This window comes from Myotis daubentonii, chromosome 6, assembly GCF_963259705.1.
Source record: "Myotis daubentonii chromosome 6, mMyoDau2.1, whole genome shotgun sequence".
Taxonomy (NCBI): Eukaryota; Metazoa; Chordata; class Mammalia; order Chiroptera; family Vespertilionidae; genus Myotis; species Myotis daubentonii.
Window position 1 is genome coordinate 96,817,694 of NC_081845.1, and position 114,878 is coordinate 96,932,571.

Consider the following 114,878-nt stretch of genomic DNA (forward strand, 5'->3'; position numbering starts at 1 on the left):
CATTTATCATGTTAATTGTTCCTGCACCCACCTAAGTATGTGTCCATCATTTTACGTTTTATCCAATCCCAGGGGTTTCCCTGCTTTGTTTATTCCTCCTCCTTAATCTATCACCAATGAATTTCATGTAACCCACCTATGTTCCTCCTTTGATTGCAATGTATAAATATGGATGTAACCCTGCCATTCTGTGGAGCATTATCTCACTTCGTTGAGGTTCTGCTTCCTGGCATATGTCGACAGTTTGGTTCAAATAAACTCACAAAAATTCTTTACAGGTTTCAATGTTTTTTTTTTACATTAACAATTGCTTAATCGAATCTGAATTCACTCACCTCTGGAGTCCTGATTCCTGATTTATCTGAAAAAGTCCTATTGAAGTATGGTAGCAACCATCTCAGGTAGAAACTATAGTTTAACTTTAACCCTGCTGTTTGGCTTCTGTACTTATTTTTTGTTGTTGTTTAACAATAGAAAAGTTATTTTGATTTTCTGAATTATATAAATCATCCCATTCAATTAAATACCCTATTGATTGTAATGTGAAATCCCATTGGTTGTGGTCATACTGGTCTTAGAAAGCACATTTTCCTTTACCTGGGAAGGACAGCACAGTTATTCCAAGGTCAGAGGGCTCCAATTAACATGTGCCTGTTGACTCAGGAGACCCAAAAACTGTAATTGAGATAACATGCTTAAGTCTGACCAGGTTCCTCATTCCAGACCTGAGGGCTCTAGATAATGTGTTTCTGTCAATTCAGTGATCTGAAGACCCAAAACTATAATTTAAAGAACATGCTGCTTCTGCTTCTGTAAACTGCTTTTTTGCGAACCAGGTTCCTCATTCCAAACCCTGGGATGTAATCAATACCTTTGTGATCTTTGCCTATATAAGTCTGGTTTGGCGGCCATCTTATCACTATGAGATTTGGGAGAGCAAGATGCCCCCTCGTAGTCCCGGATTGCAATAAATGTGGCTCTTTAATTCGACTTCTTGAGGCGTCCTTCTGTGATCCACGGGGTACCTTACTACATTATGATTTCTGGGGAGGTGATCAAGCTGCCCCTTCCACTCACTTGGAGCGGGCTGTGCTAGGGTGAGGAACTGTGGCATGGAAGGGTTACAGAATGTTACAGAATGTGCTGGGAGGGGGGACTGACGTATGGAGGATTGTGTCAGGGTTAGGAACCATGGAAGAAAAATTGCTAAATTGTCTTAGAAAAACAATGTGTTATGATATGCTCCAGCCAGGTGTGACTCTGTTTACCCCCCCTTTGTGCTTATGAACTTTCCATGAACTTCTAAGGTAACACTGTTGTGCTATAAAGGATCATGCTGCACCCTTAATCTCTGCCACATGCTCCGAATCTCTCAGAAGGGGAGATAGGCGCTGTGGTCAGCTGGCCAGCTTAATAAAAGGCTCTTAAATTTAAATTCTGAGTCAGTGGTCTATCTCGTTGAGCCAACCCATAACAGGGCCTGACTGACTGGGCCCCTACCTTACAGATTCTGTCCACAGGTCCAGAGGTGTCCGTCCACTTTCTCCAGATGCCGGCCGGGTCCTGGGCTGAGGTCTGGGAGCGCCTGGAGTTCCCCCCAGTTCAATTCTGCTAAAATCAGCAGAGCGCACCTTCCGGAGGCCTGTCCCACACCCCCGGGCCCCAAACCCCGTCCACTACCGGAGGCAAGAGCCAAATGCGGTTAGCTTCCCAGTTCAGGGAACCCTATGTTACAGAAGAGCAAAGAAATATCAAGCTCGCTTCCTAGAGAAAGGGAGGGACATAGATTATTAACACTAGTGGACTCCGGGAGTAATTTCCAAATCAGATTGAAGTAACACACAGAGGCTTCACTTTTTATAAAGGCGTTCATAGAGACTTCTGGGGTCTTTGTCTTGCAGATGTGGTTCCGCCCCTTTCCTGGGCTACAGGAAGGCCCCAGGTGCCAATGACCTGTCCTGGGGCCAGCGATAACGACCTCCCCCCCGCCCAGGGCAGTGCATTGTTCACAGTTTTATGGCCTGACACACCTTTCAAGACCAGTTTCCTCCACAATCTGACTTCTTTCTTCCACTTCCCCTTCGGCTCTTCCACCCTCGGTGAGAACCATAGCAAGTCAGAGTTCTCCTCTGGTAGAGAACTGCGTTCCTGCGGGTCTGAGTCCTCCAGGGCCCGGCTTCCTTTTCTTTGCTGTGGTTTTCCAGTAACCTTGCCATTGGACTTGGAAGCACCGACGCGACCCACTGATGACTGGGTCCCATGCCCAGCCAAAGCTTTCTGCTGCTCGCCCGGCATCTGAAGTCTGCTCTGTGCACACGGTAGCCCGGGGAGAGCGCTCTGCTTTCCCTGCGGTTGGAGCCTGAAGAGGGGCCCGGTGCTTCCCTGATTCCTTAAGTTGACACCCCAGGTCTTGCCCAGGGAACAGAAACTGGCCGCGGTTTGGGAAACAACTGCTCCAGCCATCCCGGAGCAGGGACCACAGAGTGGACTATCAGACCTCTCTCCCCTTACCAGTCCATCTGCCATCGTTTCCCTGGAGATTTTTGGGGCCAACTTTTCTGGTCAGATAGTGAAGACCCACAAAACAGATCTGGGACCACCCTCAGCCCCTGGTTCTTCGGCACAAACTCAAGTTGGATAAAAGAAACTCCCCTTAATGCTGCAGAGCAGTTCAGCCCCGCCCCCTGGCATATTCAAGCAGAACAAAGAGCCCATGGAATATTTTTCATTACCAAAGAAAAACAACTTCCCATATCAAAATAGCCTGTCCCAGCCCAGCCCAGTCAACTTTAACCTGCTGCCTGAGCTGGGCAGGAACTGACTGTGCACAGCCTCACACCTGGGAGCCTGCACGCAGGGGGTGGGCTCTGCTCACAGGGGGTGGGGCTCTGCACACAGGGGGTGGGGCTCTGCTCACAGGGGGTGGGGCTCTGCACACAGGGGGTGGGGCTCTGCTCACAGGGGGTGAGCTCTGCTCAAGGGGGTGGGGCTCTGCTCACAGGGGGTGGGCTCTGCTCACAGGGGGTGGAGCTCTGCTCACAGGGGGTGGGGCTCTGCTCACAGGGGGTGAGCTCTGCTCACAGGGGGTGATCTCTGCTCACAGGGGGTGGGCCCTGCTCACAGGGGGTGGGCCCTGCTCACAGGGGGTGGGGCTCTGCTCACAGGGGGTGGGCTCTGCTCACAGGGGGTGGGCTCTGCTCACAGGGGGTGGGGCTCTGCTCACAGGGGGTGAGCTCTGCACACAGGGGGTGGGGCTCTGCTCACAGGGGGTGAGCTCTGCTCAAGGGGGTGGGGCTCTGCTCACAGGGGGTGGGCTCTGCTCACAGGGGGTGGAGCTCTGCTCACAGGGGGTGGGGCTCTGCTCACAGGGGGTGGGCTCTGCTCGCAGGGGGTGGGCTCTGCTCACAGGGGGTGGGGCTCTGCTCACAGGGGGTGAGCTCTGCTCACAGGGGTGGGGCTCTGCTCACAGGGGGTGGGCTCTGCTCACAGGGGGTGGGGCTCTGCTCACAGGGGGTGGGGCTCTGCTCACAGGGGGTGAGCTCTGCTCAAGGGGGTGGGGCTCTGCTCACAGGGGGTGGGCTCTGCTCACAGGGGGTGGGGCTCTGCTCACAGGGGGTGAGCTCTGCTCAAGGGGGTGGGGCTCTGCTCACAGGGGGTGGGCCCTGCTCACAGGGGGTGGGCTCTGCTCACAGGGGGTGGGGCTCTGCTCACAGGGGGTGATCTCTGCTCACAGGGGGTGGGGCTCTGCTCACAGGGGGTGGGGCTCTGCTCACAGGGGGTGGGGCTCTGCTCACAGGGGGTGAGCTCTGCTCACAGGGGGTGGGGCTCTGCTCACAGGGGGTGATCTCTGCTCACAGGGGGTGGGGCTCTGCTCACAGGGGGTGGGGCTCTGCTCACAGGGGGTGAGCTCTGCTCACAGGGGGTGGGGCTCTGCTCACAGGGGGTGGGGCTCTGCTCACAGGGGGTGAGCTCTGCTCGCAGGGGTGGGGCTCTGCTCACAGGGGGTGAGCTCTGCTCGAAGGGGTGGGGCTCTGCACTCAGGTCTCCCTGGGAGGCTTTGCCAGGGGAGGCTGCTGTTGTGCCCAGATTTCAAAGTTCCCAAGACCTCCAGGGAGCCAGTCAGTCCGATGCAAAAGCAAAGAGTCATTTATTTTCAAACCTAGGTTTGGCTCCCCTGCCACACTCACGGATGCATCGGTAAGCTCCAGTGGCTGAGAGAGAGAGGCCTGATGGGACAGGGGGGTTTAATAGGGGGGTGGAGTGAGGGCAGGAGAGGGGACTGTGGGCCCCGCCGATTGGCCAGGCGCGAGTCGGGTCATCTCTATGGCGCGCACGTCCCTTGATTGTCATTGGTTAGTTTAAAGAAATCCTGGGCGTGGCCAGCAGGGGCCTGGGCTTCCGGGAAGAAGGCACTCTCCTGAGCACATGGCGGCCGCCCCAAAAATGGAGGACCCAGGGCAAGATGGAGGGCGCAGTCCTAGCGCCCCCCCCCCCCGGGGCGAGCTGAGCCTGGGCTGCAGGGGCCAGTCCGGTTGCTGGGGGTCCAGTAGATCGACCAGTTCCAGCCCAGGCAGGAAGTCCACGTCCTGCGTCTCGTTCCCGGGGGCGTCGTCGATCGCCTCCTCCTCCATCTCCTCGGGCGAGGGCACGCGCCCCGCCCCGCCGCCGCTGCTGCCGCGTGGGTCCGGTCCGGGGGCGGCAGGCGGGTGGCAGCCTGCGCCAGGCTCCCGCCGTGGGCTGGGGAGTCGGTGCCCGAGGCCGCCAGCAGCGTGGTCAGGCCCCAAGACGACTCGCCCTTTCAGCTGCAGCTCCAGGAAACGTCTTAGTGAGGTCAGGGACAGTGGCGGGGCGCGGCCTCCGCATTGCAGGGGAGTAATGGAGATTCAGCCCCATCAGCACTAGAGCCTGAGGGGCTCAGAGGCTCCTCCCAAGAAGAAGAATTGTTAAGGGGCACAGGGAGCCCCTCGGACACACCCGCCATGGGGCAGATGGTCAAGGACCCAACTCCTGACTCCAACCTGAAGTATGGAAAGAGGGTCCCGGAGAAGGAAGCCCGAGGGAAGGAGAAAATGTGGGAGCCTTCCGTCATGTCGTAGAAAGAAACGTCCCCTTCGCTGTAGTCCAGGAACACCCCCACCCTGCGCGGAAGCTGCCTCAGGGGTAAAGGAGTGGGATACTTAGTGCAGGGACAAAATCCAGCTTCACACTGCCCCACAACCCAGAACCCCTTTTCTGGGGACTCTGTGTACCAGCCGGTCCTTTTCACATCTTCCCGGCAGACCCCCAGAACCCACTCGCTTCTGTCCCCATCCAGGACCTCCACCTCCCAGTGACAGCGCCCTGCTGTGATGCCCTCCAGGCCCAACACGCTGCCGCTGCCTCCAGAATCCTCACAGGTCTTCTTCAAGGTCACTCTCCTCCTCTCATGAGAGACAACAAGGCTGGAATCCGCAGAGCCTGGGTCCAGAGTGACAGGCCCTGCAGAGAGAGGCGCCACTCATGCAAGGCCTCCCCACCCCAACAAGGGCACACCTCCCCCACCCCCACACTGAGCTGCAAGGGGAGGCAGCCTCCTGAGCCGAGCGCCTTATGACGCAAGCCCATGGCCCTCCAAGCAGGAGAAGGAATCACAGGACCTATTCGGGGTTAGTTATGTCTCAGGGCCCTTGAGGCCCAGCCTGGACTCCACGGGAGAGGGATATCTATTCAGCACCCAGTACCAGCCACGCCCCAGCCCCAGCTCTGTGCTATCACCTTCGCCACCCAGCCCGCCTCCGCTGCCGGGGCCACTATCTGCCCACCAGAGAACTGAAGGAGAGGCCAGAAGTCGTGGGGCAGCAGGAGGCGCACCCAGAAAAAACACACTCACTCACAGGCCGGGAACTTCTCCTGCCGCCAATCTGCAAGAGAGCACGGCACATGTCAGGGACCGCAGAGACAGGAAGCATACTGAGGCAGGCATACGGGGGAAATTGTTTCTGGAAACATTCAGCTGATGCATTCATTTCCTCTTATACATGCAAATACACACATACACACACACATACACAGATGCACACATACACACGCGCACACATAAATGCATGCACACACATGCACATGGAGCCACCATGCTACCACCTTCCCATGAAAGCTTAACGCTCAGGACTCTGAGTCTGGAGACTGACCTGTGCAGAAAGGCCCACACTCAGTATCTAAGTTGCTTTCTCAAGTCCCAAGCCACACAGCCATCCTGAAAGCTAGGTTTTCCTCTAAAGAACTGGGAGATCAAAATGTCCATTTACAAGTGAAAAACGGATTGAGCTGAACTCAGGGTGCCCCTCAGCCGCAAGAACAGTGAATACCACTGGCTGGGCTGGACTCGGAGGATGACTCCAGCCCTGAGTGAAGAGAACTGGGGCTACAGATCAGAGAAATCTTGCCCAGTCCGAGGCAATGGAGGGGGTTCTAAGGAAGGGAGAGGGGTTCAAAGCAGGAAAGACATGCATTCAGTAAGAGGACAGACACTAACAAATCTTCTTCCCCTTCTCATGGGTAGTGAAAGCAAAACTGTACCAGAAACCTGCAGGGTCTGGACCGCAGACTGAGAACACCTGCTTTAAAGCAACCACCTCCTCACAGCCAAGGAGGCTGAGCGGGAGGAGCCAGCACAGATGGAGCTCAGAGCATCCGGAAGCCGACACCAATCTCCCAGAGGACCAGGAAGAAACAGAAAACAAAGCTAGATCCAAAAAGGGGAGGGATCTCAGGGCAAGAAGGATCCAAAACCAAGGACCCCTTAGGAAGACCTGAGTCCTACCCAGGCAAGCAGGGTTTCTGAAACCTAGAGAGAGACGGCGAATGGGCACCATGTTCCCGGCCTGCGATCTCTCCTCACCACCCCTCCGCCCTCAGGACAACAAGGTGAGCTCAGCAGTGCCGCTAGCCCTGGGGGGACCTGCGGTGGAGGGGGGCCAGACAGAGGCAGGTGTGTGTTCCCAGGGAGGAGTCCTGGCGCCCTTCAGATGGCGGCCACAAAAGTGACAGGAGAGCAGGAGCGCCCACCCACCCTGGGGTGCGGTCCACTGACAGAGAAGGGGGCAGGGTCGAGGCTGGGGAGGTGAAGCCACAGGAAACTGAGTCACTTACCTGCATACAGCTGGGCCTTCCTCCAGGCTGAAAGGGAACACACCTGGTGAGACCTCGGCCACAACACCCTGCACAGCGGGAACCTCTGGCTGCCCGGCTCCCCAGGGGAGACGGCCTACAGGGGAGTGCCCGGCAGGGGTTGAGGGAAACCCCGTGGCAGGTGGGCTGCGGCTGTGCGGCCTCTGGCCAGTCACCTAGCTGCTCTGAGCCAAAACAACCTCAGAAACTCCCGTTTCACTTACAACTACTCGCCGTTGCTATTCAGGATGAAAAGGTACACTATGTGTGGAAACATTTTAGGAAATAAAATATAAATTATTCTGTAATTGTAAGAAAGCACTTTCATGTCCAACCTTTTTCTGACAAAGGTATATTGGAAAATAACTCAAAATGGGAATTAACTTAAGGACGGGGATGTGAGGTGAGATCTGGGCTAACGTGGCCAACCTTCCTCACAGAGATAGTCTCTACAGGTAACCAGCACGGCCCCTTTCCGGGCGCCGACACCCATCTGGCACCATCCCCTGAGTGGTCAGTGACTTTTTCTGTTAATCCTCACTGTAGGACATTTTTTCCCATTGACTTTTAGAGAAAGTGGGAAGGAGGGAGGGAGGGAAGAAGGGGGGAAGGGAGGAAAGCGGGGAGAGGAAGAGAGGTGGGGGGAGAAGGAGAGACATTGGTTGCCTCCAGATGCGCCCAAATCGGGCCAGGGATCAACCCGACAACCCAGGTAGGCACCCTTGATCGGGAATTGAACCTGCGATCCTTTGGTGGGAGAGCCAATGTTCTAACCACCGAACCCACCGGCCAGGGCTCCCCCAATCGCCTTTGATCAGCACCCGCAGGAAGTGGATAAACAGACTCTCTGGGTGGTGTTTCGGGGGAAGGCAGGAGCTCACAACCCTACCTCAATGGCCCCACTTATTCACATGGCCCTTTCCAGGTGCTGACCGAGCTCAGCATTGAAGGCTGTACAGGGTGGTCAGGGCTGGAATGAGGCCAGGTGCCTGGCAGACCCCAGCCGCCATCACGCCCGGTTCCCCAGCACTGGGTGGAGAACAGCAGCAGCCAATTCTGTCAGGGGAGCCCAGGGAGCAGGGGGCTGCCTCCCACCAGCTCCCACTTCTGCCCCACGGAAGGGGTCCCACGTGTGTGCCCAGACAGAAGCGGGGAGAGGGACACTGGGGCAGCGGAGGTCGGTGGAGTCACTCACCAGCCAGGTACACGCTCCTCCTCCATTCTGAGAGAAAACACAGGACAGGTGAGCCAGCCCGAGTGTCTCCCACGAGGCAGGGAGGTGGGGCGGGGGGAGGTGGGGGTCAGGGGGGGCAGAACCTACCGAGCTGGGCCTGCAGTTCCCCTGAAACAGAGTGAGAACCAGCATGAGCTGCCATCCCTGAGAGGAGGGACAGGGGGCGGGAGAGCCCCTCTAGCCTGAGGTCCCACTGCAGACCCCGAGCCTGCAGAGCCCTCTCTGGGTCTCCGCGGAGGTCGCCCGGAGGGCTGGCGCCGCCCTGGGCCTGCCCCTCTCAGCGCGGCTGCCACACCCACCGCCTGGGCCTGTCCTGCCTCACCTGTGGCCCTCAGCGCCGCCTCCTTTGCCCGCCTGTCTTCCTCCTTAGCCCGGAGCAGGGTCTCCCGGTCCCTGAGCGCCCGCAGTCTCGTGGAATGTTCTCTGTGGGCGCAGTAGCCAGCCCCCAGGAGCAGGAGCCCCAGCGCGGCCAGGCTCACGCAGAAAGCCAGCTTCCAGAGAGGGGCCTGGGGGAAGAAGGGCTCTGCACCCGGCAGGCGCCCCATCAGGGCCCAGCCCAGGTCAGCCCAAGACATCCCCCCAGCGCGCCCCGGACAGCCCCCCAGCGCACCCTGGACAGCCGAGGACAGCCCTCAGCGCGCCCGGGACAGCCCCCCAGAGCGCCCGGGACAGCCCCCCAGCGCGCCCGGGACAGCCCCCCAGAGCGCACAGGCCCCCCCCTCCCTCCAGCCGGGGAGTGGGAGCTGCTCTGACCTGGGATGAAAATGGCCACAGCCTTCTCCTGGCCCAGGATGGGGTTGTGCAAGGAGCAGGTCACGTTGCCCACAGAGCGGTCTCTCACCACCAGCGCGGCCTCCACGCTGAACAGCCCGCGGGCGTCCTGGACGTGGGCCTCGGAGAACGCCAGGAACTGCGCTCCGCCGCCGCCTCGCCAGTGCACCTGGGGCTTCGGGAACCACCCCGAGGCCGCGCACTCCACGCGGACTCCGTCCTCCTCCGGCCCCGTGATGCGCACTCGGGGGGCAGAGCCCACACCTGCGCAGGGAGGAGATGGAGGCCCCTCTGACATGTTCACCACTGGTCTTCCCTCCCCCAGGCCTTCCCCCCACCCGCGGCAGCAGGCGGCTGCAGTGGGCCCGCTCTGAGCTGTAAACCACCTCCCTTCACAAAGGCTGAGCTTTTCCTCCCATGAGCTCATAGATGGCCACCCAGTTAGCAGGTGAGTTTAGGTAAACTCTCTGCGACTCCTGCCCTTCCGTTCTCCTTCCAGAGGCTTAGTGGCCTCTGCACGAAGGGCGCTGCAGGTGTTTGGCTGGTGGCAGGCTGGGTGCCCTGAGTGGGTCACACTGGCTGGTGGCAGGCTGGGGCCCTGAGTGGGTCATGCTGGCTGGTGGCAGGCTGGGTGCCCTGAGTGGGTCGCACTGGCTGGTGGCAGGCTGGGGCCCTGAGTGGGTCATGCTGGCTGGTGGCAGGCTGGGTGCCCTGAGTGGGTCGCACTGGCTGGTGGCAGGCTGGGGCCCTGAGTGGGTCATGCTGGCTGGGATGCTTATTCAGTCAGAAAAGGCTTTTCTTTCTCACCAGCCACAGCGCCGCAGTCCCCTCTCCCTGCAAACTGTCTGTGTCCCCAAACCTACTCACCCAGTGGGTCTACTCTGGAAGCCTCACGATGTGTGATCCCTTCTGCCCGCCCAGTGCCACTCGAGTCGCCCCCCCCCCCCATAACCGGGTCCGTCTGAGCCCCAGCCATGCTCCCTCCATCCGTCCTCTCAGCTGCCAGAGGGACCGTCCCGCACTGCCTTCTGCTCTTTCCTCAGCAGGGCGTCCAGCTCCCCCAGCACAGCCTCCCTCCCCCCACCTGCCTCCTCCACCTGCCTCCCCACTGACCGCCTCCCCCCACCTGCCTCCCCACTGACCGCCTCCCCCCACTGTCTCCTCCACCTGCCTCCCCACTGACCGCCTCCCCCCACCTGCCTCCCCACTGACCGCCTCCCCCCACTGTCTCCTCCACCTGCCTCCCCACTGACCGCCTCCCCCCACCTGCCTCCTCCACCTGCTCTCCCCACTGACCGCCTCCCCCCACCTGCCTCCTCCACCTGCTCTCCCCACTGACCACCTCCCCCCACCTGGGCCCCGAGGGGCCACAACTCGGGTCACAGGACTGTTTGGAAGCTGCTCAAAACACAATCACCCGCCTCATCCGATCCCAGGCCGTCAGAGTCAAGTGCTCAGCGGAACTGTGACCTGGGCTGGTGACCTCAGGCACCTGCTGGGCGCACACTCCCTGTGAATGTTCTGGCTTGTCCATCGGCCCACCCTGCACCAGGAGCATCCTTTTCCAGGACCGTCAGCTCTTACCGCCCGCCCCTTCACTCCTCTCATGGACAAGCCACGGTGGTCTCCTCAGGTGCCGGGAGCGCCAGCCACACCCCAGCTCTGGCCTCACGGGGCTCCCTCTGCTGGGCACCCTCCTGGCCCCCTAGCCACTCGCTACACCCCTCCCTCCTCGGAACTTGTGCTCAGAGTGTCAGGAAGAGCCCAGGTGAGCCCTGTGTGACCATGAAGCCGGCCCCCCCGCAGCCTGGCCTGCTTTCCTGTCTACTCGGCCTTGTATCCTCAGCACTCCCCACCGCCTGCCTGCGTAACCCACGCACCGTGTGTCTCCCTAGCTACTGTCTAGAAGGTAACTGCACAGGCAGGGCTCTGTGCTTCACGGGTGTATCCCAGGCACCCAGAACAGGCCTGGCGCAGAGTGGGGGTTCTCTATCTTCAGTGAATAAATGAAGGAGTGAATGAGCCGCCCTTTCCTCTCCATAAATCCAGGGGCTGGACTGCGAGGCCCTGGAGGCCCCTCCCCACCCCAGCGCCCTGGGAGAGTGCAGAGCAAGTCGCCCACCTGCCACCTTCAGCTCCAAGCTGGCCTCTTCATAGAGTTCTCCCTCCCTGAAGGAGCAGGAGTACGGCCCGTCGTCGGAGGCCTGGACGTCGCGGATGAGCACGGCAGCCTGCCCCTGGCCCAGGAGCTCCGTCACCAGCGAGGTCCGCCCTGCGTACTGGGCCATCAGCTCCTCGGGCTGCTCCCCGCCGTCCTCATAGACGAGCACGGCCTCAGAGAACTTGGAGCGGAACCAGCGCAGCTGCATGTTCTCTGCGCTCCTGGCGGGGGTGGTGCGGCAGGGCAGCACCACTTTCCTACCCAGCACGGCCACCAGGGGCTCCGTGGGGCCCAGGACCTTGAACTCCTCTGTGGACACAGGAAGAGGGAGGAAGATGGAGATGCACACACCCTCAGGCGGGAAGGCCTGTATGTAGAGCTCGGGAAGTATGTCTCAGCGCTGCGGCTGATGCAATGGTGAGCACGCTCCACCATGACATGCTTCCTCGGCACACCAGGAAGTAGCAATGCCCGCCTGAACGAACTCCTAGAGCCACGTGCACAGTACCCCAGCCTTTCAGCCATTGGTTGCCTGTAGCAACGTGTCTCCCTCTGATTGGTCCCCTCATCCTATATATACCCCTGTAGATCCACAATAAAACAGATCTGCGTCATTGAACCTGGTCTCCCGAGTCGTGCATGCAGACGCCCTAGCGTGTTGGGGCTCCGTCGTCCTCACCCCCAAGTGACCCCCTGCTTCAAAGGCCCAGGCAGGGGCGCGGGTGTAGCCACTCGAATCCATGCACCATCTTCTGGTCACAAAGTTGTGGGCGGAATGTCCAAACGACCCCCTTCTCCTCCTGGGCTCCTGTCCTCCACCTTCCGTCACTCGGGTGGAGTCACCAGCAGGGCTTGTAAACACAGCTCTGACTCGGTGGGTGGCCCGAGAACGGGCATGGCTGGTGAGTCCCTGCAGCTGACACTGAGGCTCGGGACCCCCCAGAACACAGCGCCCACCTGGCCCCTCCAAGGACAGAACTGGAAACTGACCAGGTCCCAACTCTTGATCGCTCAGCCTCGCCCAGGGACCCCCTCCCACCGCACCCCAGGTGGCCCCCCTTTCTCCTCTGGCGGCTTCTGTGGGGACTCAGCCCCGATCACGGGCCGAGCACTGCCTGGAGGAGAGGAAGGGGCCGCCCCCAGAGCCGCCCCAGCCTGTGGACAGGCATGACGGGCCCGGCGGCAGCACCGCCCGCGGCATGTCCGAGGGGCCTCCTCACCTGGGCTGCGTGGCCTCAGCCGAGGCTCATCTGTCCTCTCCCCACCCTCCCGCCCGTGACCCTGTCACCTGCCGTGTCCCTGCTCCGCTCGGAGCCCTGCGACCCTCCCACTTTCCCCAGTGGCCGCAGCTCCACAGGTACGACCGCCAGCACCGCTCTGAGCCCAACGCCCTCCCCCTCCCCCCGTGTGCAGGGCCACTGGCAAGCACATCGGGCATTCTTTTTATTTATTTATTTATTTTTAAATATATTTTATTGATTTTTACAGAGAAGAAAGGAGAGAGACAGAGAGTTAGAAACATCGATGAGAGAGAAACATCGATCAGCTGCCTCCTGCACATCTCCCACTGGGGAAGTGCCCACAACCCAGGTACATGCCCCTGACCGGAATCAAACCCGGGACCCTTCAGTCCCACATCGGGCATTCTTTAAAATATTGTCAACTGAACCCCGGATGCAGGCAGAGCCATGCCCTGAGGGCGGTCCTAGCCAAGAGGCGAGGAACCACTCAGCCTGACCTTTCCAGCCCAGGTGCTAGGGGGTGCATCCCATGGTGTCGCCAGGAACTCAAGGCCCACCCAGATGTGATGTAACTTCCTGGTATTTGGGTATAAATTAAACACATGGTTCCAGTGCTGGCCGCCCTGTCTGTCCCTCCATCAGAGGGCAGAAGCCCACCGGGTCCCAGCTTCTCTTTCTATTTCTGTGTCTTGTCTCTTTATTTCATTTCTCAATCCCAAGCGCCTCTACTCAAAGAAATGGTTCATTTTTCTTTCCGTGCTGGACGCGGAAAAGAGAGACTCCCGGCCATACCCCTGCTCCCAGCCCTCAAGCCCACTCCACTCCAGCCACACTGTGTCCTCTGTTCCTTGAGCCCCCGCATGTGCCAGCTCCGCACCAGCTGGTCCTGTCTGTAGGGTCCCTCAGGGGCTCCCAGCCCTCCTCCTCCCAGCCCGGGCCACCTCCCGGCCCACACTGCCCACCTCCCCGCAGCCACTCCCGCCTGCTCCACCGCACCCCACCTCTCTCTGCCTCCGCTGGGACTGGGCAGGTGCATGGCACATTCGCTGCCTCCAGCGGGAATGCCGCTCTGTGAAGACAGCCCCTCTGTGCTGCTCACAGAACAGCTGACGCACGGCGGCACCTTGTAGCTACTCATGGAATGAAATGGTCCCCGAGGAGAGGTGCTTAGGGTCCCAGTACAGCCGGCAGCGCGGCAGAGAGGACAGGCACCCACACTCTGAAGCTGACTTTAAACCTCGCACGCTCCTCAGTGGCCCATCGTCCAGGCCGCATCCTAATTTCCTGGTTCGGGGACTGTTCTTGAACATTAACTACAACGATTGCCTCTTAGAGAAGGGCCTCCCCAACCGCCCCCATTCCTGATGGAGGCGCCCACAGGGGACCTGGGCCCCACCCGCCCGGGGTCCCGCCCTCCTGGGAGAGACAGAGGAAGAGGGTCAGGCCACACTCACCTGCAGACCCCGCAAGGAGCAGCAGCGGCATGAGGAGGAGCAGGGCAGTGAGATGGTGGAGCTCAGAGCTGCTGGGGCGACCCTCCATTCCTCTGTGCGGGGGAGAGGCGGGCGGAGGCGGGTGAGGGCCCACAGAGGGAGCTGGGCCTCAGGGGGGACAGCAGGCTGGTGGCGCGCCAGCCCCAGCCCAGCCCAGCCCTCCCTGGACTCCTCATGCTCATGGGCTGTGGGCCCACCCAGCAGATGCAGAGAGGACTGCGCCTGGGCCCGGCTGCCTTTGGAAACCTGTGCAGCTAGAGGACCTTTAGGGTCGCTGGGGGGAAGCCACTCCTGCCCTTCCCACCCCGGCACCCAGGGCACAGGCAGCCTGTCCAGAGAGCAGCCTTCCTCCCTCAGCACCTGCCCCAGGGCGACCATCCCCCTCCCTCTCCCTTGTTCGCCCACCACACTGACCCTGGGACAGAGGCCAGCCCCACCCCTTGCCAGGAAGGACCTGAGCAGGGACCCCTCCCCAGGAGACTGGCTCCCTCACAGCCACCCCCCTGCTCAGACTGCTCGCTGACTCACCTTCACTCCCACCCACCGCCCCTTCCTGCAGGGGCCATCGGGGCCCAGCCACCCACTGACAGGGGACTCTTCCCCCCTCTCTCCATGAAGAGCTCTGCCTCCAGGTCAAGGATCCCCCTCCCGGAGCCACCGCCCCTCCCTCCGCACCTGCTCTCCGCCGCCTCCTCCCCGCACTGCTCCCTGCTTCCTCCTCTTGGCCACGGTGTCCCCCAAACCAGTGTGCCTGCGGGGAAGGCCGGCTTCTGGAGCCAGCGTCTCAGCACCGAGCTGGAGAAGGTCCAGGGGCCCCAGAGCCCCGATCTGCGCCCTGCGTCTGCCCCTGCGCTCAGCTGCTCAGAGCCCAGCCCTGCTGTGCGCCCAGGCTGGGTGCCGGGGCTCCCTTGGGGCAGAGGAGCTGGTTCCCAGGAAGCGGAGAGGCAGAGCTGGGGGCTGCAGGGGCGTCTGCAGAGGCCGGGCCCTTCCCCAGCTCCTTCCACCTTAGAAAGACAGAGCTCGCCTGGCGCAGCTGCGACTCTGCCCCGCCCTCTGGACATGCACCCAGGTACAGGAAGCTGCACGATGGGAGATTAGAGCAGCCCACGGAGCCCGTGGCCACTGACGAGACGGCCAGGGGGCTGGGTTCTGGGTGCCGATCCTCATCCTCATCCTCATCCTCAGAGAGGAAGCCAAGCCTCTGAGGGTGACAGCCACACGGGTCCCTCTCCGCAGCTCTGAATGGCCCGGCAGCCAGGGCTCCCTGACCCGGGTGCACCGGCCCTTGCTTTCTGCCCGGAGCCTCTGAGACATTAAACTCGAGGCCCCGGACTCCAGGCCACCCCTAAGCACACCACGCTGCCTTTCCCAAAGCTCAGTTTCTCCCAGGCCCCTCACATTCGCAATACTTGTAACATCCACGTGGAGCCAAAAAGAACTAATGACAAGAACCAATGTTGCTTAGGGTTCACCCCCACCCCAACCCCCACAGCCACCACCCATCCCTGCCCAACAGAGAGACTTTTCCAGGCCTGAGAGGCAGCAGGGAAATTCTATGAAAAGACAGAGGAAAAAGTGTTTTATTGAACACCTACTAACTGCCGGGGACTGGGACACAAAAATTCTATCTGCCTCTTGGTTTTCACACGTGCCAACAGAGATCAGGTAACCAGGAACCAGGAACCTTAAAGAGGGGGGCCCAGAGCTGCAAGGAGACCCCTCCTCACCCCACCCCAGCCCTTAAGCCAGCCCGCAGCTGCACGAAGACAGGTGAGGAGGGGCAGAAAGGGACCTTGGACTCAGAATTGCCCCATGGCAGGCCTGGAAGCTTATCTCTCCCTGAATCCTGGCCCTTTGACTCGGGGGAGAAGGGGCAGACATCCCAGGAGAGCCTGGAAGGACAGAGCAGCGGCTGCACCGCCCCTCCCAGCTGCTCAGGGGCAGGGTCCAGCTGCCTCCACAGCGGAGGAGGAGGACGCTATTCACTAGCCAGGAAGGACTTTTCTGGCTCAAGTATAAATTGCCCTAAGGCTGCTGAGGTCAGCATTTGACTTGCTCCCTAACAGCCCCATATTACCTCTTATCTCCTAGTTGCTTCGGTACTTTCACAACCGTTCGGATAAATACCTAAGCCTTTAAAGGGGAACCCCAACCGAATTGTGATTTTTAAAATGTGACAGTGAGTGGGACGATTAAACCCCTTTTTAAAAACGTGCCATCGGTAGGGCTTCATTTATCCGGACACTGTTAGGAGGGAGGGTTCACCGGATTAGCTTCTGCAGGAAAAACTTCAAAATTGACTGCTGACTCTTTGGAAAAATTAAAAACAAAAAGAATCGCAAACACACACACATGCACACAAGAAGGTGGTGGCTCCTGTTTCAGCTTTAAAAGCTTGTCCTTCGTGGTGCCGACGCACTCGGGGTGCGAAGGGACGCGGGCTCCCGAGGCGCTGGCCTGGCGCCAGGTTCCTGACCGAGGTCCTGCGCCGCCGCGATCGCACCTCTGGCGGCCCCGGGTCGGAAAGCGGGGCGGCCGCGCTCCCCGCTCCCACCTCCCGCTCCCTGTCCTTCCCGGGGAAGCAGAACGGGGTCCGCCGCCTGGAGGCGGGGGCGGGAACCACCGCAGGCTGAGCTCTCCCTTCCCAGCGCCGCGCGAGCTCGGGCCCCGCCATCCAGGCGGCCCGGAGGCCAAGTGCCCGCAGCACCGGCGGCTGGTCGACCCGCTCCGCCACCGCAATGGCACCAAGACGTGGTCCCAGCGGCCGCCGCCCTGGACCCGGAACCGTTAGAGACTGTGCCGGCCAGGACACCGGGCTCGGCGCGGTAAACACAGTGCGGTGCGCAGGGGATACATCGCAGTGTGGTACACCTGCAACCTGTATAATTTTATCACCAATGTCACCCAATAAGTTCAATGTTAAAAAGTGACCTTTGGACCAGAGTCGTGAGCAGAGCGTTCAGAACCTCAGGTCTTCCAGCTCCAGCTCCTCCCTTGTGTCCTGTTTCTGTTCCTTCCCCGGGATATCGAGATGTAAGATGCATTTTGGGTGAACCTGCGATGAAACTGCAAACCAATGGTTTGAAGTCTGTATATGTGACATCCAATGGGTTGCCTAAACGTAAATGGAAACAAGCTTTGTCAGTCAAATATATTCCTAAAAATGTCTTTTTTCCTTCTTCTACCGACAGTGGACGTTAAAATGAAGTAAAACGGTGTTTATCAGAACTGTTGCATGAAGGTGTGTTTTAAAAAACTTTATCGGAAAAAATAAATATTATCGGGATAAAATTAACATATTATACAGTTTTAAAAAAACATAAACGGTTGTCCTTCCGTCCTCTAACCAGCGGGACCCTGGCTGGTGGCTGCCTGCTCCCCTGGCAGCCCGCAGAGCCGAGCCCCGGGGGCACGGGTGGGCACTCACCTTCCCTGAGCCGCCCCCCATCAGGCGGCTGCCCCAGAGCCGGCCTGTCCAGCCACAGTGCCTCCGGGAATCCCAGGAGCCTCACGGGACCCCAGGATCGGGCCTGCCCAGGTCCACCCAGGGGTCCGCTGCAGAGCCCCCCTGGCCGGATACCACCCCACACCCGCTGGGTGGGCCGTCCCCTCTGCCTCCAAAGTCTGAGCCACAGGGCAGGAGAGGAGGCAGAGTGAGGCCAGGGGGAAAGAAGTTTTTACAGAAAATATAATACATTTTATTACACAGATAAACACTAGTAAGAAAGTAAAAGGAAAGGAAGCAGACAGAGAAGGTGACCTGAGAAAGAGAAGGAAAGAAGGAAGAAAGGGAGAGGGAGGGAAGGAGGGAGGGAGAGAGGGAGGGAGGGAGAGTCCTCCCAGCATTCAGCCCTGACATATCTGGGAATGGGTGCCCAGAATGGCCAAGTGTCTGTCAGTCACCGGGATGTTGGTGAATGATTTGCAGAGAGTGAGCATGTACTGCCCATGGGGTGGCCCAGTCAGTGACCTGGGAAGGATTTTCTCACCCTCGATCCCAGGTAGGTGAGACACATCCATGGTCAAGGGTGAACAGGCAAACCCTGGAGGGCGGGGTTTGAGTTCCAAGTCATAGGAAAGGGCCTGGAGGCCTGGCACCTTGACCCCTGCACCTACAGGCTCAGGGGAGAGGGCCCCGGGGCACCAGAGGCCAGAGGCCAAGGCAAACCCTGAGAGGCTGATGCTCACGCCCCGATGCCGGCCCTCCGGGGTGAGCTGTGGCTGAAGCCCAGAGCCAGGCTGCCCTCATGGCGTCTCCCAGTCCTCAGGCCCGCCCTGCCCCAGTGCTGCTGTGCTCTGACCATTGCCATGAGTGGCTCACTAGATCCTCTGACGGGGTCTTGCTGTCCCCTTTCACAGCCGGAAGGCAGAGGCCGAACACCTTGAGGGACCTGCTGGAGGCACGTGGTTGTGTGGCCAAACTCTGACAGGAGCCAGGTCCCCCCAAAGCTCAGCAGAGCGCTCAGGGGGGGCCACCAGATTGGGGGCCCCAACCCCAGCAGTGCTCCCGGAGTCTAAGGGCAGGAGGGGAGGCAAAAAGAGAGTTAGGCCTGGTGGGGTGGCTCAGCGGTTGAACATCGACCTGAACCAGGAGGTCACAGTTTGATTCTGGTCAAAACAGGCTGGGTTGCAGGCTCCGTCATGGCATGGGGGCGAGGAGGAGGGGGGCACGTGCAGGAGGCAGCCAATCACTGATTTTTCTATCTCCCTCTCCCTTCCTCCCTAAAACCATTAAAAATTTATTTTTTTAAAGTTAGAATTTACACTAATAAAAGAGAAACATGGTAATTGGCGTACGACCGCTACCCTTTTCATTGGCCAATCAGCAAGATATGCAAATTAACTGTCAGCCAAGATGGCGGCCGGCAGCCAGGCAGCTTGAAACTAACATGAGGCTTGGTTGCCTCAGTGACAGAGGAAACCAACTTTCCCCGCCTGCGGCTGTAGGCCTCTGAGCCTGCAGTTTCAAACATTGTAACAAATACCACCGGACTTCAGCCAGCAGGTGTTGGGGACCAGAGGACATGGCAAAGCCCTGGACTCTACCCTACGTCGATCCTGGAAGGTTTTAAGGTCAAAGCTCAGGAAAGGTTTAAGGCTTTATTAGAGTTTGCAGCAAAGTGGAACTAGACAAGGCTTGACCGAGGCATGACCTCTGTGGCTAAAAATGTAGTTAAGCTAGCATAACCTGATTGTCATAGTAACTGTAACCTGATTGCCATAGTAACTGTCAAGTATAGATGAATCTAGACAAAGCTTGCCCAGTCTTGCCCAGCCTGTAACAATCTGTTACTTCCCTATGAACAGGCCAGGCCCTAACAGTGATCTATGAAGCATGACCAGCCACAGCTTAGCTATAAAACAGTGTGTGTAAAAAATAAAGTTGCTGGTGCCTTGTGCCAGTCCTCCCAACCCCGTCTCATGGTCTCTTGTATTTCATCCCACGCCACCTCTACCCGTCGGACCCTCTCCAAGGTGCGGGTCACCGCAAGCAGGATTGCAACATTGTAAGCAAAGGCCAGAAACCTACTTTCAGCCTCGGAGGCCTAAGAGCTGGAGCCAAGCCTCAAAGCTAAAGCTGGCCCAGAATAAAAAAAAAAAAAAAAAAAAGAAAGAAAGGAGCAGTTGGGAGCCTCAGTCACCCCCAGCCTGAAAACAGCCATCATCCCCTAACCCAGGCTGGCCAGACTCCCCAGTGGGGACCCCCACCCTGATCCAGGACACCCTTCAGGCCAAACCAGCCAGCCCCACCCATGCACCAGGCCTCTACCCTATATAGTAAAAGGGTAATATGCCTCCCAGCACCGGGATCAGCGGAGCCATGAGGCCTCCCGGCACCGGGATCAGTGTGACAGGGGGCAGCGCCCAAACCCCCTGATCAGCCCTGCTCTGTGTCTGATAGGGGGAGCTCCCCAACCCCCCCCCCCACGGGCCCTGCTCTGTGTGTGATGGGGTAGAGCCATAACGTCCCCATCGGCCCTGCCCTGAGTGTGAGAGTGGCCGCGCCCCAACCCCCTGATTGGCCCTGCTCTGTGCGTGACAGGGTACAGAGCCCCAACCCCCCTGATGGGCCCTGCTCTGTGAGTGACAGGGGGCAGTGCCCCAACCCCCTGATTGGCCCTACTCTGTGCATGACAGGGGGTGGCGCCACAACCTCCCCATCGACCCTGCCTTGAGTGTGACAGGGGACGGTGCCCTAACCCCCCAATCGGCCCTACCCTGATCGTGACTGAGGGTGGCATCACAACCTCCCAATCTCCCTGCTCTGTGCATGACAGGGGGTGGCGCCCCAACTCCCCAATCGGCCCTGCTCTGAGCCCGACCAGGGGCTGCACCTAGGGATTCGGCCTGCCCTCTGCCACCCGGGAGCAGGCCTAAGCCAGCAGGTCGTTATTTCCCGAGGGGTCCCAGACTTCGAGAGGGCACAGGCCGGGCTGAGGGACCCCCCTTCCCTCCCCCCCCCGAGTGCACAAATTTTTGTGCACCGGGCCTCTAGTTTCTATTATAAAAGCTTGCTCTTGTCTCTTTTGATGTGTTATTGGTGTTTGTGTTTATAATCTGTGTAATGTTTGCACATAATTGTTAACTGATGTTCAAAGTGTCAGCGGTGCTGGGGGTCAGCAGGGTCACTTTCTGGCCACAGAGGAAGGAATTCCACCCTAGAGGGGAGACAGGGAATGGCAGCAAGAGGCAAAATTCACTTAAAAGCCAAAGTCAGAGGGGCAGCTTGAGCGAGGGCCCAGGGCCCCAGGGGGGTAGCCCCTGGCTTTTTATCTTATTCTTGCCCCTCCCTCGTTGGTCTTGGTCTTACTACACATGTGTTTCCTGGCTGATGGGCTTCTTGGGTTTTGTTTGCAGGTGTTCTGTAAGATTTAGACCGCTCACCCTCCTTCCTGCCTTTGTCGGACCTGGATCGCTCATCATCCCGCCCCGTTTCCCGGGTTGTTCCAGCCTGGTCTCTGGCCCTTCATTCTGCCCTTGATCCACCTAAATACCTCCTTCAACACCAGCGCCCCTGGAAGGAGAGTGAGATCACAAGAGTGTGGAGCCGGCTCGCTCTGAACCTCTGCTCCACAATCTTCTCCAAAGCAGCAGGGCTCCGAGGGGGGAGCAGGAACACCCTGCCTGGGAGGCGCCCATAAAAGGCTGCGGGGCGGGGGGGGGGGGGGGGGGTGAGGGGGGGGCGGTAGCCCCGGGAACAGTGGACCAGCACCTCCAGGTCGCACCAGGGTCCGTCAGGCTCTGCTGCCCCCTTGTGGCCAGCACGTGCGGACAGAAAGGGCTTTTCCCTGCAGGACCCGGAGGAGCGTGGGCGGTGCCTCCAAGGGATCTTAGAAGCTGCAGGGGAGCCAGGAAACCAGATGGACGGACGGACGGACGGACGGCCGCTCCCCGCAGGATTCCTGACGGATGGAGCCCACGGGCAAAGCAGGCTGAGCGGCAGGAGCCAGGCAATGATTACCCGGAAGGCTGAGGGCAGGCAGGACCGGGGAGGGCACCCGGGAGTGCTCTGGGGTGGGACGGTTCACCACGTACTCACTCACCGGCGCTTTACTGTTATTACTCCTATTAATTTTATATTTCTTTATTTTATTAAACTGTTATTCATTTTTTAACAAAACTGAGTTCTCACAGGGAACGCTGGGACAATGTCAGGGTCTCTGGGCAAGCATGTCCCCCCGCATTGGTCGGCCCCACCTTGCTCCCCAGTCTCACTGCTGCCCCAGGCCTGACAGGGCAGGGGTCTCTCCTGTCATGGACCGCACACACGCACACACACGCACACACATGCACACGCACACACATTCTCGTGCACACACACACACACACGCACACACACATTCTCGTGCACATGGGTGCACACAGGCACCCTCTCTTTGAAAAGGGACCACACCAGACCTTGTCCCTGCCATTCCCCCAAACCCAAAGCTTCTCTCCTCACCTGCCCCTCTGCTTCTGAAAGGCCAGAGGACACACTCCCTGCACACCTGTCCATGGGCCGCATGCACCTGGGGAATGCTACAGGATTCCAGGGCAGGAGGATAGGGAAACTGAGACAGGAAAGTTAAAACAAGGCCCAACTGTGTGGGCAATTTGCAGCCAGCTGGTAACTAACAAGCCATCATCTTCCCCAGCCAAGGGCCCTGGAGGGCAAATGGTTAAAAACCTCCCTGATGATGAGAGAATGGGGAAAGGGAGGGGGAAGGGGAAAGGGAAAAAAGAGTATTTTTACTCCCTGAGCAGAGAAGCCAGCAGCCTCAGGTTTCTCAGGATAAAGTTGCCAGGTGACTCTCAAGAACTCAGGGAAACACAACAAAGTCACTCGGGACCTTGAGAATTACTCTGCACCAGTATAGTCCACAGGGGAATTGTGAGACCTGTAGACAGGAGGGTGTGTAACGCCCCGGACCCCACCCAACTCGCCTTTCAGATCAGCTGAGCCAGATGCATAAGTTGCTGGCTTTGCTTTTTCAATCATGGTGCATGCTTTCATTGCTTGAATGAATTGAAGTATGGTAGCAACCATCTCAGGTGGAAACTGTAGTTTAACTCTAGCCCTGCTGTTTGGCTTAACAATAGAGAAGTTATTTTGATTTTCTGAATTGTATACATCATCCCATTCGATTGAATGACTATCCCATTGATTGTTGTCTTACTGGTTATCGAAGCACATTCTTCTGTACCTGGGAAACAGGACAGCGCAATTATCCTAAATTGTTTTAGTGGCCACAGATAATGCGTTCCAGTTGACTCAGTGGTCCCAAGACCAGGACAGTGCAATTACTCTAAATTTAATGACTTCCTGGCAACTCAGTGGTCTCAAGACCCGAGGGCTCTAGATAAGGTGTTTCTGTCAATTCAGTGACCCCCGAGACCCAAAACTATAATTAACATGCTTAATTCTGCTTCCGTAAACTGCTTTTTTGCGAACCAGGTTCCTCATTCCAAACCCTAGGATGTAATCAATACCTTTGTGAACTTAGCCTATATAAGTCTGGTGTTACGGCCATCTTATCACTATGAGATTTGGGGAACGGCCCCTCATAGTCCCAGATTGCAATAAATGTGACTCTTTAATTCGACTTCTTGAGGCGTCCTTCTGTGATTCGCGGGGTACATTACAACAGAATTGGCTTGTCACAGTGAGTCAAGGTCTCTCCCAACACCTCTCTGGTCCCGCTGAGAGGTGCCTCTAACCGGGAACACCAAGTCTCTCGCTCTGAGCCGCCTCACAAGGGGGCCCACTGACAGGGCAGGTGAAGAAGTGGAGAAATCACACAACGTGGACCGGAAGGCAGACCCCGGGTGCAGGGAGCCACCACGCCCCGGGGCGGGGGGGGGGGGGGGGGGCGGGTACGGAGAGAAGGGGGGAGGGGCTGCACCTGGGAGAGCTGCAGGAGCAGGGGCCTCCGTTTCCAGCTGGGGCTCCCTGGAGAGATTCCAAACCCGCTGGCAAGAAGCCCAGATGGGGGTGAGAGCCTGGCCTCTGCGAAAACCCCGGAACTGACAGAGCTGGGCCAGAGGCTCAAGACACAGGGAGGGTGAGAGGCTAAGCCCAGGAGGGGCGGGAAAGAGCGCCCAGACTCTGCCCCACAGATTCTGCCAACAGAGAAGAGTCCTGAGTGAGGAGAGCCCAGCCCCTGAAAATGAGGAGAGAGGACCAGGAGGGGAAGCTGCCAGCAGGAGGCAGGACTCACCAGGACAGCAGGGGCCTGAGATAGTAGGCGCCCCACAACCCCTTAGGGCCAAGAAGGGCCTAGAGGAGGAGGAGCAGCAGGGATCTGAGGCTGGGGACCCCCCCCCCCCCAGGCAGGAAGGGCCTAGAGGAGGAGGAGCAGCAGGGATCTGAGGCTGGGGACCCCCCCCCCAGGCAGGAAGGGCCTAGAGGAGGAGGAGCAGCAGGGATCTGAGGCTGGGGACCCCCCAGGCAGGAAGGGCCTAGAGGAGGAGGAGCAGCAGGGATCTGAGGCTGGGGGACCCCCCCCCCCCAGGCAGGAAGGGCCTAGAGGAGGAGGAGCAGCAGGGGTCTGAGGCTGGGGGACCCCCCAGGCAGGAAGGGCCTAGAGGAGGAGGAGCAGCAGGATGAGGCTTGTAGCTCCCTTGCCAGACACCAGCAGGGAGTGAGGCCGGCAGCGGAGGAGCTCCCCTTCCCTCTCCCACTGCAGAGGCCTCCGGGGGCCTTACCGCTGAGGAGCTGCCGTGGAGGGGAAGCCCATATTACTCCTCAGAGGTCTGTCTCCCAGGAGGACATTAGGGTGAAAAAAAGTAAGAAAGTTTGGGGTTGGAGGGACAACAGAGAATCACATCCAAGGAGAAATGGACCGGGGATATTTAAAATGAGAACTCCGCCCTAACCGGTTTGGCTCAGTGGATAGAGCGTTGGACTGCGGACTGAGGTGTCCCAGGTTCGAGTCCGGTCAAGGGCATGTGCTGTGATTGCGGGCACATCCCCAGTGGGGGGTGTGCAGGAGGCAGCTGATTGATGTTTCTCATTGATGTTTCTAACTCTCTGTCCCTCTCCCTTCCTCTCTGTAAAAATTCAATAAAATATATTTTTTTAAAAAACTAAAAATAAAATGAGAACTCCACCCCCACATCCGTCTCTACCGGGAGTACCTTCCCTGGTTACCCCGCTATTGCTTCTGCCAGACGACAGCCCTCCCTGCACGAAGATGTGGGCCCCAGGGACAGCCCAGGGACTGGGTGCACACGGGGTGTCAGAGGCCTCTGGGCCTCAGAGGCTCCGTGGGACAACCCCCAGCCCGTGGTGTCCCCAGGCCTGCAGTCCAGCCAAGATCTGTCCCAATGGAGTATCTTTTGTAATCGAGCCACCAGCACCCACCATTGAACAACTTAAGCAAGATTATAGGCAAAATTACACCAGGCAAAACCACCCTAACTATAATATTTACACGTGCGCACGGCACACAGACAACCATGTTTGGCTTACCCTACACAGCCTGACCTGACCCTGCACAGCCAGACCTGACCCTACACAGCCTGACCTGACCCTGCACAGTCAGACCTGACCCTGCACAGACTGACCTGACCCTGCACAGCCAGCCCTGACCCTGCACAGCCAGCCCTGACCCTGCACAGCCAGACCTGACCCTGCACAGCCAGCCCTGACCCTGCACAGCCTGACCTTACCCTGCACAGCCAGCCCTGACCCTGCACAGCTAGACCTGACCCTGAACAGCCAGACAGAATAACCAGGCAAGGACCTTGAGAGGCCACTTGCAACCAGGAGCTGGTCAGGCTCACCCCAGATGGGGGCACCAGACAACTGACTCCCTCGTTATAGACCCCAGAACGCTCAACTCAGCTTAGGTCTCAGGTGAGATGACGGGGATTGCTGAGGCTGCAGCTGGGACTCAAAACAGGAAAGTTCCTGGCAGCGCTGCGAATAAGAGTCCAGGCCTCAGCCTGGGAACCCCCAGCCCAGGCAGCAAGCGGGATCCCTGGTACTCACCCCGAGGAGTTCCCCACTTGTGGCCCATCTGGGTCACCAGAATATGTAACTGGGCAACCAAGGGTCCGGGCTGCCTGTCACTACCTGAGCCAATTCAGCAGAGACAGGTCGAATCATATGTGAGGGTTTATTCCAATCCTGCCGCAGCGTGGAGAGCAGCAGGTCAGCCACAGACATCTGCTCTGCCCACCATAAGCCACTGCTTTTACTGGGTAGAGGGACACAGAGCACGTGGGAAAGAGGAATTACAGATATGGGAAAGTGGGCACGGGATAATCATTACTGGTTACAATCATGTGGGCTGGGGGTGGGGGTCACAGAGGGCAGGCACCCCGGGCACCCCAGGACCAGATTACAGGTAATGGGGACTGGGGGTTGTAAAGGGCAGGTGCCTCTGGGACTAGACTGTCTCAGCCTCGAGGCTGTAAATCTTTCCATATGACAGGCAGTTCTCGGGACAGGAGGATGGACTGCCTTCCCATGTGAGCTCCCATGTCCCAGGGCGTGCAACTCCCAGCCGGGTGAGAATGTGCTTTCTAATCAGAACAGAGCCATTGTGGTTGACAGAGTATGATTAATATTTCTTACTAGAGGTCCTGTCCATGAAATCCGAGCAGGGGGGGTCCCCTTCAGCCCAGCCTGCACCCTCTCCAATCTGGGACCCCTCAAGGGATGTCTGACTGCCCATTTAGGCCCAATCCCACCGGGATCAGTCCTAATGGGCAGTCGGACACCCCCCTCACAATCCAGGACTGCTGGCTCCCAACCACTTGTCAGCCTGCCTGCCTGCCTGATTGCCCCTAACCTCTTCTGTCTGCCAGCCTGATCACCCCCTAACCACTCCTGGGCTAGCCTGATCGATGCCTAGGTGCTCCCCTGCCCTCCCCTGCTGGCCCGGTCACCCCTAACTTCCCTCCCTTGCCAGCCTAGTCTCCCCTAACTTCCCTCCCCTGCTGGCCCAATTGCCCCTAACTGCCTTCCCCTGCCAACCTGGTCACCCCTAACTGTCCTCCCCTGCAGGCCTTGTCCCCCCCAACTGCCTTCTCCTTCAGGCCTGGTTGCTCCCAACTGCCCTCTGCTGAAGGCCTGGTTGCCCTTAACTGCCCTCCCCTGCTGGCCTGGTCCCTCCCAACTGCCCTCCCCTGCCGGCCATCATGTGGTGGTCATCTTGTGTGTTGGAGTGATGGTCAATTTGCATATTACCTCTTTATTAGATAGGATAATTGTGGCTGGTCCCCAATATTCTATTTCTGCCCCCAACACAGGCACCATCAGACTCCAGGAGTCTGCTCTCATTCACACGTGTACCTCCCATCTGCTCCAAGCTCACCCACAGGAGAGGACGCCTCTCCCTTGCTGACTCTGCCTGACCCAGAGCTGCCTGCTTCACCTTCTCTGCCTCCTTTGTCTATAGCTAATGTAAATCCTTACAGAATGGCTTACCTCTCTCTTCCCCACCTGATGTACCAAAACATCCAAAACTCCGGGACTGCAGACATGTCGTCTTTCCCACCTCACCATGCTGCCGGGGTTTAGGCTCCAGGCCTTGCTGGTCTTTTGTTATCAATGCCCTAATAAACCCTTAAAAAATACATTGGTTTGGGGGAGGGAGGGAGAGAGAGAGAGAGAGAGAGAGAGAGAGAGAGAGAGAGAGAGAAACATCGATTATTGTTCCATTTATTTATGCATCATTGGTTGTTTCTTTTTTATTTTATTTTATTTTATTTTATTGCTTAAAGTATTACAAAGGGTATTACATATGTGTCCTTTCCTCCCCTCCCCCCCCCCCCGTCCTTGACAATCCCCTGGCCTCCCCTACCCACCATTGGTTGTTTCTTGTATGTGCCCTGATGGGAGATTGAACCCACAACCTTGGTGCATCAGGATGATGCTCTAACCAACTGAGCTACCAGGCCAGGGCTAAACCCTTTCTTTTAAAAAGACTTTTAGTCCTGGCTGGGTGACTCAGTTGGTTGGAGCATCATCCTGTACACCAAAAGGTTGTGGGTTTGATTCCAGGTCAGGGCACATACCTAGGTTGCTGGTATGGTCTTGGGGGCCATACAGGAGGCAGTAGATCTCTCACATCAATGTTCTCTCTCTCTCTCTCTCTCTCTCTCTCTCTCTCTCTCTCTCTCTCTCTCTCTCTTCCTTTCTCTCTTTAGAATCAATGAACATATCCTCAGGTGAGGATATATATAATAAAGAGCTAATATGCAAATGGCCATCACACCCTCACGCCCCTTTGCCCACGTGCTCTCGCACCCTCGTGCCAGAACTGCTCAGACACTCAACACTAGGGAGAGAGGAATGGGGACCAGCCAGGCACAAATGAGCTCGCAAGAGAGGAATGGGGACCAGCCAGGCTGTGACCTGGGAGAGGGACAAGCTGCCCGCCCCACGGTCCCGGGCACCTGCAGCTGTGGCCCAGGAGAGGGACAAGCCACCTGCCCTGCGGTCCCAGGCGCCTGTGGCTGCAGCCGGCCCGGGCAAAGCCAGCCCAGGTCCTGGGTGCTTTCAGCCAGCCAGAAGGAGGGAAGCCCGGGTCCCGGGTGCCTGCGACTGGCCAGAGGAGGGAATCCTGGGTCCCGGGTGGGGGGACAAGACAGAGACGGTTAAGGGTGATCAGGCCATCAGGGGAGCATTTAGGGGTGATCAGGCAAGCAGGCAGACATGGTTAGGGGCAATCAGGCAGGGAAGCAGGCGAGCGGTTAGGAGGCAGCAGTCCCAGATTGCAAGAGACAGTCGGACATCCCCCAAGGGGTCCCAGATTGGAGAGGGTGCAGGTTGGGCTGAGGGACCCCCACCCCCAATGCATGAATTTCATGCACCGGGCCATTTTTTGTTTAACAGTTTTGTTGATTTTGATAGTTGTACTGCGGTTATGTAAGAGTATTGAGCCCTAGCCGGTTTGGCTCAGTGGATGGAGCGTCAGCCTGCGGACTGAAGGGTCCCAGGTTCGATTCCGGTCAAGGGCATGTACCTTGGTTGCGAGCACATCCCCAGTGGGGGGTGTGCAGGAGGCAGCTGATCGATGTTTCTCTCTCATCGATGTTTCTAACTTTCTATCTCTCTCCCTTCCTCACTGTAAAAAATCAATAAAATATATTTTTTTTAAAAAAAGAAAGAAAAAGAAAAACATTAAAAAAAGAGTATCATTAAAAAATAAAACAAATTAAAAATTAAAAAAAAGAGTCACATTATTCTTTTTTTTTAAATATATTTTTACTGATTTCAGAAAGGAAGGGAGAGGGAGAGAGAGATAGAAACATCAGTGATGAGAGAGAATCATTGATTGGCTGCCTCCTGCATGTCCCCTACTGGGGATCAAGCCTGCAACCTAGGCATGTGTCCTTGACCGGAATTGAACCTGGAACCCTTCAATCCACAGGCCGGCACTCTATCCGCTGAGCCAAACTAGCTAGGGCTAATGTTATTCCTAAGAAGTTCACACCAATGTAGTTACCAGTAGAGAGATATTTTGTATGAACCTGACTCACAAATGATTCAGAAAAATATTCTAATATGTATTTAGAGAAATAATGATAAAGCAAACATGGTTAAATGATATCAACTGGTGAATCTGAGTGAAGAATATCCTGGAATTATTTTTAGTATCATTGCTCCTTCTCTGTGAGTTTTAAGTTATCTATATATATAAAAGTTTAAGTGACCAACCATCTGACTGCCCTACTGACTAGCCAGTATATATGACATGCACTGGCAATCCTATATAATAAAAGCCTTGGTGGCGTCACGCATGATGCCCTTGCACAATGTAGTCACAAGATGGCTGCCACAAGATGGCCAGCGAGGGAGGGCAGTTGTGGGCAATTAGGCCAGCAAAGGAGGGCAATTGGGGGTGACCAGGCCAGCAGGAGAAGGCAGTGGGGGGCGATCGGGCTGGCAGGGGAGCAGTTAGACGTCAATCAAGCCTGCAGGGGAGCAGTTAGGGGTGATTAGGCAGGCAGGCAGGTGAACGGTTAGGAGCCAGCAGTCCTGGATTGTGAGAGGGATATCCAACTGCTGGTTTAGGCCCAATCCTGCAGGGATCGGGCATTGGGCCTAAACCAGCAGTCAGACATCCCCCAAAGGGTCCCAGATTGGAGAGGGTGTAGGCCGGGCTGAGGGACAACCCCCCACCCCGTGCACAAATTTCATGCACCGGGCCTCTAGTCTATCCTATCTAATAATAGACAAACATGGTAATTAACCATACCTCCTCTACGCTTCCCATTGGCTAATTAGCATGATATGCAAATTAACTGCCAACAAAGATGGCGGCCAGCAGCCACGCAGCTGAAGCGAACATGATGCTTGCTTGCTCCAGTGATGGAGGAAGCCTAGGTTTCCCGCCTGCTGTGGCAAAGCTCTGAGCTCCGGATGCAACAATGTTGCAATTATAGAAGCTAAACAAACTCCAGATACCTGCTTTCAGCCAGCAGTGGGCTCAGAGCTGGAGCCGGCTCTCAGCTCCAGTGACAGCTATAGAAGGTAAATCAATCCCAGAATTAAAAAAAAAGAAAAAAAAAGAGGTTGGGAGCTTCAGTCACCCACCAGCCTGAAAATGGCCCTCAGCCCCTCATCCAGGCTGGCCAGGCACCCCAGTGGGGACCCCCACCCTGAAGAGGGTGTGACCAGCTGCAAACAGCCATCATCCCCTCATCCAGGCTGGCCAGGCACCCAAGCGAGACCCCCACCCTGATCCGGGACACCCTTCAGGGCAAACCAGCTGGCCCCCACCCATGCACCAGGCCTCTATCTTATATAGTAAAAGGGTAATATGCAAACTGACCCTAACAGCAGAAAGACTAGGAATGACTGGTCACTATGACACACACTGACCACCAGGGGGCAGATGCTCAATGCAGGAGCTGCCCTCTGGTGGTCAGTGCACTCCCACAGGGGGAGCTCTGCTCAGCCACAAGCCAGGCTGATGGCTGCCAGTACAGCGGTGGTAGTGGGAGCCTCTCCTGCCTCCTCAGCAGCGCTAAGGATGTCTGACTGCAGCTTAGGTCTGCTCCCCGCTGGCAAGTGGACATCCCCCGAGGGCTGCCGGGCTGCCAGAGGGATGTCTGATTGCCATCTTAGGCCCAATCCCCTGGCGAGCAGGCCTAAGCCAGCAGCTGGTCATCCCCCGAGGGGTTCCAGACTGAGAGAGGGCACAGGCTAGGCTGAGGGAACCCCTACCCCCGAGTGCACAAATTTTTGTGCACCGGGCCTCTAGTTCTATCTAATAAAAGAGAAACATGGTAATTAGCATACGACCGCTACCCTTCCCATTGGCTAATCAGGGCGATATGCAAATTAACTGCCAGCCAAGATGGCGGCCGGCAGCCAGGCAGCTGACGCAAATAGGGAGGCTTGCTTGCTTCAGTGACGGAGGAAGCCAAACTTCCCCGTCTGCCTTGCCGGCCTCTCAGCTGCACTCTAAGCAACATTGTAACAAATATAGAAGCTAAACAAAACCTCGGGCTTCAGCCAGCAGGACCACAACATTATTTCAAATACAGAAGGTAAACGAAGGCCAGAAACCTGCTTTCAGCAGCGGAGGTCTCATAGCTGGAGTGGAGCCTCAGAGCTAAAGCTGGCCCAGAATTTTAAAAATAGGAAAAAAGGACAGGTTGCAGCGCCCCAACCCCCTGATTGGCCCTGCTCTATGCGTGACAGGGGGTGGCGCCACAACCTCCCCATTGACCCTGCCTTGAGTGTAACAGGGGGTGGTTCCCCAACCCCCCAATCGGCCCTACCGTGTGACTGAGGGTGGCATCACAACCTCCCAATCGCCCTGCTCTGTGCATGACAGGGGGCGGCGCCCCAACTCCCGAATCGGCCCTGCTCTGAGCCCGACTAGGGGCTGCACCTAGGGATTGGGCCTGCCCTCTGCCACCCAGGAGCAGGCCTAAGCCAGCAGGGCGTTATCTCCCGAGGGGTCCCAGACTGCAAGAGGGCACAGGCCGGACTGAGGGACCCCTTTCCCCGCCCCGAGTGCACAAATTTTTGTGCACCGGGCCTCTAGTCTACACTAATAAAAGAGAAACATGGTAATTGGCATATGACCGCTACCCTTCCCATTGGCTAATCAGCGAGATATGCAAATTAACTGACAGCCAAGATGGCGGCCAGCAGCCAGGCAGCTTGAAACTAACATGAGGCTTGTTTGCTTCAGTGACGGAGGAAACCAACGTTCCCCGCGTGCGGCTGCAGGCCTCTGAGTGTGCAGTTTAAAAGCTATGTAACAAATACCGCCAGACTTCAGCCAGCAGAATCGCAACATTGTAAGCAAAGGCCAGAAACCTACTTTCAGCAGCGGAAGCCTAAGAGCTGGAGCCAAGCGTCAAGCTAAAGCGGGCCCAGAAAAAAAAAAAAGAAAGAAAGAAAGAAAAAAAGGAGCGGTTGGGAACTTCAGTCACCCCCAGCCTGAAAATAGCCCTCAGCCCCTCACCCAGACTGGCCAGGCACCCCAGTGGGGACCCCCACCCTGAAGGGTATGTGACCAGCTGCAAACAGCCCTGATCCCCTCACCCAGGGTGGCCAGGCACCCCAGTGGGGACCCCCACACTGAAGGGTGTGTGACCAGCTGCAAACAGCCATCATCCCCTCACCCAGGCTGGCCAGGCACCCCAGTGGGGACTCCCACCCTGATCCAGGACACCCTTCATGGCAAACCAGCTGGCACCCACCCATGCACCAGGCCTCTACCCTCTATAGTAAAAGGGTAATATGCCTCCCAGCACCGGGATCAGCGGAGCCACGAGGCCTCCCAGCACCGGGATCAGCGTGACAGGGGACAGTGCCCAAAACCCCTGATCTCCCTGTGGCTCTGTGTGTGACAAGGGGTGGGGCCACAACCTCCCTATCCACCCTGCTCTGTTTGTGACAGGGGAAGGCGCCCCAACCCCCTGATCGGCCCTGCTCTGTGTGTGACAGGATGTGGTGCCCCAACACACCCCCCCACAGGCCCTTCTCTGTGTGTGATGGGGTAGAGCCATAACCTCCCCATAGGCCCTGCCCTGAGTGTGAGAGTGGCGGCGCCCCAACCCCCTGATCGGCCCTGCTCTGTGGGTGATAGAGGGCGGCGCCCCAACCCCCCAGTGGGCCCTGCTCTGTGCATGACAGGGGGCAGCGCCCCAACCCCCTGATTGGCCCTGCTCTGTGCATGACAGGGGGCAGTGCCCCAACCCCCCTGATGGGCCCTGCTCTGTGAGTGACGGGGCAGTGCCCCAACCCCCCAATGGGCCCTGCTCTGTGCGTGACAGGGGGCAGTGCCCCAAACCCCCTGATGGGCCCTGCTCTGTGCGTGACAGGGGGCAGTGCCCCAACCCCCTGATTGGCCCTGCTCTGTGTGTGACATGGGGTGGCGCCACAACCTCCCCATCGACCCTGCCTTGAGTGTGACAGGGGGTGGTGCCCCAACCCCCCAATTGGCCCTACCGTGAGTGTGACATGGGGTGGCGCCCCAACCTCCCGATCGCCCTGCTCTGTGCATGACAGAGGGCGGCGCCCCAACTCCCGAATCGGTCCTGCTCTGAGCCCGACTAGGGGCTGCACCTAGGGATTGGGCCTGCCCTCTGCCACCCGGGAGCAGGCCTAAGCCAGCAGGTCGTTATCTCCCCAGGGGTCCCAGACTTCGAGAGGGCACAGGCCGGGGTGAGGGACCACCCTCTTCCCCCCGAGTGCACAAATTTTTGTGCACCGGGCCTCTAGTATATATATAAAAGGCTAAGTGACTGACTCTCTGACCATCCAACTGACCGGCCGGTACACATGACATGTACTGGCAATCCTATCTAATAAAAGAGAAACATGGTAATTAGCCTACGACCGCTACCCTTCCCATTGGCTAATCAGGGCAATATGCAAATTAACTGCCAGCCAAGATGGCGGCCGGCAGCCAGGCAGCTTAAACTGAACATGAGGCTTGCTTGCTTCAGTGATGGAGGACTGCAATGTTCCCCACCTGCCGCTGCCGGCCTCGGAGCTTGCAGTTTAAGAAACATTGTAACAAATATAGAAGCTAAACGAAACCCCAGAAACCAGCTTTCAGCCGGCCGGGATCTCAGAGCTGGAGTTGATACAGAGTTTCGATTATAGAACCTAAACAAACCAGATACCTGCTTTCAGCAGCTGAGGCCTCAGAGCTGGAGCCAGAGCTAAAGCTGGCCCAGAATAAAAAAAAAGAAAAAAAGAAAAAAAGGAGCGGTTGGGAGCTTCATTCAACCGCCAGCCTGAAAACAGCCCTCCGCCCCTCACCCAGACTGGCCAGGCACCCCAAGGGGGACCCCCACCCTTCAGGGTGTGTGACCAGCTGCAAACAGCCATCATCCCCTCACCCAGGCTGGCCAGGCACCCCAGTGGGGACCCCCACCCTGAAGGGGGTGTGACCAGCTGCAAACAGCCATCATCCCCTCACCCAGGCTGGCCAGGCACCCCAGTGGGGACCCCCACCCTGAAGGGGGTGTGACCAGCTGCAAACAGCCATCATCCCATCATCCAGGCTGGCCAGGCACCCCAGTGGGGACCCCCACCCTGATCCAGAACACCCTTCAGGGCAATCCAGCCAGCCCCGACCCGTGCACCAGGCCTCTATTCTATATAGTAAAAGGGTAATATGCCTCCCAGCACCGGGATCAGTGTGACAGGGGGCAGCGCCCAAACCCCCTGATCGTCCTGGGGCTCTGTGTGTGACAGGGGGCGGGGCCACAAACTCCCTATCAGCCCTGCTCTGTTCCTGACAGGGGAAGGCGCCCCAACCCCCTGATCGGCCCTGCTCTGTGTGTGACAGGGTGCGGCGCCCCAACTCCCCTATTGGCCCTACTCTGTGAGTGACAGGGGGGGAGCTCCCCAACCCCCTGATGGGCCCTGCTCTGTGCATGACAGGGGGTGGCACCGCAACATCCCCATCGGCCCTGTCCTGAGTGTGAGAGTGGCGGCGCCCCAACCCCCTGATCGGACCTGCTCTGTGGGTGATAGAGGGCGGTGCCCCAACCCCCTGATCCGCCCTGCTCTGTGTGTGACAGGGGGCGGTGCCCCAACTCCCCTATTGGCCCTACTCTGTGAGTGACAGGGGGGAGCTCCTCAACCCCCTGATGGGCCCTGCTCTGTGAGTGACAGGGGGCAGCGCCCCAACCCCCTGATTGGCCCTGCTCTGTGAGTGACAGGGGGCGGCGCCACAACCTCCCCATTGACCATGCCTTGAGTGTGACAGGGGGTGGTTCCCCAACCCCCCAATCGACCCTACCCTGAGTGTGACTGAGGGTGGCATCGCAACCTCCCAATCCGCCCTGCTCTGTGCATGACAGGGGGCGGCGCCTCAACACCCCAATCGGCCCTGCTGTGAGCCCGATCAGGGGCTGCACCTAGGGATTGGGCCTGCCCTCTGCCACCTGGGAGCAGGCCTAAGCCAGCAGGTCCTTATTTCCCGAGGGGTCCCAGACTGCGAGAGGGCACAGGCTGGGCTGAGGGACCCCCCGCCCAGTGCACAAATTTTTGTGCACCGGGCCTCTAGTCTATATATATAAAAGCCTAAACAACTGTCCAACCAGTGCTATGACACATAATGACCACCAGGGGGCAGATGCTTAACACAGGAGCTGCCAAGCAACAGCAACTTTGCAGAGTGCCCTCTCGCACTCGGGGACCGCTTGGGGGATGTGCCAGTCAGGGCGAGAGACCCCACCTGCCAGAGGGACCCCGCTCACTCCACAGACCTCCTTCGAGCCCTCCCCAGGTGTGGCCGGCTGGGGAGGGACTGTGGGAGGTTGGCTCCAGGGTGTGTCCGGCCCCTCTCACCCTGCCCCGCCCCATCAGCCACCTTCTAATTAATTGCCTTTCAATGTGCACAAATCCGTGCACCAGGCCACTAGTTTCAAAATAAAAAGCTGCCTAGCTGGTTTGGTTCAGTGGATACAGCATCGGCCTATGGCCCGAAGGGTCCCAGGTTTGATTCCAGTCAAGGGCACATGCCCAGGTTGTGGGCTGGATCCCTAGTGGGGGGCATGCAGGAGGCAGTCAGTCAATGATTCTCATCATTGATGTTTCTATCTCTCACTCTCTCTCCCTTCCTCTCTGAAATCAATAACAATATATTTAAAATAAAAAGCTTTTTTAAGTGGTGCATTCCTCGGCAGAGGAAATTGTTCAGGGTGCCCAGGCTGCAGAGGGTGCTTGCTGCCACACCTGTGCCAGTCACCTGACTCAGCCCTGTGCCAGCAGAGGAAGACCAGACATACTGAGTCCAACGGCCAGGGCTTACTCAAGAAGGTAAGGTGAGTCAGGGCAGCAAATTCTCTTTTGTGATGTTATTTTTTTTATAATTTTTAAAATATATTTTATTGATTTTTTACAGAGAGGAAGGGAGAGGGATAGAGAGTTAGAAACATTGATGAGAGAGAAACATCAATCAGCTGCCTCTTGCACACCCCCTACTGGGGATGTGCCCACAACCAAAGTACATGCCCTTGACCAGAATCGAACCTGGGACCCTTCAGTCCGCAGACGGACGTTCTATCCACTGAGCCAAACCAGCTAGGGCTCTTTTGTGATGTTATTTAGTCCGATTTTAAAGTCAATGACTGGTGCCTGGCTGCTGTGGCTCACTTGGTTGAGAGTTGTCCTATGCACCTAATAGGTCACTGTTTGAGTCCTCAGTTCCTGGTCAGGGCACATGCAGGATCCCTGGTAGGGGGAATGCAGAAGACAAGGAACAGATGTTCTCTCTCACATCATTGTTTCCCTCCCTCTCTCTCTCCCCCCGCCCCCATCTCCCTTCCTCTCTCTCTAAAAAAAATCAATACAACATATTTTAAAAATAAATAGTCAATGACTAGCCTTGCCTCCCAGGGACTCTGCAGTAGAGGAAGGGAGACATGGGGGAGGGGAAAGACCAAATGCAGTGTTTGCTATGAATAATCCAGACTGCAAAACTGATGGTGGTTTTGTACTTTTCCCAAAGCAGCCGACATCTCCCTCCTCCCCGCAAAGGGCAGAAGCCCTAGCAAGGGCCGGAGTGAGGCCCGGAAGCCCCCTGGGTCCTCTGCCCAGGGCGGTCGTTTCAAGCTATGCCAAGTTGCAGGTTCTCTGAGAAGCATCTGGAGTGACCCCCAGAAACAAGCACCTCCCCCGGGAGAGGAGCAGGAGATCCCCAACACACCCTGCCTCCGCCTGCCCTGCCGCAGGGCGCCACCTTGCAGTCCCCACCTCGGGAAAGCAGAGGCCACCTCAGCAGAAGGGCTAGGACTGTCCCCTGTTCTCCCCTCCCTCACCTGCCCTCCAGCCACTCGGTCCTGGGGGGGGCAAGGGTTGTCAGGGATGGAAGGCCCCTCCCTCATCCCCTCAATGTCCCTCCTCCCTCCCCCCATCACTTGGGTGTCCAGGACATTGTGCGACTCAGGAAGCAACTCAGCTGCGAGGCCTGCAGCGGCCAAGACGCGGAGGAAGGGGCTGTGGCGCAGGAGGTGGCTCCGGGCAGGGCGGGCTGAGGGCTGCCTGGGCTCTGGAATGCAGCCCCCTTCGCTGCTGCTGCTCTGGCTGCTGGGCTCCTGGGCTGTGAAGACCGGAGGTGAGGACCAGGGATGCGGTACCGGGTGGAAGAGGGGGGCCCACCGTCCCGAGGAGGCCTTTGGCGGGTTGGGGCGAAGGGCTGAGCCTCGAGCTTTGAGGCAACACTGGGTGGAGGGAGCGGCTCTGCTGCCGGATCTGCGCAGACCAAGGCCCTGGGCCTGGTGCCAGGGGGTCTGTTGGGTTGGGTGGCAGGGTGCCCACCCCCAGGGAGAGCCCAGTGAGCCCGGAGCTTGGGGACAGCGGGCTCATTTGGGGGCGGGGGGAGGGGAACAGACTGACCACCTTGTAGGGAAAGAGATGTGACCAAGATGGAGACATGGAAAGGTTGAGGGTCCACCAAGTCCCTTTACCAGTTCAGCCCCCCCCCCCACCCTTCCCAAACCCCTCCCTCCTTCCCCCCCCCCCCCCCCCCGCCTCCATGGCTCAATGCTGGGCCCTTCCGGGAGGAAATCCCTTTTCTGTCTCAGCCATTCACCTCCCAGGAGTCCCCTCAACCCCCCTCCTGATCCCTGTTGTCTTGCTTCCGAGGGACCAGGGACGGAGGCTGCACTTGGGAGGCCAGAGAAAAAACAGGAAGGGGGTGGGGATTAGTAAGTGAGAGGCCTGGGATCTGGGGGGTGGGGCGGGCACCACATGGGGACGAGGAACAGGGGTAGGAGGCTAACAGGTCCCCGGAGCTCCCCGCTCATCCTCATCTGCATCCCTAGGGCTGCCCTGCGGGAATCTCTCAGAACCCTGTGCCAACGGCGGCACCTGCCTGAGCCTGCCTCAGGGCCAAGGCACCTGTCGGTGAGGTGCCTGTGGGGGTGGGAGACTGGAAAGGGGGAGGGGGAGTAAGGAAGGAGGAGGGGGGACAGAAGGCCAACCTCAGCCAGTGATGTGAGTCCCCCCCCGCCCCCCCCTTCCCAGGTGTGCTCCTGGCTTCCTGGGTGAGACGTGCCAGTTTGCGGATCCCTGCCGGAACGCCCAGCTCTGCCAGAATGGGGGCAGCTGCCAAGCCCTGCTTCCTGTCGCCTCGTCCTTAACCCCCAGCTTCCTCTGCACCTGCCCCTCCGGCTTCACTGGCGAGAGGTGCCAGGCCCAGCTCCAGGACCCCTGCTCCTCCTTCTGTTCCAAGATGGGCCGCTGCCACATCCAGGCCTCGGGCCGCCCCCGGTGCGCCTGCTTGCCCGGGTGGACGGGTGAGCAGCGGTGGGAGCGGGCAGGCGAGCACGGGCTGGGCGGGGAGGAGACCGAGGCCATGAGAATCAACAAGCCGGTCCTTGGGGACACGTTCCCCCGCTTCTGGCACCCCCCACACAGCTGTGCTGACTGCCCCAATTTGACATATTTCCAAAGCAGTCGGCAGGCAGCTGCTGCCAGTCCCCGCCACGTACCAGCCGGGTCCTCTCGCAGCCCTGCACCCCTCCCATAGCCAGAGGGTCCGTGGGCCCAGCAGGGGGCTCTGTGTCTGAGCACCTGAGTGGCCTCTGCCCTGGGGATGCCAGGGAGTCACTAGGCAGACTCCAGTGGAGGGAGGTGTGCTGGGTGAGAAGGGGTGGAAAGGGTCTGGCCAGGGAGAGGAGTGGGTGTCCCGCCAGGAGGAGGGCGGCTCTGCCACTAAGACTGTGCCCGCGGCGGACGCTTGGCACGGAGAGGCCCGCGCTGCTCAGGAGACGCTCACTTAGCCCGCCCTGGCACGCAGCGCGCGGACACGAGTGGCTGCCACCACTGCCGCCTTTGCCAGCGTGTGGTGGCTGGAAGGGAGTCTCTTATCGCTGCAAAGATTACACCCACGCAAAGGCCAGGCAGCCGGGCGAGAGGGACCAGAGGCGCTAAGTCTCCTGGGGGCAGGCAGGGCCGCGTTCCCCCTCCCACCAGGTCACCCGAGGGGCTGTGTCCCCTCTCCCCAGGCAGGGCCCATCTGCAACACGCCACCAACAACCACGTGTCCTACTTTCAGCTGAGAAATATAGTCACTCCAGATGTAACCCCCCAAGAAACTGAGGCAGGGCGATGGGACAGGCAAACAGGGTGGGCGGGGTGAAGGGGGTAATGGGGAGATGAGAGGCGGGGCGCCGTTCCCAGGCCCTGGGAGCTGACGGCCTTGCCTTCTGCCCTTTGCCCTCTGCCCTCTGCCCTCGGCTGCAGGCGAGCAGTGCCAGCTTCGGGACTTCTGCTCAGCCAACCCCTGCATGAACGGCGGGGTGTGCCTGACCACCTACCCCCAGATCCAGTGCCGCTGCCCACCCGGCTTCGAGGGCCACGCCTGCGAGCGCGACGTCAACGAGTGTTTTGGAGACCCGGGACCCTGCCCCGAGGGCATCACCTGCCACAACACCCTGGGGTCCTTCCAGTGCATCTGCCCCGCTGGGCGGACAGGTCCACGCTGCACGCTCTGGGCAGGACCCTGCCCCCCAGCGGGCTGTCCCAACGGGGGCACCTGCCAGCTGGTTCCGGGGGAGGACTCCCCCTCCCACCTCTGCCTCTGCCCCCCAGGTGTGTGCTCACAGGGCTGGAGGTGCCCCCTGGGCAGGAGGTGGTCCCCCCTCAGCTGACCCAGGGCCCTGTCAGGTCTCACAGGCCCGCGCTGCGAGGTGAACCCCGACGACTGTGCCGGGCACCCGTGTCAGAATGGCGGCACCTGCCAGGATGGGCTGGGCACCTACACCTGCCTCTGCCCCGAGGCCTGGACAGGTGAGGTCCTGAAGCCAAGGTCACGGCGCCAACGGTGCAGATGGTCGGCCCCGCCTCCCCAGGCCCCGCCTCCCCAGGCCCCCCTCCAGCCTGGTCTCCCCCCTCCACAGGCCGGGATTGCTCTGAAGACGTGGATGAGTGTGCGGCCCAGCGCGCCCCTCGCTGCAGAAACGGCGGCACCTGCCGGAACGCGGCTGGCGGCTTCCACTGCGTGTGTGTCAGCGGCTGGGGCGGCACAAGCTGCGAGGAGAACCTGGACGACTGTGCCGCTGCCACCTGTGCCCCCGGAGCCACCTGCATCGACCGCGTGGGCGCTTTCTCCTGCCTCTGCCCCCCTGGCCGCACAGGTGCGGGGCGGAGGGGCCGGGGCTGGGGGAGGGGCCGCCAGAGAAGCCCCCAGGGGCCACTGAGAGCCTTCTCCCCCCCCCCCCCCGCCCCCCGCCCCGCAGGCCTCCTGTGTCACCTGGAGGACCGGTGCCTGAGCCAGCCGTGCCACGGGGAAGCCCAGTGCAGCACCAACCCCCTGACGGGCGCCACGCTCTGCCTGTGCCAGCCCGGCTACGCGGGCCCCACCTGCCACCAGGACCTGGACGAGTGCCAGCTGGGTGAGGCGCCCCCATCGGGTCCTCTCTGAGCCCCAGGGCAGCCGCTGCCCAGGAGACAGGCCAGTCGCTTTCCACACTAAAAGCATAAACAGCTCTTTTCCCTGAATCTGTCCAGGCGGGCACCTCTGCCCCGCGGGCCTTCTCCCCATGCCCGGCCTCCCGCCCCACTGCCCTTTCCTGACGTGGTCTCATCTGCCTCACTCGGCCCGGCCCCCAAGCGCTGGCTGCCCGGCCGTCCACCCTGGGCCCCTGTGGACCCCGCTCTTCCCTCCTCCCAGCCCAGCAAGGCCTGGGGCCCTGTGAACACGGCGGCTCCTGCCTCAACACCCCCGGCTCCTTCGACTGCCTCTGTCCGCCTGGCTACACCGGCTCCCGCTGCGAGGCCGACCACAATGAGTGCCTGTCCCAGCCCTGCCGCCCGGGCAGCACCTGCCTGGACCTGCTCGCCAGCTTCCACTGCCTCTGCCCCCCAGGTACCGGCGGGCGGGGCCTGGGGTAGAAGACAAGGCTGATCCCCACACAGGCCCTCTCGCCTCGAGAGCGAGGAGAGCCTGGGGCCAGCTGTCAGGCACCCGAGGACCTCCTCCTGCCCCCGCCCCACGAAAACCCCAGGACCCACGAAACCCCGGCCACAGACGGCAGAGGCTGTGCACTGCTCAGGTCAGTCCTCGCAGAGCACGCCGCCTGGCCCCGCACTCAGGCCCGTCACGGGGAGCAGAGCAGCAGTTCCTAAACATCACGCCAGCCCAGAATGCGCCTCCTGCCACAGAGACCTCCTCCGTAGAGCTCGACAGTAAAGCCCTCCGAGGGCTGTGGCCTGAATTTGGTGCAACCGGAAGGGGACGCTGCAAGGCGGCCCCAGCTCCGCTAGCCTCCCGGGAGCTCATGACCGGTGCCGGGAGTGGGCAGAAACGGAACGAGAATAGCTAACCCTGTGCCGGGTGCTGCCGAGCCCGTGGCGCGCACCATCTAAGTCTTACAATAACCCACGGGGTCAGCGCCGTTACCCTGCCTTGTACGTGGCAGAGCCCGGACGCAAGCCCAGGCTTCAGGCTGTCAGCCACTCCCTGCACCTCCGGCCCCCCTCCAGCTGGGCGGCTCCCGGGAACCTGCTGAGGAAACGTCCAGCATCCCAGGGACCAGGCTGGGGCATGAGGAGCTGCAGAAGCAGGCTCCAGGCAGGAGGGCAGGCAGCGGGTCCGAGGCCAGCCCCACCGTGGTGCAGGGCGAGACAGGGGAGGCTGGGGCTGCCCGAGGAACAGGACCCCTCTGGACGGAGGAGGGGGAAGGGCAGGTCCCTAGAGGCCCCATTGGGGACCCAGTCTCCCTGGCACAGAGCCTGCCGGGTAGAACAACGCGGAGCCCTCCCTGCAGATGCCCACTTGTCTCACTTGCCCTTCGGGGCCTCTAGGCTCATCAGCCCGCCCTCTGGGCACAGAGGAAAGGCGCCAAAAGGCACGTCCTCCCAGCCCTCCCGCAGCCCAGGCGCCTGCTCCTGGCTTCTCCCGAGTTCCTCCCTGCAGCCCGCAGGCACACGGCGGCCTGGGGCCGGGGGCTCTAGAACCCGGGCCTCCTGGGCAGCAGGCCTGGCTGCCCCGCAGCCCTCACCGCAGCTCCACGCCCTCAGGCTTCGAAGGGCAGCTCTGCGAGCTGGAGACAGACGAGTGTGCCTCTGCTCCCTGCCTGCACCAGGCTCACTGCCAGGACCAGCTCAGCGGCTACCTCTGCACCTGCCCGCCCGGTGAGTGCGCCTCACCCACCCTCCCCCCTGCACCTGCCTTTCCACCCCCCCTCCCCCCCTGCACCTGCCTTTCCACCCCCCTCCCCCCTGCACCTGCCCTTCTACCCACCCTCCCCCCTGCACCTGCCCTTCCACCCACCCTCCTCCCTGCACCTGCCCTTCCACCCACCCTCCTCCCTGCACCTGCCCTTCCACCCACCCTCCCCCCTGCACCTGCCCTTCTACCCACCCTCCCCCCTGCACCTGCCCTTCCACCCGCCCTCCTCTCTGCACCTGCCCTTCCACCCGCCCTCCCCCCTGCACCTGCCCTTCTACCCACCCTCCCCCCTGCACCTGCCCTTCCACCCGCCCTCCTCTCTGCACCTGCCCTTCCACCCGCCCTCCCCCTCCCCCCCTGCACCTGCCTTTCCACCCCCCCTCCCCCCCTGCACCTGCCTTTCCACCCCCCTCCCCCCTGCACCTGCCCTTCTACCCACCCTCCCCCCTGCACCTGCCCTTCCACCCACCCTCCTCCCTGCACCTGCCCTTCCACCCACCCTCCCCCCTGCACCTGCCCTTCTACCCACCCTCCCCCCCTGCACCTGCCCTTCCACCCACCCTCCCCCCTGCACCTGCCCTTCCACCCGCCCTTCCCCCCCATACCTGCCCTTCCACCCGCCCTCCCCCCCATACCTGCCCTTCCACCCGCCCTTCCCCCCCATACCTGCCCTTCCACCCGCCCTCCCCCCCTGGACCTGCCCTTCCACCACCCCCACCCCCCGCACCTGCCCTTCCACCCACCCTCCCCCCCTGGACCTGCCCTTCCACCACCACCACCACCCCCCCCCCCCCCCGCACCTGCCTGCCCACCCCGCCCTCGACCCCTGCACCTTCCCGGGTGAGTGCCGCTTCCACCCTGTTCTCGCCTCAGGCCTCTGAGCCTCCACAATTCAGGCTCCAGGCCTCTGCTTTGCTCCCCAAACTCTCTTCTGTTACATCCCCCAAATCTTCCTTCCCTTGCTTAGCGGCCCAGCCTCATCTCTGTCCTGCCACATCACCCCAAAGCCCGCCTTTCTGGACCCCCGAGTCCCCGATGCACCCAGCGCAGGGACAGCCGCCCAGGACTCCTCAGCGGCACAGGACCCTCCGTCCTCTGCTGTGACGGTAGCTGGCTCACTGAGCACACACTTCGCTCTAGTCCCAGGCATTCTCTAGTTCCTCCTTTCAGCGGCAGCCTGAGGTCGGTTCCATTATTAATCCTCAGCAGGGGAGCACCCTGCTTACCCCGCCAGCCGCACCTGCCCAGGTGTCTCCTCTGGGAAGCCCTCCAGGTTCACCCTCCCTGGCCAGGGGAAGGGCCAGGACTGGGACTTATGCTTTCGATAAAATATGTTTCCGGCATCAATACATATATCCAGTGACGCCTTATCTGTATGAAGAATAAAGTGACCATGTTATGCTGTCATGTCCTGAAGCTCAAATACTAAGAAGCCCTCAGTTGGAGCTTTCATTGCACAGCGAAGCGTTTAGCCCGCCCACCCCCGCCCTTCTCTGTGGGGCGTCATTCCTGTGCGTGCAGAGAGGCTGTCAGTGTAAACTCCATTTCTTCTTTGAACCCATGAAATCCTGCCTGCAAAGCTCAGCCCACACTGTAACTAACAAACTCCCTGGTGCATGTAAGGAACAGAGATGCCCTTCGCCATCCCCCCTGCCCCTCCCCCCCGCCCCTGCAGGGTTCGCAGGCTCCCGGTGCGAGGAGGACGTCAACGAGTGTGGCAGCTCTCCCTGTGCCAACGGCGGGCAGTGCCAGGACCAGGCTGGGTCCTTCCACTGTGAATGTCTCCCGGGTAAATGGGGCTCAGACGCCGAGGGAGAGCGGGGCGGGGGCAGACGCCCGCAGCCCCTGAGCATGCCCTGTCCCTGTGCCCTGTGCCCAGGCTTCGCAGGCCCGCGCTGCCAAGAGGAGGTGGACGAGTGTCTGAGCGGCCCGTGCCCCCCGGGCGCCAGCTGCCTTGACCGCCCAGGAGCCTACTTCTGCCTCTGCCCCTCCGGCTTCACAGGTCAGCAGGAGCCCCTGGCGAGGGCGGGTACCGGGTCCTTTCAGGGCGGGCAGAGGTCCTTAGTGACGGTGTGAGACGGAGAGGACAACGAGTGAGCCCTCATTCAGTGCCACGCCTGCAGCTGCACACGCACAGACAGTGCTGTTTACCGAGGCCTTGCGGTGAATGGCGCGATCGGGGTAGGAGCAGGGCCAGGGTTCAACAGGATGCCATTCGCTTGCCTTTTTTTTTTTTAAATATATTTTATTGATATTTTTACAGAGAGGAAAGGAGAGGAATAGAGAGTTAGAAACATCGATCAGCTGCCTCCTGCACACCCACTACTGGGGATGTGACCGGAATCGAACCTGGGACCCTTCAGTCCACAGGCCGATGCTCTATCCACTGAGCCAAACTGGTTAGGGCACATGTAGCAGGCACTTCAGTGCAGACGAGGACAGACATGCAGACATGGCTGGTAGGAGAGCTGCCTTCCCCGAGGGCCTTAGTCTAGGGCGGAAAGACCACAGCCTCTCTTTAACGCCCAAGAGGGGCTCTGAGAGCCATGTGCGCAGGACCCCAGACCGGGCCCTCCAGCTCAGAGCAGAGCTGAAGGCCTTACCGGCTGCAGGCGGCTGCGCCCCTAGGGGAAAAGACAGGAGGGGAGGGGAGGGGAGGGGAGGGGAGGGGAGGGGAGGGGAGGGGAGGGGGGAAAGAACGCCACCTCAGGAGCGCAGGGAACAGGGCGACTGGGAGAAGCGCCTGGCCCCCGGGCCCTGGCAACAGGGAGCCACGCAGGGCTCACGGGCAGTTAGCGTGTCATACGTAAGTGGCCTTTGGCCCCCATCGAGGACATGGAGGGACCCTGTCCTTCTGCCCATCTCCCCACCCCAGGTCATCTCTGTGACGTGCCCCTATGTGCCCCCAACCTGTGCCAGCCCGAGCAAAAGTGCCCGCGCCAGGAGGACGAGGCCCGCTGCCTCTGCCCAGATGGCAGCCCTGGCTGTGCCCCCGCGGAGAACTGCACCTGCCGGCACGGGCGCTGCCAGAGGTAATGCCCGCAGGCCCTCCACTCACTTCGCCCTCTAGGCCAGGAGACAGCGGCGGGTCTTGGGGAGGCCCTGGTGGCGGGTGGGGGGGGGGGGGCGGGGGCTAGCAAGGAGGTGGCGGAGCTCTGAGGTCCCAGCCACAGCAGGGCTGGCCTGTGAGAGTGGTCCAGGGAGGGAGATCACAAAGAACGGGGAACGAAGGCCGAGAGAAGAGCCCTGAATCCCAGGGCCGGCCCATCAGACAAGCTCACTGAGCATCTGCTCCGCGCGGACGCTGCTCCAGGGCGTGGGCTGGGGGGCAGAGGAGACCGTGAACTGGGGACGCTGCTGAGGGCAAAGACCCCGAGGAAAGGGCAGAGCCTCGGGCCAAACACAGAAGATCACAGGGGACTAACCCATGGGAGGGGAGGGGGGAAACCGCTCTCTCTCCATGGCCAGATCCTCGTGCGTGTGCGACGTGGGTTGGACAGGACCAGAGTGTGAGGCAGAGCTGGGGGGCTGCGTCTCCACGCCCTGTGCCCACGGGGGGACCTGCCACCCCCAGCCCTCTGGCTACAACTGCACGTGCCCCACAGGCTACACAGGTGAGACGCTCCCTAAACCGTGTACACCCTGGGCTGGCCCCCCTCTAACGAAGGGCAAGGCCAGTGGAGACGTGTGACAAAGGCCCTCAGTCCCTGTCCCCGTCCAGGACAGCGGCATGGGCTGCAGCGGCCAGGTGCTGGGAGGGAAGAGTGGGGGGAGGGCTGAGGGGGGGGGAGGAGGAGAGATGAGGGCTCCCTTCCTCAGGGCCCGCCTGCACTGAGGAGGTGACAGCATGTCACTCCGGACCCTGCCTCAATGGCGGCTCCTGCAGCCCCCGCCCCGGGGGCCATCTCTGCACCTGTCCTCCCAGCCACACCGGGCCCCGCTGCGAGACCAGCACCGACCTCTGTGCCTCCGGTGAGCGCCCACCGTCCCCCGGGCTGGCGCAGGCGGCGGTCAGGGGTGCTTGTGCCAAAGTCAAAACCTGGGCACAGTGAGCTGGTGCTCTGATGGGGGGCGGGGGGATGTCTGTGGTGTGACTGAGGTCATAGGCCAGGTTACAGGCAAGAAACCCGACCCTGGCTCACAGCCCCCTCTCTCCAGCCCCGTGCCTCAACGGGGGCACCTGTGTGAACAGGCCTGGCGCCCCCGCCTGCCTCTGTGCCACCGGCTTCCAGGGCCCACGCTGTGAGGGAAGGGTCCACCCCAGCTGCGCAGACAGGTGAGCAGGGGCAAGGCCCTTCTCCTCCACCTCCTCCGGGGCCCGGCTGCCTCTCATCCCGCATCCTTCTCGGAGGGAGGCCTTCCCTCGGTCCCACCTCCCCGGGACCGCCCTCCCCCTGTCCCGCACCTGCCTCCTCCCGTGCCCGTCTCTTGTCCAGCCCCTGCAGAAACAAGGCTACCTGCCAAGATGGGCCCCAGGGCGCCCGCTGCCTCTGCCCTGCTGGCTACACAGGAAGCAGCTGTCAGGTGAGGCTCTGAGCCAGGTGTGCTGAGGGGGCGGGGGGGCTGGGGAGCGCCAGTCAGAGGGTCTCAGGTACTGAAAGGTGGCAGCAGGGGCGTGTGGGCAAGGCACCCACATGCGGAGCTTTGGAAGTCCAGGCTCTGGGGTCTGCAGGCAAGAGGGGCTGCGGGGTGCCTGCCTCGGGGACTCCCCGGGATGGAGGCAGCAGGGAGGCCAGGGGCGGCCTGAGGGGATGTTGAGGAGCTGCAGCCGGCAGAGCACCACCTCCGGGCTGGGGACCTGGTGCTCTGTCCTGCCTCACGCTCCCTGCAAACCCTCAGACTCTGATGGACTTATGCGCCCAGAAGCCCTGCCCACGCAATGCCCGCTGCCTCCAGACCGGGCCCTCCTTCCAGTGCCCGTGCCTCCAGGGATGGACCGGGCGTCTCTGCGAAGTCCCGCTGTCCTCCTGCCAGAGGGCTGCCCTGAGCCAAGGTACCAACCAGGGGCCGACTGGGAGCCGATGAAGGGGAGAAAGGTGTCCTCCGCTGTCCCAGCCCTAAGGGATCACACATCCGACCACAACACACTCGCCCAGAGGCAAGCAACACGACCAACCACCGTGACTGATTCCACAGCTCAGCGCCCAGGGCCTCCCCACACGGCCCAGCTCCCCATACCACCCTCAGCGCCCAGGGCCCCCTCACACGGCCCAGCTCCCCATACCACCCTCAGCGCCCAGGGCCCCCTCACACGGCCCAGATCCCAGCACCACCCTCAGCGCCCAGGGCCTCCCCACACGGCCCAGCTCCCAGCACCTGATTCCACAGCTCAGCGTCCAGGACCTCCCCACACGGCCCAGCTCCCAGCACCTGATTCCACAGCTCAGCGCCCAGGACCTCCCCACACGGCCCAGCTCCCAGCACCTGATTCAACAGCTCAGTGCCCAGGACCTCCCCACACGGCCCAGATCCCAGCACCACCCTAAGTGCCCAGGACCTCCCCACACGGCCCAGATCCCAGCACCACCCTAAGCGCCCAGGACCTCCCCACATGGCCCAGCTCCCAGCACCTGATTCCACAGCTCAGCGCCCAGGACCTCCCCACACGGCCCAGATCCCAGCACCACCCTCAGCGCCCAGGGCCTCCTCACACGGCCCAGCTCCCCATACCACCCTCAGCGCCCAGGGCCCCCTCACACGGCCCAGCTCCCCATACCACCCTCAGCGCCCAGGGCCCCCTCACATGGCCCAGCTCCCAGCACCACCCTCAGCGCCCAGGGCCTCCTCACGCGGCCCAGCTCCCAGCACCACACTCAGCGCCCAGGGCCTCCTCACGCGGCCCAGCTCCCAGCACCACCCTCAGTGCCCAGGGCCTCCCCACATGGCCCAGCTCCCAGCACCTGATTCCACAGCTCAGCGCCCAGGACCTCCCCACACGGCCCAGATCCCAGCACCACCCTCAGCGCCCAGGGCCTCCTCACACGGCCCAGCTCCCCATACCACCCTCAGCGCCCAGGGCCTCCTCACGCGGCCCAGCTCCCAGCACCACCCTCAGCGCAGCTCAAGAACCACCAGCCAGCCCCGTCAATAAGACTCCACATTAACACAACCAACAGGGACCTAATCAGTGTGAAGCAGCTCAATTCTGTCACTATCATCATCTCTGGAGTGGACACATTTAACCCAACTATACTCAACACATTTCACTTCCCACATATTGTGAAAGAATAGTCCTGGCCCTGGCCGGTGTGGCTCAGTGGATAGAGCCTCAGCCTGCGACTGAAGGGTCCCGGGTTCAATTCCTGTCAAGGGCACATGCCCGGGTTGCAGGCTCGATCCCCAGTAGGAGGCATGCAGGAGGCAGCTGATCAATGATTCTCTCTCATCACTGATGTTTCTAGCTCGCTCTCTCCCTTCCTTCCTCTAGGAAATCAATAAATAAATATTTTTCAAAAATAAAAAGAATAGCCCTTTGTGCAGATGAGTTTGAGATGAGAAGACCTCAGGAGAGAGACGTGGGGACCAGGGTGGCTGGTGGCAGTGACAGTGAGCACATGGGAGGGTGCAGAACTGTGCTCTATAGCCAGGGGAGAGGGCGGCCCCCCAGCTGGCAGCACAGACAGCGGGGGAACTCGATGCTTCAACCCCTCTGTGTCAGGCGGGCCTGGTCCTCAGGCCTCCCCTCCCCCAGGAATGTTGGTGGTCCCCACGGCCTCTCTGCTCAGTGTCTGGGCCCGGGGCGCCCTTCCGCCCCACTTAGCTTTACTGATCCTGTTTGTCTCTCGCAGGCACAGAAGTCTCTTCCCTGTGCCAGAACGGAGGTCTCTGCGTTGACAGTGGCCCCTCCTACTTCTGTCACTGCCCCCCTGGATTCCAGGGCCCTATGTGCCAGGACAGGGCGAACCCATGCCAGTCCAGACCCTGCCAGCACGGGGCCAGCTGCGTGGCCCAGCCCAATGGGTATCTCTGCCAGGTGAGCGGGTCAGGGTGCCAGGGTGGACTGGACATGGGAGACAGTCGGCATGGTGGGAGCCGTGATCTATCCATTTCCCTGACCCACACATCCAGCCAACCTCCAAGTCAGGCCATTTTATCTCCTAAATATTTCTCTGTTTTGTCTGTGTCCCTTCACCTTCGTCCACTGGCTTAGTCCAGGCCTTTGCTGCTGTCCACGTGGACACCTGCATCAGCCTCCCATCCGCCCTGCCCAGCCCTTATTCTGCTACCGGCCTTTACTCTGTTGAAAGCGTTGTGCTCACCTGTCGCTCCCCTCATCAAAACCCTGCAGTGCTGCCCTCCTTCACCACGGCCCTGCCCTGCGAGACCCGCCCTGGCTCTCAGGCCTCGTGCCCCCCACCCCCAACCCCCCAGCTCCAGCAACACGAAACTGCTTCTGGCTCCCTGCACACCCACGCCGGCTCCCTAGTGCCCTCCCCAGCTCCTCCACTGCATGGTGCCCAGGAGGTGCCTTCCTCAGGAGCAGTCCCCAGGCTGGGTCCGGGCCTCTCCTTGGTGGTCAGGTCACGGTGCTAGAGGCCAAGCTGAGATTCAAGCCTGAGCAGCCTCGTCCCTGTAATCAGAACCAGGGCCTGGGGAGAGGGCACATGCACTCCCCCCGCCCCCCGCCCCCCATAGCGTCGTATTGTGAGCGTTTCACACCCCGAGACACTGAGGCAGCGCACTGACCCTCAACCTCGCGCACCTGGTGCTCAGCTTGACTTCCTCTTCCATGAAACTCCCCAGCAGTTTCCACGACACCCCTCATCTGCTTCCGGCAGCCCTCTAGCCACTTAGCCGTGAGCCCTTTTCTCCCGAAGCCTTCCTGGTCCCCTTCTTGCAAGCTCGCCTTCCTCTCACAAGAACTCAGCACACACAAAGGCCTCGCAGCGATCCCTCTCCAGCAGAATGTGAAACAGTGGGGACATGGGACGGGCGCCGGGGAGGGAGCCGTAGAGGCACTGCGTCCCGCCGCCACCTCCGAGCTGTGTACAAGTCAGTCTCCCCAGGAATCGCCTCCATTTCTGGGAAGTGAGAGTCAAGTGTGATATCCACACAAAGGGTCTTTAGGGGGATTTCAGGAGGTTATGCGTAAAAATCATGCAAGAAATGCCAGCCGTCTCCGTCCTGGCCGCCTGCGAACCTCCTGGCAGCAGGACCAGTTCTGGTTCTCTTTGCATCCCTGTTGCCTAACATGGTGGCCGCACAAAGGGCATTCAGTCGGTGCTTGCAAGTTCATGAAGCGTGGCACAGCCTGGGGCGCTGGCTGGCGAGAGGGGTTCTACCCAAAATGGAGCCATCGTTAGTGGCAGTGTGCCTAGAGCAGCAGGCGCCAACCCGAGGTCCGTGGCCCCTGGTGGTCTGAGAGGCCTGAAAGGTGGCGACCGCTGTCCGAGAGGCTGTTGGGGCTGGAGGGCTGAGTCGTGCCTCATGGGATAATGTGCGCCGTGTGTTGAGATGGGTGAGCTGCAGGGGCCTGGGGGCTGGTGAGTGGGGCTGGCGAGCGGAAGGCGGCGCGGCAGACTGCGGTGCTGGGTGGGCTCGCTTCCTGGTCGGCTCAGCCTGACCCTCTTTGCCTGCAGTGCGCCCCGGGCTACGAAGGACAGAACTGCTCAAAGGAACTGGACGCTTGTCAATCGCAGCCCTGTCACAACCATGGGACCTGCACCCCCAAACCTGGCGGCTTCCACTGCGCCTGCCCGCCAGGCTTTGTGGGGCTGCGCTGCGAGGGGGACGTGGACGAGTGTCTGGACCAGCCCTGCCACCCCAGAGGCACCGCAGCCTGCCACCCTCTAGCCAACGCCTTCTACTGTCAGTGTCTGCCCGGGCACACAGGTGAGGCGCGGCTGGGGGGGCGAGGGGGGACAGGCATCGGGCACAGCTGAGCTGGCCGTGGAAACCAGATAATCCCCTCCACAAGGCCTAGTCATCCTTCCCGCCCAGAGAACACGGCCAGGGTCCCTTTACCTCTGTGGCTAGCGCTGGGCCGACTCCCAGGAATGGCAGTGACCAGACAGTGTGACATCCAGTCCCACCCCGCCCAGGCCAGCGGTGTGAGGAGAAGATGGACCCCTGCCAGAGCCAGCCCTGCTCCCATGGAGGGTCTTGTGAGGCCTCGGCAGGACCGCCCCCAGGCTTCACCTGCCGCTGCCCGCCGGTGAGTGACGGCAAAGCTGCCTTCATCGCTCCCAGCACTGACACAGGCGAAAGCCTGAGCTGGGACCCAGAGGGAGCCCGGAGCCCTGCAGTGGGAAGTATTGGAGAAGCCGTCCTGCTCACAGGAGTGGCTCTCGGCGTCAAAAGGGGGTGGTGGAGGCAGGATCAGGGGTAGCATGAATGCATGAGGGAAGGACCCCAAAATCAAGCTGGGTGACTGGATAAGTGCTCAGTTCTTTTAAGTGTGTGTGTGTGTGTGTGTGTGTGTGTGTGTGTGTGTGTGTGCACGCGCACGCGCGCACTCACTATGGACCTGATGCGTAACATCGGTTCATGATACACTAACACCATTGGTTTGTGCATGGCCTTCTCTGTACTTTATTCTTACAATACAACACTCATGAACCAAACCCAAGAATTACAACATTAATAACTTGCAGGCACTTCTGTCCTGTCCCCCTTCCAGAGGAAGAGAAGGAATATAACCCTATTTCCAAGGATTAAGACAGTAGTGCAGTTACTGCTCTATTAGCTCTTTCGTCTGCCGGGACTTGCCCTGCCATGCTGCAGAGCTGTGGCTCACCCACCGTCACCCCCATGCACTGTCATTGTGTGAAAACACACGGGATCTATAAAATGACCCCCTTGTTCTCTGAGGCCCTTCCAGATGGGCACTCCCCCCCCCCCCTCCCCGTTACCTTATCCGGGAGTGTCTTGAGAGGAAGTGGCAAGAATGACACAAGGCCCCTCGCCAACCTCTCTTCTCTCTGCAGGGTTTTGAAGGCCCCACCTGCAGCCAGAGAGCCCCGTCCTGTGGCCCCCATCACTGCCACCACGGGGGGCTGTGTCTGCCCTCCCCCAAGCCTGGCTTCCCACCCCGCTGTGCCTGCCTCAATGGCTACGGGGGCCCTGACTGCCTGACCCCAGCCGTCCAAGGCTGTGGCCCTCCCTCTCCTTGCCTCCACAACGGCAGCTGCTCAGAGACCTCCAAGCTGGGGGGCCCGAGCTTTCGATGCTCCTGCCCTCCCGGCTCCCCAGGGCCCAGGTGTCAGAGCCCCAGAGCAAAGGGGTGTGAGGGCAGAGGGGGAGACGGGGCCTGTGACGCTGGCTGCAGTGGCCCCGCAGGAAGCTGGGATGGAGGGGACTGCTCGCTGGGGGTCCTGGACCCCTGGCAGGGCTGCCCCTCCCACTCCCGCTGCTGGCTTCTCTTCGGCGACGGGCAGTGCCACCCGCAGTGTGACTCTGCAGAATGCCTGTTTGACGGCTATGACTGTGAGACTCCTCCAGCCTGCACGTGAGTTGGGGCGGGGCCACAGTGAGGGCGAAGGGCCATAGATGCTTCTGAGTTACGTGTCACCCAGCCTCAAGCTCCAGGGAGTCGGCACCCTCGTCACTGCCAAGTGGGGGTGGAGGCCTAGGCCCCCCCCAGGAGCAGGGCAGCCTCAGGTGAGCGGGGCAGCGAAAGCCAGACCAGCACCATCTCCGCCCCAGCCCTTCTCCAAGCTGCTGCCCTGGAGACTCTCCCCTACAACCTGCGCCCCAGGGAAAGTGCCCCGGCCCGCCTTCAGGGACTGTCTTAGGGATCAGGTGTCAGTAGACATTAGGGTGTCTGAGCTACCTACCCACAGGGCCTGCCTACACCCATTTCTCGGGAGCTGCCCCAGTAGCGAGAGTCCTGGAGGCAGCGGGAGGTCAGGAGTACTCTCTGTGATGAAGGCGGGAGTCTAGTTTCTGTGGGGTCCTGAGCCCCCTCTCCTCGCCCCAGGCCAGCCTATGACCAGTTCTGCCACGACCACTTCCACAACGGCCACTGTGAGAAAGGCTGCGACGCCCCGGAGTGCGGCTGGGACGGAGGCGACTGCAGGCCCCGAGACGGGAGCTCCGAGGGGGCGCCCTCCCTGGCCCTGCTGGTGGTGCTCAGCCGCCCAGCCCTGGACGGGCAGCTGCTGGCCCTGGCCCGGGCACTGTCCCTGGCTCTGAGGGTGGGGCTCTGGGTAAGGAAGGACAGGGATGGCAGGGACATGGTGTACCCCTATCCTGGGGCCCAGGCCCACGAGCAGCTGGGAGGAAGCCCAGGCCCCTCTCATCCAGAGACAGCAGCCCCTCAAACAGAGCCTGCGGGCCAGGAGCCAGACTCCCTCAGCACGGGGTAAGGCTGGGAGAGGGGTGAGGGAAGGGAGCCGGGGCCGACACGGGTCCCTGAGGTGCCTCGCCCGCAGGTTTGTGGTGGTGATGGGTGTGGACTTGTCCCGCTGTGGCCCTGACCACCCCGCAGCCCGCTGTCCCTGGGACCCTGGGTTCCTGCTCCGCCTCCTGGCTGCCATGGCTGCAGTGGAGGCCCTGGAGCCCCTCCTGCCGGGACCCCTGCTGGCGGCCCACCCTCGTGCAGGCACCGGTAGGTGCCCCCATCCTTTCCCCTGACCTCGCTCCCAGGCCAGGCTGCATGCCGCAGCCAGCATGGAGGTCAAATGAAACAGGAGCACTGGGACCCACTGCTCTTGTGGGGACTGACCCTTGCCACCCTCTTTCTCTAACGGGGGGCTCCCAGGGCCTCTTTGCTCTACAACCTCCTTCCTTATCTTCCTAAGGACTTTGTCCTAGCCTCCCTCACAGGCTCCCCGCGAACCTCGGGTCTCGGTCCATCCTCTCTGCTAGGCCGAGGGCATGTCACTCCCGTGTCACACAGAGCAGAGCTCACGAGAGAATAACAACTCACACCGCGCACACTGTGCTCTAAGCGCTTTCCAGTACTAACTCCTCTCATCCTCCCAACAACCCCCTGGAGGCGGTGCTATTGTTATTCCCATTTCACAGACGAGGAAACTGAGGCCCACAGGTCTCACAGTAGTACTCAGCCTCACCTGTAATGGCCTCCTTTTGTCTCTCCCACCAGAGCCCCCCGCCAACCGGCTTCCCTGGCCTGTGCTGTGCTCGCCAGTGGCCGGGGTGCTTCTCCTGGCTCTTGGGGCTCTTCTCATCCTCCAGCTCATCCGGCGGAGGCGCCGAGAGCATGGGGCCCTCTGGCTGCCCCCGGGGTTCACTCGAAGGCCTCGGACTCAGCCAGCTCCCCGCCGACGCCGGCCCCCACTGGGCGAGGACAGCATCGGCCTCAAGTGAGAATGAGGAGGAGCTGGGGCTCAGGGAGGGGACTCTTGCCTGTGAAGACATTTATGATCAGAAGCAACAAGAGATGCCACTGCAGAAGTGGAAGACAGAGGAAGGGGAAGGGGTTAGGGTTAAGGTTGGGGTTAGGGTTAGGGTTAGGGTTGGGGTTGGGGTTAGGGTTGGAAGACAGCTGCAAACTTTGTGGACCCTGAAGGCCCTCCACCCACCCTCCTCTTCCAGGGCACTGAAACCAGAGGCCAAAGCTGAGGAGGATGGAGTTGTGATGTGCTCAGGCCCTGAGGAAGGAGAGGAGGTAGGCCAGGTGAACGCACTGGGCGGGAACGGTCCTGCAGTGACGAGAGGGCGAAGGGACAAGCCGACCTTCCTTCCCTGGTTGTTTTTCCGGTCCCAAGGCTGAAGACACGGCCCCGCCCGCCCAGTGCCAGCTCTGGGCCCTGAGCGGTGACTGTCGAGGACTCCCCCAGGCAGCCATGCTGACGCCTCCCCAGGAAGCTGAGCTGGACGTCCCTGGCGTGGACACCCATGGGCCTGGTACTCGAGCCAACCCGGGCCAGGAGAATTCCCTGACCCTTAGAATCAGAAAACCCTTTGCTATCAGCCCTGAAGAAGCAAATGTTAGAATTAGTGCCTTACAACAGGGTGGCCCCGGGACAGAAGAATCAGTGCCCTTGGGGAAATGGGTAGAGACACAAATTCTTGGGCTCCAGAGCTCCTGGTTCAGATAGTCAAGCTATTGGGGAATGTGTTTGAACAAGCCCTCCAGGTGAGTGTACTCCAGACTCGTTTGAGAACCACTGCCCTAGAATGAGAGAGAATTAGGCCTGCTGGCTGGCTCCTTGCACAGAGGAGGAAACTGAAGCCTGGAGAAAAGTACAAGTCGCTTGACTTAAGCTACACAAAATCAAGAGCCAGAGCTGGGCCTCCTGACACCTCAGGGCTGTGATTCCCCTGAGCCTCCATACCCTTTTGATCGACATGTTTCCCATTCCTTTTCTCCCACCCACAGAGGGGGTGACACCCCTGATGGCAGCAGTCTGCTGTGGGGCAGTGGAGTACAGGACTTTCCTGGAAAGCCCCGAGCCCTGGGAACCTCTGTTAGATGGAGGGGCCTGTCCCCAGGCTCACACCGCGGGCACGGGGGAGACCCCCCTGCACCTGGCTGCCCGATTCTCCCGACCGACTGCTGCCCGCCGCCTCCTTGAGTCTGGAGCCAACCCCAACCAGCCAGACAGAGCGGGGCGCACCCCTCTTCACACCGCTGTGGCTGCTGATGCCCGGGAGGTCTGCCAGGTCGGTGCACGCCGGGGTCCCTGAGAGGACAGGGAGCAAATGTGCAAGTAAGGCTGGGCAAAAGCCTCCTCTAGGGATGGCAAAGAGGAAGGTGATGTGAGCTTGGGGACCTGAAACAGGAAAAGAGCAGGTGGCTGAACATGGATCGGGAGGTGGGTACTGTGAGGGCCTGAGCTGCCGCCCAGGACATACCAGGGTGTATGTCTGGCCCCCCAGCTCCTACTCCGCCACAGACAGACGGCAGTGGATGCCAGGACAGTGGACGGGACCACGGCCCTGATGCTGGCCGCCAAGCTGGCAGTGGAGGACCTGGTTGAAGAACTGATTGCAGCCCAAGCAGATGTGGGGGCCAGAGATAAATGGGGTATGGATCTGGGCGTGTTGATGTGCCACAGAGAAGTTGAGCAGTGGGGAAGTGAGGTAAAAAGTGGGGGGGGGGGGCAGCAGAGGAACTGGGGGCGGGGGTTCCCTGGCAGCCTCTCGGGGTGCACGTCCGCAGGCGTTGGCTGGAAGGAGCACCAGCCTCCCCCATCCTCAACGCACATGCCCCCGCCCACTGTGCACCAGGATGGGAGGGTGCGGGGGGAGGGGGAGGCCTCCCGGTCCCACCGACCCCAGACAATGCCCCATTGTCCCTTCCGCGCGCCGGTGACGTCACCGGCAGTGCTTCCTGCCGCCGCCGTCACCCGGGCAATGCTTCCGCCCGGGGGGACCCAGACTCCACGGGCCTGAAGAGCCCTGCCCCCAAGGCCGGGATCCCTGGGAAACGGAACCGGCGCCCGGCGCCCGGCCCCCGCCTCAGGGTGACGCCCTCCCACGTCGTTCCCCAGGGAAAACCGCTCTGCACTGGGCCGCCGCCGTCAACAACGCGCGGGCCGCCCGCTCCCTTCTCCAGGCCGGAGCCGACAAAGACGCCCAGGACGGCAGGGTTAGGCCGGGCAGAGGGCTCCCCACACAGAAAAGGGGTGCGGAGAGGGGGGAAGCGCGGGAGCTCCCAAAGCCAGAGGCCGCGGGGCCGGCGGCCCGGTCGTGGAGCCACGAAGGGCCGGTCCTGGGGTGTGGCCCCCTGACCTCGCCCCCGGCTTCCCCCCTCGCAGGAGCAGACGCCGCTGTTCCTGGCCGCCCGCGAGGGGGCGGCGGAGGTGGCCCAGCTGCTGCTGGGGCGGGGGGCGGCGCGAGCGCTGCGGGACCAGGCGGGACTGGCGCCCGGCGACGTCGCCCGTCAGCGCCACCACTGGGACCTGCTGGCGCTGCTGGAGGGGGCGGGGCCCGCGCACGCGCGTCACCAAGCCCCGCCGGGCCGAGCGGGCGCCTTCGCGCGTGCGCGGGCCGCCTCGGGAAGCGGGCGGCGGGGCGGGGCCGTGCCGCGCCACCGGACGCAGTCGGTGGGGGCAGCCCCGCGTGGGCGCGGAGCCGGCCTGCAGACCCGCACTTTGTCCGTGGACTTGGCCGCGCACGGGGGCGGGGCCCGCTCTCCGTGCCGAAGCCTCGCGAAAGGAGCTGGAGGAGGCCCGCCCCGCCGCGACCCGACGTTCCCCGCGGGCACGCGTGGGCCGAGGCCCGGCCCCGCCTCCAGGCCAGGAAGATCCGGGGTCGCGACCTCCGCTGGCGGGCCCTGTGATTGGGTGTCCCTGGGAGCCTGCGGCCCCGCCCCCAGCACGCGGAGCCCGCCTCCTTGCCTTACTCCGTCCCCGGAGCGCGGGTCTCCTCCCCTCGCCTGGGGCTCCCCAGCCCCCCCAGGAATACCCTCAAATGCAGGAAGCGAAGCTCAAAAGTAGGCGGCTAGTGGCCGGGTGGGATTCCAAAAGTGAGCTCCGTTAAATGCCCGCCTGGAAGCCTCCAGGTTTTAAAGTCCTCGGGCCCCAAAAGTAGGGGTCGGGAATATAGCGTCTCTCCCAAAACGAGTGCATGCCCACTCAACCGTCATCGTCTTCCACGTGGAGAAGATGCGGCCCTGCAGAGGGTTTAGGTGCTGAGATGGAGTGGGCCCAGGCAGTGCGGGTGAGGGGCTACAGGAGGGGGTGGAGGGGGCTAGTACCCTGAACTGGAACCATCCCACAGATGGGATGTAAGATGTTCTTCCTGCACAGGATGTGGTTCCCGAAGGGAGCGTTTAATCACCCCCCACCACCTACAAACAGTTGACAAGTATCTGTTCAGCACCTGCTGTGCCAGGCATCGCAGGTGCTGGGTCGGGGAGCACCAAGGGCCACTCCAGCTGATGACTCCTTGCATTTTCACCACTGCAGGGATGAGGTGCCACTCTTCTAGCCACTCTTTTCTCTATTAAGAACCCCAAATCTGTCATCAGAGAATAAAGCTGGTATAAAGTGTTACCTCCTTTTAGAGGGTTTGAGGAGTGCAGTGAAGAAAATATGGGAGTGACTACATTGTCTTCCAAATTTTGTGTCCCAAATTCAATATTTTTTGTTTTGTTTTTTAATATATTTTTATTGATTTCAGAGAGGAAGGGAGAGGGGAGAGATAGAAACATTGATGATGAGAATCATTGATCAGCTGCCTCCTGCATGCCTCCCACTGGGGATCAAGCCTACAACCTGGGCATATGCCCTTGACCAGAATCGAACCTGGGACCCTTCAGTCTGCAGGCGGACACTCTATCCACCGAGTCAAACCGGCTAGGGCCCAAATTCAATATTTGGATGGAGACGTTCAGTATAGTTTAAGAGCAAGAATAAGACTTGGGGGCCCTGTGCTAATGTAGGGTGTCATCTGAAAACAAGAGTGTAGTAGTCTGAAGAGAAGCCACACATTACACCCTTTGCCCACCTTCCAAGGGCATTTAGTTCTAGCCACGTAGGAGACTCCTGGGAGCTCAAGCTAGGCAGAGGCCGACAGAGACCCTCCCAGTGTGATCCACCTTCAGCAGCGTAGTTACACCTCTCATGGTGCTGATGGGCCGGGACATGGAGGCTTGGGCATTTTGAAAGCGGATACAAGCGTACCCATCTTTGTGGGCCTCACTGTTGCGCTTCGCATGTAAGTGTCTTCATTAGCATTGAAGCAAAGACCCTCTACCAACAAAGAGATTGACTCACTGAAGGCTCAGATGATGGTTGGGAATTTCTTAGCAATAAAGTATTTTTAAATTAAGGTATGGTTATTGTTTTTAAGACAATGCTATTGCACAGTTAATAGACTACGGTATAGTTGTAAACATGCACCGGGGAGCCAAAACATCTGACTCACTTTATTGTGATAATCACTATTGTCGTGATCCGGAACCATCCTGCAATATCTCTGAAGTATGCCTTGTAATAACTACCATTTATTGAGCATTCACTGTACCAAATGCTTTATCACATCTAATCCTCACACCAACTGGGAGGTCTACCAAAACTGCTAGGTCCATTTTACTCTTAGAAACAGGCACAGATTTTTATCTGGGGAAGATGACAAGGCATTAAGTGGCAGAACCAGAGCTCTTCATCACATTTCGTGTTTGAAGTCACTCAGCTGTAAACCCCGTATTATGACAGGTTTCCATTTCCAGGCTCCAAATGTCTATCTGTCCTAGCTTGGGGTGATCAGTGTGGACAGATCAATGACCAAGCCAGGGAGTTGGTCCTCTCCCTTCAACCCTCATTCATGACCAGAGGAAAGCCTTCCCTGACCATGTCTCACATTTGAGACACATCTTGTCCACTGAATAGACCAAACACCAAGAGGGCAGGGGTGACTGACACTCGCTGTGTTGGACCAGTGCTGGGGATATATGTATATGTCTGAGGGCCTGACATCCCTGGATCTGAGTCCTGCTGGAACCATGCCTGTCCCAATCCCAATGGGGCTGGGAGCTGGGAAGCAGGGGAGGGCTGAATCCTACCCTCAGGGGACATCTTAGGGAGAGGAGAGACCTGGGGGTGAGGGTTCTGAGGAGTGAAACCACTTCCTGTGCAGCTAGTTCCTGTGTTGACAGAGCTGGAGGGGAGGCGGGGGGAGGGAACAGAGTGGTGGGGTGGGGGTCCACTGAGGCTCTGGAGAGGGGAAGGCCAAGAGTTCTTGCCCACCTGGAAGCCCCTCCGCTCCTGCGGGAGGAGCTTTTCCCAGCCTCTGCTCCCCTGGGGAGAGAGGTTGAGCAGCAGTTTGGGTGGGAAAACAGAACTGGAGGAAGTTGACAGGGATGGGCGGGGCCCATGGGGGCTGACCAGGAACCCAGCTTCCTGCTTAGTACCCAGACATCCAGCCCCTGGCTCGCCCCCACCCCTTCCAGCCCCCACTCCCCTCAGGAACTCGGGGTGCCGGCCCTCCTCCAAATCCCAGCTCCCCTCCCCCATCGGTTTCTCCCCTCCAGGGCATGGAGGCTGAGAGACCCCAGGAAGAAGAGGATGGTGAGCAGGTGAGCTGGCACTCGGTGGGGGAGGCTGGCCCTGGGAGAAAGGGAGGCGAGAGGACCTGAGGCAGAGACCTAGTGGCCGTGGACTCAGGACTTGGAAGGGCTTGGGCACACTGGGGGAACAGAGAGGAATGGCCGCCCGCCCCTGCTTGACGAATGGGTGTCTCGGCGTCAGGGCCCCCCTCGGGATGAGCATGGCTGGCCCCCTGTAAACACCACCATTCGACCTTGGCGATCTGCTCCTCCATCCCCTCCTCCAGGGACCCGCCACACAGGTACCCCACCCATCCCGGGAGTTCCCTGACCCTGGTGCCTGCATCCTTCCTAGTCCTGTGACCAGGGTCCACTCCATCGTGGCCCCTTCCCCAAATCCTCTGGACTCCCCATTGTACCTCCTTACCTCTGACCACCAGCCCCTCATCACCTCACCCCGTCTGTCCCTGCCCAGGCCCCCACCCTGCCACCACCCCCTCTGAGCCTCCCCCACTTCCCCGCCCTAGGCCCCCGCTCGGCCTCCCTGCTCTCCCTGCAGACGGAGCTCCTTCTGGACCTAGTGGCTGAGGCCCAGTCCCGCCGCCTAGAGGAGCAGAGAGCCACCTTCCACGTCCCCCAGGGTCCCCCAAACCTAGCCCCAGCCCCACCCCGGCCCCAGGAGGACAAAGAACAGCTCTACAGCACCATCCTCAGTCACCAGGTGAGACACCCCACCCGCCAGGAGGCCAGACCCAGGTTTCCTGGGCTCCAGACCCTGTCCTCTCTGGGGCCCTATCCCTCCTCCTCCCCAGGCCCTGGCCCCCCATCCCAGTCACAGGTGTCCTGTATGCCCTGCATACCAGCCCTTCCAGGCCTGCTCCTCCGCCCTCGCCAACACCTTGCCATCCCTCCCTTCCTCCAGTGCCAGCGGATGGAAGCCCAGCGGTCAGAGCCTCCCTTACCGCCCGGGGGACAGGAGCTCCTGGAGTTGCTGCTGAGAGTTCAGGGTGGGGGTCGAATGGAGGAACAAAGGTCTCAGCCCCCCACTCACACCTGCTGAGACTTGAGCCCCCCACGGGCCCGCCCGCCCCACTCCGGGGCTCCCAGCGGGGCAGCCCGCCGCATACCCTCAACCTTGCTGGGCAGGGGCCCCGGAACTGGGCCCAGCAGACATCTCACTGTCCATCGCCCTGGCCCATGTGCCTGCGAACCGAGGGGGTGCAGGCCTCGCACCTGGGAAGAGGCAAGGTAGGAGGGTCCTCGAGGACCTCCCTGAGCCGGAGCTGGAGGCGGCGAGCACCCCGCGCCCAGGGGCACCGTCCCTCCCGTCATCCCAGGGAGCGGCTGCGGGGACCCCCAGACGTCAAGCCGCTCCGCAGGGTCTGAGGCCCCCACCTCCCAAGAAGACGCCTCGTCCCCCCAGGCCGCGACCCGGGGGCAGGCCCGCCCTCCCGGCCAAAGAGAGGGGGTGACGGACTGCGCGCTCCCCGGCGCCCGCCCCGCCCCGGCCCGAAGTTCGGTTTGTGAATAAACGCGTTCCCTCCCGACTGGACTGGTGTCTGCGCTGCGGGCGGAGGGCGGCCGGGGCCGGAGGCCGCCTCCGGGTCTGGCCCCAGGCCAGCTCCCGCCCCGGCTGGTTAATTACCGGCTCATTAAGCAGCGGCGGGAGGCCTCCCTAATCACCCCGCCCTCCGGGTGTTAATTAAGTGGAACAGGGAGGGAGCCATTAGCACGAGAAATATGAACGGGCTGTCGGTGGACCCTGGCGCCCGGGGCCAGAGTCCGCGCCCCGGCCCCGCGCGCCCTGGCAGGCCGGCCACCCCGCCCCGCGTCCCCTCCTCCCGCTCTCCCCACCCTCCCCGCCTCCCCCCCTCTTCCCTCCTCCCTCCCTCCCCTCCTCATTGCCCTCCTCCCGCCGCGGTGCCGTCCGCGTCTCCGCCCCCGGCTCCGCCCGCGCCCCGCCCTCCCGCGCCCTCCCCTCCCCCAGCTCCCTCGCCCTCCTCCCTCCTCCCTCTCGCTCACACACACCCCCGCCTGGGCCTCCTCTCTCTCCGGCTCCATTTTCTCCGCCGCCGGGGGCCGGGGTCTCCTGTGGGGGCCCCGCCGGTACCCCAGGTCTCCCTTCAGAGCCGGGGTGAACCCCCGGGGGAGCCAGGAGACGGGGAGACGGGCGGGGGTCGGGGCGGAGGGAGCAGCGGCCCCGGCGAGTTTGGGGGGAAGTAACCCGGCGGGGGAGGGGCGGGACGGGGAGGGGGCCTCTGGGCCCCCCCCACTATGGACGAGCGGCTGCTGGGGCCGCCCCCTCCAGGCGGGGGCCGGGGGGGCCTGGGGCTGGTGGGTGCGGAGCCTGGGGGCCCTGGCGAGCCTCCCGGTGGCGGCGACCCCGGCGGGGGTGGCGGGGGGGTCCCGGGAGGCCGAGGGAAGCAAGACATCGGGGACATTCTGCAGCAGATAATGACCATCACGGACCAGAGCCTGGACGAGGCCCAGGCCAAGTGAGTGCCCCGCCCCCACCCCACACAGACCGGCCGGAGCCCATTCACAAGCCCGGTCTCGGAACCCCCAACTCCAGGATCCCACAGCTCTCTCCTCCTTGCTCCCGGAACCCCCAGATAAGTGACTCCTTTCAAACCTTTCTTCACCCCCAGGCCCTGAAACCTTAAAGAGGGGAACCCCAGGTGGTCTCACCCCCTCTCCTAACCTCTCACTGACCCCCCAGCCCCCTGACCCACCCTTCCCTCTCCAGAGCCCCTCTGGCTCCTCCCCTGACGCTCCACTCAGCCCACCCCTCCCCTGCAGACCTGGGGGCCTCCACACCCCTCCCCAGAGTTCCTGCCTCTCCCCTGGGCCAGGGCCCAGCCTCCCTGTGTCCTCACCCCCCCACCCCCCTCAGCCCAGGACCCTCCACACACATCTCTGCTGATCCCTCCACTTTAGCTCGCACCCCTAACCCCTCTCTGGAACCTCAAACTGACTCTTCTCCCCAGTCTCCTTCTCTTTTTCTGAAATCGACCTAGTCACCTTCATATCTGCAGTCACCCCCACACTCCCCCTCTGCACCCTAGACCGTCTCCCACAGCCCCCAGCTGCCCACAGGGCCTTCAGCCTGCTGCCCCCACCTTCCCTCGGTGGTGGGTGCCAAGCAGCTTCCCCACGTCCCCATTTTGGGAGCTGATCTCGCCCCAAGAACCCCACCCCCATCCACCCCCAGCCCCTTTCTACCCGCCTGCTTGTTCCCAGGCTCCCCCCACCCTCGTGGTCCCCCTGCACGTTCCTGTAGCTAAACTTTCCTCTCTTGTTCCTCCAAGGAAACACGCCCTGAACTGCCACCGAATGAAGCCAGCACTCTTCAGCGTCCTGTGTGAGATCAAGGAGAAGACTGGTACGCGGGGAACCGTTCCCCATACGCTCAGGCCAAGAGTTAGACAGCGTGGAGCCCCGAGGAGAGTGGGGGTCAGAGAGGTGTCCAGGGGGTACTGGGGAGGGAACCAAAGAAACTCGGGTCTCAGGAGGGCAGAGAACTGGGTGTGGGGGTCCCCGGGTCCCTAAGTCCACTCGCCCGCGCTAGGCCTCAGCATCCGAAGCTCGCAGGAGGAGGAGCCCGTGGACCCCCAGCTTATGCGCTTGGACAACATGCTTCTGGCAGAAGGTGTGGCTGGGCCTGAGAAAGGGGGGGGCTCCGCAGCGGCAGCTGCAGCCGCAGCAGCTTCCGGGGGCGGCGTGTCCCCTGACAACTCCATCGAACACTCGGACTATCGCAGCAAGCTCGCCCAGATCCGCCACATCTACCACTCGGAGCTGGAGAAGTATGAGCAGGTGAGGCGAGGCGGCTGGAGTGGGTGGCGGGGCTTCCTCACGGGGGACCCCGAGGCCAAAGGGCTCCTCACAGCCCACCGGCCCCCCTGCAGGCATGCAACGAGTTCACGACCCACGTCATGAACCTGCTGCGGGAGCAGAGCCGCACGCGGCCCGTGGCGCCCAAGGAGATGGAGCGCATGGTGAGCATCATCCACCGGAAGTTCAGCGCCATCCAGATGCAGCTCAAGCAGAGCACCTGCGAGGCCGTCATGATCCTGCGCTCCCGGTTCCTGGACGCCAGGTGGGCCCGGGGGCCCAGGCTGCCCGCCCGCCCGGCTCCTTCCCGTCCTCCAAGCCCCGCCGCCCCCAGGGCCCCAGAGCCTGCAGCAGAGACCCTGCCGGCCCGGCAGTCCTCACCGCCCTTCTCCCTCCTCTGTAGACGGAAACGCCGCAACTTCAGCAAACAGGCCACCGAGGTCCTAAATGAGTATTTCTATTCCCACCTGAGCAACCCGTATCCCAGTGAGGAGGCTAAGGAGGAGCTCGCCAAGAAGTGTGGCATCACCGTCTCTCAGGTACGGGAGGAGTTTCAGCAGGAAGCGCCGGCCCTGTGGACTGAGGGCCATACGGAGGGAAAGGTCTCCAGCTGACCCTCCTTTCTGCCCAACACCCCCCAGGTCTCCAACTGGTTTGGCAACAAGCGGATTCGCTATAAGAAAAACATCGGAAAGTTTCAAGAGGAGGCAAACATCTATGCCGTCAAGACCGCCGTGTCTGTCACCCAGGGGGGCCACAGCCGCACCAGCTCCCCGACACCCCCTTCCTCCGCAGGTGGAGCCCTCGGCCAGCCTGGCTGGCTGCTTTGCACGCTTCCTGCTTTTGTTCCCACTTCCTGTCTAGGCAGGATCATAGGGTGGGGGCTTCTGGGGGTAACAGACCAAGCTGAGATGGGGTGGGGATGTCAGGGACACAGGCCACTTCAGCCGAGTTAGGTCTTGCCTCTCTTCCAGGCAGTGGCCGGGAGGCTCAGAAGCTGGCCCTTGATGCTGGGGTTGCCGTGCGGAATGTGTGCGCAGCGGCACCCCCCACAGGGCTAGTTCCAAGGGCTTTTAGGAAACGGTGGTGTGTCTGTCTGCCACACAGACTGTTTTCGTCCCTAATTCCTTCTCTGCTCCCCCAAGGCTCTGGCGGCTCTTTCAACCTCTCAGGATCCGGAGACATGTTTCTGGGGATGCCCGGGCTCAACGGAGACTCCTACCCTGCCTCCCAGGTCAGATGCCCCTCTCCGAGCAGGTTCCCCGCCTTCAGCACGCCAGCGGTTCCTTCCGAGATGTCTCACTGTCATGCCTGCCTTTGTGCCGTAGGTGGAATCACTCCGACACGCGATGGGCCCCGGGGGCTACGGAGATAGCCTCGGGGGAGGCCAGATGTACAGCCCCCGGGAAATGAGGGTGAGCGGACCCCTGCAGCCCCCCACCTCCCCAGCACCAGTGCCTTCCCGGCAGCACTGCCCCCACTAGGTTCAGAGCTTCACCCCAACTGTCTTCTTTCCAGGCGAACGGCGGCTGGCAGGAGGCTGTGACCCCGTCCTCAGTGACGTCCCCAACAGAGGGGCCAGGGAGCGTTCATTCTGACACTTCCAACTGATCTCACCCCTCGGCCACAGGGTGGGGGCTCAGAGGGGACTCTTGATGAGAGGACAAAGGCATCCAGAGGACAAGCCCCAGACACAGGAGAAGCACAAGACGGAGAAGGGCAAATGGGGTCGCCCTCCCCCAGCCGACTCAGTGCTGGGGTTGCTGACTACATGGCAAGGAGAAGGGGGTCCCCCCTAAGGGGAAGGTGGGGTCTGTCTCCCCTTTTTTCCCCTTCTTTTCAAGCTTTTTCTCTACCCATTTCTCACATAGAAACACACCCAGAACCCTATCTTTCAGGTCCTCTCTCTCATAGACACATACACGACTATTCCGTTTCTCTCCCTCTTTCTCTTTTTTTCTCTCTCTCTCTCTCTCTGGGTTCACCCATTCTCCCTCCCCCACCCCTTATCTGCTCTGGGATCTGTGGAGATGCCAGCCTTGCCCTACCTACCGGAGATGCCAAAAATGGGGACACAACTTCTGGACAGATGACCTGGCCACGCCCCAGGCCTCCCCCCTCCCCCTCCAGACGGCTTTATTACCTCATATGCAGCTCATCTTAAACCAATAGAATTGCTCGGTGAACGAGAGTGTCTGACTCAGATATCTACCTCGAGGGAGTTTCTGCTACTTTAGGGAATTGGGAATTGTTAACTGGGTGTGGGGTTTGAACTTCTTTTTTAGGGAAGAAAAAATCCCTGGGATCCATCTGTATTTTGGGGGTGTTTTGTTGTTGGTTCTTCATTTTTAATTGAGTTTGGGGAAGTAGATGTTTTTATATGTTGATTTCTTTTTATCTTAATTACTGGCTTTCCCATATTAGGGGTGATAGTGAAAGGGGTTATGATAAGAGAAAGGGGAGCCAGCAGAAGGCCCGGCTGGCTCCTGTCCACGGAAGTCATGGAGCAGGGTGCCACGCCCGCCCCCCAGATCACTTAGGTCCCCTCCTCTGCTTTAAAACCCCAGGAGTTCTCTGCTGCTGAGGCAGCTCCTGCTGCCCGTGGTGGGGAGGCAGCTGGGCGCTTGCTTGGTGGCCTGTTCTCCCTCCTGGCTCAACCCTTGGGCAGGGCTGGGCAGTCACTTGGAGGCAGTGCCACCTTCCCCTGTGACATGCCTTTTTTTTTTTTTTTAAACTATGCAGGTTGGAGGGGAGAAGGGGGAAGGGTTATTGTGAAATAAGTATGGGTTGGGGTGCTTGTGTATGTATCTCCCTCAATTTCCCCAGAAATGAGGTATCTTTGTTCTCAGTCCAAAATCATGAGGGTAGGGAGAGGACAGAGGCTGCAAAAAGCGAGGTACAGAGGGAAGTCCAGTCACTGCTGCCCCATCCTTGGCCCTGAACCCCTCCAACATCGCCAGGATTTCACAGACTGTCACCGTGGGAACCCCTCCCGGCAAAGACCCAGCAGGACTGTGGGCAGGTTGGGACTGATGGGTGGGGGGCGGGAGGCACGGGCACGGGTTTGGGCAGTTCTCTCCTCACTTGTAAACTTATAGTTTCACAGGAAAAAAAAAGCAGTTTTAAATAAAGAAATTTTTCCCCTGGGTTTAGTTGATAATTATTTTCAAAAACAAGAAACCCCAGGAAGAAAGTATTTTTCTCTTCATAAAAGCACAAAAGGATTTTCCCTGAGTCTACCAGCCTTGCCCTCACCACCCAGGCCCCATGTTTCAGCCAGGCCTCTGCCATGGGAGACGGCCTGGCCTGAACCGTTCGGCCTGGCAACCTTGTGTCCGAAGATGGGCTCCAGTGGCCCACCAGGTAGCCCTCGGCAGACTGATGGTCAGGTTGGGGGTCCCGAGGGCCTGAGAGGCCCTAGAAGATGCACTCCCCACCCCCACAAATGTGGCAGTGCCAGGGGTGGGGTGATCACTGTTTCTAGTATCTGAAGGACTCTTATCCGAGAGTCATGAATTCCTAGCATTCCCTGTGCCAGGACAGGACCAGGAGATGGGGGCAGGGGAGAGGGTACAAGCCCCACCTAGGGCAGTGGCCACAGCAGCAAGAGGCAGACAGCCAGGAGCCTGGGCAGGAGGCAGGATGGCGGCAGGGGCAACGGCTGGAGCCTGGGTGCTGGTCCTCGGTCTGTGGGGTGAGCCACTGCCCCCACCTGTGGAAGGCGCTCGGCCCCTCCCAGGTCTTCCCCGGACCCTCACGCTCCTCCAGTTCCCTTGCCCACCCTATGCCAGTCTCAGCAGCCCGCCTCCCTCCAGCCCCTCCACCTTGCTGCCCTCTCCCAGGGACAGTGGCAGGCTGTCAAAACGTCACAGCCCCGATCGGGAAGCCGCTGGTGCTCAAGTGTAAGGGTGCTCCCAGGAAACCACCCCAGCAGCTGGAATGGAAACTGGTAAGTGGGGCTCCGGGCACAGCCTCCCCAGCTCCAGCCTCAGGATCCTTCCCCAAAGGGCGTGCGTGACGCGGGCCTCTCCTCTGTCCCCAGCACACAGGCAGGACAGAAGCCTGGAAGGTCCTGTCTCCCCAGGGAAGCCCCTGGGACAGCGTGGCTCGAGTCCTCCCCAATGGCTCCCTCCTCCTGCCGGCTGTGGGGATCCCGGATGAGGGGGCTTTCCGGTGCCGGGCCATGAGCCGGAAAGGAAAGGAGATCAAGTCCAACTACCAAGTCCGAGTCTACCGTAAGGGCTCCAGGGCTCCCCCAAGGCCCACCCCTCATTTAAGGAAGAGCCTTCACCCCCAGCCCTCGACTCCTTGGCTGGCCCTGGTGGTGGGAGTCTTCAAAGCCCCAGCTTTTGATGAGAGTTTTCCCTCCTCAGAGATCCCTGGGAAGCCAGAAATTGTCGATCCCGCCTCGGAACTCAAGGCTGGTGTCCCCAATAAGGTAGCGGAAGAAAGGGGAGCAGAGTGGTCCTGAGAATGGGACGGGTAGCCGGGGACGTGTGTGTGGCATCTCTTACTTTCAAAGCTGATAAGGTCACTCTTTCCCCAGGTGGGGACATGTGTGTCTGAGGGGGGCTACCCTGCAGGGACTCTTAGCTGGCACTTAGACGGGAAGCCCCTGATACCTGATGGCAAAGGTGAGTCCCAAGCTTCCCCTCCCAGCTGCCTTTTTCTGATCCCTCCCCCACACACCTGGGACACCTGCCTCTCCCCCCACCTTAGGCGTGTCTGTGAAGGAAGAGACCAGGAGACACCCTGAGACAGGGCTTTTCACGCTCCAGTCAGAGCTGACGGTGACCCCAGCGCAGGGGGGAGCACCCCACCCCTCCTTCTCCTGTAGCTTCAGCCCCGGCCGTCCCCGGCGCAGAGCCCTGCACACAGCCCCCATCCAGCTCAGCGTCCAGGGCGAGCCCAGAGGTGGGTGAGTACCTTCTGAAAGTATGGCCACCGGGCTGCACAGCGGTGTAACTCTCAGCCTCATGCCTCCCCAGCCCCGGAGCCTGTGCCTCCAGAGGTCCAACTGGTGGTGGAGCCGGAAGGCGGAGCAGTGGCTCCTGGGGGTACTGTGACCCTGACCTGTGAAGCCTCCTCCCAGCCCCCTCCTCAAATCCACTGGGTCAAGGACGTGAGTGACCTGGGGAGGGGCTGGGAGGCAGAGATGTAACTGGCAACCGGGAGGGCAGGGAGTGCGTGCAGAGGCCGGCAAGGAGCTGGGGAAGAAGACAGGGTATCTGAGGATGTGGACCAAGATAGGCTAGGAGATGCATGGACTTGGGTTGTAATAGCCTCCTGTCCACCTCCCCCCATCCAGGGCACCCCCCTGCCCCTTCCCCCCAGTCCAGTGCTGCTCCTCCCTGAGGTAGGGCCTCAGGATCAAGGAACCTACAGCTGTGTGGCCACCCACCCCAGCCACGGGCCCCGGGAGAGCCGTGCTGTCAGCATCAGCATCATCGGTGAGGAGACCTCTCCCCACCCCCCAGGGGCCTGTGCAGGCTCGTTACCTACCCCATTCTGGCACTGTCCCCAAGAGCCACCCCACTCCACCCTCCGTGCACCCACACCCAGGCCTGTCCCCCAGAGCCACCCCACTCCACCCTCCGTGCACCCACACCCAGGCCTCGGCTACCCCCCCAAACCCTACCAAGAGAGCAGCCCAGCCTGTCCCCTCCCGGCTCTGAGCTAAAAAAAAGGAAACACTCCGGGAGCCCTCCCAGCCTGACGCCTTCCTTTCTGACTTTCTCTGACTTTGTTTCCAGAAACAGGCGAGGAGGGGCCAACTGCAGGTGAGGGGCTGGAGCAGGTCAGAGGAGCAGACACACCCCAATGTGAGTGGGGGAACAGTCAACAAGAAAGGAGGGTGGGGCTGGGCCCTCAACCTCCCCTTTCCCTGCAGGCTCTGTGGGAGGGCCTGGGCTGGGAACTATAGCCCTGGCCCTGGGGATCCTGGGAGGCCTGGGGGCAGCCGCCCTGCTCATTGGGGTCATCCTGTGGCAAAGGCGCCGCCGCCGAGGAGAGGAGAGGTGAGTGGGGGAGGCTGGACACCTGGTCTTGGGCTTCCAGGCAGGGGGGGGTGGGGGGGAGGGGGGTTGCAGGGCCATGTGCAGAGCTCTCCCCACCTTCTTCCCCAGGAAGGCCCCAGAAAACCGGGAGGAGGAGGAGGAGCGGGCAGAGCTCCGTCAGTCCCAGGAGCCCGACGCCGCCGAGAGCAGCGCAGGAGGGCCTTGAGGGGCCCTGGCCACCCCACCCCTCAGCTCCCCTTTCTTTTCCCTACACTGTTTTGGCCCCAGACCATTTCTTCCTGTATAACCTCTACTCACCTCGCCTAACTCCCTTTCACAACCAGAGCCTCCCACAAATAGCGATGAGTAAACACCTGACATAACCTTGCTCCCTTTGCTCTTGTGTGTGTGTGTGTGTGTGTGTCAGAGAGAGAGAGAGACACCCTCACTCCCTACAGCCCTGAGGACGTCCCCACACCACACCACACCACACCACACCACACCACACCACACCCACCACACCACACCCACCCAAAGTGGGGGATGTTCCGGATGGGGAGGACAGGGAGGACGGCAAAGTTGCGCAGGTTCCCATCAATACATCCCAGCTTGTTTATTGAGTCTGTGATAAAGGAGTCAGTGAGGAGAAGGGAGCATTGAGTCAGAACCCACAGTAGGTACTGGGGAGAGAAAATTAAATTAAATCAAGGGAGAAGTCAGGGAGAGTCAGAGGGAGCCTTGCCCACCTTTCAAAATCAAATCAAGAAATGGGAACGCACAGGATGAGGAAAGAGAAACAGACCTTCTCTTCAGGCCCCTCCTCTCCCAGCGCTGGGAGGCGCAGCTGCGGGGTGAGTGCGAGTGCGTGCGCAGTCGGAGGATGCTTCTCTGTCCCGTGGCCCTCTGCGCAGATGCACTCCTCCCACACCCGCCTGGAGAGTGGCCAGCAGAAGTGGAGGGGCTGGGGGGAGGGCCCAGGAGTGAGGAAGGGTCAGCAGGGACCCCCAATACTGATTCTCCTCTGGCTGGAGGTGGGCAGAAAGGAGACATGGCTCAAATACTGAGCAGCCAGAAAAAGAAGAAAATGGCGAGAAACAGGAAGAGGGAGTCCTGCCAGCTGGAGGCCGGGTGACCCTGTCCCAGATCCACACCTGGAGGAGAAAGGAAAGCTGTGGCAGAAGCATCCACTCCGGGGCCAGGAGGGGCTTGAGGGGATTGGGGGGGGGGGGGGGGCTCCCTGGCAGGGGCTGAGGGATGGCTCTTACCTGCACCCCGGCGGAACGGCTCGTGGGTATTGAAGACAGTGGTGAAAAATCCAAAGGGAAAAGCACCCACACCGAATGAGAAGTGAAAGGCCCCGGTATCGCCCCATGGCTGGAAGCCCTACGGAGGCAGAGAACGTCAGGGTGGGCTGCGCGAGGCCTTAGCAAGGGCGGACACCCTCAGACCAGACTCACCCCTCTGCTCTCGGGAGCTGGCCGCTGGCCCTGGGGGCGGGGTGGGGTTTTCAATCTGAGGAAGAAGAGAGGGCCATCACCAGGAAATGTCTCCACCTCCACACCCCCTCCCAGGAGGAAGGCTCCCCTTCCCGCAGCACCTCCTCTCTCTCACCTGGGGTCCTGGGGCTTCTGGCTCCCTCGCCCATAGAGGGGGACAACCTTTTCTCGGCTGATGCCAGCTTTACACACTGGGCACTCTTGCCGCTCTGGCCGTGTCTCCAGCCACTGGGGGGAAAAATGAAGTGGTTGCCAGTATACAGCAGGTCCTCCAGCTCCTCAGACCTCCCCATCTCCCTCTTCATCTCTTCCGAGTACGCACCTGATGAAGACAGGGCCAACTGGATGGGGGGGAAAAAAAAGGTCAAACTAGCTACAGGAAAGGGAGACACAGACCCGACCTCGGGGTCCCCCTAACGCCCAATTCCCAGGTACCACCCGCTGTGTCTTTTCATATTGTCTGCTGCTTCCACCATGCCAGCCAACCTGGCCTTCCTGCTTTTCTAATCTCCCAGCACAAAGTTCCATCCACCCTCGAAACGCTTCCCCGCCCCCCCCCCCCACACACACACACACGCTCATCCCCTCCCTTCTCCTTTTGACTTAACTTTCAATTATTTCCAACAACCCCTTTCCAGGTCTCCTCCTCCAGTCCCAGCCCCAGCCTTGCCCACATCCATCACTCCCAAACCTGACCTCCCAACTAGCACCACCCGCCCCACTCCTTTTCCTCTCTTCCAGGCACATCAAGCCCCGATTGCCACAATCCTGCAACCTCTTACGGCCGTCCCTCCAAGTGCCCTTGTCCCCCGGGCACCCCGCCCCTGACAGAGCTCACCCGAAAGTGGTCCCGCATTCCCCGGCTCTCCCCCACTCAGCTAATGCCTCCCCTGTCCGCTGGGTCTAATGCGTCCCCGCCTGCATGGCCAGGGCCCCTCTCTCACCTGGGGTAAGGTGGCTCGGGTCGCCCCTATACAGATGGGCGCCGTCCACCCTCCCCCCAACCGTTTCTCCGAAACACCATCGCTCCAGCTCCCAGCTCCTGTGCCTACGCTGGTCCCAGGTCTGTTCGTACAGACGTGACCCTCCCACCCTCACACACCCGGAAAGACCGGGCTCACCCATGGGGCTGTGCCCTCGGATTACCCGTATGATGCGTGACCCCAGCCTCCCCCGTACGGAGGTGAGCCCCACTCCTCTCGCCCGCTTCCCGGTTCTCACCAGTACAGGTGGCCACACATACTGATCACAGCCTCCCGAGCCGTCTCCAGACAGATGTTACATTCGAAGGTCGCGCCCGCCCCGCCCCGCTCGCAGTTTGGCCCTTCGGGGCCCCCATGCTCCTCCTCCGCTGCTGCCATGGCCCGTTCGGTGTCGCCCCCACGCACCCCGAAGTCCCCGCAAACACACAAATACAAGCCCCAACAAACAAGAAACCGCCTCCCGCTCACGATCGTTGGGGAGGCTTCAAGGGTTTTTAATCACGATTGGTCTGAGCGCCTGCCAATCACACAGGAGGAAGAGGATTGCGCGGCCCTGCCCTTGCACTATGACTATTGGCTCTCGCAGTCGCCGTCGCCGTCGCGGGCGTGCTCTGCCATTCGCCCGTCGCCGGGCCAGGGAAGCTTTATTCGTCTGGGCAGCTGCCAGTCATATTCCAAGGCCAGAAGCAATTGGTTCGGGACTGCCCTTGCTTTCCTTTACTTCCTCTTTCACAGAATGTCCGGATTCCTATTGGGCTTTGGAGCGTATGACTCCAAAGCAACCGACTGGCTGGACTCGACAGAGAATGGTGGTCAGGCAGTGCGCGTGCGCAGCAGGCGGGAAGGGGTGGACCAATCCCGTGAGCGCTGAGCTTTCTCTGGGCCCACCCGGCACCTCTATCTCGTCGTCATGGTGACTGCTCTACAATTGGCTGGGTTCAAAGGATTCGGCTCAGCCTCCTCCGAGTCCTCGGGTTGTGGCATCTCTCGCTCGATTGGCCCGTTTCCTGAACCCTAATTGGCCGAGATCGGAAGAGACAGCAAAGAGCTCGGGGAAAAGGGCAAAACTAGGGTCGCAGGGTTCAAAATGGTTCCGGCCTCCTTCGGTGACGTAGGGAGCAAAACTTGGGGCAGCCCCTCCCTCTCGGTGAAGGATGGGGAACTGGCCTTAGCCCGACGCCGGGATGGTGCGAGCCTCGACCGGCGGCGCTGGTGTTAACCGCCCCCCGCGGCTGGACGCAGCCCGCCCTGCAGGTGCTTACGGGGCAGAACCGAACTAAGCCAACCCCGTTTAAAGTGAGCGGTAGAACAGAGTCGACCTCGACTCCCTTTTAAACCCCCGCAGCGAACAAGCCCAGCTCCACCCCTCCTTGAGGCGACCGTAGGCCCGCCCCTTCCTCCGAGTGCGATGCCCCGGGAGCTGGGGTCCCCCCGGGCTGGACCCCGGGGCCGGGCACGCGGCTTCCGAGCGGGGGCCCCTGGCGCGAGCGCGGGCCTTTGTTCCGCAGTCAGTGACCCCCCTGCGGCCGAGGAGCAGCCGTAGGTAACACCCGGGGCCAGAGCCCCGACTTCGTCCTCGGGCGTGTGAACGCTCTCGGCGAAGGTGGGGCGGGGCGGGCAGGCATCTGATAAATGCCGGGGAGGTGGCGGTTCAAGAGTTCGGTAGCGGGTTAGGGAAAGGTTGCCGGAAAGAAGAGGTGGAGGCCAAGGAAGAAGCAGGGATAGAAGGCTCCTGGTAAAGGGGTTGTGGGGAACACGGGCGGGGACCGCGCTACGTTCACGGCTTCACAACTCCGGAGGCGTGCCTGTCCCGGGGAGCTCAGCATCCCCCCCCTCCGCCCCGAAAAAGCGGCCCCAATGCCCAATGTCCGCTTTAGGAACAGGCGCGCCCGGCTCTGCTGGGGAGGGGGTCGGCGCGGGAGGAGGCCGACAGGGAGGCACTAGGGAAGGTGCGGAGGCCGAGGAGCCGGCGAGGCCGGGCAGGGGGCGGGGGGGCGGGGGGCGGCGAGGGACGAAGGGGGACCGGACTGCGGGCCGGAGGGCGAGGTGGAGCCCGGAGGGCCGGGAGAGGGACGGGGTGCTTGGCATCCGGTGGGCGCCAGCTCGGTGTGGGAACTGAACGGGGGACGGGAAGAGGGGTCTTAGGAGTTGGAGGGATTAAGCTGCAGACAAGGGAGCTGAGGAGGAAGGAAGCGGCCGAGAAGGGTGGCGGAGAGCGGTGGGAGCGGGAGGTCGGGCAGCCGCTGCCGAGCGGACGGAGGGAAGGGATGCTGCAGGCAGCGCCCTGCCCGGCCCGGCCCAGCCCCGAGCCACAGCGAGAGGAGCCGCCCGGGGGCCGGGGAGGCGATTGGCGGGCCGGGCCGCCCATCACCGCCCCCCGCTTCCTGACCAGCCCCGGAAGCCGGCGGGCGCGGGGGGCGGGGGGCAGCGGCAGCGGCAGCCCAGCCCTCCGAGACGGCAGGAAGGGTGGGAGGGAGCCGGGGACAACCCCCTGCGTTCCTACCGCCATGGGCCCTGCCTCCCACTCGCACCTCCCCTCCATCGGCCGGGGCTAGGAGACCCCCAAGTCCTGTCGCCCCCTTGGCACCGACACCCCGAACGAGGCAGAGACACAGCCACCCGCCACCACCGCTGCCGCAGCCTGGCCGGGGAGGGGGCCAGCCCCCAGGCTCTCCTCCCCGCTGAGGTGGGGCAGGAGCGGGGAGGGAGGCGGAGGGGAGGGTGCGGGGCTGGGGAGAGGGCTCTGGGGAAGGAGAGGGGACCTGAGGGGGAGGAAGGATGGGGGCTGGAGGGAGAACGGAGACCCCGCGAGCTGCGGGGCGGGTGTGGAGGGGGCGCCTGGGCGGGGATCCCTGCCCCTTCCCATCCCCGGCTCCTCTCCGTGCCCTTTGGCCCCACCTGATCCTGGGAGGCCGGGCCGGGAGGAGGCTGCTCACGGCAGGATGCGCTTCCCAGGAACGCCCCGCTGGCCGCCGCTCGGCCTCCATCCAGGCACAGGGCCTCTGGTTTCCCGCGGCCTCCGCGCTGCTCGCCCTCCTGACACTTGGCTGTTTTCTGTGTCGAATCTGTGTACCTTGCACATAATGGCTTGTGTGCAGCTAGGTTGCCCTAGGCTACCCACGGGCTGTGAAGAAATGATGTTATTTCCCATCAGAATTGCCCATTCGCATCTTACGTCCATGTCTCCCGTCTAGTCCCGCCATGCTCAGGTGTGTGAGTTTTCGTATCCATATGCATCTATTATTGGCTTCCTGTTTCTTGCACATAAACTTGCGTGTAGAGATGATCCCTTGTTTTGGGGGCTCCTGTGTTCCGTCCGTGTTCCCATCACATGCAGCGGTCTTCATGTGCGGGTCCGGGGCTTCCCTGATGAGCACATGCTCTTTCCATGATTCGGTTGGCCCCTTTGCCGAGTATATTTTCCCAGTCAGGGTTCACTCTACACATATGCGTGCTCCTTCACATGGTACGCTGATGTGACATGTCCAGCATGCTTATGGTTACACGTACTGTTCATTATTTCTTAATTTTATGGGCCTTGTGTTTTGGGAGTCAAGTGCTCATTAACCCATTTGGCGCTCTATTGTGTTTATAAATCCTTGGATGTTTCTGCTCCAGAGAGGATGACTTATATTACTAGTGCATACGAGAGCGGGTACCTGGGCCTCCACCTCCCCAAAGAACCAGGCCCAGGTGCCTCACCTCGCTGACGTCTCCGGCCTGTGCCTCTTCCCGCACATGATCCCTCCGTGGCCGTGTGCGCCCTGGGCCAGCCCTGCCGTGCGCATGGCCTGTGCGCGGCTCGGCACCGTGGCATGTGTTTGACGACAGCAGCCTGTGAATCCCCTTCTGTACGTGTCTCTCGTGTGTGTGACGGTATGTGCCATCCTGCTTGTTGCCGCTCTGCTTTCACTGTGGCCGTGCATCACGTGTACGCTCGGAGTAGGTTACTGTTAGGCTCCGTGCGTTCACTGCTTTCTTGGTGACGTCTCGCTGATATCCTCAAGAGGGCAGCTAGCTTCCTCGCGCTCAGGCCGGGCTTCTGTCATTATTCGGGCTGTGTGGGTGTGTGTGCAGCCTAATGGTGTGCTCAGCAAATGTTTATGAGTGCCTTCTCTGTTCCTTCTGCCTGGGCACTGGGGACAAGACAGTCCGTGTCCTCAAGCTGCTTATACACTAGAGAGGGAAAAGAAATGCCAGTGAGCAGTTAGACACAGTGGTGTCAAGATCGGTGGTTCTCAAACTCACCTGGAAGGCCTGTTAAAACACAGATTCATGGGCCCAACACCCAGCATTTCTGATCCAGGAGATCCGGGGTGAAGTCCAAGAAGTTGCATTTCCACACTTTGAGAACCAGTGATTAAGAGCAAAGTGTAATGAAAAGTCAGGCCTAGTGGGCTTCAGAAAGACCTCCAAAATGTGACCCTGAGCTGCGTGAGGCGGGTGAAGGGGTGGAAGGGCGTTCCAGCCAAAAGGAACAGCATGTACAAGGCACAGAAGCCTGAAAGGTCCTGGTGTGTCTGAGGAACTGAAGTAAATCAGTTTGGAGTAAAAGGCGTTTGTGGGCGTGTGGCCAAAGAAGTAAGCAGAAGTCAACTTGTCAAGAAGGGCCTTTAGGCAAGACAGGAAAAAGCCCAGATTTGTGCTACAGAGAATCTCTGGTTGCCATGAGGAAGAGGGATTGAAGAGGAAGAGTTAGGGGCCTGCTGCAAAAGGCCAGATGAGAAACGCTGCTCCAAGCCTGCAGGGGCAGTGGGACGGTGGCTCGGAAGCCTACCCTCAGAGCTGGCGTGTCCTTCCCTGTTGCCTGTTACCTTCGCTCTTGGCAGTGGGCTTGCCTTTGAGCACCGCCCTTCCTGTCATTGGAAGGCAGTGTCTTTGGCCTTGATAGCATTTACCTGAACACTGTTTTTGTGAATTGGGACCCTGCCCCCAGCAGTGGGACAGCGGAGTGGAGGAAGAAGGAAGAGCCTAGAAGGCAGGTTCTGGGCGCCCGTCCGACTTCCTCTTCCAGGGATGGTGGCGTGATGTCCCTTTTACTCTGCCCTCTTTTTTCACTTGGTGAGACCTTACCTCTGTACATGCCTGGCCAGACTGCTTGCAGGAAGGGAGGGAAGGAGTGGTGGGATTCATTTGTCTGTGGAGGTAGGATTGATGGATGTAGTTACTCCTAGTGCGTCCATGGCTTTATCTGGAATGGGAGGCCGTGTGGGTGGAGAGGAATATTCTAGGTATGCATTTCCAGGCCTTCCTCTGTCACTGGGTAGGATTATAAATTTGTGTGTGTGTGTGCCGGTCCGTCTTGTGTGTCTGTTTGCCTGCGTGACAGAGCCTTTATTCTTGTCAGCCAGCCCTTGAGAATGTCTGTGGGTGTTTGGTGACTCTCGCTGTATCTGCTGTGTGTGCACCTATGTGATATGCACACAGATGGCAGTGGAGCTGAGGGGCTAGGGGCACAAGGCTGCTTAGGTTGAGGCTGGGAAGTGTATCTTAGGTGCCATGTGTTACCTCCGGTAAGTTACTTAACTTTTCTAGGCCTGTTTCCTATAAAATGTAAATTCTGTGGTTTAACATAGTGTATAGTATATATAAACCAGCCCTGTCTAACACAAATATAATGCATGCCACATATGTAATCTTTAATTTTTCTTTTTTAATCCTCACTGAGGATATTTTTTCCATTTATTTTTTTAGAGAGAGTGGAGGGGAAGGAGAAGGCAGGGAGGAGAGAGAGAGAGAAAGATCAATGTGAGAGAGACACATCGATTGGTTGCCTCCTGCACATGCTCCAACCGGGGTTCAAGCCTGCAACCAAGGCATGTGCCCCTGACCGGGAATCAAACTCATGACCCTTTGGTCCACGGGCCGATGCTCTAACCACTGAGCACACCCGGCCAGGGCTGTAATTTTTAATTTTTTGGTAGCTACATTGAGAAAGGTAAAAAGTAACAGGGTGAAATTAATTTTAATATATTCTATTGAACACAAAAGCTTGTAATTGCAAAATGTAATCAATATAAAAGGTTATTAATGGAATATTTTACATTCTGTTTTTCATTCGAAGTTTTTTGAGATCTGATATGCATTTTACATTTCCTGACGTCTCAATCTGGACTAGGCACAGTGCACGTGCTCAGTGGCCATATGTGGCTGGTGGCTGCTGGATGGACAGCGCAGGTGTAGACCCTCACCAGCTACTAGTGTTAGCTCTCCTTCTATTGTCCTTTTATCATCACACATCTGCTTCTTGCGGAAGCACATGCCTCATATCTCTTGTGCATCTGAAGATATCTGGGCCTTCAGAGAGAGGGGCGGGAGGCCAGTCCCGAGCTCCCCTGTCCCAGCTAGAGGCTCCCTGCATGGGTTTCGATGGGAGCCCTGGCCCCATCTTGTCTCCTGCCTTCTGCACCTCACCCGCCCGCCCCCCTCCAGGAATCAGGCCCACTGTCCCTCACCCCAATCCCTGCAGGTGACCAGAATGGACCTGTGGCCAGGGGCATGGACGGTGCTGCTGCTGCTCTTCCTGCTGCTGCTCTTCCTGCTGCCCACGCTGTGGTTCTGCAGCCCCAGTGCCAAGTACTTCTTCAAGATGGCCTTCTACAACGGCTGGATCCTCTTCCTGGCTGTGCTCGCCATCCCCGTGTGTGCCGTGCGAGGACGCAATGTCGAGAACATGAAGTGAGGGCCAAGGGGTGCTGGGTGCTGAGGGAACCTAAGGGTCGGAGCAGTGTTTGGGGAGGACATGGGTGTGTAGGAGAGACTGAAAGAGTCCAGGGGCGGGAAGGGGGAGGATTGCCAAGATGTGGGAAAGAGGGGAGCTGAGGCAGGCAGGCTGGCGTCAGTGGATCCCCCTGGAACCGCCTGCCGTGACACCCCCTAGGATCTTGCGTCTGATGCTGCTCCACATCAAGTACCTGTACGGGATCCGCGTGGAGGTCCGCGGGGCTCACCACTTCCCTCCCTCACAGCCCTACGTCGTGGTCTCCAACCACCAGAGCTCCCTCGACCTGCTTGGTGAGACCTCCTAGAACACACCTCCCCCAGCCATGCCCTTCCTCTTGGAACCTTCCCCAGAATCTCCTCCCGGAGGTGCTCACCTGCCCCTCAGCTGGGACGTGGCTGTCTCTCCCTCAAAAGCAGGGTGGTAGGCCTTTAGTCACCCTTCCCTCCACTTGGGTCTTCCCTGGCCCTGCCCCCCAGTCTCCCTCTTCCTTTATATCCAGGCCTTAGTAGCGTAGTGATGACCTGGGTGAAGTGGGCCACCTCCGCCCTGGTGCTCACCCCCCCTTACCTGCCCCAGGGATGATGGAGGTACTGCCGGGCCGATGTGTGCCCATCGCCAAGCGGGAGCTGCTTTGGGCTGGCTCTGCCGGGCTGGCCTGCTGGCTGGCTGGAGTCATCTTCATCGACCGGAAGCGCACTGGGGATGCCATCAGTGTCATGTCTGAGGTCGCCCAGACCCTGCTCTCCCAGGACGTGAGTCACCCTGGGGACGAGGGGGTGGTGCGTATGGAGTAGAACAGTTGTAAAGAAACGGATGGGTAGGGTCAAGGGGCCACAACCGTTCTGCGACCCTCCACGCATGTGTCTTCTTCGGCAGGTGCGGGTCTGGGTTTTTCCTGAGGGCACCAGAAACCACAACGGCTCCATGCTGCCCTTCAAACGCGGCGCCTTCCACCTGGCAGTGCAGGCCCAGGTGATGTCCCCTCCCCTTCTGCTGCTGAGCCCAAGCCCCGCCCCCCTCCTCTCTGGCTCCACCGGGCCTCAGAAGGGAGTCCGGGGCTGATGGCTTTTCCCTTCCCCAGGTTCCCATTGTCCCCATCGTCATGTCCTCCTATCAAGACTTCTACTGCAAAAAGGAGCGCCGCTTCACTTCGGGTGAGGCTCTGAGCAGCCCTGGGGGTGGGGACCAGAAAGGTCATGGCAGAGGCTAGGGGGACGTCCCCATAGGGCAGGGCAGTGAGTGTCAGAGCTGGGAAATGTCCACAGGGTCACCTGCCGGGAGGTGATGAAGCACCCCCATGAGAGGCCGTTACTGTCGGGCAGGAAAGATAAGGCCTGTGTGTGCGGAGCTGGAACCCTCCGCAGGACGTGCTAAACCCACGGGGGGGGGGGGCGGGGGGCGGGGGGGCTGGAAGGGTGCGAGTCTGTGGTTCGAGGAAGGCTTCATGCAGGAGGGCCTCAAGGACCAGGTGGCATTTGGCAGGCAGAGGGGCAGTTGTCCAGGGTCGGGAGAAGAGCCCCAAGAGGTTCAGAGAGGAGTAGCAGGAGCTCAGAAACGGCCCCACATGGGCAAAGGCCTGGGTAGACAGGCCCTGACTGCTCCCCCCTCCCAGGGCGATGTCAGGTCCGGGTGCTGCCCCCAGTGCCCACAGAAGGGCTGACACCAGATGACGTCCCAGCTCTGGCCGACAGAGTCCGGCATTCCATGCTCACCATTTTCCGGGAAATCTCCACTGACGGCAGGGGCGGTGGCGACTATCTGAAGAAGCCTGGCGTCGGCGAGGCCGGGCTCTGAGTTCCCTCCACCTCCCCCTCCACACACCTGCCAGCCAGTGGGTTCTGACGCAGGACCAAGCCCTCTTCCTCGTCCCCCCTCCCTACTCAGTCTCCTCTTTGGAGTCTTCAACTTCTGAAGTGAATGTCTCTGCCCCTTCCCAGCTCCCCCCATGGACTCTTGCCTTGGTGCAGTCTCCACTCCGACCCTCCCCACCTCCTGCACCATGAGTCTGTGGGACGGTTGCCTCCCCCTCATCTCCAGTGCTCAGCCTCCATGCGATGGGAGCACTCCATCCTGTCCCAGTGGCCCTCCTTCCTGTGTGGTCTCTCCCTCTCCCCGACATTGGCCAGTGGACTCATCCTTCTGTGGAACAGTTCCCCCACCTCCACCCCATGGATTCAGCGGACTCATCCGTTTGCCAGGAGGACTCCTCATGCTGTGCCTGGAAGCTGGTGCCGGGAACACCCCCCAGGCTCCTCCTGGGAACACTCCTCAGCAACCCACCCTCCCTCCCACGGAGCCTCCGTCAGGGGAGGCTGGACTCTTCTCACTCGAGGTCCCATTCCTGCCGGGCCCAGGTGCCCAGGACTGAGCAACCCCTGGATGCCAGTTTGGTCTTCACATTTCTGCTTCCCCTGTTCCCGTCCCCTCCGCCCTGGGGCACATTCTGAAGAGACGGGAAGTGCACTGCAGGGGCCGCACTCAGGCTCCCTGGCTGGAGGGGATGGAGGGCTTTTAATTTATTTCTCTTTCGTTGGAGGTTTCCCCCCTTTGAGCCAGTTTTCATTTCCTCCCTGTGGCATTAGCCTCCCATCCTCCCATCCCAGACCTGTGCCTACAACAGGGAGGGGCTGGGAGCAAAGGAGGAGGGTGGGACTCCGTTTTTCATGGTTGTTTTTATTAATTATCTGGATAACAGCAAGGAACCAAGAATAAAGATTGCGAGATCTGGACACGGGCTGCCTTGGTTAAGTTGAAGCAGTTCCCGCCCCAGGGAGTCCGCCGAGCCCCGTCCTCAGTGGCGGGTGACTTGGCGGCAGCTCCCCAGCGGGTGGCGGTCCGGCTTCGGTATAAAGTGGGGCAGCGCTCTGCAGAGGGTCCTCACGGCCGCCCGCTGAGGCCTGGGCTCAGGCTGTTGTCCTCACAGGAGCCTGGTTAATGGCAGGAGAAGGCAGGCCTGGGTCTGTGGCCGCCCCGGCGGAGCGGGTGTGAGTCCGGGGGAGACTGGTGCCCCCCAGCCAGCGAGGCCGCGGCGGGCGGTGAAGGGGTCGGGAAGCTGGGAGCCCACGGGGGCGGCGGGGGGGGGACTCACAGGCGCCCAGCCGCTCCTCCAGCTGCAGCACCTGGTCGCTGAGAGAGTCTATCCTGTCGCCCCGGCGCCACAGCTCTGCCACCTGCTCCGGCCGCAGGTCTTCGGGCGGCACGGGCAGCACCGCTCGGACCCAGGCCCCGGCCTGCCCCGCCCACTGCGAAGGAAGACGCCGGGGTGGAGGGGCGGGGCGCGCCCAGCCCCGCGGCTCGGCCCCAGCGCCCAGGCTCACCTGCTCCAGCCGCTCGAGGCGCCCTCGCAACTCCCGGACCTCTCGCCTCAGGGCGCGCTCATCGCGGTCCGCTCCCCGGTCGGCTTCCCGGACTGGGACAAGGAGAGCGTGACGGCTGCCCGCGGCCCGCCCGCCCGCCGCTCACACCCGCCCCCGCCCCGCTCGCCCGCCCTCCCGCCGCTCACCCGCCCCCGCCCCGCTCGCCCGCCGCTCACCCGCCACGCTGAGGACGCTGGCGCCGGTCGGGGGCTCCGGGGGCCCCTCCAGGCAGGTGCGCCCGTCCGGGCCCAGCACCAGGCCGCGGGGGCAGCCGCAGGTGAAGCTGCCGGCCGTGTTCAGGCACCGGTGCGAGCAGAGGGCGGCGCTGGCCCTGCACTCATCCACGTCTGGTCACGGGGAGAGGGGGGCTAAGGGGGGCGGGCGGGCGCGGGGTGGGGGGGAGGGCCTGGCGCCCGGAGGGGCGGGGATCCGACTCACCCACGTGGCAGTGCTTTCCCCCCCAGCCGGGGGCGCACTCGCACTGGTCCGGCCGCAGGCAGGCGCCGCCGTGGAGGCAGGGCTTAGCACAGATGGCTGCGGGCGGGGGAGGGGGCGGGGGAGGGGCGGGGGGGGGCGTTTGGAGCAGGCCACGGGCTCCCGGCCACCCCGGCGCCCCTCCCCGAGGCCCGGGGAGAGCCAGCTCACCTTCCTCACAGGTGAGCGCCCCCGGGTGCCGCTTCTTCCATCCCTGGCAGCACACGGCGTGCGTCTGCCGCACCTCCCGCCTCACCTCCCGCCACGCCACGCGGTATGTGGTCCTGGAGCACAGTGCCCGGCCCGGACCCTGACGTATGGGTCCTGGTCGGGGTTCTTGGGGTTCCTCTTGAAAGACCCCGGGACCCAAGCTCCCACCCCTCACCTGTAGGTGCTGCAGATGCGCCTGCCCGGGCACAGGGTCAGGTAGGGCTTGTACACGGGTTGGCTGTAGGACTCGTTGTAACGGAGCGGGACCAGCAGCGTCTGCTGGGAGCAGACCCCCTGACTGCGCCCGGGCGGGAGAAGGTGGGGGCACTGAGCGGGCCAGGCCTGGGAGCCCCTTCAGGTGGCGGCCACACCCCCTTTCCAAACTTCGCTGGCCACCCGTGAGGCCCCACCCAGCTTTCCTGAACATCTCACCCTGCCCCTGCCCCCTGGTTGTCACCTCTCTCTGGGGGATCCACCCTTGGACCCGTGGCCGGACGTCAGGAGGAGGAGGAGTGAGAGGCCGCTTAGGAGAGTGCACAGCTCAGCCCGGGACCCCATGCCGCTCCTGACGCCAGACTGCCGCCTGCAGGAAGGAGGTTAAGGATGCCCTTCCCGCCGCTCCCGCGCAGCCCGCGGTGCCCTCTGAGGGCCACAGCACATTCATTCATTTGCACACACTTGCACCAGTCACCGGGCGGACACGGGGGCATGTTTACCTAACGGCACCCTTCCTTCAGCACCAGGCTCCCACCCGACACCCTCTCCCTCCCCTCCACACACACTTACCTGCCCTTCGTGACCCTCTGATCTCTAACATGCCCTCTTCCACCTTAGTCTTCCTACCTTCAAAACCTTAGGTATTCACCACTACACCCTCCCCCCTTACACACAAACTCCACACCCTAAACACATTCCTACCACCCTCACACATCACATACACCCCTCACCCAGACAGCACCCCCAACTCACACTCTTAAGGCTCCAAATGACCCCCACTTTCCCCATTGGCATTCCATGCCCACCTGCCTTTCCCTCTCTCTGGGAGAGTCAGGCCCACCAGCCTCAGCAGCAGCCGCTCCACTGGTGGGCAGGCTGGCTGGCTGCTGAGAGGAGGGGCTGGCCACAGAGCCCTCCCACTCCTGCCCCCTCCCACAGCCCCCCCAGAGCTCCAGCTTGGTGTGCTCAGTGGGGTCCAAGTCTCACCACTTGCCCACCCCGGCAAAGGGCCCCCTAAAAGTATCTTCCCAACTTTCTGAGGCCCCTTCTTTCTGGACCCCCCAAATCAGCAGAGGCTACTTGCTATATAACTACCAGTACCCTGGGCCCTAGCCTCCCCCTTAAACCCAACACAGACTGGGGGGAACGGGGGCAGGGAAAGAGCTGGCGGAGAACAATGTGGGGTCAGGTCATGGGAGAAGAGGCAAGATCAGTTGAGGAAAGAAAGAAGGGAAGTCATCACAGAGGGGTAGGGGCAACCCAGGGCACTAGGGGAAAACGGACCCCACTTCTTGATGACATTTGTCAGGGCCTGGGAGGGGGCACAGTTGAGTCAGCCACCGCCCCCTCTGCCGGAGTAGACAGGGCCCTATTGTCTCTGTCAAAATTCCTCCTTTCAAGGAAGAGGAGGCTCATTGTCTAGCCCCTCCCCAGCTCTGGTCTACAAAGGTTGGAAAGGGGCTCAAGAAATGCTTACCCTGACCCCTAGCCCCCTGGGCTGGCCTGGGGGTGGCAAGGACATTCCTTCCATGAAGCTGGGGCACAAACAAGAGGCCCTGTGCTCAGCCCCCCAATCTCAGCCTGGGACAGGAAGAGAATTGTCCTCAGCAGGAAAGAACCCACAGAGAATCAGGAACCCACACAGAATGGGCATTGAGAGAGCGGAAACACCAGGGGGTCCCACCCCAGACCAGGCATCCGGGCACCCAGGCCTCAGGCTCTCCATTCCCACACTTTTTGGGGAGCCAGGTTCCCTCACCTGGAAATGAGCCAAGCCACACTGAGGAAATGGAACTTTATTTCCATAAATACAGGGTAACACCCATTTAAGGTTAGCTAAAGGAGGGGCTGGGGCCTCAAAGAAAGTAGGCTCCCAGGAAGTACCCCAACACTGAACATAGGGACTGGGGGATCCCCAAACCTGAGATGGGCCTCGCAGGCCACAGATATTCCCCAACATTGACACTTCAAGAATGGAACTGTACCCACAGGGGAGCCTTGGACCCCGCTCTCATGGGTAGTCCTTCCTGGGGGTGAGAGGGCTGACAATGGGGGAGTTCAGCGGGAACAGAGTAAAAGTGTCCTGAGCAGCCTGGGAGGAGACCCCTGTGGTGGGCAGGCTGGGTTCCCCTCCTGCACAGCCGAGATGGAGGAGCAGCCACAAGTTTAAAACCTGGTTTCTCACTTCCCAACCTCAGTCTTGGGAGGATGGGAGAGCATGGAGCCACCCCAATTGAAGACATGAGGTGGGGGAGACCAGGATTTGTCATTCACAGAGCAGAGGAGGGGGTCCTGGGAGCCCTGGTTGGTGGGGGCAGTGTGCAATGACATGTTCACAGGCGCAACGGAGCCTGACATCCGCTTTCCAAGGCCACCACTTGGTCTCTGGGCCCAGGAGTTCCTCGGGACCCCTGGGCATGTCCTCAGGAGAGCCAGGGTTCGATGCAGGTCTCGTAAAGGGTGTGGTTGGAGTGCCAGGCTGTGTGGGCAATCCCCGCCATGGGACACCTCACGATGGCCCCCCGGGCCAAGAGAGTCTTCAGCCCAAAAGAATCCCGAAGATAAACCTTTGAGAGGGTAAAGGGGCATGGGAGAAAGACACAGGGAGAGAGGACGTGAATTCCTGCTGGTGTCTCAGGCCCCTTCCCAGGGTGAACCTCTGAGCTCATGAGTCAGCAGTAGGGAGGGCTACAGACAGCTGGGATGGGCATGAAGAAATCCCAGGCACTCACCAGTTGTTCCTCCATCTCCAAGACCGTCTCATTTGCGTCATAGAAACCAAAGAAGCTACAAAGAGATGGGGGTGGGCCATTATCAGGAGAGTTGGAGAAAATCAAGGTGGGGTAGGATCCTTTAAGAACTCACAGCCTGTTGGGGAGACAGGCAGCAGGGAGAACACTCAAAAATATTTATCTGGACATCATGCACCCCATGAGGTGACGCATGGAAGATACGGCATCACTTCACTGAACCCCCAAACTGAGGGACATTCTACAAAATAGATGGTCCATACACTTAAAAAATATCAATGTCCGGACAAGAGGAGCTTGGAAGTAGTCAAGATTAAGAAGCTAAAAAGACATGAAAACTTAACACATGATCCTGGGTTTGACCTTACACTGGATTTTTTTTTTTTTCCCCTAAAAAGACAGCCCAGCCAGCGTGGCTCAGTGGTTTGAGTGTTGACCTATGAACCAGGAGATCATGGTTCGATTCCCGATCAAGGCACATGCTCAATCCCGGTCAGGGCCCAGCTCAATCTCCAATATGGGGCATGCAAGAGGCAGCTGATCAATGATTCTTGCTTCATCATTGATGTTTCTATCTCTTCCTCCCTCTCCCTTCCTCTCTGAAACCAATAAAAATATATTTTAAAAAAAAGACAATTAGAGCCAGGCCAGTGTGGCTCAGCAGTTGAGTGTTGATCCATGAACCAAGAGGTCACCAGCTCAATCCCCAGTAGGGGGTGTGCAGGAGGCAGCCGGTGGATGTTTCTCTCTCATCAATGTTTCTTTCTCTCCCTCTCCCTTCCTCTAAAAAATCAATAGAGCCCTAACCGGTTTGGCTCAGTGGATAGAGCATCGACCTGCGGACTCAAGGGTCCCAGGTTCGATTCCGGTCAAGGGCATGTACCTTGGTCGTGGGCACATCCCCAGTGGGGAGTGTGCAGGAGGCAGCTGATCGACGTTTCTCTCTCATCGATGTTTCTAACTCTCTATCCCTCCCCCTTCCTCTCTGTAAAAAAATCAATAAAATATCTATTTTTTAAAATCAATAGAAACGTTTTTTTAAAAAAAGATAATTAGAAAAATTTGAATAAGGTCTATAAAGCAGTGGTTCTCAACCTTCTGTTCCTAATGTTGTGACCCAACCATAAAACTTTTTTTTTTTTTAATATTTTATTGATTTTCTACAGAGAGGAAGGGAGAGGGACAGAGAGCCAGAAACAGCGATGAGAGAGAAACATCCATCAGCTGCCTCCTGTACACCCCCTACTGGGGATGTGCCTGCAACCAAGGTACATGCCCTTGACCGGAATCGAACCTGGGACCCTTGAGTCCGCAGGCTGACGCTCCATCCACTGAGCCAAACCGGTCAGGGCGCAACCATAAAATTATTTTCGTTGCTACTTCATAACTGTAAAGTTGCTACTGTTATGAATTGTAATGTAAATATCTGATATGCAGGATGGTCTTAGGCAACCCCTGTGAAAGAGTCCTTTGACCGCCAAAGGGGTCGCGACCCACAGGTTGAGAACCGCTGGTCTATAGAGTACCATATCAATGTTGATTTCCTGATTTTGATCATTGTATTGCAGACTTATAAAAAACGCCCTGTATGTAGGAAATATGCACTACCATACTCAAGTTTTAGGGATAAAGAGATACTATGTCTTCAACCTACTCTCAAACGGCTCACACACATCCAGTAGGGGGCATGTGGGAGGCAGCCCATCAATGATTCTCATCACTGAGGCACCTACCTCTCTCCCTCTCCTTCCCTCTCTGAAATATATATTTATAAACACTAGGTGACGAGTATATGAGATTGCTTTGTACTACTTTGGTAACTTCTTAAGTATGGTATTGTTTCAAAATAAAAAGGTCTTAAGCCCTAGCTGGTTTGGCTCAGCAGATAGAGCGTCAGCCTGCGGACTGAAAGGTCCCAGGTTCAATTCCGGTTAAGGGCACATGCCCAGGTTGGGGGCTCAATCCCCAGCAGGGGGCATGTAGGTGGCAGCCGATCAATGATTCTCTCATCGTTGATGTTTCTATCTCTCCCTCTCCCTTCCTCTCTGAAATCAATAAAAACATGTATTTAAAAAAATTTTTTTAAAAAGGTCTGAACATGTTTTTTCATTAAGAATATATAACTGGCCGAAACCGGTTTGGCTCAGTGGATAGAGCGTCGGCCTGCGGACTGAGGGGTCCCGGGTTCGATTCCGGTCAAGGGCATGTACCTGGGTTGCGGGCACATCCCCAGTAGGAGATGGGCAGGAGGCAGCTGATGGATGTTTCTCTCTCATCGATGTTTCCAACTCTCTATCTCTCTCCCTTCCCTCTCCCTTCCTCTCTGTAAAAAATCAATAAAATATATTTAAAAAAAAAAAAAAAGAATATATAACTGGACGCTGGCAAGGAAGAACCGAATGCTAATAAGTCCAATGGGCCACAGGAGCAGAGACAAGCCACTGCCTCAGTGCAGAGCAGGGGTGGGGAACCTTTTTTCTGCCGTGGGCGACCTAGATATCTGTATTATAAAAGGCCAGTGGCCGTAACGCTGCAACGACCAAATGGCTGGTCACCAGGAGGTGCACTGATGGGTCCCATGGCATGGCGGGTCTAGGGTCTCACACGATTTCACGCGCTGGGCCTCTAGTTTATAACATAATTCCATGGCCGTACCAAATTATCAACTTAAAAATTAGCCTGCTGTATGCCCTAACGGGTTTGGCTCAGTGGATAGAGCCTCGGCCTGCTGACTGAAGGGTCCCAGGTTCAATTCCCGTCAAGGGCATGTACTCTGGTTGTGGACACATCCCCAGTGGAGGGTGTGCAGGAGGCAGCTGATCCGTGTTTCTCTCTCATCGATGTTTCTAACTCTCTATCCCTCTCCCTTCCTCTCTGTAAAAAATCAATAAAATATATTTACAAAAAAAATTAGCCTGCTGTATTTGGTCAAACATTTAATTCACCCCTAATGCCTTGGCAAGGCCAGACCAAACGATTTCTGGGGCCTTACCTGGCCTGCCCGTTTCAGAGCACCCCTGGTTTAGAGCATCAACAAAGGCTTCCCCGCCATGACCCTGGACTAGGGAAGGCTGCTGCAGGCCAATGGGATGCAAGAGCAAAGGCGCAGAGGGAGGCGCAGCTGGGCCTGCGGGGAGCTGGGTTGGAGGCCTGGAGGCCATGTGGAGAAGCTGGGTTTCGCCAGGCGTGGGAGAGCAGCAGGGACACATCGACCCGGATTTGCCCTCCAGCTCTGCCACACTCCCCGTGTGCAGCTGGGCATGTTACTGCTCCCGTGCCCTATGTAAGTACCTCCTTTGCAGCGAGGCAGGAAAACATGTGGTTAACAGAGAGAAAGCCTGACTTTACCACTTACAACTCTATGAGCACAAGCAAGTAATTCCATCTCTTTGCACCCAAGTTTCCAAAAAGGATGTTTTGAGGATTAAATTGAGCTTTATTTAAAGGTGCTACGTAATTACAAGCTATCACTATCTTTATAGGGTTGTAGATCTGAAATGAAATGCAAATAAATCCCATCTCTTACTATTGTTATATAAGGGATGTTACTCCTTCACTCAAAACCCTCCAATGTCTTCCCATTTTACTCAGACTATACAGTCAAGGGTCGTGGTTGCTGGGGGCTGGGGGAGGCTGGGCTGAGGATTTCGTGTGTTTTTTTCTTTTTTTTAAAATATATTTTATTGATTTTTTACAGAGAGGAAGGGAGAGAGATAGAGAGTTAGAAACATCGATGAGAGAGAAACATCGATCAGCTGCCTCCTGCACATCTCCTACTGGGGATATGCCCGCAACCCAGGTACATGCCCCTGACCGGAATCGAACCTGGGACCCTTCAGTCCGCAGGCCGACGCTCTAGGATTTCGTGTTTAATGGATATGGAATTTCAGTTTGGGAAGGAAAAAGAGTCCTGGAGACGGATGGTGATGATGGTCACACAATAATGGAATGTACTTCATGCCACTGAACTGTGCATTTAAGAATGGCAAATTTTGCCCTGGCTGGTGTGGCTCCGCTGGTTGGAGCGTCATCGGTACACCGAAAGGTAGTGGGGTTCAATTCCCAGTCAGGGTACATACCCAGATTTTCGGTTTGAGCCCTGGTCAGGGCACATATAGGAGGCAACGGATTGATCTCTCTCTCTCTCTCTCTCTCTCTCTCTCTCTCTCTCTCTCTCTCTGCAACAGATTGATGTTTCCCCCTCTCTTTCTCTCTCTCTGTAAAAATAAATAAATACATACATACATTAAAAATGGCAAATTTTATGTTGTGTATATTTTTTAAAAAAAGAAGTCAAGGGCCTTTGCCCTACAAAGGCTCAACATAACGGCTCCCTGCTACCTCTTTCAACCTCCTCTCCCACTCTCCCCAGCTCCCTTGTTCACACAGCCCCAGGGCCTATGCAGGTGCTGTCCTTCTCCCGGGCCTACTCCCCCACACTGTTGCACAACTCCTTCCCCGATTTCCTTCCTTCCGCCTCGGCCGGTGCAAAGGGCACCTCTTCCCGGAGGACTTCTCTGGCCACTCTCTAAAACAGGCTCCACTCCTGACGGCCGTCCCCTGCCTTATCACTCCCACCTGACACAGACAGTTACATCTGGTATCCGTCCCCCACTAGAGTGGGAGCTACATTACAGCAGAGACTTCACTGACAGCTGTTCACAGGCCAGAACAGCGTCACGGCACGCAGTGCTCAATGAGTGACTACGGAGGTCAGTGACACTTCAGAGCACTCATGGAGATCTGGAACCGAGGCTCGCACAGTGCCACGGCGGAGACCGGGATTTCCCAGAGGAGGAGGGTGGAAGGGATGAGTAGGAGGCAGTCACAGCAGACCAGGTAAGTAAAAGAGGTGACAGGAAATGGATTAAAAGGGCATGGAATGTCTGCACATGTTGTACCAATGTCAAGTTCCTGTTTTTGATACTGTGCTATAGTTACATCAGATGCAACCATTGGGGCAACTGGGTGAAGGGTACACAGGACCTCTCTAAACCATCTTTGCAATTTCCTATGAATCTACAATTATTTCAAAGTTAAAAGTTTTTTTATAAAACTAGGGGTGGTAGGGATGGAGAGGATAAAGAATCAGCAGGATGTAGTGACTGGCTACATACAAGGGGTTGGGGGTGACTCCCAGGTTTGGATCTTGGCCGACAGGCATTAACTGGACAGTGGGACCAGTGTTAGGTATGCGATGAAGACTGATGGGGATGCGGGGGTAGCCTTAGCGAATCTTCAGGCCGTGCAGCCCCTCGTTACCTGGACTGCCAAGGCGTAATGACACCGTCGTCAGGGCCTCCGACCAGCACCATGCGGCCCACGCGGAGGAAGTTCTTCCGCCACGCTGCAGTTTGGGAGCAAGAGAGCCCGAGTCAGCACGGGGGCCGGGCAGGTTGGAGGGGGAACACAGCGGGTCAGAAAAGCAGAAAATGACTCCCGAGTAGAAGCCTGGGGTCTCACCAGTGGCATTGGGATGGTCTCTTTCCCCATTGATCAGGGCCAGGAAGCTGCTGGCATTGAGGTACAAGTCGTCGTGGTGGGGATCTGGGTACAAACAGCATTTAGAAAGACAGTCAGAGGAGCAGGGAGAGGAGGCAGGACCGGAGACTGGAAGACCCATCAGGAGGCTTCAGTAATAGACAAGGTGAACAGTAATGTAACGCAGCAACAGTAATAACTGTGAACATGATAGCGAACTCCTTTACCTAGCACCTACTGTGAGCCAGACACTGTCCAAAGTATGCTGTCCTCATTAATTTATGTAATGCTTACAACCACCCTGTAAGGTAAGTATGATATTATTCTTTTACAGCTGAGGGAAACTGAGTCACAGGAAGGCGAAGGAACACCCGGAGGCACCCAGCAGGGTCAGACTTCAAACTCCAGCAGCCTGGACCCAGCATCCATGGTCTTCAAAAGCACCTTAGGCTTTTGCAGTAGGCCCACTGCTTGTTTCTGTAAAGGAAGTTTCATCGGAACAGACACATGGCGGCTTTCACACAGGCGTGCCAGAACGGATGAGCTGTGACAGAGACTATACGGCCTAAAAAACTAAAAATATTTACCATTTGGCGCCTTAAAGAAAAAGTTTGCTGACCTCCGTACCACACTGTACTTTCTGAGACAATAGCTGATACACATAAAGCATTTTGTGCTCAATAAATATAAGTTATCACTATCGTTACTGCTATTGGCTATGGAAGAGGGGGGAGCAGCAGGCCCTAGCCTCCAGGGTACCCCTCCATGGAGGTCCAGGTTAGCCTCCCCTACTCACCATGCCAGTAGTTGCATATGGAGAACTCCTGCCCCCAGGGGCTATAGCAGATCCGGTAGAGGTTAGACCGCATGGAGGTAGGGAACAGCCACTTCAAGTAGTCCGTGTCTGGCAAGAGAACAGCGGCGCCAAGTAGACCCAAACCTTTGTGGCACCCCCCCCCCCAAACTCAGGGCCCCCTATGAAGCCCACCGTACCCACTGACCTCCATACTGCCCCATCTGTGGGGAGGAGAGAGAGATGAAAGAATCCACATTGTGTTCATCCATCACGGAGAGCAGTGCCCGGCACACCAGGCCTCCTGTGGGCAGACCACCACATGGGCAGGGATTTGGGGACAGCCAGCCCAACAGTCTCCACAGCCTCCCCCACCAAAACGTACAGAAGGAAGACTGAGGCCCAGACAACAGACACGTCCTGTGGCAAAAGGTCCGTACCACGTAAGCGACAGAGCCAAGAGCCAGACCCTAACTCTAGGGTGTTTTTTACTGCCCCTCTCACTATCTCTTAGGGCCAAGAACCATGGGTAATGGGGAAGGGAGCAGGTAGCAGTGTGGCCACTGAGGATACAGAGATGAGACCCAGGGGCTGAGGGAAGTCAGAAAGGAGGGCTCAGGCACCGGGGTCCTGCTGGACAATGTGGTTCAGAAAAGGGGACGCTAGGAAGTGCCCCTCAGGTAAGGATCAAGCTTCAGACAGGGCTTGGGATTAGGGGGTCACCTACCCTGCGAGTAGCAGATGAGATGCACCCCTTGAGGGGCCTTTGCCATGATGGGGGCCACGGCCTCTCGGAACCCTTGCACCTGTTCCCACAGGGGCCGCAAGCTCTCTCTCCCATCGAAGAGATCAAGCACCGTGACCTCAGTCCCAGGGTGTGTCTGTGGGAAGCGGCAATGCTGCAGCTGGGGGTGGGCTGCGAAGCCCTCCCCTCCACCCCAGGCTGCGCCAGTGCCTACTGTGCCCCGCTAGAACCGGGGGTCTCGTCCCCCACCCAACTCTCCCCAGCCCGGCACCAGCTCCCGAGGAACCGGCAGGCCAGAGGGGCGGCTTTCGGTTCCGCACGCGTCCTCCCTAGCCACCGCAGACGCCCCCAACGCCCCGCAACCAGGTGTCCCGGCCAGACCTCGTTGATGTAGTCCAGCAGGTGGCGGAAGCTGTACGAGCTGTCAAAGAGCCCGTGCACCACGATGACCGGCTTGTAGGAAGCGCGGCGGGGCGCGGGGGCCGCCGGCAGCAGCAGCAGCGGCAGGAAGGGCAGCGCGAGCAGGATCCCCGCAGGGGGCAGCCGCGGCCCCCGGAGCCCCGGCATGCTCTCACCTGGGGAGGGGGTGCTCGTGAGCGCGGACCACGGCCCCTGCCCTCGGGGCAGACTCCGCGCTACCAAGCCTCTCCCGCCCGGGCCCCCCTGGTCCGGGTCACAAAACAGCCAACTTTTAACTTACTCCGTCCTCGGCCCGCAAACACACCCCCACCGCGCAGACGCAGCGACGCGCACCCGAAGCCCCGCCCCCAGCTGGCGGCGCCCGGGCGCCCGGGCGGGGACCTCCCGAAAGCGTCGTCCCCGCCGGGCACCAGCGGGCTTCTGCAGGAAGGACCTCTGAGCAGCAGCCAGGTCCCAGGGAGGGCGCACCTCCCACCGGCCCGGCTCCGGGAGCCCGCCCCGCCCGCTGTTTACGCCTCCCGGGTCTGGGAGCCCGGGGGGGAGGGGAGGGGAGGGAGGACGGCGTGCGCCCGGGAGTGACGGGGGGAGCGGGGCGGCAGCTCGGGGTCGCGCTCAGCCGTCATATCCGGGGCTTTCCCTGGCAACCGTGCCAGCGTCCCAGGCAACGCAGGCCGGGGCCCGGAGGAACCATGGAACTTTCCATTGCGCCCTGGGAGCGGGGGGGACAGAGGTGGAGCGGTTCATTTTGACGGCGAGGAGAGGGAGAAGCAGCAGAGAGGTCCTGGGAACAGAGACAAGGCCTTCGCCCCAGTGCCGGGCCCTGGGGTCCGGCTCCGCAGGGAACGCGGCGTCCTCTCCCGGGGAAAGTCCTCCGCGCTTCGCCGTCGCTGCCGAGGGCTGGAGCCAGTCCAGGCGAGCCCCACCCGCCCCTGCCAGCCCGCCCGGCTCGGCCTCTTACACCTCTTGATCCTGAAGTGCGTGTAGTGCCTTGTCTCCCGAGGCGCGGAGAGTCCTCCTGGCCCCTCGAGCTAAGAGCAGCCTGGCCCAGTTTCTCCTGCCCTACTCTCCGCAGCTCCCAGAAAGGATCCACCCCGAAGGGTGGAGGGCTCCCGAGGCGGCTCTGACTCACGCTTGCTAGCGTGGTTTCGACCAGACTTTCAACCAGAACGACCCCCGCAATCTGGCCCTTAGCTGGGAGCTCCTGGGGCGGCTCCCCACCCAGACCCTCCCACCAGTCCAGACTCCCAGCCCCCAGCATCCCCACCTCTCCACCTGTGACCCTTACCCAATACCCAGGAAGAAGTTCATGAAATAAAATGAACTCACTATGGCCAAGCTGCTAAGTTACTAAAGGTAAGCAGGTTGAGGTATGAAGAAATGATTCTATTCTTGTTTTAACTTAAACTTTGGAACTTTCTAGTCCTGCGTCAATGCCTGCATATACCTCAGACCTCCAGACAACTGAGAAACTACTCTGATATCCAGACCACCTGACATCCAGTGTGCAGACCGCTGGTCAGCTAGAGGACTACCCATCCAGAGGCTAAGAATGAACTGATTCTTCTGAAAAACTGTACCCTATAAGCCTTTCTTCCTCCTCAGGAACACTCCAAGTATTGCTTAATTGTGCTACCAGTTTGCCAGCCCTAAGATCCGTGGTTAAATCTTTGCCATTTCTTTATATCGAAGCCTCCAGACACTTACTGAGTTCCTTGGACACCAGGAGCCCCAGTTAGAGCTTTGACTTAGCATTTAACGGTGTTTCCTTGAGAAAAGAACTTCCCAGATTGTCTGAACCCCTCCCTTGTTCACAAGGTCTTTGCTCTTCTAAAGTACTTCCCAATCGAACCAATTTGAGCTCTGAGTTGTGTAGAATGAGGTGGTGATACAGGTTAGGGCTCCCACAAACACCATAGAAACCAGAATGAGGAACCATGATTTAAATCTCTGTAGCCTGGGACTGGCCCAGCTGAGTGTCTCTGTTTAGACATGAAGGGGAAGGACACAGCCGAGGAGAGTGACTGTGTCTTGGCGAGTGGAGGGGGTTAAGAAATGGATCTGAACCCTGGCAGGCCCAGGAACTCTAAGAAGCCCAGAAGCAAAGGAGAACAGGGGATGGAGTACATCTTCCCCATTCGCCCAGGCCTGGGTGGCGGGTTGGAGCTCTAACCCTGGGAACTTTCCAGGCCATCGCACGTCTCAACTCTGCATACACACCTCTCTCATACACCGTTGTCTCTCCTAAAGTGAGGAGAGGAGGGGCAAGAATTTGGGAGAAGAATCTGGGGCCTGACAGGGGAAGCTGGGGAAGGAGCCGCCTCGCTGGAGCGAGCCAGACCTGCAGGGAGCTGGGTTTGAATCTGAGGAGCACCTACTCCATTCCTCCCACAGCTGATCACTACAGCCAGGCTCGGCTCCGAGGGACAGGCTCTAGAGTGTTCTCTCTCCCTCCTTCCTCTCCTTAGTCCCACCCACTTTGCCTGGTCTTGCTTGCCTCCCTGTTTCCATGACAACTCCAAGGGAGCCCAAACTGGGGGCTTGAATGCTAGGGTGAGAGGAGGAGAGACGAGTGGGGGTACGTCTGAAGAGCTCCCCCAACCCCGCCTCGGTCCCTTTAAGCTCTCCCCCCCTCCCTGTTCTCCCTCTGCCCCCCCACCCCCACCCTCCGCGGCTGTCTTCTCTCCATCTCTTGCGCTCGCTGCTGGCTGCGCAATCCCTGCACCCAGACTCCAGCTCCAGTTGGAGACCCCCGACTCCAGCTACAGAGACCCTGACCCAGCGAGACAGAGACTGCAAGCATGTCATCAGAAAAGTCAGGTAAAAAGCCACGGCCAAACCTCCCACTCCCTCTACGGTCTCCTGACGCCCCCCCCCCCCCCCAGCTCCAACCCCCTCCCGTACCTCTTCCTAGCGGGTCTCTCAGCTCTCAGCCACCCCTAGACCCCCTCCTCTTCCTTCTCTTCCTTCCTCCTTCCAGCTCCAGCCTCTGTCCCTGCCAACGTGGGCAGCAGGGGGTAGGCTGAAGCAGTAAGGGAAGTCGGAGAGAGTGGCTTAGCATCAGCCAGGTGCTGCAGGGATAGCATCGTGGGGAGTGACAGATGGACAGATGGCACTGGCTGGCATGGGGACATCCAGTGGGGACGTATGGAGACACCATCACATGCGGGTTGTTAGGGGAGTAAAATCCAGCAGACCCTCCTTTGTCAGCCCTAAAGGAAGCACTGAGATTCCCCTCCCCCCGAGGAACGGCAGGGTGGACCGTGGCAGCCGGCTTGGCTTGCACAGTGCTGAGCTGACACACGTTAAAGCCGTGTTGCATGGCTACATGTACACGCGCAGGACGAGCTCCGAGAGCCAGGCCCGAGGCAGCCACAGCCAAGCAGGCGCCGGCTCCGCTGTGAACGCCGTGGGCCCCGTGCTGTGAAGAGCAGAGTTGTGACCTCAAAACTAGATAGAAAGACAGAAGTGCGGGAGCACAGATGGCCTAGATACAAGCCCACTCCTGCCCCCAAAACGAGATGGCTTCTCACCTGTCTCCTCTGTCTCTCCCACTGTCTTTCTCCATCCCGGACCCTCTGTGTCTCCCCCTAACCCTCCCCATCTCGCTCTTGTCTGCCCCTGGACCCTCGCCTCGGCTCACCGCCCCAGGCCTCCCGGACTCGGTCCCTCACACCTCTCCGCCGCCCTACAACGCCCCGCAGCCGCCCGCCGAGCCCCCCGCCCCGCCCCCGCAGGCGGCGCCCTCCGCGCACCACCACCACCACCACCACTACCACCAGTCGGGCACCGCCACCCTCCCGCGCCTCGGGGCCGGCGGCCTGGCGGCGTCCGGGGCCTCCGCCGCGCGCGGGCCCTCGTTCTCCGCCACTCTGCCGCGGCCCCCGCACCACGCCCCGCCCGGCGCGGCCTCGGGGGCGCCCCCGCCCGGCTGCGCCACCTTGCCCCGCATGCCACCCGACCCTTACCTGCAGGAGACGCGCTTCGAGGGCCCGCTGCCCCCGCCGCCGCCCGCCGCCGCCGCCCCGCCCCCGCCGGCGCCCTCGCACACCGCCCAGGCCCCCGGCTTCGTGGTGCCGACGCACCCCGGGGCGGTGGGCACGCTGCCGCTGGGGGGCTACGTGGCCCCCGGGTACCCCCTGCAGCTGCAGCCCTGCACCGCCTACGTGCCGGTCTACCCTGTGGGCGCGGTGAGTGCGGCGACCGGGGCCTGGGAGGGGGGAGGGCGCGATGGGGACACCCTGGGCGCTGGTGGGATGGGGAAACTGGCCAGGGGACCTGCGGCCTAGGGTAAGGCCTGGAGAGGCGGGGGAGGAGGGGGCTAGGGAGAGGCCTGCGGGGAGGGGGTCTGGCAGCCAGTGAGGGCAGAGACCACGGCCTGGGAGCGGGAACAGAACAGCGGAGGGAGCAGAAACCGGGGACTGAGTGAGGGGAGAGGCCAGGTAGGGGCCTGGAGGGAAGAAACAAGGTTTGAAGTGAGGCGTGGCAGCGCCGGAGGGGCATGCCTTGGGGGAGGGAAGTTGGAGTAACCCCGAGGATGTGGGGTTAATGGCAACCATGGAGGGAGGAGCGGGCCTCGGTGGAATGTATGGGTGTTCTGGAAGCAATGTGCAAGAATTGTGCTTTAAGAATCGCTCTTCCAAAAGCGGACCATTGTGGGGCCCAGAGGGTCCGCATGACGCCGTCCCCCTTCCTTACACAGCCCTATGCAGGCGGGACCCCGGGGGGCGCGGGAGTCCCCTCCACGCTGCCCGCGCCGCCGCAGGGCCCGGGGCTGGCCCTGCTGGAGCCCAGGCGCCCGCCGCACGACTACATGCCCATCGCAGTGCTGACCACCATCTGCTGCTTCTGGCCCACGGGCATCATCGCTATTTTCAAGGCGGTGCAGGTGTGTATGGGGCGTTCGGAGAGGAGGCTCACTCGGCTTCTCATCCCAGGAGCCGGGCGTCGGGGAGCAACTTGGAGGGGGGCTGCGGCCTACGCGCGGGCGGGCGGCCGTTCTCTGACCCGTTCCCCGCCGCCGCCCGCAGGTGCGCACGGCCCTGGCGCGCGGAGACATGGTGTCGGCCGAGATCGCCTCGCGCGAGGCGCGGAACTTCTCCTTCATCTCCCTGGCGGTGGGCATCGCGGCCATGGTGCTCTGCACCATCCTCACCGTGGTCATCATCATCGCCGCGCAGCACCACGAGAACTACTGGGATCCGTGAGGACGCCCCCGGCCCGGCGCCGCCCTGCGCCCCTCCACCTCAGCGCGGCCTGCGCTCCCGCCGCGGACCCCCGGGGCGCCCTGCACACCCGCCCCCGGGGCTGCCGGACTGGGATGCGCCCTAAGCTCGGCCTCCGCGGAAGCCCTCGCGGTGCGGGCACGCTCCGAATCCAGTTCCTCAGGAACCGCGCCGAAGCCCACACTCCCAAGGACGCCGCGTCCCTGGGTCCCAGCCAAACACCAGGCCCCAGGCGCCCCAGACTCCCCTCCCCGCTAAAAGCAGCGCCCCCGGGGAAGCTGCGGGAGGGTCCTTCGCGGAGCCGGGAGCCTGGTCCCGCAAGCCCCGCCTCCTCCATAGGCTCCGCCCCGGCTCTGAAAACCCCCGCCTCCAGGTCGGCAGGCTCCGCCTTCTTCTCTTCCTCGCGGGGTGCTTCGGGCCGGCGATTGGGTTTGGGGCACCGCGCCTCGACCCCAGACCGACAGACTCCTCCCGTTCTCGCGGCGTGAGGACCCAGCCGCGGCGCAGCCACGGCTCCCGCGCGCTCCCGTATTTGCCGGCGGTTTCTTGTCTCCTCCACCCCATCTCCGCCGAGTTTCTTGCTAATCCCAGAACCTCTATTTTTGTTTTGTTTCTTGGGATGGCGTTTGGGAGGCTCCCAGTTTAGGACCCTTCCCTCTGGGAAGAAGATACCGTGCGGGTCCCTGTAAATATTCCCGAGCAGCCGGGCGAAGGGAACCCAGGCTGCGGGCCTGCCGGTGTCCGGAGGGAGCCCGCTCCCGCCCCCCGGCAGCCCCGCCTTGTTCTGGTCTGTGTGTGAGTGTGAGTGTGAATTTCTGAAAGCCAATATTAAAGAGTCTCAGTGGATTTATCACCCGGAATTCCGATGACTAACAAAGACCCTGCTCTTTGGGTCCCCCTTTCATCTCTCCCCATTTCCCCTTGGGGTGTGAGGGGGAAGGAGACGGACAGGTCTCAGGACACCAGAGAGAGACGCACACGCAGGGGGAAGGATCCCTGGGATCCTGCCCGGGAAGACCTTGGGGTCCGTTCTCGGGGAGGATTTCTTTCCGCAGCACATCTTTCCACTCCCTCCCCACTGGGCTTCAGGCTGTGGAGAGGGAGAGGTACCAGGAGACCCAGAGCTCTCTCCCCAGAACCCCAGAAAGTCAGGAGGGAAGGAGAGGGCAGACCATTCTGAAGAAGTTGGCCAGAGGTTGGGTGGCAGAGAAAAGGTTCCTGCCTGGGCTGGAGGGTGGCAGACAACTTGAATTAGAGCCCTAAGTGGCGTGTTGTACCCGCACAGGGAAGGCAGAGGGAAGGGCTGCGGAAACCTGTCTCAGCCTCTTCCAGTTGCTATCACTAAATGCCAGAGGCCGGTGCTCATAAACAACAGAATTTATTTCTCAGGGTCCTGGCGGCTGGAAGTCTGAGATCAGAGCACCGCACGAGCCCCTGAGGCCCTCTGGATTGCAGACTTCCCATTGCATGCTCAAGCGGCAGAAGGGGCGAGGGCGTACCCCATTCATGAAGGCTCCACCCTGGGGACCTATCACCTCCCAAATCTGCACATTAGGATTTTAACATGAAGTTTGCAAAGAACATAGTCAAGCTACCGCAGGGCCCCAGGGAGGAGGTCAGTAGCCTCTCAAACCCAAGTGGGGCCTGTGGTCCTTTCCTACCCTGAGGCCAGCCAGGGGCCTCTTGGGGAGGGGGGAGGGGCACAAGCAGTGGACTCGGTCTCTTCAGTTGGACACCTGCAGGACATGACCCTACCCTGACTCCATGCATTCATACAACATGCAGATACCACGCAGGGTGCTGGCGAGACATTTGCCGACCTCATGGAGTTTACCTAGGAGGAAAGCCATGCACCAGGATGAGACATGGGAGGAGGGTGTGGAAATCACGGGGAACGTTTTTTTAGACATTTCGGGTTGAATGTGCCTTCCTCATCAAACTTCTTTAAAAAAATTTTAATTGATTATTTTAGAGAGAGAGGAAGGGAGAGGGGGAGAAACATTGATGTTAGAGAGAAGCATCAATTGGTTGCGTCCTGCACACGAACCTGCAGCCTGGGTATGTGCCCTGGCCAGGGATCTAACCGGGGGCCTTTCGGTGCACCTGCACCGGTAGACTCTCAACCAACTGAGCCAGCGGAGCCACTCTGGCCAGGGCCTCACCAAACTCCTTGAAAAAAGAATCCACATTTGCAACCTCCACTTCCTTACCACTTACTCATTTGTACCCCTTTCAGTCTCAAGCCTGAGAAAGGGGACATGGTTGTCACAGATGTGTCTGTCTGTCTTTCTTTCATGCCCACTGTTTCCTAGCCCTTTAAAATCTGCTTCCACTCCCTACTCTACTGAAACTGCTCCCTCAAATAGTACCCAATGACCATAAGTTACCAGGAGCCAAACTCAATGGCATTTTCCTGAACCCTCCCATGTTTGTTCCTTGACCCTGGATTCCTCACTCACCCAGGCAGGGTTCAGGGACAAGTCATCTCTCCCCCCTTTACCTCCAGACACACCTCTAATCATTTTCCTCCCACTCTTTTTCCTTCTCCCTTCCCCTAAGTGCCTATTCTGGATTTTAACCCCCTTCTTTGAGACCTTCCCTTGAAAATCTCATCCACTCCAAACTCTCAATCATTTCTTTCTTTTTTTCAAATTATAAGAGAAAGTTTATTTAGAAAGTCATAGAGGTGGAAGTGACTCATAGAAGAAATGTGGTCAGGAAAAGGTTACAGAGCCAAAAGAAGGGCCCTTGGAGCTCGGGAGAGGAAAAAGTGAAGGTATGGTTCCTGGTGGCAAGGAGAGGGGGAAGGGAAAGGTGTGGGTGTGCTTCCCAGAGGAAGAGCTGCCCAGAAGTAATTTCTAATGCTTCTCCGCTATAGACTGAATGTTTGTGTTCCCCCCAAATTCAGGTTGAAACTTGATCCCCAATGTGATGGTGGGACCTTTGGGGGGTGCTTAGGTCATGAGGATGGACTGCTATGAATGGGATGAGTATAAGAAACTACAGAGAGCTCCCTGCCCCGTCCACCAAGTAAGGACAAAGTTAGAAGACAGCTGTATATGAGTCAGAAGTGTTTCAGCAGACACTGGATCTGGTGGTGCCTTGATCTTAGACTTTCCAGCCTCCAGAACTGACTGTGAGAAATAAATGTCTGTTGTTTATAAGCCATCCAGTATATGGCCTTTTGTTACAGCAGCCCGAGTTGATTAAGACATTCTCTAACCTACATGTTTATATGCAGACATTCTTCCAGGGCCTGTGGAACACATCCACGTGGACCATGCTGCTGGTCCTCTAAACTCAGCATGTTCCTAACCAAATAGATGCAATGCCACTGAAAACCTGCTCCCCCGTCTCTATTAATGGCACCATTTCCCCAGCCCGCGTTGATATCATATGACTGTCTTCTAATAGCATCTGAAAACGTGATGCTATTAGAAGACAGTTCCCTGAGTCAGATGGGGAGGGCTGTCCCCTCCTTGGCTCTTGTCAATCTCATAAGATTTCAGATGAGCGACAGCAGTGTTGTAGCAAAGCAAGCAGATTTATTAAGGTAGCAAAGCAAGCAAATTTATTAAAAATACACTTGGCATATAGCATAAGCGGGTACCCAGCTAGTCTGAGTGCCCTGCCTGGTGGAAGTTTAAGGGTTTTATACTTTTCTGTCTACAGGTTTAAAGTTGCCAGATATCTCAGGCAACAGACCAGATTTCAAGGTCCCCCTTTTACTTTGTTGTGGCTTTTCCAGAATTTATGATAACATCTGGCAATTTTATCTGGGCAAGTTCCAAGACTGCTGACTTCTTAGTTCACTGGGTGAGTTAAAACTCTCCCTCTTCCCCTCCTCCCCCCTTTCACATAGTCTCTGGTTAGGGAGGAGAGATATAAACCATTTGCTTTCAAGTGTCCTTGGTTGGGGAAGATAAGGTCGTGACTCACAGGTTAGCTGCAAGCTGCCCAAACTGTTTGGCCTTGTTTTATTTTCTTGTCTGTTTCCCCTTCCACGTGCCCAGGAATTTTCCTAGCTTCTTACTATCCTGCCCCATTCTCTGCTCAGAGACTTCCATTGCTAAAGTCTTTTAGGGTTGATGAGGGAGGATGGTCTTTTTTTCTGCAACAGTTTCATGCTGACAATGGCCATAGTCCCTGACTGTGTCGGGTGTGGAAGTCTTTCGCTGCCTGAGCTAAGGGAGACCAGGGAATGGGATCTGAGACTGGAACACAGAGGCTGTTGGCTGATTCTTCTAAAGTGGGGGTGAGCTGGAATTCTTGAAGTGTCATCATCTTGTATCAAATTACTGTTTTCTGGAAGTGACACATTTGACAAGAAGGTCAGTGGAGGGAGGTCAATTATATTAAAGCCCAGTCATGACATTACTTCTCTATAACAGGCTTTTGTTTCTTGAAGAGGAGCTTGAGGTCCCCAGTAGGTTCACAAGAGTAGGTCTCAGGTTGAGATTCCTGTAGGGACTCACAGGAAATAGATTACACTTGAGATAAATGGACCCCACTGGGTATCCCCGGGAGCTTTACTATAATTGGGGTGCTTACTAGGACTTGATGTGGCCCTTCCATCTGGGATAGAGTTGGGACTCAGGGCAGTTGTTTCCTCTCTCTCTCTCTCTCTCTCTCTCTCTCTCTCTCTATATATATATATATATATATATATATATATATATATATATATATTATTGATTTTTTACAGAGAAGAAGGGAGAGGGATAGAGAGTTAGAAACATCGATGAGAGAGATCAATCAGCTGCCTCCTGCACACCCCCCAGTGGGGATGTGCCTGCAACCAAGGTACATGCCCTTGACCGGAATCGAACCTGGGACTCTTGAGTCCGCAGGCCGATGCTCTATCCACTGAGCCAAATCGGTTTGGCCAGTTGTTTCCTCTTGCCTTCTCCTGGCCCCCTGGTTTAGCTTGTTGGTAGTCTTTATTGGGGCAGGTAGAATTTTGTTTCCATATGCCTGTAATGCTTTTTGTACTGTCCTAGATTAATGGTGTAAGTCTTACGTTGTAAGATAAAGAGAACATACATAACTTCTTTGTAACTGGACAACCAATGGGTCCGCGCTGCCTGTCACTACTTGAGCCAATTAAGCAGAGACAGGGTTGAATCATATATGAGCATTTATTCCAGTATTGCCTGCAGGATGGGAGAGCATCAGGTCATCCACAAAATTCTGCTCTGCAGCCCCCATAAGCCAGCTGCTTATATAGGGTAAAACCAAGATTGCATGGGGAAGTAGGGATTACAGACCTGGGAAAGTAGGCTATGCAGGCTGGGGTGGGCCCCATTGTTTGGGCAACAAGGTTGTTAATCTTTCCATGATAATAGTTCTTGAATGAGAATGGACCAAATCCAAAGATTGACTCCCAGGTCCATGCCCTAGCTGGTTTTGCTCGGTGGATACAGTGTAGGCCTGAGGACTGAAGGGTCAGGTTTGATTCCAATCTAGGGCACATGCCTGGGTTGCAGGCTCGATCCTCAGTGTGGGGCATGCAGGAGGCAGCCAATCAGTGATTCTCATCATTGATGTTTCCATCTCTCCCTCCCCCCACCCCCGCCCTTCCTCTCTGAAATCAATAAAAAAAATATTAAAAAAAAAAAAAGAGCCAGAACCGGTTTGGTTCAGTGGATAGAGCGTTGGCCTGCGGACTGAGAGGTCCCGGGTTCGATTCCGGTCAAGGGCATGTACCTTGGTTGCGGGCACATCCCCAGTGGGGGGCGTGCAGGAGGCAGCTGATCGATGTTTCTCTCTCATCGATGTTTCTGGCTCTCTGTCCCTCTCCCTTCCTCTCTGTAAAAAATCAATAACATGTATTAAAAAAAAAAGAAGAAGAAGAAGAAGTGCCTGCAGTACCCCAAAGGCCTTTAAAAAAACAAAAAAGAAAAAGAAAAAAGATATGCTGCTGTAAAAAAGAAGGAATTCTTACCATTTGCAACAGCATGCAGGGACATGGAGAACATTATGCTAAGCAAAATAAGCCAGTCAGAGAAAGATAAATATCACATGATCTCACTCATTTGTGGAATATAATGAACAACATAAACTGATGAACAAAAACAGATCCAGAGACAGAGAAGCATGGAACAGACCATCCAACCTCAGAGGGAAGGTAGGGGAGGCTGGGGGTAAGGGGGAGATGTCAACCAAAGGATTTGTATGCAAGCATATAAGCCTAACCAATGGACACAGACACCAGGGGGCGAGGGCATGAGTGTGGGGTGGGGGGCAGAGGGGGGATAAGGACACATAAATAATACCTTAATCAATAAAGAAAAGAAAAAAGAAAGATTGACTCCCAGGTCCAAGGTCGACTCCCAGGTCCAAGGTCGACTCCCAGTCCTGGGGGTACACAACTCCCAGCCAGTGAGAAGGCTAAAAGGCTAATTCCAATGTAACCCTGATGTTGGGGGGGGGGGGGACCAGCAATCTAATGTACATTCTTCTTGATCACCTATAATTAAGTCACTGCCCCTTTCTCCACAAACTGGTCTTGCAAGACGTGTAACCTGAATGCTCACCTTTCACAGAAGCCATAAACCATGACACAGCCCCCGGAGGGGTTATCAGCGCTGGCGCCAGGCCAGGCCCTTAGGTATGGCCTCAAGACCCCCAACACCTGGGGCTTTTTGCAAAGCCCGCGAAAGGTCAGGAAGTCCCCATCCATATTTGGGGGACAAAGACACCAAAGGGAATAAAAGACGGGATTCCGCCATATTGGTTTGCTCAGACTCTGGAGGCGGCTCCTCTGAGATGGCCAGCGTAATAAAGCTGTGTAACTCCATTTCTCTAAGCGTCGCTTGGGTTTCTTTGGTCTTCTACAGCACCATGTTACAATGTCCTTTCTTTAACCAACACAAGGCAATCATGGTTAACAGCACATGATTAATATTTTCCATAACCACACTTAGTACCCAATATTCTATATTTGTCCCTAACATTCCCCACTGCTATTTCTATAATCTCATATCTGTGAGATTAGTTTTATTTTATTTTATTTATTTATTTTTAAATGTGGAACGCTTCACGAATTTGCGTGTCATCCTTGTGCAGGGACCATGCTAATCTTCTCTGTATCGTTCCAATTTTAGTATATGTGCTGCCGAAGCGAGCACTATGAGATCAGTTTTAGAAGAAAAGCCTCATCCTGCTGAACTGTATCTGCTCCTGCCTTGAAAGCTGGTCCCAGGGATGGAACACACCAAATGCAGGATCTTGGATATGTTTTCCATCAACTGAGAATTGTCAGAAAGATTAAAACAGCACATTCCTTTAAATTCCTCACAACCAGGGTTATGCCGCAACAGCAAATAATCTATTGCTGCCCGATTCTCTAGAACTGCCTCCCTGACCTGGCTCAGCTCTTGATTTATCCCCTGTATGGCCCTGGAGGTGGCATTCAGGGCTTTTACCCTGCTACAAGCCAGCAGGGCACTTCTACACTAAGGGAGCCTACCGTTACCAGCATAACAAAAATGGTTACAGCAATATATCCAGTAGGGCTTCCCAGGTGGAGATCGTCATTGCAGTCTGTTGCCACGGCCTCGAGAAAGTCTCTTTTGGTTCAGACCCTGTGATGTTTCTAAGGCATAAAGACAGTCAGTCATCTTAAGGAACAGGCACTCCCCATGCTGTTACCCCACATATCAGAAACCAACCAGCCAGCAGCTCAGTATGCCCATTGCTATAAGGGAGGGTGCAATCATCAGAACAATTCATATTGAAGTCATTAGATACTGAAAGACAATAACTAGAACACGGAGTGAAAGTCAGAAATTCACCGCAGGAAGCTACTGCAGCAACCTTCAGAGAAAACATTTCTGCATCCTTTTCCCAGACCATGGGTCCCAACATATAAAAGATCTCCATCTATGACTTTCTTCCCAAAATGAATAGAATAATTCTATATATTAGCAAAGGGTATCCAACTCCTACTCAACAAATGTAAAGGTCAGTTCTGCACAGGTTCCTCCACTGCAGGCTTCAGAGCAGTTGAGTGGTGAGAAGCACGTCTCAGGGTCCCGTCCACTTCTCCTCCGGTTGGCCCATCGTCCTGCTCTTCTCACATCTGTCTAACTGCCCACCACACCCCTCAAGGGTCTTGGCTCTGAATTCTTTCAGAGAAAAGGGGCGCAGGGTCTCTTCTGTAACTGCTTCCTGCTGAGGAGGGGCGAAGGTTTTCCTTTAGAGCCAAGCGATCCTTGCTCTCTGTCAGAGGGACGATGAGGCCTGGGCACGGAAGAAGGTGGCAATGGTGTCTAGAGGTGGTGTTCCCTGAGTGTGAGTAGGGCTTGTAACCTGCTGGAGACACACTGTGTTATAAAATTTATTTTTATTGGGCAAAAGTTAGAACAGCAAGAATTACAACAAATGGTCTGGTGGAAGGAAAAACACTTCAGTTCTAATAATTTCCTATTGAAACACAATTTTTCTCCCTAAAATCACCCTCATTTTTATTAAAGAGCCAACTTAAGACCAATTTATTTACTGTATTAAGTCTAGTCACAATTTGGCATGATTGTTTGCAGTTTTTTTTTGAAAGGTGACTTTTTTCTTTTTACTGGTTTATAATAATCTTAAAAACCCCATCACACCCATAAACCACCACAGGTGAGAAGATGAGAGATGGAGAGTGAATGCTACAGTATGTGGACAGCTGAGGGAAACCGAGTGTTCCCTAGGGGCAGTGTGGGATGGAGGCAGGGATTATAGATAGGAGGCCCTGGTTTGGCCTCTTATTGCTGGCTGGGGGTTGGCTGGCAGAGGGGTGAGGAGCTCAGGGTGAACTAGGAAACATCTCACACCAAAGGCAAGGGCAGTTGGGGGCGAAGGTGGGGTCACAGTACATTTTCCATGCAGATTAGGGGTGGGAGTGAGAGCTTCAGAGATTTGCACCCCCACACAGGAAGAGATGGGTTTGAGGTTTGATATAAAGCCCCCAAGTTGGTGTCTGGTCCAATTTCCTAAAATGGCAGCTCACCTTTTGGGGAGAGGCATTAGAAAAAAAATCACAGCAAAAATATCTGGTTTGGAGCTCAAGCAAGGGTTAAGGAGAGACAGTAGTGCTCTTTCGATTTAACTCAGAGAAGGAAGAACTGGAAGGGGGCCTTGGGTGAGATGGTGGCCAACACCTTGGGAGAAGGCATTGCACCAGAAGCAACAGGTGCTCCTGGGGGCTCAGGGACAGGGAGGTACCAGTGTTCACAGACGTCAGGAAAACAATCAGGAACAATAAATTAGGACTTCATGTTGCTATCATTTGGCATAACACAATCAGGCTTTTTTTTTTTCCTATTTTTAAATATAAGGCAACTTGCCAACACATAATTTAAAATAACAGTTGATCACACAGACTATTTTAAAAAGATATGCTTTGAAATTTCATAATCAAGCTTTAATTAGCCCCACAAGGGAAAGACGCTGAGCCACCTAGCTGCCATCAGGTTTGCCTGCAATACCTGTAGATATGGGTGAATTCCTCAGGTCCCCAATGGTATCCTGAGGTGCTTTTCCTGCCATCTCTCAGGAAAGCAACCTTCATTCCTTACCTGGAAAGACTGCTATGAACCAAGCAAGGTGACCAAACAAGGTAGCAGGCTTTCTCCAAGGTGCTCTTATTGGCTTCATTCCTTAAAGCTTTCTGGTGACATCCAGACTCCTGGCGTGACTCTCTCAGACATGACATTCCAGTCAAGTCTTGGTTAATAAAACCACAATTGGAAACAGGTCTTATTGAATTCATGCAAAGAAATGTATTACCACTTATTTTTTTAAGATATATTTTTATTGATTTCAGAGAGGAAAGGAGAAGGAGAGAGATAGAAACATCAATGATGAGAGAGAATCATTGATCAGCTGCCTCCTGCACACCCCCTACTGGGGATCGAGCCAGCATCCCGGGCATGTGCCCTTGACCAGAATCAAACCCGGGACCCTTCATTCTGCAGGCGGACGCTCTATCCACTGAGCCAAACCAGCTAGGGCTGAACCATTTCTTTAGTGTGCTTGTAGAAGAGGCAGGGGATATCTGGCTTGGGCATTCCAGCAGCTTCAGTTTAAAAGTATCTTTTTACTTCACATCGGGGTGGCCAGCCGCCCTGCTGCTCCCCGGCCTGCACAGGATTTTAAGATATTAATTCCCCTTTGTTCCCAGGACCGCAGCAGCTCCTGGACCTCCAGGAGGAGGATTTGGAATGTTTGAAAAGACTCACTTTTACAAATTTTCCTTCAATTACCCTAGCCTTGTTTACATCATAATTACCCAGAAGCCTAGGCAAGATGCCCCTCCCTAATAAGGGAGCAGGGAACCCGGATCTACAAGAAAGGCCTGATTAAAAGCGAGGCTCCCAAGGCTACAGCCGGGGGTGGAGTGAAGTGGTAGCATTGAGGACGCCTGTTCACCCCAGCGATCAAACAGGCTTGGGGAGACAGAGGCCCTGGTGAGTGAGTCAGAGACGGGGAAGAAGTCCTGGTGGCCAATAAAAATGCACTGGCTTGCTTGCCACCTCGAGGGCTGCCTTGGCTCTTCCCTTCAGTGATGATGCTTTTAGTGGGAGTCAGCTGGGGCACAGGTCCCCTTCCGTTCAAAGCCATTGTGTAGGTGGTTCCGGTCCAGGGACCCTCTGGTCCCCAGGAGAGTCCCTCTTCCAGCGGCTGACCTTGCGGCAGCGGGGGCACAGTTACTGAGGATGCCCCTTCCCAGGGCACCCCCTTTCCCAGTGTCCTTCTTGTCCGTGGGAATAGCATTGCTCCTTTGATGTCCACTGTAAGCCGGAGCTGGGTGACGCTGAGCTGACCTGAGGCCTTAACACTGCGGCTAATGAATGAGCCTTTCGTTTTCATTGGGTGGCTTTTTGCTCTTCCTCTTCCCCGTCTCAGTTGTTAAAATCACTGCGAGTTGTCTTTCACCAGCTGTTCAGTGGGTGTCTGGGTTCCAAGGCTAGTTTTCGGTAATTTTTTCCTGACGTCTGGGGGTGCCTGCTGGGTGAAACCCATCCCTGAAGTGCTTGGCCTTCAACAGACTTGGAGCATTTTTGTGTGTGTATTTCTGTAAAGTCTGTTAATTGCCCCTGAAAAAGAGCAGGGTTTTCATCCTTTTTTGAGTAACCTTTCCAAATTTTGTCTTAATTAATAGGCTTAGTAGTACATTTTTAAAATTCCTTTTATGATACAAGTAACCATATGGGTCTGAAGGTCCCTTTCCTTTTGTCCTTCATTTGTTCCCATTTGACACACCCAGTTCGGGTCCTGAGGTGGTCGGTATATGTGATGTTGAGCGCGATGACCAGCTAATTCATTAGCATAAACCCTTGCAGCTTCTATTATGTGTTATTTTTTATTTTATTTATTTATTTTTTTAAATATATTTTATTGATTTTTTTACAGAGAGGAAGGGAGATGGATAGAGAGTTAGAAACATCGGTCAGCGAGAAACATTGATCAGCTGCCTCCTGCACGCCCCCTACTGGGGATGTGCCCGCAGCCAAGGTACATGCCCTTGACCGGAATCGAACCTGGGACCCCTGAGTCCACAGGCCAACGCTCTATCCACTGAGCCAAACCGGTTAGGGTTATTATGTGTTATTTTTTAAAGATACATATGTTTTTATTGATATCAGAGAGAGGAAGGGAAAGAGAGAGAGAAATAGAAACATCAGTGATGAGAGAGGTTCATCAATCAGCTGCCTCCTGCATGCCCCTCCCCCGACTGGGGATCAAGCCCATAACCCCAGGAATGTGCCCTGACCAGGAATCAACCATGACCTCCAGGTTCATGGGTCGATGCTCAACCACTGAGCCACACCGGCTGGGCTATGTGTTGCTTTTCATCTACAGTACAGTAGTGGGAGAGAACAATTTGTAAATTATTTCAAGTGAAGTCATACGTCAATGCCAAGTGATTAAACCCCTCTGTAATTTGCTAGGGTTTTTGGAAAACCAACCGAGTTTTTCTTTGCGAAGTTCCAGGTCAGACATAGAAAAGGGAACATGTACCCGAACAACTCTTTCACCCCGCTCCCCACTTGCTCCTTCCATCAGAGGCGACTGTTAGGGTTTGGGGGAAATGAGTTCTGCTCCGGGTAGCGGCAGGACTGTTGAGCAAGGGCCTGCAGTTCTGCAAACGAGGTCTGCCCTTTGCAGCGAAGGAGGGCTTACCCAGCGGCAGCTGCCCTTCCGGCGGAGCAGTGGGCTGAGAAGCAGGCTGCTCTGCCTTTGGCCCGGCTTCTGTTCGCTGCTCTGGAGACAGCGGCCCGCCTCTTGCTGGGGCTGTGAGGAAGGCGTCCTTTCATCCATCTGATATTGTGGCAATACACATTCTACAGGTTTTCCTTAAATCCCTATCTTGGTAAAGGGCTATAAACATGTGAATGTAAGGTTTTTCATTCCATTTGATTAACTTATGCAAAACGAATCTAATTGGAGAATAGTGTTGTTTAGAGATCCATTTACAGGCCACACTTTCCTGTCCCTGAGTTTGTATTGGGGACAAGCTGTATTACAAAAGAAAATTAATCTTTTTCCTTTTAAGGTCTGAGGGTCAAAATTTCCGCGGCTCTTTAGGATGCTCCCCGAGGTGAATGCTGTGGTGTTGAAACGTTGGTTTCCCACCTGGAAGAGAGTAGAGATCACAGGAGAGGATGAGTGTCCCATCTCCTATGTTGTTTCTACCGCCTGGAGAAGGCGTCCTTTCTCAGGCACAGGCTTCCAGAATTAACTCTTCTTACTGTGTAACCCAAATTCCTGGCTCAGTTACCTAGGGATATGCTTACCCCATGCCCTGAGGGTGGCCTTACCAACGACCAGGATGTCCCACTCAGACAGGGCACTCACCTCCATGCCAGTCTCCTGAGTCTTCCCTGCTTACATCTCTATTTTCATTTGACTTAAAACCTCCTTTCCCTCTGATCCCTCCTCCCCTGAACTCAAGTACCTTCTGTTTAGGCAACAATGCCACCAGTTACTGACCCATTTTTCCTGCCAAAGACGCTGCTGGAAAAATAACTGCAGTATTTCTAATCCTACCAGCCACTGTAAAGATGGCACCCTGCTAGTTTCTTGCAATCTTCTCATTCCCTCAAAAAAGTTTGCTGTCCCATACATTTGTCCTCTGGAGCAGCTGAAAACCTGCATTCCTGCCTACGCCCCCGTCTCATGAGTCCCATGGGGCCATGCATAACAGATGCCTGAGTAGAGTAGGTAACTCCTCCTTTGCCCATATCTGAGCAGCTAATGTACTGACAGCCCCTGAAGCTCGGTAAGGTTCAGTAGGACAAAGCCAACGTTTCCTGCTGTGCCTGTCAACCTTCTCATGATATTTAATAAATTGTGTTTGGGTCCCAAAGTTAGGTACCAGAGCCTAGAGTATGTGTGTGAAGAAGATCCCTCATTCCATTTATTCCACAACTGGCACACAGACACAGCACCCTGATTAATGGGGTGCAGTAAACAGCCCTGATCAGCCTGGCAAATAACCTTAAAATCTTTAATTTATTTAACAGGGCATCTTGCTTGGTTACACAGCAATAATTGTTGTCTGTTAGTAGCTTCTGGCCAGTGTCTTTCCTTACAATCCTATATAATAAAAGCCTAATATGCTAAGTGTCCGATTGTCCGGTCAGCCGTTCAACCAATCAAAGCGTAAATTTGCTAATGATATGCTAAGGCTACTCAACTGTTTGCTATGACGTGCACTGACCATCAGAGGGTAGATGCACTGACCGGTAGGTTAGCTTGCTGCTGGTCCAGCTGATCAGGACTGAGTGAGACGGGCTGGACACACCCTGGAGCCCTCCTGTGGTCCCTCCTCAGCTGGCCAACCTCCCGCGTCCCTCCCTGGCCCCGATTGTGCACTGGTGGGGTCCGTCAGCCTGGTCTGTGCCCTCTTGCAATCCAGGACCCTTCAGGAGATGTCGGAGAGCCAGTTTCGGCCTACGGCGTTACAACCAGTTGCTATGACACACACTGACCTCCAGGGGGCAGACAATGCAGGAGCTGACCCTTGGTGGTCAGTGTGCTCCCAGAGGGGGAGCACTGCTCAGCCAGAAGCTGGGCTCATGGCTGGCAAGCACAGCAGCAGTGGTGGGAGCCTCTCCTGCCTCTGCAACAGCACTAAGGATGTCCGACTGAGTGGGCCTAAGCCAGTGGTCAGCAAACTCATTAGTCAACAGAGCCAAATATCAACAGTACAATGATTGAAATTTCTTTTGAGAGCCAAATTTTTTAAACTTAAACTATATAGGTAGGTACATTGTTATTAACTTAACTAGAGACCCGGTGCACAAAAATTTGTGCACTGGCACGGGGGTGAGGGTGTCCCTCAGCCCCACTTGTGCCCTCTCACAGTCTGGGACCCCTCGGGAGATAATGACCTGCTGGCTTAGGCTCGCTCCTGAGTGGCAGAGGGCAGGCCCAATCCCTAGGTGCAGCCCCTGGTTGGGCTCAGAGCAGGGCCGATTGGGGAGTTGGGGCGCCGCCCCCTGTCATGCACAGAGCAGGGTGGATCGGGAGGTTGTGATGCCATCCCCAGTCACGCTCAGGGTAGGGCCGATTGGGGGGTTGGGGCGCTGCCCCCTGTCACACTCAAGGCAGGGTTGATGGGGAGGTTGCGGCGCCACCCCCTGTCACGCACAGAGCAGGGCCAATCAGGGGGTTGGGGAGCTCCCCCTTGTCACGCACAGAGTAGGGCCAATAGGGGAATTGGGGCACTGCCCCCTGTCACACACAGAGCAGGGCCGATCAGGGGGTTGGGGCACTCCCCCCTGTCACACTCAGGGCAGGGCCGATGGGGAGGTTGCAGCTCCACCCTGTCACACACAGAGCAGGGCCCATTTGGGGGTTGGGGTGCCGTACCCTGTCACCCACAGAGCAGGGCCAATCAGGGGGTTGGGGCGCCTTCCCCTGTCACAAACAGAGCAGGATGGATAGGGAGGTTGTGGCCCTGCCCCCTGTCACACACAGAGCCGCAGAGCGATCAGGGGGTTTGGGCGCTGCCCCCTGTCATACTGCTCCAGGGGCCAGGAGGCCTTGCGGCTCCGCTGATCCCAGTGCTAGGAGGCCTTGCTGCTCCACTGATCCTGGTGCTGGGAGGCCTCGCGGCTCCGCTTGACACCAGGGCAGTGAGGCCTCGCTGCTCCGCTGATCCCAGTGCTGGGAGGCATATTACCCTTTTACTATATAGGATAGAGGCCTGGTGTGCAGGTGGGGGCCGGCTGGTTTGCCCTGAAGGGTGTCCCGGATCAGGGTGGGGGTCCCACTTGGGTGCCTGGCCAGCCTGGATGAGGGGATGATGGCTGTTTGCAGCTGGTCTCACCCCCTTCAGAGTAGGGATCCGCACTGGGGTGCCTGGCCAGCCTGGATGAGGGGATGATGGCTGTTTGCAGCTGGTCACACCCCCTTCAGGGTGGGGGTCCCCACTGGGGTGTCTGGCCAGTCTGGGTGAGGGGTTGAGGGCCGTTTCCAGGCTGGCAGGCAACTGAAGCTACCAACCTCTCCTTTTTTTCTTTTTTCTTTTATTCTGGGATTTATTTACCTTCTATGGCTGTCACTGGAGCTGAGAGCCGGCTTTAGCTCTGAGGCCGGCTCCAGCTTGAGGCCTCGGCTGCTGAAAGCAGGAATCTAAGGTTTGTTTGGGTTCTATAATTGAAACACTGTTGCAACTCCAGCTTGGCCTGCTGGCTGAAAGCATGGGTTTTTTTTAGCTTCTATAATTGTAACATTGTTTCTTAGAGTGCAGCTCAGAGGCTGGCAAGGCAGGCGGGGAACCTTGGCTTCCTCTGTCACTGGAGCAAGCAAGCCTCCTGTTCGCTTCAGCTGCCTGGCTGCCGGCCACCATCTTGGTTGGCAGTTAATTTGCATATCGCCCTGATTAGCCAATGGGAAGCGTGTCGGAGGTATGGTTAATTACCATGTTTGTCTATTATTAGATAGGATTAGGGTACTTCTAAGGCTTAGGAAGAACTACAGTCAAGGGGCCAAAGAGCCGCATGTGGCTCTTGAGCCGCAGTTTGCCGACCACGGGCCTAAGCCATCAGTCGGACATCCCCTGAGGGCTCCTAGACTGTGAGAGGGCGCAGACTGGGCTGAGGGATGTCCCCCCTGCCGAGTTCACAAATTTCGTGCACTGG

General features: G+C 58.7%; 9 protein-coding genes and 1 non-coding gene across 29 annotated transcripts; 5 read left to right on the plus strand and 5 right to left on the minus strand.

Moving 5' to 3' along the window:
• Nucleotides 1-4,807: 4,807 nt before the first annotated feature.
• On the minus strand, nucleotides 4,808-17,061 carry LOC132237511 (butyrophilin subfamily 1 member A1-like). 3 transcript variants are annotated; one of them, XM_059702084.1, is made up of 10 exons: nucleotides 16,978-17,061; nucleotides 14,008-14,099; nucleotides 11,274-11,621; nucleotides 9,134-9,415; nucleotides 8,703-8,903; nucleotides 8,468-8,488; nucleotides 8,342-8,368; nucleotides 7,129-7,155; nucleotides 5,874-5,900; nucleotides 4,808-5,478 (listed from the first exon to the last, which is right to left on the minus strand). In XM_059702084.1, the coding sequence occupies exons 2-10, from the start codon at nucleotides 14,093-14,095 to the stop codon at nucleotides 4,832-4,834; spliced, it is 1,668 nt and encodes a 555-aa protein (XP_059558067.1). In that variant the 5' UTR covers nucleotides 14,096-14,099; nucleotides 16,978-17,061; the 3' UTR covers nucleotides 4,808-4,831. The 3 variants fall into 3 exon arrangements, with proteins under 3 accessions (XP_059558067.1, XP_059558065.1, XP_059558066.1); XM_059702082.1 differs by lacking the exon at nucleotides 16,978-17,061 and adding an exon at nucleotides 14,722-15,122; XM_059702083.1 differs by lacking the exon at nucleotides 16,978-17,061 and adding an exon at nucleotides 14,575-14,707.
• Nucleotides 17,062-36,859: 19,798 nt separating this feature from the next.
• On the plus strand, nucleotides 36,860-61,790 carry NOTCH4 (notch receptor 4). 6 transcript variants are annotated; one of them, XR_009453562.1, is made up of 32 exons: nucleotides 36,861-37,079; nucleotides 37,789-37,870; nucleotides 37,991-38,262; nucleotides 39,212-39,559; nucleotides 39,635-39,757; nucleotides 39,868-40,104; nucleotides 40,207-40,362; nucleotides 40,641-40,835; nucleotides 41,990-42,103; nucleotides 43,816-43,929; nucleotides 44,020-44,142; nucleotides 45,016-45,172; nucleotides 45,609-45,754; nucleotides 45,960-46,112; nucleotides 46,299-46,416; nucleotides 46,577-46,664; nucleotides 46,980-47,133; nucleotides 48,929-49,113; nucleotides 50,720-50,972; nucleotides 51,182-51,294; nucleotides 52,067-52,587; nucleotides 53,059-53,442; nucleotides 53,513-53,688; nucleotides 54,187-54,406; nucleotides 54,639-54,711; nucleotides 54,812-54,950; nucleotides 55,426-55,709; nucleotides 55,926-56,073; nucleotides 56,540-56,637; nucleotides 60,025-60,069; nucleotides 60,242-60,760; nucleotides 60,962-61,790. XR_009453562.1 is itself a non-coding variant. In XM_059702315.1 (30 exons), the coding sequence occupies exons 1-30, from the start codon at nucleotides 37,019-37,021 to the stop codon at nucleotides 57,485-57,487; spliced, it is 6,009 nt and encodes a 2,002-aa protein (XP_059558298.1). In that variant the 5' UTR covers nucleotides 36,860-37,018; the 3' UTR covers nucleotides 57,488-58,823. The 6 variants fall into 6 exon arrangements, 5 of the variants coding, with proteins under 5 accessions (XP_059558298.1, XP_059558299.1, XP_059558301.1 ...); XM_059702315.1 differs by lacking the exons at nucleotides 60,025-60,069; nucleotides 60,242-60,760; nucleotides 60,962-61,790 and adding an exon at nucleotides 56,807-58,823 and having other exon boundaries at nucleotides 36,860-37,079; nucleotides 55,926-56,129; nucleotides 56,540-56,674; XM_059702316.1 differs by lacking the exons at nucleotides 60,025-60,069; nucleotides 60,242-60,760; nucleotides 60,962-61,790 and adding an exon at nucleotides 56,807-58,823 and having other exon boundaries at nucleotides 50,720-50,948; nucleotides 55,926-56,129.
• A 499-nt stretch (nucleotides 61,791-62,289) lies between these two features.
• On the plus strand, nucleotides 62,290-66,059 carry PBX2 (PBX homeobox 2). The gene is made up of 9 exons (XM_059702386.1): nucleotides 62,290-62,534; nucleotides 63,348-63,421; nucleotides 63,608-63,855; nucleotides 63,948-64,138; nucleotides 64,277-64,412; nucleotides 64,515-64,668; nucleotides 65,019-65,107; nucleotides 65,202-65,288; nucleotides 65,392-66,059. The coding sequence occupies exons 1-9, from the start codon at nucleotides 62,314-62,316 to the stop codon at nucleotides 65,482-65,484; spliced, it is 1,293 nt and encodes a 430-aa protein (XP_059558369.1). The 5' UTR covers nucleotides 62,290-62,313; the 3' UTR covers nucleotides 65,485-66,059.
• Nucleotides 66,060-67,140: 1,081 nt separating this feature from the next.
• Nucleotides 67,141-70,258, plus strand: AGER (advanced glycosylation end-product specific receptor). Its single transcript, XM_059702385.1, has 11 exons — nucleotides 67,141-67,567; nucleotides 67,716-67,822; nucleotides 67,916-68,108; nucleotides 68,247-68,311; nucleotides 68,420-68,507; nucleotides 68,593-68,787; nucleotides 68,862-68,995; nucleotides 69,182-69,323; nucleotides 69,627-69,653; nucleotides 69,764-69,890; nucleotides 69,999-70,258. The coding sequence occupies exons 1-11, from the start codon at nucleotides 67,426-67,428 to the stop codon at nucleotides 70,093-70,095; spliced, it is 1,317 nt and encodes a 438-aa protein (XP_059558368.1). The 5' UTR covers nucleotides 67,141-67,425; the 3' UTR covers nucleotides 70,096-70,258.
• A 199-nt stretch (nucleotides 70,259-70,457) lies between these two features.
• RNF5 (ring finger protein 5) lies at nucleotides 70,458-72,833 on the minus strand. Its single transcript, XM_059702427.1, has 6 exons — nucleotides 72,587-72,833; nucleotides 71,688-71,706; nucleotides 71,481-71,593; nucleotides 71,327-71,381; nucleotides 71,135-71,252; nucleotides 70,458-71,020 (listed from the first exon to the last, which is right to left on the minus strand). Exons 1-6 carry the CDS (start codon nucleotides 72,724-72,726, stop codon nucleotides 70,923-70,925), a joined length of 543 nt encoding a protein of 180 aa, XP_059558410.1. The 5' UTR covers nucleotides 72,727-72,833; the 3' UTR covers nucleotides 70,458-70,922.
• A 580-nt stretch (nucleotides 72,834-73,413) lies between these two features.
• Nucleotides 73,414-81,801, plus strand: AGPAT1 (1-acylglycerol-3-phosphate O-acyltransferase 1). 6 transcript variants are annotated; one of them, XM_059702411.1, is made up of 7 exons: nucleotides 73,414-73,644; nucleotides 78,818-79,026; nucleotides 79,229-79,362; nucleotides 79,649-79,824; nucleotides 79,949-80,044; nucleotides 80,154-80,226; nucleotides 80,685-81,801. In XM_059702411.1, exons 2-7 carry the CDS (start codon nucleotides 78,827-78,829, stop codon nucleotides 80,864-80,866), a joined length of 861 nt encoding a protein of 286 aa, XP_059558394.1. In that variant the 5' UTR covers nucleotides 73,414-73,644; nucleotides 78,818-78,826; the 3' UTR covers nucleotides 80,867-81,801. The 6 variants fall into 6 exon arrangements, with proteins under 6 accessions (XP_059558394.1, XP_059558395.1, XP_059558393.1 ...); XM_059702412.1 differs by having other exon boundaries at nucleotides 73,414-73,602; XM_059702410.1 differs by lacking the exon at nucleotides 73,414-73,644 and adding an exon at nucleotides 73,949-74,083.
• On the minus strand, nucleotides 81,726-84,984 carry EGFL8 (EGF like domain multiple 8). 6 transcript variants are annotated; one of them, XM_059702405.1, is made up of 9 exons: nucleotides 84,135-84,230; nucleotides 83,570-83,695; nucleotides 83,288-83,410; nucleotides 83,074-83,186; nucleotides 82,867-82,962; nucleotides 82,605-82,775; nucleotides 82,390-82,481; nucleotides 82,161-82,314; nucleotides 81,726-81,999 (listed from the first exon to the last, which is right to left on the minus strand). In XM_059702405.1, exons 2-9 carry the CDS (start codon nucleotides 83,668-83,670, stop codon nucleotides 81,950-81,952), a joined length of 900 nt encoding a protein of 299 aa, XP_059558388.1. In that variant the 5' UTR covers nucleotides 83,671-83,695; nucleotides 84,135-84,230; the 3' UTR covers nucleotides 81,726-81,949. The 6 variants fall into 6 exon arrangements, with proteins under 6 accessions (XP_059558388.1, XP_059558387.1, XP_059558385.1 ...); XM_059702404.1 differs by having other exon boundaries at nucleotides 81,726-82,031; XM_059702402.1 differs by lacking the exon at nucleotides 84,135-84,230 and adding an exon at nucleotides 84,806-84,984 and having other exon boundaries at nucleotides 81,726-82,031; nucleotides 82,161-82,481.
• A 125-nt stretch (nucleotides 84,985-85,109) lies between these two features.
• PPT2 (palmitoyl-protein thioesterase 2) lies at nucleotides 85,110-94,663 on the minus strand. Of its 3 annotated transcripts, none has more exons than XM_059702423.1 (9): nucleotides 94,478-94,663; nucleotides 93,479-93,672; nucleotides 93,080-93,233; nucleotides 92,561-92,656; nucleotides 92,356-92,463; nucleotides 91,542-91,625; nucleotides 91,341-91,425; nucleotides 86,061-86,115; nucleotides 85,110-85,895 (listed from the first exon to the last, which is right to left on the minus strand). In XM_059702423.1, exons 2-9 carry the CDS (start codon nucleotides 93,662-93,664, stop codon nucleotides 85,752-85,754), a joined length of 912 nt encoding a protein of 303 aa, XP_059558406.1. In that variant the 5' UTR covers nucleotides 93,665-93,672; nucleotides 94,478-94,663; the 3' UTR covers nucleotides 85,110-85,751. The 3 variants fall into 3 exon arrangements, with proteins under 3 accessions (XP_059558406.1, XP_059558404.1, XP_059558407.1); XM_059702421.1 differs by lacking the exon at nucleotides 94,478-94,663 and adding an exon at nucleotides 93,851-94,102; XM_059702424.1 differs by lacking the exon at nucleotides 94,478-94,663 and adding an exon at nucleotides 93,798-94,024.
• Nucleotides 94,664-96,189: 1,526 nt separating this feature from the next.
• Nucleotides 96,190-99,592, plus strand: PRRT1 (proline rich transmembrane protein 1). Its single transcript, XM_059702407.1, has 4 exons — nucleotides 96,190-96,334; nucleotides 97,166-97,704; nucleotides 98,217-98,402; nucleotides 98,545-99,592. The coding sequence occupies exons 1-4, from the start codon at nucleotides 96,316-96,318 to the stop codon at nucleotides 98,719-98,721; spliced, it is 921 nt and encodes a 306-aa protein (XP_059558390.1). The 5' UTR covers nucleotides 96,190-96,315; the 3' UTR covers nucleotides 98,722-99,592.
• Nucleotides 99,593-105,762: 6,170 nt separating this feature from the next.
• On the minus strand, nucleotides 105,763-105,869 carry LOC132237890 (U6 spliceosomal RNA). Its single transcript, XR_009453685.1, has one exon. It is a non-coding gene; the product is annotated as a U6 spliceosomal RNA (small nuclear RNA).
• Between the last annotated feature and the right edge of the window lie 9,009 nt (nucleotides 105,870-114,878).

Bases quoted from the DNA above. Each gene is read 5' to 3' on its own strand.
- AGER (XM_059702385.1), top strand. From the start codon at position 67,426: ATGGGGGCAGGGGAGAGGGTACAAGCCCCACCTAGGGCAGTGGCCACA. The intron at 69,324-69,626 runs GTGAGGAGACCT...CTTTGTTTCCAG, and splicing joins TGTCAGCATCAGCATCATCG to AAACAGGCGAGGAGGGGCCA. The intron at 69,654-69,763 runs GTGAGGGGCTGG...CTTTCCCTGCAG, and splicing joins CGAGGAGGGGCCAACTGCAG to GCTCTGTGGGAGGGCCTGGG.
- PRRT1 (XM_059702407.1), top strand. The intron at 97,705-98,216 runs GTGAGTGCGGCG...TTCCTTACACAG, and splicing joins CGGTCTACCCTGTGGGCGCG to CCCTATGCAGGCGGGACCCC. The intron at 98,403-98,544 runs GTGTGTATGGGG...CGCCGCCCGCAG, and splicing joins CTATTTTCAAGGCGGTGCAG to GTGCGCACGGCCCTGGCGCG.
- AGPAT1 (XM_059702411.1), top strand. From the start codon at position 78,827: ATGGACCTGTGGCCAGGGGCATGGACGGTGCTGCTGCTGCTCTTCCTG. The intron at 80,045-80,153 runs GTGATGTCCCCT...TCCCTTCCCCAG, and splicing joins ACCTGGCAGTGCAGGCCCAG to GTTCCCATTGTCCCCATCGT. The intron at 80,227-80,684 runs GTGAGGCTCTGA...CCCCCCTCCCAG, and splicing joins GGAGCGCCGCTTCACTTCGG to GGCGATGTCAGGTCCGGGTG.
- LOC132237511 (XM_059702082.1), bottom strand. From the start codon at position 15,107: ATGTCCAGAGGGCGGGGCAGAGTCGCAGCTGCGCCAGGCGAGCTCTGT. The intron at 8,369-8,467 runs GTAGGTTCTGCC...GTTTTCTCTCAG, and splicing joins GGAACTGCAGGCCCAGCTCG to AATGGAGGAGGAGCGTGTAC. The intron at 5,901-7,128 runs GTAAGTGACTCA...GCTCTCTTGCAG, and splicing joins GAAGGCCCAGCTGTATGCAG to ATTGGCGGCAGGAGAAGTTC.
- RNF5 (XM_059702427.1), bottom strand. From the start codon at position 72,726: ATGGCAGCAGCGGAGGAGGAGCATGGGGGCCCCGAAGGGCCAAACTGC. The intron at 71,253-71,326 runs GTGAGTCTGGTC...CTGCCTCCGTAG, and splicing joins CAGCTCCCGAGAGCAGAGGG to GGCTTCCAGCCATGGGGCGA. The intron at 71,021-71,134 runs GTAAGAGCCATC...TTTCTCCTCCAG, and splicing joins GCCGTTCCGCCGGGGTGCAG to GTGTGGATCTGGGACAGGGT.
- EGFL8 (XM_059702402.1), bottom strand. From the start codon at position 83,670: ATGGGGTCCCGGGCTGAGCTGTGCACTCTCCTAAGCGGCCTCTCACTC. The intron at 82,963-83,073 runs GTGAGCTGGCTC...CCCCGCCCGCAG, and splicing joins GGCGCTCACCTGTGAGGAAG to CCATCTGTGCTAAGCCCTGC. The intron at 82,032-82,160 runs GTGAGTCCCCCC...GGGCGGCCACAG, and splicing joins GGAGGAGCGGCTGGGCGCCT to ACCCAGGCCTGCCTTCTCCT.
- PPT2 (XM_059702423.1), bottom strand. From the start codon at position 93,664: ATGCCGGGGCTCCGGGGGCCGCGGCTGCCCCCTGCGGGGATCCTGCTC. The intron at 93,234-93,478 runs GTCTGGCCGGGA...CGCTTCCCACAG, and splicing joins TGCTGGACTACATCAACGAG to ACACACCCTGGGACTGAGGT. The intron at 92,657-93,079 runs GTAGGTGACCCC...GTCTGCCCACAG, and splicing joins TCTCATCTGCTACTCGCAGG to GAGGCCTGGTGTGCCGGGCA.
- NOTCH4 (XM_059702314.1), top strand. From the start codon at position 37,019: ATGCAGCCCCCTTCGCTGCTGCTGCTCTGGCTGCTGGGCTCCTGGGCT. The intron at 51,295-52,066 runs GTGAGTGACGGC...TTCTCTCTGCAG, and splicing joins TCACCTGCCGCTGCCCGCCG to GGTTTTGAAGGCCCCACCTG. The intron at 54,407-54,638 runs GTGAGAATGAGG...CTCCTCTTCCAG, and splicing joins GAGGACAGCATCGGCCTCAA to GGCACTGAAACCAGAGGCCA.
- PBX2 (XM_059702386.1), top strand. From the start codon at position 62,314: ATGGACGAGCGGCTGCTGGGGCCGCCCCCTCCAGGCGGGGGCCGGGGG. The intron at 64,413-64,514 runs GTACGGGAGGAG...AACACCCCCCAG, and splicing joins GTGGCATCACCGTCTCTCAG to GTCTCCAACTGGTTTGGCAA. The intron at 65,289-65,391 runs GTGAGCGGACCC...TCTTCTTTCCAG, and splicing joins ACAGCCCCCGGGAAATGAGG to GCGAACGGCGGCTGGCAGGA.